Source organism: Castanea sativa, chromosome 10 (genome assembly GCF_040712315.1).
Source record: "Castanea sativa cultivar Marrone di Chiusa Pesio chromosome 10, ASM4071231v1".
Classification (NCBI taxonomy): Eukaryota; Viridiplantae; Streptophyta; class Magnoliopsida; order Fagales; family Fagaceae; genus Castanea; species Castanea sativa.
The window spans coordinates 11,565,543-11,709,721 of record NC_134022.1 but is presented as its reverse complement, the minus strand read 5'-3'; the positions used below and the strand labels follow the sequence as shown (position 1 = coordinate 11,709,721).

General features: G+C 33.8%; 9 protein-coding genes and 1 long non-coding RNA gene across 12 annotated transcripts; 5 read left to right on the top strand and 5 right to left on the bottom strand.

The window, feature by feature from the left end:
• The first annotated feature begins 5,215 nt into the window (after positions 1 to 5,215).
• LOC142614265 (uncharacterized) lies at positions 5,216 to 8,497 on the top strand. 2 transcript variants are annotated; one of them, XM_075786846.1, is made up of 4 exons: positions 5,216 to 5,515; positions 5,881 to 6,609; positions 6,694 to 6,819; positions 8,161 to 8,497. In XM_075786846.1, the coding sequence occupies exons 2-4, from the start codon at positions 5,909 to 5,911 to the stop codon at positions 8,321 to 8,323; spliced, it is 990 nt and encodes a 329-aa protein (XP_075642961.1). In that variant the 5' UTR covers positions 5,216 to 5,515; positions 5,881 to 5,908; the 3' UTR covers positions 8,324 to 8,497. The 2 variants fall into 2 exon arrangements, with proteins under 2 accessions (XP_075642961.1, XP_075642962.1); XM_075786847.1 differs by lacking the exon at positions 5,216 to 5,515 and adding an exon at positions 5,696 to 5,781.
• A 3,235-nt stretch (positions 8,498 to 11,732) lies between these two features.
• Positions 11,733 to 15,008, bottom strand: LOC142612033 (uncharacterized). Its single transcript, XM_075784164.1, has 6 exons — positions 14,706 to 15,008; positions 14,372 to 14,596; positions 13,569 to 13,661; positions 13,370 to 13,468; positions 12,699 to 13,115; positions 11,733 to 11,861 (listed from the first exon to the last, which is right to left on the bottom strand). The coding sequence occupies exons 1-6, from the start codon at positions 15,006 to 15,008 to the stop codon at positions 11,733 to 11,735; spliced, it is 1,266 nt and encodes a 421-aa protein (XP_075640279.1).
• A 2,324-nt stretch (positions 15,009 to 17,332) lies between these two features.
• On the bottom strand, positions 17,333 to 19,330 carry LOC142612032 (uncharacterized). Its single transcript, XM_075784163.1, has one exon. It carries the CDS (start codon positions 19,328 to 19,330, stop codon positions 17,333 to 17,335), a length of 1,998 nt encoding a protein of 665 aa, XP_075640278.1.
• A 1,769-nt stretch (positions 19,331 to 21,099) lies between these two features.
• LOC142611726 (uncharacterized) lies at positions 21,100 to 27,543 on the bottom strand. Its single transcript, XR_012840109.1, has 5 exons — positions 27,224 to 27,543; positions 27,070 to 27,129; positions 26,639 to 26,688; positions 26,350 to 26,542; positions 21,100 to 21,195 (listed from the first exon to the last, which is right to left on the bottom strand). It is a non-coding gene; the product is annotated as an uncharacterized LOC142611726 (long non-coding RNA).
• Positions 27,544 to 80,662: 53,119 nt separating this feature from the next.
• Positions 80,663 to 88,585, top strand: LOC142612869 (adenine phosphoribosyltransferase 3-like). Its single transcript, XM_075785044.1, has 6 exons — positions 80,663 to 81,009; positions 81,417 to 81,527; positions 85,112 to 85,204; positions 86,428 to 86,577; positions 87,330 to 87,388; positions 88,191 to 88,585. The coding sequence occupies exons 1-6, from the start codon at positions 80,928 to 80,930 to the stop codon at positions 88,242 to 88,244; spliced, it is 549 nt and encodes a 182-aa protein (XP_075641159.1). The 5' UTR covers positions 80,663 to 80,927; the 3' UTR covers positions 88,245 to 88,585.
• A 7,659-nt stretch (positions 88,586 to 96,244) lies between these two features.
• Positions 96,245 to 102,078, bottom strand: LOC142612031 (uncharacterized). The gene is made up of 6 exons (XM_075784161.1): positions 101,790 to 102,078; positions 101,183 to 101,321; positions 100,984 to 101,034; positions 100,333 to 100,876; positions 99,321 to 99,549; positions 96,245 to 97,005 (listed from the first exon to the last, which is right to left on the bottom strand). Exons 1-6 carry the CDS (start codon positions 102,076 to 102,078, stop codon positions 96,245 to 96,247), a joined length of 2,013 nt encoding a protein of 670 aa, XP_075640276.1.
• Positions 102,079 to 112,826: 10,748 nt separating this feature from the next.
• LOC142612787 (uncharacterized) lies at positions 112,827 to 113,879 on the bottom strand. Its single transcript, XM_075784942.1, has one exon. It carries the CDS (start codon positions 113,723 to 113,725, stop codon positions 112,871 to 112,873), a length of 855 nt encoding a protein of 284 aa, XP_075641057.1. The 5' UTR covers positions 113,726 to 113,879; the 3' UTR covers positions 112,827 to 112,870.
• A 12,732-nt stretch (positions 113,880 to 126,611) lies between these two features.
• LOC142611697 (putative lipid phosphate phosphatase beta) lies at positions 126,612 to 127,514 on the top strand. Its single transcript, XM_075783802.1, has one exon. The coding sequence runs from the start codon at positions 126,646 to 126,648 to the stop codon at positions 127,309 to 127,311; it is 666 nt and encodes a 221-aa protein (XP_075639917.1). The 5' UTR covers positions 126,612 to 126,645; the 3' UTR covers positions 127,312 to 127,514.
• A 2,445-nt stretch (positions 127,515 to 129,959) lies between these two features.
• On the top strand, positions 129,960 to 130,580 carry LOC142612030 (putative lipid phosphate phosphatase beta). The gene is given in 4 exon segments (XM_075784160.1): positions 129,960 to 130,186; positions 130,188 to 130,373; positions 130,422 to 130,465; positions 130,468 to 130,580. Coding segments are annotated over 4 exon segments (570 nt in total).
• A 2,849-nt stretch (positions 130,581 to 133,429) lies between these two features.
• LOC142614292 (putative lipid phosphate phosphatase beta) lies at positions 133,430 to 141,946 on the top strand. Of its 2 annotated transcripts, none has more exons than XM_075786880.1 (2): positions 133,430 to 134,390; positions 141,361 to 141,946. In XM_075786880.1, exon 1 carries the CDS (start codon positions 133,767 to 133,769, stop codon positions 134,370 to 134,372), a length of 606 nt encoding a protein of 201 aa, XP_075642995.1. In that variant the 5' UTR covers positions 133,430 to 133,766; the 3' UTR covers positions 134,373 to 134,390; positions 141,361 to 141,946. The 2 variants fall into 2 exon arrangements, with proteins under 2 accessions (XP_075642995.1, XP_075642996.1); XM_075786881.1 differs by lacking the exon at positions 141,361 to 141,946 and adding an exon at positions 135,905 to 135,923.
• The last annotated feature ends 2,233 nt before the right edge of the window (positions 141,947 to 144,179 follow it).

Sequence of the window (144,179 nt, the reverse complement as noted above, 5' to 3'; positions counted from 1 at the left end):
AGCCGGAGCTAACTTGGTCACACACTAGTCCCAGTTTCTGCCAACGAAGCCGACTTGGTCACATCAAACAAAAATTGCATTAGGCGCACATGCACACACACACACACACACACACACATATATATATATACTTTTTTATTAAAAAAAAAATCCTTAAGCCCACAAGAATAAAGGAAGAGAGCGGTTGATGGTTGTTATGTGTGAAAAAAATTAAATAAAATATAGAAAAATTGATATTTTAATAAAATATGGTGTAAGTAAATAATTTGATGTAGAATGTTTTGAGAGTATATATATAAAATAGAAAATGTAAGTTCTTACGTTAAAATAGACAAAAATATTTGCAAGAGTTGATGCGAATGTTCTAATTTTAATTGCCTAGTCCACTTTCCTCAGACTTCAATCACCATCCCACACTCAAGCTCAAAGAGAGCAAAGCTTCCAAACTCCAAATCAAAGAGACCCGACTTTGATCTACCAAGAACAGAGAAAAGGAAAATGGATGGCTATTGTTATTTAGCCGAGCCCATCCATGGATATGCTCTTGATCAAGGGTAAACTTTTTTCATTTCTTAAATGAGTCTAAATCTTCTGTCCCACTTTTCCTGCTCCACTCTATACTCCACCAATAAAAACTTGCCACGTGTTCACCTAATTAATTAAATACTACCATTATTGACTTATTAAGGCTACCGTTATTAATTAATAGTAGTATTTAATTAATTAGGTGAACACGTGGTAAGTTTTTATTGGTAAAGTATAGAGTGGAGTAGGAAAAGTGGGACAGAAGATTTGGACTCTTCTTAAATAAGCCATATTATCGTTTGATAAGAGATGTTAACCAAATTTTAAAGAGCCGTTTGGTTAGAGATTTTTAATGTTGTTATTTAAGTGTTGTGGAAATACATGTTTCAGTATTTAAACACTGAATATTGTTGTTCAAGTGTATGTACCAAACACTCCTTTAATTTATGATTTTGTATCTAGAAAAAAGTTAATGGATTTTAAATAAAATAATTTATAATAGAGATTTTTTTATTATAATTTAATAGTTGGGTGGGGGATTTAAACCCTATATGTTTTTATTATAAACCGTGGCGGAGCTAGAATTTGACTTGGAGGAAATTTATATACATTATGCATGTGCATTAAAACATATACACATATTACATATATGTGGGGTAGTTGTAAAGGATTTTCTTTTTTGCATAAATAAGTCATTTTCTGTTTTTTTTTTATAGTAAAAATTCCATTTATAAATGAAAATATTTTTAGTAATTAAGTATAAACACCAAATACAACTAACATAATTTTGTGTTTTAATAATTATCTCAAAATTTTGGTTTATTATACAAAATTTTATAAAGTAGAATAATTATTGCATAAAGAATTTTTTTTTTTTTTTTAGTAAGGATCCACATGGTGAAGTGGAGAATTGACACCAAGTCCCAGCCAAAGCTAGTTGGCTATTATATGCATGTCAGGCCTCTCAGCCAAAGCTACGTGGCAATTATTTGCTCTTTAAGACTTAAGAGCAGGGTGGTCGATACCGTACCGGTACCGGCCAGTGCACCGATACCGGTATACTTCTATTTTATACCTGAAAAAATACTGGTCGTATCGACAGCGTACAGGCCAATTTTGGGCAATACCGGCCAGTACAAAAAAAAAAAGCTTTTTTTTTTTTTTTTAGTTTTGTAATTTTTGAATTTTTATAAGAGCATAATGGTAACTTATTTACATTAACTTATTAGTATTATTTGTTTTCTTAATATGCAATGAACAACTAAGCTTTCTATTTTTTATATTGTGTTTTTTTTTTCCTTTTAATTGATACTAAAGTCTAAAACTATGAATAATTTGTTCTGAATTGAGATAATGTTTTATGATAAACTTTTATATTTACTATAATATAAATGAAATATTATATGCTTATAAACATGGTTCTAGAGATTTTGGTGTGTGTATATAATATATATATATATATATATATAAAATAGCGGTAAACACGAAACGGTACACCGCTATTGACCAGTATCCGAAATATATCGTACCGGTGGCCAAACCTGTACAGCTTCCAGTACAGTATTGACTTCCTTGCTTAAAAGATGCCCCCTTTTTTTACCAAAAAAAAAAGAAAGAGATGCAACTTTGAGATGGATATTGTCAAACCAAATACAAACCTTCTCCCTACTAAAATTTAAAAGCCACCCTACTATTTTTTTGGCGGGCCAAGGGGGCAGTTGGCCCCTCGACTCCTTGGCTCCACCCCTGATTAGAAACACTAAAAAGTGTCAATGGAGCTACTAGACTCTTAATAATACAAATTATTTCGTTAATATTTAAATATAAGATAATACTCACTTTAAGCCTCAAATCTTATTACACCAACTTCTCTTTTTTAGATTGAGCTTAATGCATTGTTGGAAGTCAAGACTGACGCTCAATAAACACTAAAAATGTTTTGTATCATTATTTTTTTAGTAAATCAATAAATATAATGGAGGAGTGAGGATTTGAATCATGAACGTTTTTATTGGAAACACCAAAAATTGTTAAATAAGCTATGAGGCTCTTGATTTAAGGATTCAGATCCTCTAGAGTTCCTAGGGTACTCTACTAAGTAGAGTTCATTAAATCCTAGCCACTCTTTAATGATTTAATGGTCTAGATTTTGCCATGTCAGCATTTCATTAACAATCATCTTAATTGTTTTGTTTACAACATTATTTTATTATTTCAAGAATATTATTAATGAAATGCTGACATGGCAAAATCTAAACCATTAAATCATTAAAGAGTGGTTAGGATTTAATGAACTCTACTGGTAGAGTACCCTAAGAACTCTAGAGGATCTGAATCCTTGATTTAAAGTTCTAAATTTGCAATTAACCATAAATTTCTTAAACATTAACATATTTATGAAAGCTCATAATTGATTCAGCTTATCTTTATTTATGATAGAATATGTTAATGTTAATTGATTTAATTTATGATAGAATATTATTGATTCAGCTTATCTTTATTTATATGAAACAACATAATTGTATGGGAATAGGCACTCAAGTGACAAAAATTGTCCACATCATTTTTTGGGGGTGAAACTAGTTATAGATATGAAAGTGGATCATATGACATTATGACTTATCAACAAACTTGACTTTAGGCCAAGAGTCTTACAACTCGACTTGTTACAGGCCGACTTGTTACAATCATAATAATTATTTTATTAGAATTGTTAGATTTGGATAAATATTAGTAGTTGTTATTTTAATATTGTTTCTCTATTTTGATGACTATCAAGTTGAGGATTAGTTAGGATAGGAATTATCTTCTTATCATTTGTTTTAAGCTTATCATCTCATCTCTTATTTTAGATAGGTTTTAGCAATAGCAGGGTCAGGAATTTTGAGTTGGGGCCCAAATTATTGTGTCAAGATAAACTCAAATCAAAATCATAATGTTACAATTGAAAGCTCATATGAGTTTTTTTTTTTTTTTTGCTTGATAAAATCTTGAGAGTGGAAAATTTCAACCAAATTGCATATATTATCAATGTTGAATGATTTAAATGCATTAATAGAATTTTAAATTGAGCTAAAAATTAAGGGTTCCACTGTTTATTCAAAAAACTTACTACTTAATTATTTCATTCTATTGCAATTGTATATCAACTCAACTCTAACTCTCTCTCTCTCTCTCTCTCTCTCTCTCTCTCTCTCTCTCTCTCTCTCTCTCTCTCTCTCTCTCTCTCTCTCTCTCTCTCTCTCTCTCATATGATTACTAGATTAGTTGATCAATGCTTTCTTTTTTGGGGAAGCCAACTCCTATGTTTTTCAAATAACCTTTATATATTTATAAAATATACCTATATTTAAAAATTAAAAATAAAATTTGGAGAGGCCAAGGCCCCCCAAGTATGCATGTGGCTCCACCACTGGGTTTTAGACCTTATAAAGCTTACGTCAAATAATAGCAATCTATCTATTGGATATTATAATAGCAATCTATCTAATATTAAGTATCCGTTTGGATCCGAATTATTGTGGCTGCGTTTTACTTATTTGCGTTTTCTCCTTTTTTTTTTTTTCGTTTCTGCTGCGGGAGACAAAACTCGCAGTACACGCACTGTTCACGTACTCTTTCAGCAATTTTTTTTTATTAAAATGAGTCCCGCAGTACTATTCACACATTTAAAAATTATTTTGCTACAGTTTTTGATTTTCAGTTTTCAGTAGTAAGTTCTATCCAAACGGATCCTAAGAAGAAAATTATTGGCAGTAACGCTATTTGGTAGATTTGGTTTTTCTTCGAACTAAAACCATTTTAATTGCTTTTACCAAGATAGCTACAGCCCTTCATCATAGATCCCCGTGGTAAAAACGGTACTAGTGGAGGTCGAGGTCGAAGTAGTCGTGGCATATTAGGTTGTAACACAATTGGTACTTTTCGGTGTTTCCTAGTGACTCTACGAAGTAGACAACATATCCAGCAAAGAAGTGCTTTGATTATTATATGATTTCTTCAGCATTATTATTACAAGATAATAAACAATGCAATAACGAGAGGAGTAGAGACAAAGCCACTAAAAGCCAACCTTTGGGAATAAGCATGCTTCTATCATGAATCCAAAAGGATAAATGCCAATGGTCGTAGGCCATGAGTGAGAGACACTGATTGCAATGTTGGTTGGTTGCCTGGTTTAGTGGATGTTAGATTCATGGGCAAGTGGAATGATGCTACATACAACTAAAATCCTTCACCCTAGGCCTATATCTTTGGATCTTTTTATGTCTTCTTCTGTACTTTACGTGCCCCCACAATCCACTTATACCATTACCAGATAAAAGTAAGGGGCTGAACTACTAGCCTCTCTCTCTAAATAGAATTACTTTTCCTTCATCTATATATTTATATTTATTACGTCACAAAGTCTCCTACGCCTGTTTGGGAACAACAAACTTTTTGTTAAAAATATATTAAATAAAGATAAAAATTATCTGAAATAGTACAATAAAATAATATCAAAAAGTGCAATAAGACTCATAAATAGTAACAAAAGTAAGCAAAATAATAAAATAAACTGACTTTAAACTCTAATTCCACGCAACCTACCTTTCTTCAAATTGGGGTATAAACTTCTTCTATATAGTACTTGGAAGCATCATACGTCTTACATATAATGTCAGAAACATCCTTGTGTTTTAAACAAAACTAGCATATTAATGGTGATTTGTTGGCCATTATCTTCCTGTGTAGATACGTATATAAAGTAATGAAAAAGAGTAGTGCAACATGCCAACATGGACATGCAAAGAATTTATGGTGGTGTTCTATCTTAATGGCAGTTTTCAGAATAACCACAACCACAGTGTGCCCTGAATAAACACTAAGGGTCACCAGGGTTAATTGTTTCTGATACATTTCATGTGATTTCTGGTTGTACGACAGCCATTTTTTGAAAAACTGAAGATGTGAAGAGCACAGAAAATTACAACCTCAGCATGCAATAACAGTAATCACCTTTGTTTCTATCATTTTCAACTCTCTCTCTGACACACACACACATTTTCCTTTTTACTTATTTAGGATTTTTCAGATGTATAATTTGTTAGTCATGTAACTTAAAGTTACCGTCAACTATATATCTGGCCAACAAGTTATATTTAATCAGTCGTGTATATCAAAAACTAATATAGAAGTCTTCATGAATTGGGTTTTGAATATTTTGTTCACTGCACCACGGGGAACATTATTTCTTTGACTCATTGGCGATCTCTGGTACATGATTCTAATAAATAATAATAATAAAAAGTTCAATATCTAGAAACCATAGCTCATCTGACCAAACTAATTATCTCTTTATTTCTGAATTATCAGAAGTTCAGCACATACTGCAGAATAAATCATGAAAGAAGCTTCAAGTGTGTGTGTTTCAATGACCCAAAGATGGAATTTCAAAGTTCATGAGGTTGCTCAGAATAGTTTCCGACATGCCCATCACCTTTTGAGATGTATTTCTGATCAAAATCACAAAAGAAGCTTTCAGGAAGTAAGCCTGATTGCTCAAGATGCAGAAAATGAGTTCAGAAAACTGCTCACACTCCTTAATGGATCAATGTCATCAGATTGTAGGAGGATCAAAAAGGGTCCCTTGCCAAATTCTCATGACATTAACCCGGCTGAACTGATGGACAGTCCAAATTCTTCGCCCCAAGATTTCACATGCAATTCAAATCAAACCTGCATAGTCAGAGAGTTATTTCCCCTTCAGAGCAATAAATCACCTACTGCTTTGATCCAGAGTGACAATTTCAGCTTATGTAGGCGTAAACAGAATCAGGAATTACAGCAATGTTACTCACAAACAAAGATTGTTGCTAATAAATCCATCACGGTGCAGAGCCAATTCTCAGAACATAGCACTTCTTTGATCAGTATGGATGGAAGCAGCATTGACAAACAGACAATTTGCTTCTCATCATCAGAAACTTTGGCTTCGCCAGATGAATATTCCATGTTATCTTACAAGAGGAATTGTGAGGTGAAAAGTGGAGACAGTACAACATGCGTAGTCTCAACAGGTGGATGTCATTGCTCCAAGCAAAGGTGAATCCTTGCCTGAATTCCATGTATATGAATTTCGACTGCATCTCATTTTTTTTTTCTTCTACATGTGATTTGTCTTGAAAGGAAACTGAGAATGAAGAGAGCAATTACAGTTCCAGCTTTAAGCAATAAACTAGCAGATATACCTCCTGATGACTACTCCTGGAGGAAGTATGGGCAGAAGCCCATAAAGGGATCTCCACATCCAAGGTATGTTCATGTTTCTTATTCCTTTCTCTCTTTGAATCAAATATTCTTCTCTGCTTGCAAATCATATTGGTCAGGAATGTATTGGTTGATACCTTCAACTTTGCAACACTAGGTTTAATATGTGAATATTAGCGTTCCATCTTATATATATCTTATAGATCAAATTATGTACTTTTAGCAGAGGTGAATTTTAGAACTACTAACGGATCTTGTGCCTAAATGTATCATACAATTAGACTGGAAAGATGGGAAAAGGCCAAAAATAAAAAATTATGATCATAAGTTAATTAAGAAATAATTTGGTTGTTATACGATTCCAAATTCTCTCTTCTTTTATCATCCCATAACAAAGTGAAGCCTGACTATATTTTTTATTTGTGTTCTATGGAGAAAATAATTGAATTCATTTTTATTTTTATTTTTTCTTAGTAGATCCTCTACTCTTTAACCAGACTGACTATTATAATCATCGCTCCATGTTTATAGTTGTGACATCACTCACCTGTTGTGATGATTGAGCTTATACCTATTGAATTTCAGTTTGGACCATGAAATTTTCCTCCCTGCTGGAACTTTCAAATCTAGGATAACTCCCGTGAAGTGTGTTCATTTTAACATAAATCAAGAGAAGAAGAATGCAAATTCTTCATCCAATTAAGTCTCATACTCAAAATCATTTTCTGATGTCACTGAAAACTTCAGCATTATTCAAATTCAAACTGAAATCCTTAGTGTTTGGGAAGATCAAACTAAAGATGCTTCAACTTCTTTATTGTGCAACCACTAGAGATGCAAAGATTTAGATGGTCTACACTAGAGCATCTGATCTGTGGCCCCATTGTTAAGCCAGAGTCAAGACAAAAGGGAAACGGCATCGTTTAGAGGAAGTCAAGGATGAAAACGGAGTCGTTTAATTTAGAGAGTGGAGTCTGTTGTGAGTGGGACACGTGGCTTAAGGCTATTGGTTGTAGTTGAAAGTTCGTTATCTTGTAACCGAATTCTGTTAAGAGTCAGGCAGGTTTTCCCGCGCTAGTGTGGGAGTGTTGCTTTGATTCATCTTGTAGTATAAATAGTGTATTGCTTTGCATTTTACAGTTAGATCATTTGTGAATAAGAAATTCAGTTTTTCCAGAAAGTTCTTCTTCTTCTTTCTCTGCAAAACCTCCATTGATGAATATTAAGAATAGTGGGTAATGATGGAGAATAGGTTTGCCATCATGTGTTGCATGATTGAAAACCAACTTTCTTTTTTGTACCCTTAATTCTAAGAGTTTTTAAAGTTACTCTACGCAATAATAACATATATAGCTGACTTGTGCTTGTCATGCTTTGTTTCCAAAGGAGCTATTACAAATGCAGCAGCGTAAAGAGCTGTCCTGCAAAAAAGCAAGTAGAACGATGTTTGGAGGATCCTACCATGTTGGTTGTGACATATGAAGGAGACCATAACCACCCGAAAATTGCATACCAAGCACCCAGCCTAATGACACAGGTCCAACACTAATTAAACTACTGAAAATTTCCATTCCAAAAAAAAAAAATTCCTGCTAGTGGATGGTCAATGATTTTTGCTTTTGTAAGTATATACCTCTTTATTCTATGTAGTAATTTTAATTTATTACTTGAGTAATTGTACATACTATCTTGTAAAAAATTCTAATGCATTTCTAATTTTCTAGTGTGCTATATTGATTTATTTTTGTTTCTGGATTTTAACTACCTCGTCTATAACTTGTTTCCATCATTTATGGAAAATCATATTCTTCTCTTTTTTCTCCCCGCAAATGATAGAATTTAAAATGGATCCTTTTTTGTATGTCGAATTTAATAAATAGAATTCTTCTTTTACATTGTAAGGTACAATATAAACTTACTTTATAGACACATAAAAGGCGACAAAATATTGTACACATTTATAAAAAAAAATGGTAAATATTATACGCTTATTTGTAAATGTGTACGGTATTTGTCTTTTTGTTTATCACTTACGAGTACTAAAGGTACAATGTAGTATCGCTCTGCACTCTGCAGATATGGACCAATTTTATTTAGCGCAAAAAGCCATTGGACCTGGTGTCGCCTCCCTTTGTTAAGCTAATGATAGCTCTTTGCCGTGGGCTTTTACCTGTTGAAGTTGTTTACCATGATCTTCTATTCACTATTTCTTTTCACAAAGCCCAAATTTAAAGGTACAAGTGCCAATTTCGGTTTGAATGAATTCAGCTTTCTCATAAAAAAAAAAAAAAAGGGGGGGGGGGGGGGGGGGGGGAGGATTTTCCAAACGAATGGACAAGCGTACTGAAAGACAGCCTAATAAAAGACAAAAAAAGCTACTAGTTCCCAATGACGAAGAGGACGATTGCCCAAACTAATGGATAAGCCTACTGACATAAAAACACAGTAGCAAGTCCCAAACACACTGGAGTGTTTATTGAGAGAAAAACCTGAAAACAAGGCAAACAATCCTTTGGGACCTATAGTACCAAGTGATCCACTAAACATGAATAGTTGCAGTACAAATAACTTATAATATCCTCCAAGCTAAATAATGATTATGTACTGGGGCTTTCTTGCTAGTGACTGGTTCCTTGAATCTTCTATACCCTAGGTTAAGGAAATGGTGGGAGTTGCGGGAGTAACGGCCAAAAAGAAACACTGTATAAGCACCCAACAACACCACACTAAGTTATGAGACAAATCCTTAAACATTTATAACAGCTAGTATCGGAGGAGCTTTGTTCGCACCACATCGGGTGTCCCTTCAAGCTAATGTCTTCATCTTTAACCGGTCCTCAAGAGCTCATTTGGACGAGCGAACCATAGAGATTCTTTGCATCATCACATACACACAACAAATCAATTTATTTGTATCATTGATCTTGTTCCAGCATTTGTTCACTAACTTTTCCTTTACTAATGAATTTTTGCAATTTAAAAGCTCTATTATTAGTAAACAAAAAAGAATCAAGGACAAATTAAATAGTAGTGCAGGACAAGCAACGGCCTTGCCCCAATAAAAGACCTAGATGATCCAAGTGGGATTCCGAGTTTACCCAAAAATAAGAACTGAATATAATTTTTAAGTGATTAAATGAATAACATGGCCGACCATTACCAACTGAGAAGAAGACAAATAGAGGTCTGCTAGCTCCACCTTATCATCTAGATTAATACATGATTCAATTAAACGGATACTATTGTATTATGAAATTAATGTACTAAGGCCTATAATAGCAAAAGCTCTTATTTATCTTTTTCAAGCAATAGGAAATTAAATCCCGGATTTGGCTAACATATTTAAATTAATTGATTGGAGACTGAAGCCTTCAATCTCTTTATTTATGTTAATTAATGAAGGTTCGGAGTGTTAAAAGCTTTTCCGGAAACCCAGAAAATCACTGAATCGATCATGTTTAAACTATGAACACGGTGCTTTCTAACATAAATTAAGGTTTACGTTTTGGTTGTGTTGCACACTTTTTCACCCCTTCGCATATATTCTGGGTTTTACATGCTTCTAATTCTAGGGAGAGAAAAAAAGGAGGGTGAGGGATTATTTCTTGAGGTGCAGTGGCGAAGCCACTTCAAGACAATGGGTGGACCCCAAATTTTTTATTTTTTTTTATTTTCTATTTTGTACTATAATATAATTATCTTTATGAGAAATGTAATCCTTAAAAAAAAAAAAAAAAAAAAAAAAACCCCACTTAGCCCCCTTAAAAAAAATTATAACTTAATGGTAAGTGTAAGCATATATATAGAATCATAGCTAATGCCCATTAAATTAGGTTATAATCCTCCCAAACTACATGCCAAGTTATAATACACACACATATAATATATTATTACAAATTTAGCATAAGTGTTTTTTTTCTAAATGTGTAAAATATAATAATCTCTCTCCAAAACTTGATTCCATTATAATTAATTATGCAATTTAGTTTTTCATTGAACCTTCATTTGTGTTCATTCATTTGTTTTGAACACGTGTCTTGGATTTATAATTGACTTAATCACAATCTTGGTCTATTACACTGTCAGCAAATCTTTAAAGAAACACTACAAAAAAACTGGCCTATTGCGGCGGGCAAAAACCGCCGCTATAGGTCCAAAAACCGCCGCTATAGGTCCATTTCACCTATTGCGGCGGGGGCTATTGCGGCGGTTGTACCCGCCAGGCTTGTCGCGACGCAATATGTCTATTGCGGCGGTACAAAAACCCGCCGCTATAGATACGCTTTTTAGCGGCGGTTTTAGTCTATTGCGGCGGGCATAAAACCGCCGCTATACAACGTTCAAAATCGTTTCAGACGACTTTTAGCGGCGGGTCATACCCGCCGCTATTGTGTTCACCTATAGCGGCGGTCAAAAAGCGCCGCTATAGGTCCACATTTTATTTATTAAATGTGGACCTATAGCGGCGCTTATAGCCCGCCGCTATAGGTTCAACCTATAGCGGTCAAAATGCGCCGCTATAGGTCCGCGTTTAATAGATTAAACGTGGACCTATAGTGGCGCTTTTTGACCGCCGCTATAGGTTATTTTTTTTTTTTTTCCAGTGGGCTTTGAAACTACTGTTTACATCAAATTTAAGGGACAACCTGTTTCAAAGAACCTGTTTTGCATCAAATATATTGTTCAAACCTGTTACAAAGAACCTATAGTAGTTTTAGCTCTACTAACACAATACCACAAATATAATTAATTAACAACATCACAAATGTCTCCAAACTAACGTAATATTTGCATAGAAATATACTCTCAAATACATAATATTGTCTATAACCACCATCATAAAATTAACAAAAAAAGATGTGGTCTTGCAAAGTTCCAAATTGTTCAAATTAAGCTAATACAATAATCAAAGTTCCAAAGTGTTTAAAAAATATCCAACACTTGCAAAAAATACTGCCTCATTCTTCCATAGTTCTTTGTTCACAAAAATGTCCTCGAACAGCAAGATAAAACTTATATGCTGCTTGGTTGATAGGATGCGGCCGACGATTTTGCGTACTTGGAGAATGTTCGGCCAAAGGAACATCCTACATACAAAGTATGGTTACTCAATTAGTATGTATAAATGGAATAGAATGATAAGAAAATATTATCTACGCAAAAAATGTCTATTACATTTCTCTCTTTTATGGAATAGAATTCAGCTATGGATACTCCTCCCCTGGACAAAATTTTGTAGCTCCTTTGACAAAATTTTGGTATCTATGTAACCTTGATAATAATGAATTCAGCTATGGATAGAATTTTCCAACTCACTTGGTGGCACTTAAAAAACTATTCACAAGTACTTTTAGTCACCTAATTTATTTAATAGTATTGTAAACATAGTTATTTGAAATATTTATTTAGTAATTTAATTTAGCACATTGATGACACACAGCCCTTAAATTTCCTACGTTAATACAGGAGTGTGACTTATACAAAGAACCAATGTTTCCTACGTTAATAAATTTCCAATTTCCTATCATCTTAACAATTTCAACTTTCCAACTATCTTCTCTTTCACAAGTTGGACAGCTTTGCTATGAGCTCCCTCAATATATTTGACGAAATGCCTAAACCAAAGTCTCTCTATTTGTTTGACAAAACCCTCACTTTTTTCTTGCCATTTATTTTTAAGATGTGATGTGATGATATTTTATTTAGTTAGTTTCAAACATAATCTGAACATTAATTTGATCGTACAATAATCTAAACCATGATTGTAGAAACACAACTATAAACTCAGCCTTATTCACTCAAGATATTTGTTTCAGGTGTGATGTTGTGTTAATCATGCATTGTTCAATTTTATTTATGAATAATGCTTAAGTCAACATATTGACATTGACTAATGCAACAAATTTAAGGACCGTGTCATATACCTGATTGCATTGAGGAGAAATTTGTTGAAACATGCGAGCCATTCTTTGCTCCATTCTTTGCTCCATTCTTTGCTCCACTCTTTGCTCCATTCTTTGCTCCATTTCTTCGAATTGACTAAGTTTTTGCTTCATTTCATCAAAACCCGCTAGTTTCTCCTCCATAGTAGCCAAGGAAGCCTTCAGTTGTGCAACTTCATTGTCCCTTGCTTGACTTGAGTGTATTTCAATGTCCGTGAGAACGCTCTTGCTACTCCGAGCACTTGGGCTTGGACCAAATCCCACCCCACGAACACGACCTTTACGCTCCTTACCCATCACTTTGGCAAAGACATCATCTGGTGACCATGCAATACTACCACTCGTGTCAGATGACTGCAATTGATTTGAAGATATCTCCAACAATTCCTTCATTTTGTCCTGATACGTGGGTTTGAACAAAACAAAAAAAAGTTAGAAATCATATTGTTAAAATGACCCCATCCTATATATATATATATATATATATATATATATATATATATAGGATGGGACATGGGATTAGTTCAAAAGTTACACAAGTGGTAGTATTGTTTCTATATACAATATTTTTTTTTGATAAGTGTTTCTATATACAATATTGTTTCTTGAATTCCTATTTCGTTACCCCCATCTACAAGGGAGAAATTACTTACCATTTTGGCTTTCACTACGGGGTTAAGGCCCATCTTTACGAGTATGTAGTACTTGATATAATACCGCACGCTGTCTACAGGTTGTCCATCCGTTTTTGCCTACATTATGAACAACATATTTATGTAATGATGATACAAAGTTCCACATAAACTTTAGGAGAAGTCCAAATCATTTAAAAACCGTTATAATACTTATTACCTTTTTTGCAGCATGCACAGCATAGCTACAAGAGCCAGCAGTATGTAACTCATCCTGTTTAGAGCGACGGTCCTTATTCTTCTCTGACAATATCTACATTCAACAAAATTACATGTTTTGAGAGGGATATCTTAGAATAAACTCAGCAAATTATAACCTCTATATATAGTATGGAAAGATGCATTTAAATTTGCACACAACACATGTCCTTTCCGTATAAATAATACACATATAGACACTAACCCTTTAATTTATGGAATTTTTTTAATAACTTCTTTTATAGATTCTTGTAAGCCTCCAATCCATGCTATTGAAGTCTCTTTCCTCCTTGTGCCTATAAAAACACCCCCTCATAACCACACTTCCATTGCACCAACATTAACACAAAGTACTTCACTCTCTCCCCAGCTAAGTTAGCCATTTTTTTTTCTCTAATGTCGAGGCTCATAGAACCACTATGTGGACCACTAAGCGTGGGGAGAGTAGTGGGAGAGGTGGTAGATATTTTCACTCCAAGTGTTAGACTGAATGTAGTTTACAACTCTAACAAGCAAGTTGCCAATGGCCACGAGTTCATGCCTTCTGTCATTATTTCTAAACCTCGCGTAGAGATTGGTGGGGATGACATGAGGACTGCTTATACACTAGTGAGTTTTTTTTCTTCTTGAAGATAAATATAACTTGGCCTTTGATCATGTTGTATTACAATATATTTTTCAGCTATTACGTATAACAAATGCTACAAATAATCATTCTCTTTTTAGTATGATCCATGATGAAAAAGAGAGATAAAACAAACATACCACTGCATCATCAGTATACCAATGATCGACAAGTATATCCCAATCTTGTGGTATGCATCCCTTGGGTGGGTTGTTCTTTACCCGTGTTTTGTTTCTTGAATGAGGTATATAATGTCGTTTCTTCATCCTAGACTTATGATCCCTCCAAGCCTTCCCAATTTTTTGCAAGGTAAATGCCTTCAAAGCCGCATATGCAATAGGATTAACAGGGACACTGTATTTACGCTACAATCAAATAGTTGAGTTATCAAATTACAAATGTGTTCATGCTAAATTAATTATATAAAACTTAGTACAAAATATCATAATTGCAAGTATTATAACGATTTAATACCTCTACAACACGCCAACACTCTTCTTTAAATTCTTCTGGCATGTTCTTCCAATTAAGATATCTAATCGGGCACATGTGTGGTTTCCGCGCAATTGTACCCAAGAAACCAGTGAAAGTCCTCGCCCCATCATCAACCGGCTGATGCAAACTATTTAGTGACAACTCAATTTCTTCGTCATCGTGAAGATCCCAAACATCCAAGTACTTGCTTGCCCCGCGAGTGACACGTACGTACCGGGTTGCACATCTAGTTTTGAAAGAGACAATATCAATCAATGTCAAACAACAAAGCATGAAAACCATCTAATAAGATGAGTCTAAATATGTCTTTAAACAAGTGGTTATTACTTTGCTTATGACCAATTAAAAACTTTGGTTCAATTAAAAAATTAAACCATGCAAGAGCCATAATGGTAAACTATTGAGTAAAAAGCTCATACCTTGTGTAGAAGCTTCGTGCGTTTCTTGGTCCCCCACTTCATCCACATCTTGTGAAGAAGCTCTTTCCAATGTTAAACTCTTAGAATGCGTGCGTAGATTTGTCTTTCGCCTTCCCATTTCAAGTGTCAAATTCTGAAATAAACAAGTATATAAACACAATGACAACTAATAGTACAAGTAAAACTTCCATAGAGCAAATCTATATAAAACTAGCATTTACAACACAAATACAATATTTTCAATGAGAACCCCAAATATCACTATTATTTCAGCAAAGATATAGTATAGTATACATGTTAGAAGACATTAATAGGCATTAAATTGACCATAATATCTTGAACCTTTCAAATTGCTAACACAAGACCACAAATTTCAGCTTCTAACAATCACATTAGAGAACATAGAAGGGAAACTAAAGCAAACAATTACACCATCAAAATATCCAAAATAAGATAAGGTTTCATAGACTCATACCCAATAGTATTAACTAGAGTCATCACCACTAGACTCATCATCACTAGACATATCATCATTGGACCCATCATCATTGGACTCATAAATATCATCACTAAGCTCTTCATCATCGATAAAGTCTTCTTCATGCAATTCGTCCTCACTAATCAACGGTGTATCATAAATGGTTCCTTCTTCATCAACTCGAGCCCAAGCATGGTTGTCATTTTCATCATCACATGCATCATCAGTAGCTACATTATAAGGGACATTCTCCATATATGTATCCACTTCTTCATCATCATCTATAGCTTTAATACCAACATCAAACACCTCCCTAGGTTTTGTTTGGACCACCACCATCCAGTCTTTATGTCTCACATCCTCCACGTAAAACACTTGCAAAGCTTGAGATGCTAATACATAAGGTTCGTCAATCAATCGATCGCCCTTGTGTATCAATCTTGAAAAATTGACAAGAGGAAAGCCAAAGTCATCTTTTTTACATCCTCTCCCACTAATAACGTCAGCCCATTGACATTTAAATAATACATATCGATACTTGTCAGAGTAGTTTAACTCAATAATATCAATTAGTACACCATAATAAGTAGCACCACCTTCTGTAACAACACAAACTCCACTATTTTGAGTTTTCCTAGTTGTCTCAAAATCTTTAGTGCGAAACTTCAAACCATTTATGACATAACGTTTGAACCGTTTTACTTCATTATCTGGATATCGAGCAAACCATCTAACTTTATCAGAGAGTTCCTTTCTCTTAGAGGCATCCATTGACATCACCTATTATTGAGGAAGACTTTTATTATAATAACAAAATTTAAAGTGTTACAACCAAAAATACAACAATATATATATATATATGCTTTACTTACATATTCCCTAAACCAAGGGCAGAATTCCTCTATGTGCTGCTTTTGAATAACATCATCAGTCACATGAAAAGGAAAACCGGCCTTGATCTCCGCTATGTGTACACTGTGTAGACAAACGTGTTAGTGTTAATCTAGAGTATTGATAGTAGAATGCCGTTAAAGATACGTAAGGACATTTCACTTACTCGCGAAATGGAGTGATTTCTTCACAATTGAATAGCACATAACGATGTGCTTGTATCCATGAATTTGAATCTAGTGTAATGCTCACCACTGCACCCGTGGATTCCTCAACATTCCTTACAGGCCGATTGAATGCAGTTTCAACAGATTTAAAATAGCGTGAGCAGAATGTTAAGCATTCCTCTGCTATATACCCTTCTGCAATGGAGCCTTCTGGATAAGTTTTATTATGCACATAAGACTTAAGTCTTGACAAGTACCTATTGGAAAATCCAAGATCAACAGCGGGAAATTGGTAAGTTAAACAAAACTAAATAGACGAAGTTTGGGGTTATGTGTTACCTCTCTATGGGATACATCCAACGGTAATGAACTGGGCCAGCAACTTTGGCTTCGCTTGCCAAATGCATGACTAGATGTACCATCACTGTAAAGAAAGAGGGAGGGAATATCCTTTCCAACTCACACAATGTCACTGCAATCCTCTTCTCAAGAGCCTCAAGTTCCTCCACATTTAGTACTTTAGAACATATCTCTCTAAAGAAACAAGATAAGTCAATTAAACTCTTACTCACTTCAGGGGGCAAAGATCCACGTATTGCTATTGGAAAAAGCTGCTGCATTAAGATGTGATTATCATGGCTCTTCATCCCACTAATCTTGCGTTCTTTCGCCTTTAACACAACGTGAGATGTTTGAAGAATATCCGTCTGGCACTCTCACATCTTTCAAAACTTGCAAAAAACCATCCTTTTCACTAGCATTCATATGGTAACAAGCATGTGGCATACGTGTCTGATCATTCCCAACATTTTCCAAGTGAAGTTCACTTCTTATACCCATATCCTTTAAGTCTTGGCATGCCTTCAAGTTATCCTTTGTCTTGCCATCCAAATTCAACAATGTGCCAATTATATTATCCATTACATTCTTTTCAATGTGCATCACGTCAAGATTGTGACGCAACATATGGTCCTCCCAATAAGGCAAGGTGAAAAATATACTTCTCTTCTTCAACACAGTTAAGGCATCCTCCCCTCTTTTTCTTTTATTGGTCAAATTAACTTTTTTCTTCCCAAACACATGTTTGGCTAAAGCATCCGTTTGTAACATGATTTCCTCTCCGAGTACTGTAATAGGAGCTGGTCTCATATCATTATGTCCATCAAATGATTTTTTTTGCTTACGAAACTTATGATCTCTATTCAAGAAACGCTTGTGTCTAATGTAACTAAATTTCCTTCCATATCTTAACCAACGAGACTGACTATCATAGTTACAAGAGGGACATGTAAGTCTCCCTTTGGTACTCCAACCCGAGATATCACCATATGCAGGAAAATCATTTATGGTCCACAATAATGCAGCATGCATTTGAAATGATTTTTTGGAAGACACATCAAACGTTTCTACTCCAACATCCCATAACTCCTTCAGTTCTTCTACTAGGGGTTGTAAGTACACATCTATATCGTTCCCGGGTGAGGTTGGACCGGGAATCAATAAGGATAGCATGAAATAACACCTTTTCATGCACATCCATGGAGGGAGATTGTATGGGATCAAAATGACAGGCCATGTACTATGAGTAGTACTCATATTTTCGTACGGATTGAATCCATCAGCTGCTAATCCAAGTCTTACATTACGAGGCTCGGATGAGAACTCTATGTACTTAGAGTCAAATGATTTCCAAGTTTCAGAATCAGCAGGATGCCTCATTAACCCGTCATTCACACGACCATTGGCATGCCACTTCATATGATTGGTCGTTTCAGAGACATAAATAGTCGCTTCAATCTTGGTTTTAAGGGGAACCATCGTAGGATCTTTGCAGCCTTTCTTTTTTCTTCTGTTGGAGGAAGCATTAGTATTTTGTTGACCTTTAGACACATTACTTTCCCATCTTGAAAGGTTACAGTTTGGACAAGCTTCAAGGTTCGCATTGTCCTTCCAATATAAAATACAATCTTTAGGACAAGCATGAATCTTCTCATAGCTCAAGCCCAGATCCTTAATAATCTTCTTAGCCTCATAACAATCTTTTGGCAACTTAGCATTTGAAGGAAGAAAATCAAGCAAAAATTGCAGCAACATGGTAAATGATTTGTTAGTCCAACCATTAAGACACTTCATGTGGTACAAATGCACAATGGCTGACAATTTGCTAAAATGCTTACAACCTTCATAACAAGGTTGATTAGCATCTTCAAGCAATTTCATAAACTGAAGTGCATCTTCATTAGGACCTTCTGCAGGACCTTCTGTGGGTTGGTGCACACTAGGGACTTCTTCCGTTGGCCCAGATGCCATATCTTGTATGGGGAACATGTCATGCAACATGTCACGAAGATCGGCATACTCTATCGGGTTTTCTTGGACATGACTACTAGGAGTTTCAGTAGAAGTCTTTGCAAACGATGATTCCCCATTAAAAATCCAAGGGTTATAACCCCTACAAATCCCATGTGACACTAAGTGAATGTGTACAACATCTATAGGCAACAAATCTGTATGCACGCATTTTTTACACGGACATGAAATCGTTCCATCCGGGTTTGCATGGTTAGATGCAAAATTCATAAATTGTTTGACTCCATATAAATATTCTCGCGACCTTCTATTGGTAAGTTTCATCCAACTCATATCCATTGCTATAATGTGGTTTACAAGAAATACCTATAATGTGATTTCATGAAAACACAAACCAAGAGTTAACACACATTCCATTTACACAATTTCACCTTAATTTAAGAAACAAATCATCTTTAATCATTCACTTTTACCTATGTTTCTAATCAAACAATGAATTTAAATGCATAGAGAAGTTATTAATACATTTGGTAACTATAACATCATTACTAGCAATATTCTTTAGGAATGGACATCTCTTTAAATATGCAATTCCATTTTAGCGTTCCACATGTGTGAAAAAGATAGAGAGAAGCATTCCTTAAAATGAATTAATCAAATAAGAACAACTTAACAACAATCATCCAATATTACACAAAACAATCAGCACTCCCAATATCAATTAAAACCACCTTATTACTCCATGCAAGCCACCTGCTTGCCCCAATTCAACAACCCACCACAAACAGAGAGAGAGACAGAGAGAGAGAGAGAGAGTACCTCAAGTCTTTCACCAACTTCACTTGCTTTGATCACACAAACTTATAGTGCCTCTTCTTTTTGTGTGGCTGATAGATCATAAAGTGAAATATTAAAACTTAAAAGTGAGACAAAAAGAAACTTTAATTCAACAAACAACAAATAGGGTAAACCAAGCTATCTAGTTTAACAAATTTGAAATTTTGCCATCTACGCTAAAAAAACTAGGCTTATGACAATAACAAAACTCCAACCTAGTAACTAAAACTATTTATTGTGATCTGTATAAACATCAGCTGCTTTTCAACTTCCCAAATTTAATTTATCCATCATATATTCTGAAGAACTACGTTAAGTTTAAATGTGACTCAAAACTACATTTGATATATGACATATGAAATAACTTGAACCAATATATTATATTACCAAAAGACTTCATCAAATGAAACTTTAATGTTTGGTCGATGGGAAAATTTTAACCTGAGGTTAGCGTTTGTAATAAGTTTGATTGTAAAGTGTCCTCAATGAGGCGTTTTAAGATTTGAGGATTTAGTATCATTTTAGCGAAGAGGACTTAAGCCTAGGTGTGATGATGCAATCGTAATTTGGACATAATTCGAAAGTGATGAAATTAATTATATCTAAATGTGTAACGAAAATAAAATAATACAATCGATAATAACATAGTAAATTGAAGCTATATTGAACCAATCAGAGTTTAGTTAAACAAAAAACTAAAGTATTAGAAGAAAACTGAAAGTACTGGAAATAAACTTGCATCGAGGCTTAATTTAAACTAGAAGACAGATTACAAGAGTAAACTAGCAGAGTTTGTGTGTGCGCGCGTGCCGTTCGGGGCCCTCTTTCGGTGTTTCTCAAGAAGAAGCACAATTTTAATCGGTAAGTGATAATCACCCACAAATTAATATTTGTGATTGGATGCCGATGCTATTCAAATAATAATTGTAAGTGAATCTCATATGAAAAGTCTTCTTTGGTTAATATCTTTAAATACTGAGAACGAACATTACCTTTAAAAAATGCAGAAAAGTATATTTCATTAAATCATCTCTTACTCTTTAACCTCCTATAGCATGGTACTCATATTGCCGGTATCAATTTTAGAATAAGAATAGAAAAGGGAAAAACAAAGCAAAGCAAAAGCAAAATTTTGCACTTTACATCATGTTTCGTATATTGGGAACAATCTATTATTTACCAATACGTAACTTGCCAAATATGTTTGACAAAACCTCTTCGCAGATATCTTCTCCACTTATCGCCCAAGGGCCAAAGCAAAGATCTCTCAAATCAATCGTCCAAAAGTCGAGAGGCAGTTCCTCCTCTATTGATGATTTCAGCCTTGAAAGAGCTTCCTTGGTTCGAACAAGCTGCTCGCATTGCCTCTGAAAAATTATGACAGGATCACATAAATGAATCAGAATTAATACCAAACCAATCACTACATTTGACATATGACATATGAAAAATTATGACAGGATCACATAAAAGTTATTTTTCAACAATCACTACATGAACTAAACTATATATCAGGAAATTAAGATAAGCTTGAAGGAAAAATTGTATGAAACAAAGCAAAAAATTGTATGAAACAAAGCAAAATTGTAGAAGTGGAGGCCCTCCCCCACTTCTACAATTTTGGCTGTGAGAAAATAAAAACCAAAGAAAAGAAAAAAATAGAAATATTCATGTTCAATAAGGAGTGAAAAGAAAATTGTTCTTGAGTCAAGCCTGTGTACTGGGGTAGCAATTTTCTTGATTTTTAATGAAAATGTTTATTTATAAAAAAAAAAAAAAGTGGATTATCTACTCCCATAGAAGCTAAACGGCTGGTAGTAAATGGGAACTCAATTCCTTTTAACCATGACTTTTGGCTTATTGTAATAACTGATTTTTTTTCTCTTTCTATGATTCAGAAGAATCCTTCTTGTCCTTTATTAGAATAAGCTCCACCCTTTTGGTTCTTTCTTTTATCTTTTTATTTTATTTTATTCTTATAATTTTGTTAAATAGATAGCTATAGTTTTTATTATTAGATACAATGTCCATTTTCTATAGATAAGACAAAGTAACATTTGATTTTTATTCTCACCTCCTTGCATATAACACACCTCATGCTCTTTTAATTTAGTTCCAATATAATTTTGAAAGGAGTTTGTGCCCTTAACATGCAAGGAATTGCAATGTCTTAGATCTTCACTGCTATGTCTTAGCGTGCTCAAATTTATTGATAGCTTTATGCATTATCTGACATATGAGGTTGCTATTTCCTATCCTCTAGCAAAATTCGATTTCCACTCTTTGTGAAGATATTTCCATATTGCTAAGGCTTTTTAATGAGACCCTTTGTCTCATAGAATGATTTATTTTCTACATATACTGTTGTTTATCAACAAAGCTCAAGTGCTACTCCAGTTTTCTTTTAAAAGAAAGTAGGGCAAAGATGTTGGGTGGAGAGATCTAATTGAAAAGTTGAGAACAATGAACAAGAAAAATGTGAGAAAGCTCCTAATCAACATGTTGAGCCCAAGAAAACTTGTGAAGATTCAACTCAGTGGGTTCTCTTTCTATGAGCTCTCTTTGGGGTTTAATCTCAGTAGCCAGTTTTTTCAAATGCAGTAATTGATGTGCCTACAGTATGCCACAGCAGCTCAATTTTTTATATTGTCTTCCATTGACATTCTTAAGCTAGATGAATCTTCTGTTGGTTTAATTGGGAACTCAAGAAGTCCATCAAGGGCACTTAATTAGCTCCAGAATTCTACAGTCCTAATTCCGTTCTATAAGTGACATACACCTCTCTCTCTCTCTCTCTCTCTATTTGTGTGTCTCTTTAGTCTTTCACACTTTTTGCATCAAATTCAAGAGATAATTCAATGCTAAGCTTTAGAGCTAGGAGGCAAGGTTGAGTAGAGTTGCAAAACAGAGCCATACATGATTCATCTTTGCACAGTGAGGTTGGAAAAGACAAGTAATTGAGTTTTCTCTGATGAACAATAATTGAATATGTTCATGTAAAATAAGATTGAAGGACAAAGATTTGTCTGAATTATATTTTCTGTGTATAGAACTTTTACGTTGATCTGAATATATAGATGTTACAATGAACCTAGACAAAAATTTTGACAGCCTAATCCCATAATTGCAGCTAGACAGAATAGTAACAGCTACCAAATCCATAATTATAGCTGATTGGAAAACCCTTAATTGAGCTGATTGGGAATCCCCTAATTGTCTCTAATACTCCCCCTCAAGGTGGAGCGTGTACATGAGTAACACCCAGCTTGCTGATAAGATGATGAAAAGAATCCTTACTCAAAGGTTTGGTAAAAATGTCAGCAATTTGGTCATGGGATCGAATATGATAAGGTTGAACCAATTTGGATTGGATTTTGTGTGTATAGAACTTTTACATTGGTCTGAATATATAGATGCTGTTACAATGAACCTAGACAAAAAATTAACAGTTGCCAAATCCCATAGTTACAACAATCCCCTTAATTAAGCTGATTGGGAATCCCTTAATTGTCTCTAATAGTTCAACACACCATATATGTCGGGTTTGTGATTTGAATATTGTTGTTCACTTGTTTGTATCTAGGATATGTGATTCCTTAAATATCCTTAACAAACATGAAAATCTTGTGAGTTTGTATAGATTTTTATTATTGTTGTGGTACTAGGTATTGTAGTCCCTAATAATGTTATGGGTATAAACCAATGGTTCTAATGAGTTTGCTTTTCAATGTTCCTATCTTCATTACATTAAGTAAAGGTTGGATTTCTGAAATTTATAATAGGTACTGAATTTCTAGTTTGGTATGAAAAAATAAATAAAATGTAAAAGATGGGATGTGCTCAATAGGAATTGGAAGCTCCAGTAAAATTGCAGTGGAGATGGTTTGGTGCTCAATTTGGAAAGCAAAGGTCCCTAATAAAGTTTAGATGTTTGCATGGAGAGCATGTCATAACATTCTACCTGCATGTGCCAATCTAGTAAACAGAAGGGTTCTAACGTAGCCATGATGTCCAAGCTGCAAATTAAATGAGGATGGAATGATGCATGAATTATGGAATTGTGAAGAGGCACAAAGAATTTGGTGCTGCAGAAAAGAGGTAATTAGAGCATGAATTCCTAGACTTTGTTAGAATATTTTGGCCTGTATTGGAGGAGGGCTGTGACAACACTGTGGAGCAATTCCTGATACTGTCCTGGATGATTTGGAAGGCAAGGAATAAGTGGGTCTTTGAGCAGTCTACAAAACTGCCAAGTGTCATAGCAGGTGAGGCTATAGAATTTTGGCATGAATTTCAAGCAATCTGCAACTCAGGAAGTGCTCGTGATATTGGCATATAGAGGGGAAGAGTTTTAGTGGGGGATTATATATAGCAAAAAATCAACTGACTACACCGTAGTTGTCGTTTCAAAAAATCAAAAAAAAAAAAAAAGTTGTCATGACTTGTATAATGCACCATATTATTTACATTTATATTATTTATTTTGTATTTATGTTTTTTTTTTTACTTTATTTATTTTGAATTTAGTTTTTTATTTATTTACTAAATTTAGGTTTAATCAGAAACTAGAACTCACATCCCAATTGATATCACAAATAATGCAGGTGCACTGTCTACTGTGAATGTGCATGTTTTCATATGGTAAAGATGTTTGCAGCATCCAAATAATTTAAACAGTTTCCAAATTTTCTTTTACAAAATCAAAAAAGAAACCAATAACATTTAAGATCAAATTTTATTTTTTTAATTTTAAAAATATAGATAGAAGAAACTTCAGCAGGAGAAGATCATTTGCATAACCAAGGATCTGATTTATTTAATTAGGTAGCCATTTGGTTAGCAATTTAAGATGATGCAGTCCAATTAAGTTTCAACATACAATAAATAATGCCCTACTAAGCTTTGCATGATTGGCATAGGACCCTCAATCTGGATGAGAGACTAGCACTATGAGATGTTGACTAATTATAACTGTAACAAGGAGGTACAGATTCCTATCCAGTTTAATTCAAACCAAAAAATACTCATCCATGTGGTGATGACTTTTAATTTATTAAACCATTCTCGAAAGAGACAAATAATTTTATTTATTCATACAAAAAGGTCAAATTAAATAAATGGTTTTAATAAAACTAATTCATAAGATATAAACATCAACCTCAGTGCTAAACTAGATAACTTTTAGTGACGGAAAGATCAAACATATAATTTGATGATATTACATGCATTGGTGGTTTTGAGATTTGGCATAAAATGGAGATTGTTTTGAATAAATTTTGTTTTTAAGAAGACAGAATGAAAAAAAGCAAAACCAAGTTGGATTGCAACAGATCTTGAAAATACAAATTCAGAACAAAGGAGCATAACTACTGTAAAACACACCACTTAGAGAACTCTATCATGTCAAAAACCAGTTAACAAACACCACATTGGAAAAAAATAAGTTTCTTGAGGCGAAAAGAACGAAAACTTTACCAACCCAGCCCAACCTGATCAATACAACTGTCAGATGATGGGTTTATAGTTTTAAAATTTTCAGGTGGTCAGGCTTGTGGGAGGAACTGATTAATATGTACTGCCTATTTTAATAGGTGGCTTCTTATAATTGGGTGTGTGGCTTTGTTATTTTACTTGTGGCAGCTTTCCCACCCTTTTTTCCTAATTTGCTCATATCTCTCTCTCTCTCTCCCTCATCACACATTTCTGAGCAATGAGGGAGAATCATATGGTTTTGGCGAGATAAATATAGGTGTGTTTGATTGGTTTCTGATCAACCCCCCCCCCTAACAAAACCTGGACCTCAAGCTCCTGCGATTAGAAATTTAGAACACTCCATATGGTATGTCCAAAACAAGCAGAAACTTAAGTATCTAACCAAAATATGATTATAAGTTGGCCATCTATTGCTGGCAATCCAAGACAAATCACCAATTTGGGCCGTTGTAATTTTTCGAAGTACCCACAGATAACATAACATCACAGAATTTTAGCCCGAAACATCATATTTAAGTTAAATTATAGATCCAAACGCTATGCCATTTAATACCCAAAAAATAACGATGCTCTTCACAGATTTCCCCAAAACCTAAAACAAATTACATATTTAACGGCCTAGCACATGCCAATACAACGACAAGACCTTAGCCCCAAAGATCTAGTATCCATTATGGATCCTCAACAGACTAATTGAGATTGACCTCATGAATTCTTCACTACCATTCTTTTATATATAACCCAAAATCACACTCTCTGTCAACCACATGCCAATACAACTAGTATTCAACAATAATTCTGCATCAAACTCAACCAAATTAACACAAAACAATTATAAAAACAAAACATAAACTTCAACACTAGCAATCATAACTGTATTCCCACAAACCCCATTTATAAATAGTGACAACAAACTACTACACCCACCAAATTTTTTTAACTTCAGCACTCAAATATAGTTGCATACAATAAAATAGTTCTAGGTAAGAAATTCTATAGTTGTATACAATAAAAAATGAGAGACTAACCAGAGGGTGAGGGGCATATTGGAAAGAATCAAGCAAAGCGTGGTGATAAGCTAAATGGCGCCATAACATGTGATACTCCCTAGCATCAGAAATCCCAGTTGAAGTATTCTTAACCAAAGCGTCCCAATCAATTTTCGAGTCCGCACAATGAGCCACTTCTTGAAGCAACGTTAGCACAGTCGTAGCGTTATACCTGAGACCAACCCAAACCCCAATAATAATTTAATATTAAAAAAAAAACCCAAGAGAGAAAATCTTGAAAACAATAACAAAAGAAAAAAGTTGAAACCTTTGAAGAAGATTGGAGATGTCATCTTGGGTTAACGAGGATGTCTTGATCTGATACAATAATAATCTTAAAATCAGTGGTCATCTTAGTTTAGATTAAAGGGGTTTCTACAATTTGTTGCTAAATTGATCCAGAAGCAAGCATTTCATAGCAAGACCCACCCATTATCGATCAAATTGAACACAGATCCATTAACATGTTGCTTATTAAAGGGCATACTCAACTCAAGCTAGTTTTAAAATAGCAGCGTTTGCTTGGACACAGACAATGTTATCTAATCCTAATGAAGGGAAAAAAAAATCCACTCCCATGTCCCAAACTGAGCTCAAAATCAACACCCAAACCCGAAAATGCCAAATGAAATAGTATCTAATCACAACAAACAGCAAAAATAAACAAAACCCAGATGAGAAAACAAGGAAATCTCATACCTGGCCACAGTAATTCCTTGAATTCACATCAGCTCCATTCTCAAGCAACAACACCACAATCTAAACACACCCAAAAGAACACAGATTAGGATAATGATAAAGAAAAACACGACAAGTGAGGTATATAAAAAAGAGGGGAAATAGAGAAAAGGACCTCGTTGTGGCCCTTAGCAGCAGCGAAATGAAGAGGGGATTTGGTGGTGGTTGTTTTGCGATTTGGGGATTTGGTGGCTAGGTTTTGTGATTTCGTCCTTGTTTTGTAGTGGTGGGTTGATTTTGGGTAGGGGTTTACGGTGGTGGAAGGTGGGTGGGTGATGGTAGCTGGTGGTGATTTTGGGTTTGCTGTGGGTTGGGTTGGCTAGTGGTGAGTATGGGTTTACAATGGTTTTTTTTGTTTGTGATTTGGTGTTTGGGGGTTGGGTGGTGGCGGCGGCGGCGGCGGCTGTGGCTGTGAGGAGTGGTAGAGATGAGATTGAAGAGATTTCTTCAGAGAGAGAGAGAGAGTGTGTGTGTGTGTGTGTGTGGGTGGGGAGACTAACGAAATGGAAAGGCGCTAAAAATGAAAAGGGAAAAAAATACCGAGGGAAAATTTAGGGCCAAGTGGGTTTCATTTAAGGCCTATTGCGGCGGGTCATTGGCCCGCCGCTATAGGTAAGATGAAGCCGCTACAAGTCTCCTATTGCGGCGGGTCATTGGCCCGCCGCTGTAGTACGCCGCAATATAGCAGAACTATTGCGGCGGGCCATTGGCCCGCCGCAATAGTTCTGCTATATTGCGGCGGGCCAAAAACCCGCCGCAATAGGCGACTTATAGCGGCGTTTTTTGTGCCCGCCGCAATAGGCCCGCCGCAATAGCCCAGTTTTCTTGTAGTGAAAGTGTTTCATATAAACTTACAAATCATTTAGCATATGAAATGTGAGTTAAGAAATACTCACATTTTTATAATATTTTTATACATATAACAAACTTCCAAAAAAAAAACAAAAAAATATAAATAAAATTCTACAAATTATTCTCTATATAAATGAGAGTGAGTAAAAAAAAAATTGTTAAGGGAGTAGTTTTGTGATTATTATTATTTTTAGATATAGACTAATTAGGTTCCATTTATAATGAAAACATATAAAAGTCAAAACTACACTATTGGTTCTTCAAGTTTGCCTAATGAGTATTCTCTTATCTCATCCTTCTTCTCCTATACGTGTGTGTGTGTGTTTTCTCAAATAAAAATTTAAAAAAAAAAAAAGTTTGCCTAATACTACATGGTTAATGGAGGAATGATGTGACAAATTTTGACTGACATGGCATCAAATTTAATATTAAAAAATTAAATCCCAAATCTGACTCTAAAAAAAAAAAACCATCAATCCATTAGAAGCCAACCCTTTTCAAACTAATCCATCAACAAAATATTCCAGATCAAATTCAAAATTGCTAACACTCCTTGCTTTGTTGAAATTCTCTTGTTTATATGGTGGACTGAAATTTTCAAATGTGGTTTTGTTAAAATTGCTAACCCTAATCATTGCTTTGTTTGAATTGGCTGAAATAATTTCCTAGTTGTGGATCGAATGGTTTGAATGGGGAACGAAAATGGTATCAAATGTAGAAGACCGATTCATGAATGCTTTAGGTCCAGGATAAACAAAATTTTAAAGTTGTGCATCATTCCCTTAATATCTTGAATAAAGAGTTGTCAATTGTTATACAAACTTGAATTTTCTATTGATGTGCCCAGTGCCTTTTTTATTTCCTTAAAATCTTAAATAATGAGTTACCAACGTCGTTTTGGCTTGATCTTGGTGGTGGCAAAGCAAGCCAAATGATACTAGTGGCCCTGAACAAAGCATATCTATGTTTTAGGTAGGCAAAGCAAATCTCATAATAGGGCTAGCCATTTTCAGTGAAGTCGATACCGTACCGGTACCAGCCGTATCGGCCAATATGTACCATACCGGTACGCATACTAGTATTGAAACGATAACGTTTCGTACCGGTTTAAATACCGGCTGTACCGGCCAATTCTAGGCAATACCGTTCGGTACCGGACGTACCGGCCAGTACAAAAAAAAAAAAAAACATATTTTTTTTTTAGTTTTGTAATTTTTAATGGTAACTTATTTACATTAACTTATTAGTATTATTTATTTTCTTAGTATGCAATGAACAATTAAGCTTTTTAAAACTATAAATAATTTGTTCCGAATTGAGGTAATGTTTTATGGTAAACTTTTATATTTATTATAATACACACACACATACATACATACATATGTGTGTGTGTGTGTGTATATATATGTATATATATTTATAAATATAAAAAGTAACAGTAAACCTGAAACGGTATACCAGTATTGACCGATACTGAAATATTTTTTCACTAGTCAAACCAGTATAGCCTCCGATACAAGATTGGCTCTCTTGGCATTTTTTAGTTTGATTTAGGAATACTCATTTGTTAATGGGTTAATACGAAATGGGTTGGATTTTTTCAATGAGTTAAATTTGGGTTTTAATTTTTTAATATTAAATTTAATGCCACATCATTCCTCCATTAATCGTGTAAGCGCTTAAACTAACTGTGATTAATAGATGAACCAATAGTGCTCATTTTAAAATTGATGGACCAATAGGGCTTATCAGGCAAACTTGAGGGATTAATAATGTAGCTTCACCCATATAAAACTACATATTTATAAGATTGAGGTTAACCTTAGCCATAGTAAGGTGTGAAGTTATTTTTTATTTTCATATGAGTCCATTAATTGCTAATATCACTTTATTGTCTATTATTGATAGCTTGTTAGTCATCTCAATAGTTGTGAAAAAGTTGTGCATGAATATTGGAAGGGTTGATTTTAGTTGCAAGGAAAGTAATGAGCTCATTGCAAGATTTTACAAGTTGCTATTTGATTACGCTTTCCAGGCATTGGATTCTTAATTTGTTCCGGATTCTCTGACTTAATGCTTAGATTGAATTAGCATTATATAAATCCTACACTGAATTACCATTACGGTTTCCATTATATGCCCAGACTCGTATTGAATGATGAGTCTAGATTGGTTCATGAATGGTTGATGAGTACTAGCAATAGAAAGTGTCATCTAAAGTTGGACACCATCATCATATGCTATTTCTTCTCAACCACTAGTGATGCCTTCTTAGGTGGTAGGACCAGTATACGATAGTCTATGGTCTTTTTTGTAACCAAGTAATGGAATGACATTTCGGGGCCACATCGATTGAACTCCATCAATTATGGTAGATGAAGAAAATCTTCAAGGTAGTAAAATGTCTTTGGAAAGCCATATTTAAGATCATGATTTATCTTTTGAAAGTACCTTTTTTTCTAAATGAATATTATCACAGAGACATCATTCACAAATGGGGCAGATCGAGAGGATGGTTAATTAGTCTAGGTTTAATTATAGCTATGCTAGAAAACAAGGTGAATAAGTGCAAGGCAAACAATATCTATAATATATTCTCAGTATATAACCCCAACTCTTTCCGAGAGACTTTTTTTTTTCCTTTCTCTTTTTACCTTGTACACACTCACACACACCCATACACGTGGATTTGTGTGCGTGTGCTTGCGCATGTACTATTTCATTATCACAAGGAGGTAAAAGCCATGCACGACCCGACGTGTTTGTCTCCTCATGTTGATATCATCAAACAATTTTGATAACCAAGAAAACTTTTTCCATCATTATTATTTGTTTCAAAGTAAAGTGCTATTGTTAATTTCTCCATTCTTGTAAAAAAAAAAATTCTTTACTCCATGAATCATGATGTGCTGCTTTATTGACGCATTATGACCACATATATATGCTACGAATTTTTGGTTAATTTATATGGTATGTCATATGTCACATCACATTTACATTCACCGGTGCACGTGATGCACAAGGCATGTTACATACTTTGTAGTAGATAGGTTTACAAGCTAGATAGCTTTGATATATACATGCCTGACATTTCATATGTACAACAATTCCGTAATTAAAATTCCGTAATTAAAATTCTTTTAATATATTATTGCTTTTGTTTAAGGCAAAGTACGTAAAACAATTGGATTGACATAAGAATTGTTTTAGGATGATGCAATAAATCCCTTGAAAGTCATTCAAAGGTCAGTTTCAGCTATGATTTTTTTAAATTTTCGAGAGAAAAATCCCAACCAGAGATTTATATATATATAGTAATGAAAAAGAAAAAAAAAAGAAAAAGAAAAGCATACCGTTTTATGAGACTCAATCTATTCTTACTCATAATCATATCTCAATGGACATGAAAAGAACACCTTTCGTGTATGATCTGCTGCGGAGTTCAATCTTCCATCATTTTAGTTGAAAACTTTAACTATAAAAACTGAATAGTATGTCTCCCAATTATTTTTGTCCAATAAAGAAAAGCACATCTCCACCCTAATTATTTCTATTTATAGGCCAATGACCTATTGCTCTCTCTCCATCATACTCATAGGAGAAATAATTTGAGATACATTTTCATATTGGGTTCACATAATTAAACCAAAGAAAGTTGAAGGGATTCAAAAGTATAAAATGAGAGTAGGGCATTCTTTATATTCTTACTTATAGTACATGCGAAGCTTCCTTTTTACATTTCAACTCTCTTTATTACCATTGACAATAGAACTTCTAAAGGTAAATGAAAATGAAAGTTGAAGCATATGTATTGCAGATTGCACCACTCTCTTCTAAATTGTTTCATTGCCTAATTGGATATTTTCGTTGTTGTATAGAGTACATATATATTCGCAATTCTCATATACAATGATATTATTTCAAATACATGCAAATCAATGAACTTGATGCAGATAGGGAAGGAAGAATATGTAAGAACGTTAATATTGTAGCACACATCATATGTGGCACGATGGGTCACTCTAATCAAGAAGATGCATGCCTTAATATTTAAACATTTTCACTAACAAAACTATTATGTACTTACATTAACAAAAAGAAACCCAAACCGAATTCTAGAGGAAGATGAGATGTTACGATCATTTCTAAGGAAAGCATTTTGGTTCGTGATTGCATACGAAGAATGACAACTTCTTCCATATTTGTGACAGCATAGCATATGTATGGTTTATTACTGCTGGTTTTTTTTTTTTTTTCTTTCAATCATCAGCCTCTCATTTGATTAGTGTGGCCGTGAGAATTTCCTTATTTGATTTTATTATTCTTCTCGGTTTATCATTCTATGTAGTTGTCACTCGATCACCCCATAGACAATACTGCTTTCTTAATTAGATTGTTCACTTCTATGCGTATACATTTGCAAGTGGCGACTTCTTATACTCTAGTGCACAACAAAAAATGCAAACACACGATAGTTCAGCTGCTATTAGAGTATCACAGCGTGATTTTAGGGGCGGTGAAAGACTGATAAGACAGATTGGTGAGCAATCAAGATAGTGTGAATAACAAAAGCGTGGGAAAAATAACATTCAGATAGATCCATTATCCTGTATGCTAGCTACTTTGTCCAAAATAAGTACGCTAGCATATATCGAATGAGATAGCGAATTAATCCCAATGTCTCTTTCCAAATAATTTAGAGGGTGAGTGAAAGAATGATAAGACTGATAAGCAAGGGATGAAAGGAAAAAATTATTATGGAAATAATTGTATTCATTATTAATCGTGAATACTTATTTATATATTAGTCCATTTGCTTTTTTTGTTAAAAATGCTACAGTCTTGTTTTCTCAATTTGTCCAATAAAAACAGAACAACTAGATGTGACAAGTATTATTTATTTCTAAAGGTAAAAATACTTGCATTGCATTTATGTGTGTACATGTGTGGTGCTTATAATTTTGCCAACAAGACAACACAACACAACAATTCTTAGAAGTTAAGACACAACATGCATCTTCATGATATGATAATTATTTAATTAATATTTATGTATATTTTCATTTGTTTGTATTCATGCATATTTTATGTTTATTTTAATATTTAAAAATAAATAGCAGTTGTTTAAATTTTTAAAAACATATCTAAAATCAAATGAACTAATTTTTTTTTCTTGACACACCAAGGATTTGGTAGAGTACATGCTTCTTGGTTGTGATAATATTATAAATCATTAAAAACACATATGCGTAAAATCAAAAGAATTTTTTCAAATAAAAAATTCATATTTTTTTCTCCAGACACACTTGGGATATGCATGCAAGAGTGTGTCCATGTCGGATGCGTGTTTGACACAAACATGCCAAGAATTTTGGTGCTTCTTGGATGCAACACAACGGAGGAAGAGATCAGACATGGATGTGCTAAGGATTTTAGAGTAACACATAATAGGCTTAAAGGCACAAAATGATCGTGATCTTTATTAGGAAAACAGAGAAAGAAGAATCTAGGATTGATGAATTTCTGTATATTACATTAAATGAAGAGGAATTACAGTGCTATGTGTATGTGTATGTGTATGTATATATATACACACACAAGGAAGGGAAATAGAGAAAACTAACTAACTACCAAAATTTCCCCCCAAGCCTAACTAACAGCACACACGTGCTATCCACATGCAAATTACTAAGGCTATACACAGTAATGCAAAACTATATGTCGTATAGGATAAAATAAAATAAACACACAAACACTGCTCATTGTCATTTAAGCAAAGTTATGAACTTTCTTCTTCCCTTGATCTTGTAGTTTGTCTTGAACCTTTCTATTCTTCTTTGTATTATCTTGACACCCCCCTCAAGTGGAACAGGGGCATGGATATTGACCATATTCAACTTGGACACAAGAAAAGCAAATTGATGAGCATTTAAAGCCTTTGTCAACAAATCTGCAATTTGAGAATTTGTCTTGACATGTAGCATTCTAATAAACCCTTCCAAAACCTTATCCCTCACTAGGTGGCAGTCTATCTCAATATGTTTTGTTCTTTCATGAAAAACTGGATTTTCATCAATATGAAGAGCTACCTGACTATCACAAAAAAGAAGAGTTGCTTGAGGATGCTTGACTTGAAGATCACTAAGTAAATACAAAAGCCAAATGACTTCACAAACAGCTACTGCCATGGCTCAATACTCTGATTCTGCTGAGGATCTTGAAACTATTTGCTGCTTTTTAGACTTCTAGGAGACTAGGGACTCACTAAGAAAGACACAAAACCCAGCCACAGACCTTCTGGTGTCAGGGCAAGAAGCCTAATATGCATCTGTAAAGGCCTTTAGGTGTAGGTCTGACTTTCTTGAAAAGAACAAACCCTGACCTAGTGTTGCCTTGAGGTATTGCAGTACTTTATTGGCTACATATAAATGTGGTTCTCTAGGATGTGCCATGAATTGACTCAAACGATTCACAGCAAAAGTGATATCAGGTCTAGTTATAGTTAAGTATAAAAGCCTTCCTATAGTTAAGAGCTAGATCTTGCAAAGCCTTACCTTCATATTTACTGAGCTTGACATTAGGATCCATTGGAACCTTAGTTGGTTTACACCCCATCATGCCAGTATCACTCAATAGATCTAGTATGTACTTCCTTTGACACAAGCTAATGCCATTTGTTGTTCTTGCCACTTTAAGACCCAAAAAGAACTTTAAGTCACCCAAGTCCTTCAATTTAAATTGTTGATGAAGCAAAAACTTTAACTCATCTACTGCCTGCTTATTGTTATCACTAGCAATTAAAATATCATCAATATACACTAAAAGAGCAATGAAGGTAGTAGAAGTCTTCTTAACAAACAGAGAGTAATCAGCCCTGGATTGAGTAAAGCCTAGCATGAGTAAGGCAGTGGAGAACTTAGCAAACCATTGCCTGCTTGCTTCTTTTAGACCATACAATGACTTAACAAGCTTATATACAAGCCCCTCCTTGCTGTGGAAGCCTGGTGGAAGATCCATATAAACCTCTTCCTTCAAATCACCATGAAGGAAGGCATTGTTGACATCAAGTTGACAAAGATGCCAGCCTTGCACAGCAGCCATTACAAGAAGACATTTGACAGAAACCAATTTGGCAACAGGGGAAAAGGTCTCTAAATAGTCAATGCCTTCCTTTTGAGTAAAGCCTTTAGCAACCAATTTGGCTTTATATCTTTCCACACTCCCATTAGATTTATATTTCACTTTATACACCTATTTACACCCAACAGGCTTCTTATGAGAAGGTAAAGGAGTGAGAACCCAAGTATGGTTAGCTTCAAGGGCAGAAGTCTCAGCAGCCATAGCATCTCTCCACTTGGGATCCTTAACTACCTAGTGATAGAACTTAGGCTCCTCAATAGATGAAATCATCTTATAGAAATGCAAGTGCCTAAATGATAACCTGTGAGATGACAAATAGGAAGACAAAGGGTGGACAATGCTGGAAGAGACCTGATTACACTTGTAATCAGCCAAATAAGCAGGTTTATTACTAACCCTAGTAGATTTCCTAAGTGAAACAGACTGAGTAGGAGGCAAGGAAGAGTCAGGTAAAACTGTAGGAGGTTCAAAAGATAAGGAAATAGACTAATCAGGCAACACAGCAGGTGGATCAACAAACGTGGAAAGGGATTGACCAGGCAAAACAGCAGGTTGAGCAACAGATAAGGAAGGGGACTGACCCGGCAACACAACAAGTTGAGCAACAGGTGGAGCAGCAATTTGAACATCAAGCAAGGGTATTGGTAAAGAACCAACTAAAATGGAAGAAGGACTAGATAAAGTCCTTATAGGTGTGCCTGCAGAAACAAACTCAATACTAGAGGAAACATCAGAAGTAGGATTACAAGAAGCAAGTAAAGGGATTGATAAAGGAGGAGAATTAGACAACAAAGATTTATAAGATGGAGAAAAAGGAAAGATTAATTCATAAAAAATAACATCTCTAGAAATAGAAATCTTCCTAGTATGCAGATTAAGGACTTTGTAACATTTCATATTGAAGGGGTAACGAAGGAAGACACTAGGCAATGCTCTAGAGTCAAATTTCAACCTATGAACAAAACGAGTAGATATAAAACATAAACAACCAAACACTCCAAGATGATCAAAAGAGGGTTGTTTATGAAAAAGGAGTTTAAAAGGAGACTTGTTATGTAACAAAGGGACAGGCAACCTATTAATGAGGTAGGTGGCAGTGAGGATGCAATCACCCCAATAAGCAGAAGGTTGGATTGGAGTTTAAGAGATCTAGTAACTTTCAAAAGATGTTGGTGCTTCCTTTCAACCACAGAATTTTGCTGTAGTGTATATGCACAACTCTTTTGATGCACAATACCATGAGTACTATAAAATCAATTAAGGAGAACTCAAGGGCATTGTCAGATCTGATGGCTTTAATACCAGTGTTAAATTGGGTGTAAACCATGGTATAAAATGAAGTTAAAAGGTGTTTAACATCTGATTTAGATTTCATGAGGTACACCCAAGTAGACCTGGTAGCATCATCAACAATTGTAAGGAAAAACTTAAAACCATCATGAGTGCAAATAGAATATGGACCCTAAACATCCACATGAATTAAGGAAAAAGGTTCATTACACATATTAAGGAAAAGGCAACCTTTTCTGCTTAGCTAAAGGGAAGATGGTACAAACATCAGTACATTGAGCAGAAAAAGAAGGCAATACATTTTGTAAAACTGACATTCTACTCAAAGATGGATGACCTAATCTAAAATTCTATAAGATTGACATGTCTTTATTAAAAACAAAAGAAGAACAAGCTGACTTGGGAAACTTGTGAATGGAAAGATGATCTGACAGAGAAGGTGTAGTCCTGGAAGTACTCTTTTGTAGCAGATACAAACCATTATGGACTTCACCCACTCCAATCGTCTTCCAACATGAAAGGTCCTGAATGAAACAATATTGAGATAAAAACACAAGACACAAATGCAATCTTTGAGGAAGTTGACTCACAGACAACAGATTGAATGAGAAAGAAGGAACACAAAGAACATGATCAAGAATAAGGGAATTGGAGAGTTTAACAATGCCAATGTGAGTGACATGTGCTAATTCACCATTAGGAAATTCCACAACACAATGAGAAACAGTGGTATAAGACTGAAAAAGAGAGATAGAACAAACTATTTGATCACTTGCATCTGTATTCATGACCCAAGTATCTACACCAAAGGCAATTTTGTTCACAAGTTTGGCAGAAAATATGGAGTGCTTGAGATTACTTGCTAAGGGTGTGGACTGAGAACATGAAGCTTGATTGAAAGAAACATTATTTGCCATGGCAACAGTGTTGGTCTGAGCTTCATTTCCTCCAATCATAGCAAGTAATTTTTGGCGTTGCTCCATTGTAAAAGGAAAGGTTTGTTGAGTGGTAACAGCTGAGTTTTGAACAACATCAAAAGATGAAACTTGATTAGCCCTTGGTTTGGTCTTATAGCCAGGAGGATGACCATGGAGTTTGTAGCACTTCTCCATGGTGTGACCACGCAAACCACAATGGCCGCAAGTGGGCTTCTCCTTGCCTTTCTTGAAGATCTTGGAATCAAGGTTCATGGCCTTTGTTGCAAGTGATGTGGACTCCACAAAAGGACCATTGTTACTGCCTTGCCCAACTGATCCTCGCTTCTCATCTTGAATCAGCAAGGAGAACACTTTCTCAACAGATGGAATAGGATCCATCAACAAATTTGTCCTTAGATGTGAGAGAAAGAATCAATGAGACCAATCAAAAATTGCATAATAGCTTCTTTGCGATGAATATTAGAGATCTTCTCATTCACATTACACACACACTTCTCACAAAAACAAGTAGGAAGTGGTTCATAATTCTGTAATTCATCTCACATAATTGAAAGATTGGTGAAATACTCAGTCACAGACAGCTCACCTTGAGAAAAACTTGCTAGATGCTGCAATTGATAAACCCTATGTCCATTACCCTGGGAAAACATGCTCTGAAGCTTATTCCAAACTTCCTTAGCAGTCTTACGATACACCATGCTTGTGGCAATCCTGGGAGAAACACAATTGATGATCCAAGAAACCACAATATCATTGCATTATGCCCAGCTTTGAACCAAGAGAGGAACTTTCTCCATGGCTAAAGTTAGAGAAGCTGGTCCATCATTCAACCAAAACTTATTCTTGATCCTAAGAGTTCTCTCCATAGATCATGCCCACGTAGGATAGTTCTCACCTCCAATCAATGGTTGTGAGGCTAATATCGCACCAGGACTTTCAGCATGATGAAGAAAGAAAGGATGTGATTCGTCAATGGTGATGCTTGTAGAAGCTTGACCAGAGGAAGCCATTGATAAAGCTTCAAGATTCTGAAGAAGAAAACCCTAACTTTTGGGAAAAAGAATTGGGAAATTTGTTTGAGAAACTTAAGTGGAAGCCAAAAATTGCTCTGATACCATATTAGGAAAACAGAGAAAGAAGAATCTGGGATTGATGAATTTTTGTATATTGCATTAATTGAAGAGGAATTACAGTGCTCTGTGTGTGTGTGTGTGTGTGTGTGTGTGTGTGTGTGTGTATACACAAGAGGAAGGCAAACAAAGGAAACTAACTAACTACCAGAATTTCCCTCCAAGCCTAACTAACAGCACACACGTGCTACCCACATGCTAATTACTAAGGCTATACACAGTAATGCAAAACTACATGTCGTATAGGATAAAATAAAACAAACACACAAACACTGCTCACTGTCGTTTAAGCAGAGTTATGAACTTTCTTCTTCCCTTGATCTTGTAGTTTGTCTTGAACCTTTCTATTCTTCTTTGTATTATCTTAACAATCTTTGAGGCAACGTTTGTCTCAACTCAATTGAGTTTGCTAATGGGTTGAAAGCTAATTGTCTCTAGGATATAACGAAGTAAAGATTCTACAACTATTAAACTTGGAGAACCTTGTGGATTTCTCTACATGGTGTGCAAATTTGTAAAAAATAAAAATAAATTGAATATGGATGTTTATATATAAATAATGCATATATATCTTTGAAAATACATCTTTGAAAGGTCATATATGAAGAGATATAGGGGAAATTGGATTTTTGCCCTTATTTGGCAAAAAATCTAGCAATGTGTCCCTGTTTTGAAACTATTTAGGTCCATGTCCCTGTTTTGAAACTCGATTTTCACAAAATTGAATTTCAATGTAAAACTCGATTTTTTAAAAATCAAGTTATGCCAAATCAAACTTTAAAAAAAAAATTGTGGAATGGAACGCAAGTTCCATAATTTTTTATTTATTTTTTTTAAGTTTGATTGCTTATAACTTTATTTTCTACAAATCGAGTTTTACATTAAAACTCGATTTTCTGCAAATCGAGTTTTACATTGAAACTCGATTTTGAGAAAATCGAGTTTCAAAATAGGGACACGGATCTAAATAGTTTCAAAACAAGAACATATTGCTAGATATTTTTAAAAATAAGGGCAAAAGCCCATTTTCTCCAAGAGATATAACCTCTAAAATGTTGTCGTGTCTTATAACCAATTCTAGTTGTATGTTAGAGAGTAGGGGTGTTCACGGTGCGGTTTTTGGTCATTTTTAACACCGCACTTTGCGGTGCAGTTTAACTAAAACCATAACTGTACCGCACCTTATTTTTGCGGTCACATGTGCGGTGCGGTGTGGTGCGGTGCGGTTTGGTTTAAAATTTAGCCAAAACCATAACCGCACCGTACCTCATTTTTGCAGTCACATACACGGTGCAGTAAATAAGATGCGGTTTGAATGATTTGAAGTTGATATATTTTTCGAATTTTGGGTTTTTTCTACCTAGCCAAAAACTAATTTTTCCCTTTGTTTTAGTCCAAGTTTTAAACTATTGAGCTAGTTTTTCTTTATTTTGAGCTGGCTTTCCTAATTAACACTTGCTATAATTATGAAACTTTTTTTTTTAACTAGGGTTATTAAACTATTAATAATATATTTACTATTAAAAATAATTAAAAATATTAATATATAGAGAGGGTGCGGTGCGGTTTGTGTGGTTTTCTTATTATAAAACCGCAAACCGCACTGCACCATGCGGTGTGGTGCGGTGCAGTGCAAAATTACTTACGGTGTGGTGCGGTTATGTCATTTTGTGGGCAGTTTTGGTGCAATTTTTGCGGTTTGTGCGGTTTATGCGGTTTGGTGAACACCTCTATTAGAGAGATAAAAAGTTCACTCTAGCTTTTTTGTAAATTTCTATAAATAATTGACTTTTTATTACGATTTTACTTGAGCGAAATATATCTAAGCAAACTTTTCATTAAACATTTTAAAATAAAATAGAAAGTTCACTCATTTATTGCTCACTCGTATAAACCATTTTGTTTGAAGGAGATTTTTACACCAGAGAAAATGGGCTTTTGCCCTTATTTTTTAAAATATCTAGCACAATGTCCCTGTTTTGAAACTATATAGCAATATATCCCTATTTAGATACTCAATTTTCTTAAAATTGAGTTTCAGTGTAGAACTCAAGTTCCATGAACTCGAGTTCCTTGAAAATTTTCAAGTGGAACTCAAGTTTCACAAAAAAAAAAAAAATTTAGTTTGATTTGGCTATAACTCGATTTTCTAAAAATCAAATTTTACATTGAAACTCGATTTTGAGAAAATCGAGTTTCAAAATAGGGACATATCCCTACATAATTTCAAAACAGAAACATTGTGTTAGATATTTTTAAAAATAAAGGCAAAAGCCCATTTTTTTTCTTCTTACAGCAAGTTATTCTAACTGTTTTTTCATCATTATTCTACTTTAAAATAAGATCTTCTCACTCCCCCTTTCCCTCCAAAAAAAAAATATATATCTTCTCACATGTTACTATATTTATTTATTAATCGATGGATTGGTTGGGATGGACCACACATTACATCTAACGTACGATTTTCGTCTAATGTTGAATTACCTGCCTAAAAATTAGGATATCAAGCGGATCTATTACAGTATCGTGATGATGACCTGATGGGAAGCACATGTTTCAACTTATCTGCTTGTACATTGTAGTAGCCCAATGGAACCAGAATTACTGCAGCAAACTGAATGAGATGTATGCATTTTCTGTTAAGATTGTCTAGGCAACTGCTAATTTGATTGGCACTCTCGCTGGGTCACCGAAAATAATGTGGGCAGTAGATAAAAAATTATGGGTTCAGAAACGTACAGACAGTTAATCACATTCTGCCGTATAGAGTAATTGTAATAAAATGCTTATTTTTTTTTTTTTTTGAGAAACAATAAAATGCATATTATTATTATATTTTGAAGCCACATTTGGCGTTATATAATACCTATCTTGTTGATACTGTTATAATTTGTAAGTTCAAAGATTATCCTTCTAATGGATATATTATCGTTTTAAAAAAAATCTAGTATGTTAAAAATAAATAAATAAATAGCTATAGGAAAATTGAAATAGGAGAAACCCATTATAGGTTTGTTGAGAACAAATCAAGTGCATATAATATCACCGTCCATTGTCCTTTGGACTAATAGGTTATTTCAGTACTTCCAACTTTTCATCTCACAATCCTCGAATAATTAAGCATACATAATTTGTTCCATGACAACAAGCATAACACACATGATTTGGGTTGTCTAATCAATTGAAGCAAGCATTATCATGACCTTTCAATTCAAACTTTAACCCCATTGCAAGAAAAATTTGACAATTATGATATAAGAAAGTTAAGCCTTTTACGTTTTATCGAACTTGATATCTTTTTCTTAACTTGTACCAATTCTATGGTCTCAATAACTAACCGGCTGCATCGCAAGCATAGACAGCTCATTATGCAATTGAGGGTCACTGAAGATAAAGAGGTTCATGAAAATTTCATCCAACCTTCTCCTTTCGATGGCAAAAAGGTTTCCAAATCCCACAAAAGAGTGTAGTTTGCATCTTGTATTCAAAGACACTAGTAAAAGTGCTTTAGGCATGAGTCAGATTAGGGTTGGTGTTAACCCTCCATTCGACCCACTACTTTCATGTTGGGAACTCTCCCACCTACCGATCATTGGATTGGACAAAACCATCCATATCCCACCTTTGGTTACATGTTTAGGCCTTAGGCAAGTCATTAGGTACAACAGATCACAAAAATACCAAAAATATAAAACACAAATTTACAACCACAAAATTCACAACTCAAACAACACCTATACCCATTAGATCCACAGTCTTTTATTTTGTCAATTGAAGTACCAAATTCATGAAGCATTTTCATTTTAAAGTCTTTATCTATCTCCATTATTCCTTTACTTTATTCTAAGCAATATGCAGGGCCAGCCCTAGGCCATGGCCTAACGCCCCTACCAGATAAGTATCCCCAAAAGTGAGTGGTACATTTTTTTACTTCACTTTTAAGAAAGTCCAAAAAATTGAGTTATATTAAAAATATTATTTGCACTAATCCAAATTATTGGTTTTTTAGAAAATCTAAATTTTTTTTTAATGAAACATCATTTAATGCATTGTCTTTTGGTTAAAAAAGTACAAATTTTCAAGAGTACATTCATTAATTTAAACTCTAATGAAAGAATGGTATTACCTTATGAAAAATGCTAACGGATGCTCTTAGATAATGGTTAATAATCCATTTAAAGAAAAAATTTATGGAAAAGGGAAAAAAATAAGTAATGCTTTGATAGCTAGCTTTTTCCATTTTCCACAAAAGTTGTGTCAAAATTTTCCTAAAATGAATTATTAATCATTTACTTTAAGGGCACCCGTTAGCATAACCCTTAACTTTTTAAAATAAAATAAAGGGTAAGATAGAAATTTTATTTATTGACTTTTTAAAGAAAAGTACATTTTGGGACATCCCAAATTAATGGAATAGAGGACAACAATTTGGGAAGGAGGGACTAGGGAGTACAATTTTATTACATAAAGCTTGCAAATTGTTATGTCATCAATTATAAGAAATAATTCAAATACCTAATTTTTAATCTTGTTAAATGTCACAAATCACATTTATTACCACATCAATTTGTAAATTTTTAGTAGTAAAAATTGTACTAATTTTAGTATATTTCCAAAAAAGAATAATTATGGATTAATAGAAATCTAACCAAATTATTAAGTAAAAGAAAATTGTTAAAACTATTACAAATTTTATTTTTAAAAAAACTTACAAACTGATGTGACAAGAATATAATTTTTGCCACCTAAACGATATAATAAATGAATAAATGAATGTTTGTGCATTCAACACTTAATAAGTCTTAAGAGACTATACATAAATTAATTTAACCTAAATACTTTATCCAAATTAATTGCCCCCATTGGAGAACATGTTAATATTGGCAAGTGTTTTCAATTATGAGGTAGTATTAATTAAGATGGATATGGGTGAGCTCCAGTGCATTGGAGCTCACATGATATGGAAACGTGACAAAAATACACATGCTCGTATCATATCATCTATCTCTGGACTTAACCCTCGTCCCATTAGAAAAGGTTTCTCTCCAAATTAATTTGGAAAAGAATCTTTTAAACTCTTTCTTTATCTTTTTATTGGATGTGAATTTTGAAAATATAACCATTGGATTGCATATTCTTATTATGCTAAAATGCAAAACTCACCCTCTAAGTTTCACCTTTTTTCATTTCAATCCTCTAAGTTTGCATTTTGTCACTTCAGTCCTCTAAGTTTCAATCCTCTTTAATTTAGTCTTCTATTAATATTCCATCCATGCCTACCATTAACTTGTCCAAAAACGATGTCGTTTTTCCTTTTATCTAATATTTAATTTATAAAAAAAAAAAAAAAAAACCCAGTCCATCCCCATCTAAAGAACACGAAATAGAAACTCCACTACCCACTCCTGCCTAACTACCTAACCCATCAATAATTGAGATCGAGAGGGAGAAAAAGAGATCGAGAGATCGAGAGGGACAGAAGGTATTCCAACGGCTCCGTTCTTGGTGTATTCGGCATCTCGGCTCAAGCCAATCCTCGGCGGCTCCACTCCAGATGTACTTGCCTCCGGCCAAAATACTTCCTCTCCCTCTCGGTCTCTCAATGGCGGCGCCTGTGTTCTCGGCCACTGGAGTCACGGACCATGAGGCTAGAGAACCTTGGGTGCTTGAGCATCACTGAATTGAGTACTTGGGTTTAGTATGGGTCTATGGGGTTCTTTAACCCAATTTCACAGTGGATTACTTGATTTATTTCAAGTCAGAGGAAGAGTCTTTTTGCTGGGGTTAGACGCGCGTCAATCTCTCACGATCTGCTAGTATTAGAGCCTTACTGGGTTCCTCTAATTTGCTTTCTTTTTTTTTAATTTTAAATTAACGTTTTTCTCTAAAATTAAGAGAAAAAAAAAAGTTAATGGCAAAAATTAACGGCATATTAACAAAGTACTTAATTGAAAAGGAATGAAACATAAAGGGCTGAAATGACAAAACTCAGACTTAAAAGATTGAAATGAAAAATTATGAAGCTTAAAAGGTGTGTTTTGTATTTTAGCCTTTTTATTATATCCTTCACGCTTGCAAAATTTCAAAAAAAAAAATCAATACATATATGATCAATTAAACGTTTAAATTTTAAGTTTTTATAATTTAAAATTAGGTACAAAAAATAAGTTTATTAATCAAATAATGAATATAATTTGATTTTAACAAAGTATCACCTTTGCCTATCTCTAAGGTGAGATTAAATTAGATACGTACTAGTCTCACGCTCGTACTTAGGGATGACAATTTTGCCCAACTCCGCTTGACCTGCTCCTACTCCCTTTGCCCCATGTGAGTTTGTCCTGCCCCACAAAGATGGTGGAGCGGGAATGGGGCAAGATTTTAGCCCCGTCCCGCAATGCATTGATAAGGGTTAAATTATAAATTTTTCATACCCTAAAACCCTATTATTTAAACAAACATATTATCAACTTATTTTATTCTAGCCAACAAGGCTTTGTGCCTCTTTTTTTACTCTAGTAAGGTTGAAAATAAGGTACCAATTTTAACATTTTCTTTTATCTTTATTATAAACAAATTCATATACTATTGAATCATTGATTTTTTATTATGAGATTTTTGTTTTTGTTGTGATATTATCTTGTTAAACTTTGCTAAAAAGTAGTTTGATTTGATGAGATAAATTTATTTGTAATTTCAAGTATATTTTTATTAACAGAATAGGTTTTATTAAAAATAATTATAATATTTATTGGTAAATTAACAAGAAATAAAGTTTTACGAGATGGACGCAGAACTCCGAAGGACAGGGATAGAATAAGAAAAATTTCTCCATTATACAAGATAAGGTGAAAATAAAATAAAACAAAATTTTGCGAGGCAGAAGTAAACACCATCCTTCAAACCCGCTACACCCCACCCCATTGCCGCACCCCCACGACAGCGAATTACCCAATGCTATAAACGTGGAGAGGGGGTATTGAAATTCCCAAAAAATACATAGCAAAAGTCGCATGTGGTGCTGCGCATGGGTTTCATTGATGGGAGCGTGGGAAGAAATGGATGGTAACAATGGGGACAACAAAATCTCTGGGTTATCTTCCCACAAGATATTTCCAAATTTATGTTGCAACCAAACAGAACCGAGTTCTGCTTCTTTTTTAGATTTAGGGTACCCCACCCCTACAGCACCCCCCACCTACTACTTTTACCACTACCCTAATACCACTGCTTTTATTACCACCTATCCCAAAAAGGGAAACAATTTTTACTTTGGGCAATGGGTTGCCTTATGCCCATTTTGCCCTTCGGAATCAATTCTATGACTAGATAGTCTGGATTTTTTCTCTTCTTGTCCTATGGAAAATGGGACAGTATCCTGTGAAGCGACAGTGTAGTGCCGTGGTAGTTTTTCGTTAATTATACCACACAATACATATAAGCTTTTGTTAACTAGTTTGCCTAAACCTTTTTACAGTTTATTCATTGTATATAATTAACTTATAGTGATTCTCAACAAAAAAAAAATTAAACTTACTGGATTCCCATTGGTTTCTTCATTTTTACATGCATTTTTCACTAGCTAAAGGCATTTTATTTACTTACATAACCACCTCTTAGAGCATTCACAGCTGGAAATTTCATCCTATCCTATTTTACCATCCTAAAAAATTACTTTATCAATTATACAATACCATTTTACAATACACCCAACATTCCAAAATTCTATTATTTTACCTTTTTATTAAAATAATATTTCTACACAATAAAATAATATATCTCATAATCACCATCATTTACATACAACACATTATTTATTCTCTCTCTTTTTCTTTCTGTTCAAGAACCACAACACCACCACCGCCTGCACTACACACACTTGAAACCACCACCACCGCCAGCAACCCATAATCTACCGTCAACACCAAAAAAAAAAAAAAAACACAGCAACCCACCGCCACCCAGCACCACCAAAACGACACAACCCACAACCACCGTGACCCACACCTCAACCACACCATGATCCACCGTGACCCACACAGACCCACCACCAAAAAAAAAAAAAAAAAAAAAAACAGACCCACAATGAGCAAATGCAGACCCATGACAAGCAAAACCCAAACTCATGGCGGCAAACCCACGGTGAGCAAATTCCAGATTTACGTCGGCAAACCACGTTGGAAACCCATGAACATGCCGTCCACTAGAAAACCCAAAACACGACCCGGATTGCAACCCACCAGAAAAAATGAACCAATCTCAGCCATACCCATCTCTTCTATAGGCATCGGTCACAACAGGGAAAAAAAAAAAAAAAAAAACCCGGAACTCCCAAACCCAGAACACAAAACATGAGAGAGGAGAAGGATGATGCCTGATGGTGTCTCTGATGTGGTTTTGTTTAGGTTTGATCATTGATGTGTGAATTTGGATTTGGGAAGAGGGTGGTGTTTGGGTCTAAAGAGAAGAGAGAGCAGATGAGAAAGAGAGAAGGAAAAGAGAGAAAAGAAAGAGAAATAAAGAGAGAGGATAGAGAAATTTTGGGTTAAAAAGGGGAGAGAGAGAGAATTAAAAAATTATTATTTTTTATACCATTCAGCTACAGTATCATCTCACAAATAAGATGGTACTGAAGCACTATGCGAAAAAAAAAAAATTTGGCCTTTGGCATTTGGACCCTTCCGTTGCTGGGCATATTGTGGGCCTGAATGCCAAATTTATCTTACATTTGGCATTTGAAAGGCCCACTATGGATGCTCTTACTATCCATCTTACATCTTATTTTCTATTCTCTAACAATTCTATTTAAATATTCATCCATTATTCATTACTTTCAACTCGAAAAGAGAAGCAGAGAACTGAAAGAGAATATGATTTTGTCAAATAAAATATCGGATGCATCACGTTACAATATTCTTTGTTTTTATATATTACTATAACAATACGCATTTTTTTGCTACAGTAATGATGAGTTGATGAAGTGTGTTTAAGGGTTTTGTTTGATATAGCCACATTTTGCATTATTAAATGGGAATGTTCTTATGTATAGCATGGTAAAGTTTTATTAAAGCACCTTACCTAGGATTTTTTGTATTATCTTTAGGTGCATTTATATTTTTTCTTAACTTATTGTTTAGGTTTAATTAATATATGAGTAATAATTAGGTGATTTTAAAGCACGATGACATGGTTTTTTTTCTTCTCATATTCATTGTGAATTCTACTTTGAATTTAGTTAATGAGATCTATCATAAATGTGAAATGAATGAGCACCACGTCACTGTGCTTCGAAAGCACAATAGCATGATATTCTTTATTCTCATATTCATTGTGAACCCTACTTTGAATATAGTGGGATTTATCAGAAATGTGAAAAGAAAGAATATCACATCATCATGCTTCGAAAACACTCAATAATTCTCCTTAATACACCAATAAAAATCAAATCACCCAAACTATTAGTAAAGGAGTAAGTTGAAGTTGCAAATAATTTTTTTATAAAAAAAAAAGTTGTTTTTATATATTTCTCAAAAAATCAATTAAAAATCCATAAATATTTAAAAAAAAACATACATCACCACAACAAATTTGTGCGACAAACCAATAAATTATAGAGAAAGGTATATTTCCTTTAGAAAATTTTACGCTACAGCTAATAATTAAATAGTTATTATTTTTTAATATCAGTAAGACCCTTTTATATTTTATATTTAATAAATAGAATATTATACATATATAAGGTCTTTGGAAAATATAAAATTGTTGTACATCTAAGGCGTGCGGATGATCAATTAACAAATGAGTATGGTTCCCATAAAAATAAAAAACTAAAAAATAAAATAAAAACAAATGAGTACGGTGACGGTCGAAAATTTGTCCTACGTATAACAACTTATTATTCCTAAAAAAATAGTGCATACTATATTATATATAATATAAGTACTTCCCCTTATTAATATATGCAGTGATGCAATACCCTGCCAATGGACTTCAAACAAATGGTACCTCAATTCTTATTTAAATAATATAAAAACAAATATGGTAATTCAATTTTTTTTAAATGAGTGGTAGGTAAGAGATGGATGGCTGAATAGGATATCAATTATCAAACTTCAAACCCAGCCTACCCCGTTAGGTATGGACATGAATGCGTGTATCGTATTAAGGATAAATTTTAAATACAATATATTTTGGATGTTGTTACTTAATTAAAAAATACACTTTTATCTTATGAGAAAAAAATTTACATGACAGAATTTTAAGAGAGGAACTTAAGAAACAATACCTAAGTGCTGTACCTAAGTTTTTCTCTTGTATTAATAACCATTTAAGCATAACTTCTGTAATGTCAGCTGTGTAATATTACTAATAATTATCAAAGACCTATTGGTAACAATTAGCGTTAGACTACAATTTGGCCTCTTTTAGGGTCTGTTTGGTTGGGAGGATGAAAAGTGAGAGAATAGAAAATAAAGGGAGGATGGAAAAGTGGGAGGATAGAAAAGTTTTTAATTTTCCTCAGTTGTGTTTGGTTGAGAGGGTGGAAAAGTAGAGGGATGGAAAACTTTTTGGTTTGGTTGAAAATAAGATTTGTATAAATTTACCATCATATTCCTCTTAAATAAAAGAGAAAGTAATACATTATACTTTTAAAAAAAAATTGTGTAAAGATGAAAGTGGACATTTCAAAAAAAATAGCATAAGAAATCATCCAAAAGTATTTTCTTAAAAAATAATAAAAATAAAAATTAAGAGAGAAAAAGAAAGAAAAGAAGAACCCACCACTTGACCAAAAAAAAAAAAACCAGAAAAGTGGGGGCAGTATTGTCAAAAAAAAATTCTCACTTTTAACTCCAATTTTCTCTCCAATTTGGAGAGATTGTATATTGAAGAAGGAGGAGAGAAAATTTGTGAGCCCCACCACTTTTCTCTCCCCCTCCCCTTCTCAACCAAACAATGAAAAATGTCATTTTCCACCCTATTTTCCTCTCTCTATTTTTCATCCTCCCTATTTTCACCTCAACCAAACACACCCTAAAGTCTTTATGCAAGCCAATCATGTGTTTCAAAAAGTAGTTACAAGTTACAATAACTGAAACGAACTGCAGTGAAGAAGTAGCAAGCAACAAAGTTTAATACTTACCGTATGCATGTAGCTACTATGATTGCAACGAAATATGTTTTTTTTTAATAAGATAGTTGGAAGAAAGAGAATTTATAATTAAGTAGAAGAAATTGTCATTTTAATTACAATAGCTCAAGGCTTGGTTTCATGTAATAACTATTTTGGTTTATAGACCTCTCACATAATAGTTATTAACATGTTTTAAGATCAAGTTATTAATTAGATCTTCTAAAAAAAAGTTGTTAATTAGATTAATTATGAATTATCTTTCATTAATGTAACAATCATCAATATCAAACATAATGGAATATTGTTAGGTTCTAAGACTTTAGGAACTAATGTAGTAGAACTTCAAATTGTATATGTTGATAAACCATGATCAAAACATTTAGTCTAGGTTTAGACTTGCTCAAAGTTTGGTTTAATATAAGTTTGGAATCAAGTAATTGCAGGAAATTAATATTCTATTTCTGCAAGGCTCGATGGATCGAAGAATAGACTCGATTGATCAAGAATCGTGGATCGGCAATTTTCTACAGAATTTCTAAACCAGCCCAAGCCCATATAATGTCTAGGGTTAAGTGTTTCACTCCAAATATGAAAGGAAAAACTCTAGCCACGTTTTTAGAGTATTTGTTGAATTGTGTGTTGAATCTTTTGTGAGATCTAAGAGGTATTTACCTTCATACACACATATAAAACTATCAAGATTTGCATCAAGAACTTGATGGTGAATTTAGTTGCTGCATAAAGAACTTTCAAGAAGATCCAAAACCTTTGAGAGGTGTCTTAGAGTCACAATTAGGAAAACTTGTGGTTGCTGCGGATCAAGGAAAGAAGTAGTCCGTGGACTCGGAGCTATCACGTGATGGTAGTAGTAAGTTTTTCACACAAGGTAGCAATAGGATGTTACTGGTTTAAGTCTTATTGTACGAATTTCAATTCTTTCATAGTGGATCTGTTTTTATCTTGAGGATAGTTAGGTTAAATCCTCCCCAGATTTTTTATCGGTTAGGTTTTCTTGGGTAATCAGATCTTTGTGTTCTTTATTTTCCGCTACTTTACTGTTTGTGTTTATTTGTGTTTAACCTAATCTTTGTATGGGTTCCTTTTTTTGGATAGTGCCCAGACCCAAGTAGAAACAAGAATCCTGAACCCTTTACTTGTTATTTGGTGGACTGGGCTTAGTTCGCCGTAGTTAAATTGGGCTGATTATGAACCAAGTTGTGCACAAGTCACATAAAGCTCCTCAAGGAAAAAATGCGATTCCTCCTAAGAAATAAAATATCATTATAAGTGTTTATTGTCATAAAATGACCCTTTGCTCTTACGAAATAAGTAAAATAATTATTCATAATATTCACAATTACAAAATGACCATTTCCTCCAGGTTTCTTTTCCTTCTTGGATGGGAGCCCCTCGGGATTTTAAAGATGAGATATTTTGACTCATCGTATCCCTAAGTTCCTCCAGGATCTCTTCTTGGACTATCATGTAAGACAGTGGTTTGGGATCCTTTTGTAAGTTACATTTAGGTTCCGCTTCATAAGGAATATTCTGTCTTCCCTCCAGGTTTTTTCTTCTTCTGGGATGGGAGCCTCCTGGGATCCTAGAAATGGATATTCTGACTCATTGGATCTCTAAGTTCCTTTAGAACCTCTTCCTGGGCTATCATGTAAGATGGTGGTCTGGGATCCTCTTGTATGCTACATTCATGTCTCACGTACCTTCATAAGCGATATTCTACCTTCCCTCTAAGTTTTTCTCCTTTTAGGATGGAAGCCCCTCGGGATCCTGAAGATGGGATATTCTTCAGCTGGAACTGACTCATCATAGAATATGTTTCCCACAAAGTTTACTTCGTGTTAGATGAAGGGACTAAGGATTGACAACAATCTTTATGGGCTTCCCATTCATCTCCTCTTTCATGTACCAGTGGTACGTTGAGAGGATCAGATGATTCTTGTGGAGCCATGGTCAGCCCTTAGAGCTAGTTGTAGGTGTCCTTCAGCGGACTCTATAGCTCCTCTAAATCTTTTTATTTCCATGGGTGACCCCAATTTTTGAGCTACAATAAATGATAGATGCACTATATAGTTGTTGAGCTTCCAATAATATTGATTTTTATATTGAATTGCAATATAGTGTTTCTATTAATTTTCTTCAAAATATATTCAAAGTCCACCGCACAATAAGCTTTAGCCCCCAAGACATGAGGCAGTTGTTGAATCATACTTGATCCACCTTCTCTTGATGCTATTGTGGAACTTCTATCCTCTATCCTAATGCCTCAATTTTTTTGAACCATTTTACTTTGTTGGATCCATGGAGGTACTTTGCCTTTGCTTGAACCAATGATCTGTTCCACTTTGCTGGAATCAAGGATCTCCTTTGGAAATAAGGACCTGCTCAGCTTTGCTGGAATTAGAGATCTCTTTAGCTTTGCTGGGATCCTGAATCCCCTAGGCTTTACTAGAATTAAGGATTTGCTCAGCTTTTCTGGGATCAAGGATCTCCTAGGCTTTGATTTCTCAAAGTCAATGATCTCCTAGACTTTGCTGGAATGAAGGATGTACTCTGCCTTGCTGGAATGAAGGATCCCTTTAGCTTTTCTGGGATCAAGGAACTCCTAGGCTTTACTATCCCGGAATCAAGGATCTCCTAGACTTTGTTGGAATGAAGGGTGTACTCAGTCTTGCTAGAATGAAGGATTTCCTCAGCTTTTCTAGAATCAAGGATCTCCTAAACTTTTCTGGGATCCAGGATCTTCTAGGCTTTGCTTTCCTAGAGTCAAGGATTTCCTGGGCTCTGCTAGGATCTTAGAACTACTCCATTTTGCTAAATCCATGGCCGAAGCCAAGAAACTAGTCCATTTTGCTAACCTGCACCATATGATGTAATTATCAAGTTGTTGCAAAATTCTTTAGCCTAGAACGTGAGGCAATTGCTTTGCTATGTAATTTACACTTCAAATAATTGTTAGTTTCTTAGGTTAAGATATACATTTTAATACATTTACATATATGTAAATGAATTTCATGAGAATGAGTCAGCCATGAGGATTCTGACCCCAATTCTCACAGACTTAGCGTTTTTGCACAAGACTTGTGGGATTTGGAACTCAAGTCCAAGTAGCTTTACTTGGGCATTGCCTTCCAAGATAGTTAGGTGAGGAGGGTGATATCTGATGTGTGCATGTTTTGGCATATGTTTCTTTGGAGGCTAAGTGATATTTTGAATGATCTTAAGGATATGGGACGAATTCCTCCACCCTAGCTCTCTTATTTTGTTCATTTTCTCTCCCCTCCCCCTTGTCGGGCTCTTAAAGCTCTAAGAATTATATTTTTGAACCTCTGAACTCTCCCCATTTTCCTCCCTCTAAATCCCCTCTTCTACTATGCCTTAGGGTGTGTTTGGTTGGGGTAAAAACAGGGAGGATGGAAAATAGGGAGAGAAAAATATGGTAGAAAATGACATTTTCCACTGTTTGGTTGAGAGGGAGAGGGGGAGAGAGAAGTGGTGAGGCCTACAAGTTTTCTCTCCTTCCCCTTCAAAATACAATCTCTCCAAATTTGAGAGAAAATTGGAGTGAAAAGTGAGAAATTTTTTTTGACAAAACTGCCCCCACTTTTTTGGTTCTTTTTTTTTTAATGTGGGAAAAATATTTTAACGTTTTTGGCTCTCTCTTTTCTTTTGACTTTTCCACTATAACGTTGGTTTTTTTTTCCTTTTGTTTTGTCAGGTGGGTTCTTCTTCTTTTCTTTCTTTTTTTCTCTTAATTTTTATTTTTATTAATTTTTTAAGAAAACACTTTTGAATGATTTCTTATACTATTTTTTGAAATGTCCACTTTTATCTATACAAAAGTTTTTTTTAAAGTATAATGTATTACTTTTTTTTTTTATTTAAGAGGGACATGATGGTAAATTTCTACAAACCTTATTTTCAACCAAACCAAAAAAAAATTCATCCCTCTACTTTTCCACCCTCTCAACCAAACACAACTGAGGAAAACTAAAAACTTTTCTATCCTCTCACTTTTCTATCCTCCCTCTATTTTCCATCCTCTCACTTTTTCATCCTCCCAACCAAACGGACCCTTAGTGTTCCTTTTATAGTGGACATGGTTTGGTACCTCAAGCGAGGACGTCCTTGGTCTGCTGGGTAAAACCATGTCCTCTAGAACCTGAAAAGTGCATTGGGCAAAGGTTTAGCTTAATTAGGTCATTATAACTTGAAATGGGCATTTGGGTTTAATTATAAATGAAATATTCCTTCTTGGAAGTCAAAGGAGTGGGTGGACTGCTTAATGCAATGGATGACATTTTTAGTTGAAAGTGACAATTGAGAGGAAATTGTGGGGAGGTGTCATGCACATAGGGGAACTGAATTTTCCATTGGTTCATGCATTCCAAGCAAATATATGAACTAAGGAAAGCCTTTGGGATCCTCCTTTCACCATATATCACTTCCTTACTGACCAAACCACTTCTCCCTTACTATCCACTCAAGATCTCATGGGCTTGGACCATGAGTTACAAAGATAATACCTGGTTTTGTTGGATTTTTAATTGTTTTTTTTTTTTTTCTAAAAATCTAAACATACACCTTGGTTTTCCCATATGTCAGCCACGGTCCTCTTTTCAAGGCTTCAAAAGGGCACATCAAGGTCCTAGGGCCTTGATTTTCTTCTTGTTGCATATCCTCTGGTTTGACCGAGATCCTTGCTGCATGTCCTCTGGCTTGACCAAGTCTAGGTCCTCTTCTCTTTTTTCTTTTTCTTTTTTATTATTATTTCTTTCTTTTTCCTTCTTTTTGGGACTTTAGGCCTTCATGGTCCTTCTTAACTTCATGAATTGAGCATTCTTTTGTTAAGGTCCATGGTCTTTTCTTACTATTCATGGAATGAGTTTTCTTGTGAAATTTTGGTCCTCAATAATCTTGAATAACAATCTTGTTAATCAACTTAGTATAATATTAGGTTAAACATATTCTGGTAAGGGGTCAAAACTTAACAAGTGGTATCATAGCAAGTTAGCTCTTGTGTTAGATCTCTTGATCTACGAGTTGATCTTTGACCCCTGTTGTTATGGAACACGATCACTCTCTTGTGATCCCTCCACACTTTGATGGAAATAACTATGCCTATTGGAAGGTTAGGATGAAAGCCTTCTTGAAATCTATAGATGAGAGAGTGTGGAACTCCGTTAAATACGAATAGGAGAAACCGGCTACTCTTGTTTGTGAGTGGTCAACTTCCCAAAAAGAAGCAGCTGCTTTTAATAGTAAAGCCATGAATGTTATCTTTAATGCTATTTCTATGGAGGAGTTTAAGAAAATCTCAAATGTTGAGGTTGCTCATACTGCTTGAAAAATTCTCCAAACTGTGCATGAAGGCACAAAGGCAGTTAAAATAAACAAGTTGCAACAGTTAACAAATAGGTTTAAGAGCATTAGGATGTTTGAGGATGAAAGTTTTGATGAATTCTATGCTAAACTGAATGAAATTTTTAATTCTGCATTTAATTTGGGTGAAATTTATGATCAACCTAAGATTGTAAGGACGATTCTTAGATCCTTAACTGGGGACTTTAGACCCAAAATAACTGCCAATACTAAAAGCAAGGATGTAGACTCCATCCCTGTTGATGAACTTGTAGGATCTCTTCAGTCCTATGAGTTAGGCCTACCCAAAACCAACAAATCCAAGTCAATAGCTTTTAAGTTAGTTGATGATGATGATAATGGATTTGATGATGAACTCTCTTCTACAGAGATTGCATACCTTGCCAAGAACTGAAGAAACTTTCTTAGGAATAACAATAGAAGGGCAAGAAATAGAAACAATGCTAAACCTAAGAACTCTAAGAAAACTGAACCAACTAAAACCAATAATTCTGAAAAATTAAAAGAAAAAGCTGGTCAATCTTTTGATAATTCTCTAGGTCAACAATGTTTTGGTTGTCAAAGGTATGGTCATGTGAAATCTGAATGTCTAACATTCTTGAGATCAAAGGGTAAAGTTATGGCTGTAACCCTTAGTGATGATGAAGTTTCTGATTACGAGTCTGGAAGTGATGAAGATGAAAACTTTTTTGCTTTCACAGCTACTGTTATAGTTAATGAAAGTGATTTGATTGAAGAGAACCCTTCTAATGGGGAACTCTCTGAGTGTGCTGACTTGCAAAAAGCTTATAACAAGCTATGCAAAGTTGCTGCAAAAGATGCAATGAGTGTGGATTTAGGGTTAAAGAAGATAGTCATTCTTGAACAAGAAAAGAAAAATTTGTTGCTGAATTTGCTTGATGCTAATGAACTAGTTAATAAGGTGAAGGCTGAAAATATTATGTTGCTTGATAAGATTAAGAACCTGGAACTAGAGTTGTTTGTTGCTAGAGAACAAACAAATAGGTCTGTTAGTTCTAAACTTGATCACATGTTGAGTATTCAGAAGTCTCCCTTAGAAAAATTAGGTTTAGGTTTTGTTGATAGCATCTCTGTGTTTGAAACTCATTCCACAAATTTTGTTCCTTCTTCCGAACCATCTAAGATAGAAGTTTTCAAACCAAAAGAAGAAGTTCCTGCTCCTAGGAAGATTAGGGTTAATCTTAAAGAGTCTAAACCTAAGAGTCCTAACTTCCCTAAGGACAAGAAGCGTGATAGACCTTTGTGGGTTTGTCATTTTTGTGGAAAAGCTTGGTATACTCGCCAAAACTGTTTCAACTTGCAAGCTGTTAAGCGAGCCAATAAGCAAAAATTACTTATGCCTCAAGCACAATATCCTATGGTACTTATTGGTGAATTGGTAAAGGCTTTAAACTTTTATACCAATGTTGGAGTTGCTCATCATTCTAATATGAACAATAACTCCAAAACCAAAGTTGCATCTAAGAGGTTATGGATGCAAAAGGCTTAATCTAATTGAGTATTTTTGACATGGTCTTGTGCTTCATCTCAAAATCTTTTGTGACCATTTTCTTGATTCTTGTTTTCTTTTGTTTCTAGGATTTGCATTGCAATACATTCATGCATTTCATATTAGGTTGTTTTTGTTTGTTTTTCATAAAAAAAAAATAAAAAAGAAAGAAGAATGTGGAAGGATGTGTTTTGTATTACATATCATGGATGTGTAGTTAAAGTTGGTCATATTATCTTTGCATAACATGCTTGTGTACCTTGGATGAGCTTATTTTGTTGCACTTTGCTATTTTGGTTATGTATGTAGTGCATGCTGTGTGTGAGTTGTTTATAGTATTAGATAACATGATTTTGATTTTGAAGTCACATGCTTTTGATTGTAAGGACTAAAAAATCCTAAGAGAAATGCATAAATAACAATCTCACAACTGTTTACTAGCCAATCATGAACACCTTAGTGCATATCATATGATTTTGTGCTCGAGAAAGTGTAGCACATGCACAGAAAGAAAATAAGGTGTTAAAAAAAATTTAAAAGAATAAAAAAAAATGCATGTATACAATAAGGCTAAATAAAAAAAATGCATAGTTGCAAGCTTGTTTTCTATGAGATGTGGGAGTTATATGATGTAACTCTTTAGATGATAGTCACTTTCAAATTTATGTAATGAATAATGTAGAAATTGTGATTTATTACTATCTACATATCACCTCACATGTATCTCATGCTGTTTCTAGTTGCACATACTTCACAAGTTATTCTTGACTAAACTTAGTACATGAAATTGTGTGTAAATTTGGTTTGATCATCCAAGATTATATATTCTATAATTTTGATGCAAAATATGTTCAAGGGTTGAAAATTTGGGGTAAAAAGGATTGAAAACCTTGTTTTGAAGTTCTGGGTTGAAAGCAAATGTTTTTTGAAAAACTTTTAAACTCATTCTCATGCATTCCATTCATGAAACTATTTGAGTTGAGGTGTTTCTGCATAAACTTTTGTTGTTTTTAAAAAAAATATTGTTTTCCAGAATTTCGATCGATTAAATGTGTTTTTCGACCAATCGAAAATCCTTTGATTTTTAAAGCTTGGCCTCAGGTTGGCTCAATTGATCCTTGATTGGTACTCAATCAATCGAATCTGTTTTCGATTGATCGAAACCATTTTTGGACTGATCGAAATTTTTAATGTTTTTAAAGGAAACATTTTGCTTGGTTCGATTGGTCCTCAACCGATTGAGTTTCGAAAAGAAAGAACAATAAAAGGGTTCTTAGCACGTGTTCTTCACTTTTTCAAAAAAAATTCTCTCATTTTCGTCCTTTTCTCTCTTGACCGATCCAATCCAAGTAGCTTTTTGTCGTTTTCCTCCTCAAATCTTCAAGGTTTTTGTCCTCAAGTGTAGGTAAGACCTAAATGCCATTCCTTTTTCAATTTATTTACATTTTTCATGCATTTTTCTTATGATTTTTGAACTAAAATCTTTGGGTTTTATTTTTTTGGTTGTTTTTTGTTCAAGTTTGATCAATGGGTTTTTGTTCTTATATGATATATACATGATTCTCATGCATTAATTTGATCAATTTTGTGATTTGAGAAGAATTGGAAATTCTAAGGCTTGAAATTTTACAAAATTGGGGTTTTTGTTCAATTAAGCATAAATTGATGAAATTGACTTGTGAAATTGATGGATTAAGTCATTATATGATGTTTTCTAACTAGTAAAATGGTTAATTAATCAATTTGATTTGGTTTTGAAAATTGGGTTTTTCAAAATTTGGGGTTTTTGGTTAAAACTCTTTTATTCAAGTCAATTGTGGGTAAATTTTGAAAAATTGAACAAGTTTTTGTGCATTAGATCATGCATCATATGTGCATTCATTACGTGCTTTTGTCATTTGTTGATACACATTGTGCTCTAACCCTTTCTAATGCAGTCTGCCCTTAGTTTTTTGTGTTTTCTTTTTGTTGTGTTCTCCTTCCTTTTCTTTGAGTCATGGTTAGGAAAACGAGAGCTAAGAAAAACATTGCCCCCTCCTCCACTTCTGATGCCAGAGGTGATTCTCCACTGGCTCCACCCTCGGATCAGTCTTAATTGCCCTTGGCAATATGTCACAAAAAGGGGGAGTACATAGATAGGGGGAGATGTGATATTTTTTATGAGAAGAGATATTTTTGATGTAAGGGCATATGATGTGATTGTATATGTTAGGGGGAGACATTGTTTTTTATGTTCTTGTTTCACAAACTATGATACATTGGTTATGATTGATTTATATTATGAGGTTATTCATGGTATATGTCTTTTATTTTATATTTTGTGAAAACAAGAAATTTATTTTTGATTTACTCGTATTTTTCACACATGCGTGTATGGTTTATTTAGTGTTTCAGAAACTTACAGGTTAATTCATTTGAAGCTGTTGTCTACTTTTGCCACTAATAGATAGTAGTTAGGTTGAATTGTAATTTGGGCAATAATGTATAATTGGGCTATTTCTACTTTGAGCATTTGATTCCGTGTAATTTGATTCCGTGTTAAGTTCTAAGACTTTAGGAACTAATGTATTAGAACTTCAAATTGTATATGTTGGTAAACAATTATCAAAACATTTAGTCTAGGTTTAAACTTGCTCAAAGTTTGGTTTAATGTAAGTTTGGAATCTAGTAATTGCAGGAAATTAATGTTCTATTTCTGTAAGGCTCGATCGATCGAGAATCATGGATTAGCAATTTTCTAGCAGAATTTCTAAACCAGTCCAAGCCCATATGACGTGTAGGATTAAGTATTTCACTCCAAGTATAAAAGGCAAAACGCTAGCCACATTTTTAGAGTCTTTGTTGAGTTGTGTGTTGAATCTTTTGTGAGATCTGAGAGGTGTTTACCTTCATACACACACATAGAACTATTACGATCAAGATTTGCATCAAGAACTTGATGGTGAATTCAGTTGCTGCACAAAGAACTTTCAAAAAGATCCAAAACCTTTGAAAGGTGTCTCAAAATCACAAGTAGGAGAACTTGTGGTTGCTGCAAATCAAGGAAAGAAGTGGTCCGTAGACTCGAAACTGGCACACGGTCATGGTAGTAAGTTTTTTGTACGAGGTAGAAATAGGATGTTAGTGGTCTAAGTCTTATTATACAAACTTCAATTCTTTCATAGTGGATCTGTTTTTATTTTGAGGATAGCTAGGTTAAATCATCTCCAGGTTTTTTACTCATCAAATCTTTGTGTTCTTTATTTTCCACTACTTTACTGTTTGTGTTTATTTGTGTTTAACCTAATTTTGAATTACAATCTTGTTAATCAACTTAGTATAATATTAGGTTAAACATATTCTAGAAAGGGATCTAAACTTAACAAGTATAAATTGTATACACAGATATAATGACATAAGGAAAATCAATGAAATAGAAACTTCAAAACAAATCCACTATCAAATAAAAGTACAAATTGAATAACTCTATTGTTCATAAACTTACTAAAGTTGCGAAACTCAGCTCCGAGATCTACAAACTTCTTTGATATGGAGATGTTCCAACATAAACCTCCTGTCCATGATTTCAAGATCCCACTTGAAAGTTTAGATCTAGTACTTGTGATGACTAGTTTGCAACAACTTTAACACCACCGATTCAGATTATGTGTAAAATGATCTCCAAAGAGGCTTTTGAAAGCAAGAGACATAAAACCTTCAGATCTACGTGAGAGCAGCTCCAAAAGTCTTTTGGATGTATATTAACATTTGTTTAAATACCTTTATCTTGTTAACGCGAAACCCTAATAAGTTAGCGAGCTGACAGGCTGAACAAAAGATTTTGTAATCCTAATGTCGAGATACAATTTGATTTATCGAAATCTTGACTTCTCAATTGGTCGAGCAACATAGTCTTGTACAATAACTTCCACTACCTAGGTAGCAAACTAAAGTAGTTCTTAACAATGCTAATACTTTCTAAAGGTACTAAAATAAGACACTTTTGTTCACATGTTTGCCAACCTAAAATCTCAAAACCCAATATGCTCATTATCATCGTCGTCGTCGTCATCATAATTTTCATCATTATTAATATTATTAACTTCTAATTACTTCTAACTATACAAATCTTTCATTCAAAAACCTCTTATTTAAAAATTTTAAATTAAAAAGAAAGGGAAAAAAAAAAAAAGAGGAAGGATCACTAGCTAGCTTTTAAAAGCATGGGATAAAGCCACACTAGGGCCATGGGGGCCTGGCCCTCCACCCGAGTTCCAAAAAAAAAAATGTAGATATATTTGGTCCTAATACGAATTGGTCGTGGCCGTAAATGGATGTTGGTGTATCATCGTGGAAAGAGTTACCCTGGTAATGCCGAGAATTTCATTTCAACTTCAGGCTGTTTCTCATCTGTTTTAGTGGATTGCAGATGTGCTCATTCAAAGGGCTCGTATGACCAGTGTGTTTGTGCATTTATTTGGACGACTTAATTAGTTATATTATTTCACACCTCGTCAAATATTATTACTATCCATATACAATAATTTCTTTTGAGTTCTCTCAAATACAAAGGCTACATATGCTTATATAATTAGGGTGAGTAACACTGTTACATACATATAGAAGGTTGGCAAACAAAAGCTGTTGGTTTGGAGTTGGGAGTTGGGAGTTGGGACTGGGGACAAGGGTAAACTAAAAAGTTAAAATAGTTCTACTACCAAACCATTCATCCACCTAATAAGGACACCAAATTATCAATTATGCCGTCACTGGAGACCAAAATAAAAGAACAAAATGAACAACATTGAGTGCACTCTTGGTGCCTACCATGCAGGGTCAACTTTAATTTGCGAAATGTGAGTCTTCATTTGGTGTTGAGGAATCCACTCTTTAGTCTGCTAAGAGAATTTTAGTTTGTATGTATCACCAAGAAAATTTTAATTCGTTTTATTGTAAAATGTAAAGGACTAATTGTTGTAAGCATGCATGAAACTAAAAACTTTACGAAAATCAACTACTTGGCGTCATCCACGACCCTTTTTATAATACTAAGATGTTGGTATAAAATAATACTAATGACTTTTCACTATTGTAAATTTTTTTTTTTTTTTTTTTTTTTTTTTTTTTTTTTTTGGAGAAGAACCGCTATTGTAACCTAAAACTGGAATTATAGCATTCAATTTATAAAATATGTCCTCTTTGTAACTTGCTACTACTTAAAATAAAAAGTAATAGGCATTTAAAAAATATATATATATATATATATATATTTAATAATTTGATATATAGTTACAACTTATAACAATAGAATATGAGAAATTTGAATTGTAGATATCTTTGTTGGAAACACATTGTATAGTGCTGATTGAGTTACAAGACTCATGGAAAAGTAATATGATTAAATCCACTATATATATGAGATTTATTATTGATTGAAATTTCCTCTCAAATTCGCAGAACCAATTAATCCATATAGCAAGAAGAATTTTATTTCACAACAATCTATCTTATTGTATGAGAAAGTTAACTATGATGTCCTAGATCTATTGGATATTAATTAAGTGTGTGTTTTGTAGGTGTGTGTTGAGTCCCACATTAGGCATATAATTAAAGGATTAATCAATGAGTTTCACTTTTCACTAAACCGATCCTTTTGGGGTATAAGTGTAAATGTAGCTTGTGTTTTCCTTGGTCCATTATGTACAAATGGTATTAGAGTCAACCCAATAACCTTGCGTGGATTTGGAGACACTACCCCACAAAGTGGGTTTTAATAAAGACGTCAGAGATTTAAGTGGGAAAGATTTTAATGTCCTAATTGATTACATAGATTGATTGAGTGTGTATTATGCAAGTGTGGGCTAAATTCCACATTGGGTATATAGTAAGTTAATATGGGTTTTATCAACAACTACAATGAACCTCACTTGTGAATACTAATCATTTTGGAGTACAAGTACAAATGTGGTTTAGGCCATCCTTAGATCAAAACATCAACTCTATTTAATGTCATAGTTGTATTTAAATTTTTTTTTAAATATAATATTTTCACACTCATAATTCAAAGTGATGTTTGGCCTTTACTTGCTTAAATGTGATATAAAAATGGCTTTAATCAAATATAAAAATAAGTGATATATATTTGGCCTTTACTTAAAACCACTGTTTTTTTATAACTTTTAAACAAATATACTATATATTCAAACGTACACTAAACGTGCTTTCGGTTATTTTTTTTATTTTAATAGCTTATTCAATTAAAAGTAAGGTTGAAAATGATTTTAAGTAAATAAATCAACTCATTTATTTAAGAGAAATAGTTCAGAACATTTTCACAACAAAATACTAAATGATAGATTGTTATTGATTATTATTGATAAGTAAAAAATTTCAATAATAAATTCAAATTAAAACTAATAACAAACTACAATTTAAAATTTGTTATAAAAGTGTTGTCAAAATATTATGCAGATTCCAGTTCTCCTTAAACCAATATTTTGTACCTAACGTTTAAACCAATAAACACTCAAAAACATATGAGTATACATAATTAGTAAAGTAAAACATAAGTTTGTAACTGTTGTTATGCCCGCTGCTCTGACATGATTGATAATTTACGTAAAATTGAAACAGAAAATGATGAAATGGACAAAGAAACAGGTGATTAGGCTATGGAACCCAACAGATAAACAACTTTCACGAGTGTCGAGGGTTAGAGAAGCGAGAAGATATGGAAGGTACAAAAGGTTGGAAGCAACAAATTAAGCAACACCATGCAACTGTACGAGAGGACCAGAATTGTGCCACGTTATACTAGGACACAGACAGACAGACATCATTCAGGTGGAACCACTTGTTTTGAACTGCACCTTCCATCCTTGTCCCCAGTCCAAGCCCACACACTTATGTCACCCTAACTTATAACTAAGTCCAGACCTCTCTCAACTATCGAACTCTCTTTCACTTATATATTCTCACTTCTCTTCTGATAATTGCGGCTCTCATTGGGTCACACCCACACTTACACACCCTTAAGAAAACATTACCCACATTTACAATATTTTTTCAAAGTGGTTGAGATTAAATGATAGACAACTTTTATATGAATCTATCATTATTTTTTAATCACTCATCATCGACCATTTGAGCAATTATTAAAAAAGAAAGTGGTTGAGAGTAAATGATAGACAACTTTTATATGAATTTATCATTATTTTTTAATCACTCCTCATCGACTATTTGAGCAATTATTAAAAAAATTGTGTTTGTTACATTATTATTAAGAAAAGCTAACAATTCACTTATAATCTTGTCAAACTTCACAACTCTTCTATAAAATATAAAATATGATACGTTATGATTCTATGTATAAATGATGTTACACTAATTACAAAATTTATAACTTCTATTATGTAAAAAAATAAATTTGTGAAGTGTTTTTGCCTTGCAACATTTTCGAAACTCAAATTACAAGCTCAAGTTGTTAATTTGTTTCTAGAGATAGTTTTTTGTATACATCTTTTCCCTTCTATTTCTAGTTTGGAGAATCAACTCATGTGGGTACTAGGTACCTAAAAACAAAAGAATAGATTGATGTGTCGCAAGCAATTTACCCTCTAATTAACGACCAAGCTTTGCTTGAGTTAGAGTAATTTTGGCTGAGTTTGGTCGACTTGCAGCTTTTGTTTATAGGGCTTATAGAATGAGCTAATCTATGGTATCTTCTATTAATGGAAATCAATGGGCATGATGGTAAAGTCAATTGATGAAAATAGAATGCATTGTGTTAGGGTTAAAATGTACTAGTGTTGGCAAACTTGTTTCCAAAACCTATCCAATTGTCAATTAGTTATAAGTTTTGAGTTTTTTGAAAAGTGTTTGAAGATCTATGTCAAAGACACAAGAAATTGTCAAGTATGTTACCTTGACTACCAAGACTGACTACAGCTCAATTGATCGAGCTTCATCAAAGCTCAACTTCATCCTCGACTCTAGTCAATCAATCGAGCTTTAATGAAGTGTTTGAGTTCCTTTCACATGATGAGCCCTTCTTAGATTAAAGGAGTCAAACCAACTTAGAAGATGAGGTTCCTTATATGTTAGAGAATAAGCCTGAAGATTCTCCAATGAAAAACCTATTCCTAATCTTCGTACTAGTCTTACCTCTCTTACTAGTCCTGAATCACCCCTTCAAGAAAATGTTGATGACCTTGAGACTCCACCTCTCTACGTTCCTCCTATGGCTAAAGAGCCCTCCTCTAAAGTCAAGTTGAATCTCCCAGCAGAGAATATGGTGGGTAGCATTAATAAGTTCACTTAAGGAGAAAGAGCATAAATCGAAATATTGATAACCATGTGACATTAATTCTCTTGATATTGGTCTCAAATTGAGCCCAATAAGGTGGAGGAAGCTCTTCAAGATGAATTTGAGTTAATGCAATGCATGAGGAGTTGCACCAATTTACAAGAAATGAAGATTGAGAAATGGTATTGAGGCCTAATAATTCCAACATTATAGGCAATAATGGATATCCAAGAATAAATCCAATGAAGATGGTGTGATAATTATAAACAAGGCCAAATTAGTTGCTTAGGAGTACACTCAAGCAGAAGGAGTAGGCTTTGACGAGACATTTTCCCTAGTAGCGAGATTGGAATTCATTATCAAAATATTATTGGCTATTGCATGTCACATGGGATCAAGTTTTATCAAATGGATGTGAAGAGTGCATTCTTGAATGAATTTTTATTAAGAACCTAGTGATTTCTAATGAGGATGGATAGGCATTGTAAGGGAATGTATGAGAATCAACCAATTCATTGCTTGATACATTTTCTCTCTCTTTTGCTTACTATTCTTCTATGGAGGGTGACTAGCTCAAATTTAGTCAATTCCTCTACAATTTCAATATATTTGCCAAAAATTCGTATTCATCCCCATTAGAAACCACTAGGTTACTAACAATTTTTTTTTATTTTAACAGAAGTGTTTGTAGAACAACCTAAAGGATTTGTTTACTCTTGTCACCCACACCATGTGTTTAGGTTGAAAAAAGCAGTGTATGGATTGAAGCAAGCCACTCAAGCTTGGCATGATAGGCTTACCAACTACTCCTTGATCATGGCTTTCAAAGAGGTCAACCTATTGAACATCTTTGGTCTTCCACTCTCTCCCATTGAACATCATCTTTGACAGATTGAGTATTACAAACACGAAACACCTGATCATCATACTTGCGTTGGATACTTCTTGTTTGAAATCAGGTTAATAACGGCAAATCTTCAAGAAGCCTTAGAGTGACTAAGAGATTGATTTTTCTGTCTATGGATCAACTTGCAACAATGAGTAACTTTAAAAGCACGAGGCAAGAGTCTACAGTGGCTAGCAAGAGTGAGGAGCTCGAGTACTTGGTCTGATAAGTGATAACACATACTGGAAGTCATGTGAGTATCATTTATACCACAACAACCTTCACAGTGAACTTGTTAAGTTGGGCATTGCCTCTTAACTGTTTTTACCTATTGGATTTTCACCCTTTGAACAAATCCTTGTCTCTTTGTATATGAGTTGTTTAGGTGATGTTTATTATGTGCTTGACTATCCATGATGCACTTTTATGTATGAAATTGAGAGGGTAACTACCTGAACTTAATAATCGAACAAATTATTAAAATTGTTAGTAAGCCGCATCAGGGATCTAAACATGTTTTATTTATGTATTTATACTAATTCCATGAACAATGCTTTGCATCAAATTGAAGGGTGACTAAATGGTTATGTTGATGCCAAAGCCAAACTTAGTGTATACATTACAAATAAAAACCACATCATTTCATAAAGACATGTAAAACTATAGAGTATGAATAGAACTTTTCCTGTTGAACAATAATAAGGACAGTTCTTTGATATCCAATAATGTCAACCACTTTAGCTGGCAAATTATTAGACATCTTGGCCAATTTGACAAAACACGGCGTATCAGCACAATCTCACAAAATCTAACCCCCCCTAAACATGGAAAAGATTTTGGTACGACAAAGAATAGGAACGCAGATAAGAACCATCATCACAAAATCTCAATAATGCAATTACATAATTCTCAGAGTGATTATTGCTTCATTGATAAACCCTCATTGCACGTAGCCTAGCAGAGCAGTGAAAAAGAATTTATCATAGGGTGTCTAGGTCCCTTTATCCACAAAATCTTTGTTTATAGCTAGATTCTTTGTTAGCTTTTTTTGACTTTTAAATGTCATACCGGTTTTCGAAAGATGGTCTTTTTACTTTTGCGTAGGTTAGAATACAAAAGGCCTGCTTAATCAGAAAAAGAGAATAAAGTTTACACCAAATTAATGTGTCATTATTTAATATGCACCACATAACGGTTCAGAATATCCCACAAGATTCGACTAATTATGGTACACATATCTAGATCTTTCTTACAAACCCCCAATAAAAGAGCTCTGAAAACTGTTGTAATTAAGAAATGATATGGGCACCCTTAAAGGCAGTAGAGTTTGTAGAGAAGAGTTAAAGGGCTTTTGGAAAGACCGATGAGCAAAGTTTGTTTGTTTAATGAGTCCTGTTCGTAGTCCTTATTAGAGTCCTAACCAAGCATGTTTCTTACTATTAAACTAGAGTGGTCCTAAGAAGATTTGCGTTTTGGCTCAATTGTCGGGATTCCAATTATAAATTTGATAATTGTATTGATTATTGAGGCTGGAGGAGTTTAATTTTACAGGCTTACAGTACATAAATTAATTATCATTTATAAGCATATAGGCCAACTTTCCTCGTGATCTTAGTGTCAGATGGACTGACCTTTTTATTATAGAAACCCAAAAAGTTAGATAAGAATTCACTCCATTTCAGAAAAAGAGTAGATATAAAGTAACCTGCATATATTTTAACTATTAACTATACAAACTTTGATAGTTAATAATTAATAGTTCATTCCATTACAAGAAAAGTAATTATAAACAATATGTGGCCTCTGAAGAACATTAGAGTACTTAAATGAATTGGAATCAAGCAAAGAAGATTCGCATGGTCCCTGTGTTCATTTATGATCTCAAATCAAGTGAAATATATACTTGACCTACCCAACTGGCATAGGTTGCGAGCCACAGAAGTTTCAGAATCGAAAAAAAAAAAATAACAACAACAACAAATAATGGGAGCAAGTGTGTATTCTTTTCTGAAGAAATGGTGCCCCGAATAATGAATAAGGGAGTGCCCCAAACCTGAGTCACTGTCTAGAATTTAAGGTATATATAAAGTTCCAAGATCTTTTGTAGATAATTTGCCATTAACCAGCTTTTAATGTAAGTTGTTAGAGTTTGGCAGGTGCTCTGTTGCTAATAATTTAATGCTGCATGTAAATGAGAAAGGGATATTTGGGTTAATGTGAAAGGGACGAGAGTTGCCCACAGAATATTACTATGCAGATTTGAAAGCAACCCCTGATACACATGGATAGAGATGGACAGATTGTCAGGGAGTTGTAGTTAGCAAAGCTTCAATTTTGGGTCTCAAAAAACCTCAACAATAGTTACAACTGCTTTTGATGCCAGCTTTGCTAGGGCATTGGGATATATCATGTATGTCATTTTCTGCTTAATGAACATTGTTTTTTGCCCATGTCTTTGTACAAAATTGGCAACCACAACTTTTTTATATTTTTCCATCTTATCATAAATTTCTTCTTCTTTTTTCCCCTAACAGATGAATTGTGAATTAAAAAAAACAATTGTACACTCAGAGCATTAGTCGCATTATACAAATGGCATTTTGAGAGCGTGTTTGACATTAACTTATAAGCTCAAGTTTTAGCTCCTTTTATTTTTTTTACCTTTTATGTATAGTTTTTTTTAAAATTTCATTACTTTTTCTCACTTTTTATTTTTTCAAGGTGCAAATATAATTTAACATATTTTCAACAAAAACTTTTCAACAAAAAGCTAAATAAGATGTACCCATACAGATACTTAGTATGCGTTTGGATTAGAATGAAAAATGAAAATTATTTCATTATTTAGCTTATTTTTTCTACTATTTATAAGTTTCATTGCACTTTTTAGCATTATTCATAGGTCTCATTATACTATTTCAACTAACTTTTACCTTTATCTACAATACTTTTAGCAATAATTTTTCAATTTCAGTAAAATAAGCGATATCCAAACACACCTTAGTGAAAATTTAGATAACTCAACTAAAAAATACATTCACACTTGCTCCAAAGTGTCAAATTTTCTTAACTCTACAGTAGCTCAGCAAACAACCCCCCCCCCCCCCCAATCTTTACTCCTTACTCCAACGACTCTCTCTCTCTCTCTCATGGTTATTCTCAGTTCAATCGAGGTCAGCGATGATGATGCAAATCTCTTTAATGCATGCTTGGAAGTGGCTTGCAAGGGTGGAAGGGTGAGGTCATTAGTGATGCAAGGATGATGATGCAAATCTCTCTAATGCATGCTTGGAAGTGGCTTGCAAGGATAGAAGGGTGAGGTCATTAGTGAAGGGAGGGGGGTAGAGTGGGTCCATGGCCCCAACTAGGTTTTAAAAACACCCTTTTACCTCCTTCCAATTTCTATGAAAAATAAAAAATATATACTAACTTTTACACATGGTCCCCTCCTGTGAAAATAGTCTAGCTTCACCACTAGGTGAGGTAAAGATTTAGTATTAGGTTTACACATGTGAGTAAAAGTTTCACTTAGAAAAAATGTAAAATAAAAAAATAAATTAATATGACATAACTAGTCATACACTCATAAGTTTAAACTTTTGAATTAAATAGTGCCCCTATATATTATATTAATATCCTTGGTGGAGTCCCCTAAGATATTATTTTCCAAACAAGTGGTAGTAGAGCTCATGATGGTTTGTGTGGCAAGATTATCAAGCTCCCTTTTGCAGATAGAGCAAGGATGACTGGAAGCCCACAAAGAGAATGAATTACATGTGAGAAGGAGTTACTGTGTACACGTGTGACTGGCATGCATGGAGAAAGGGTAAAGAATTTGAGGAATTGATATAATATAATTGGGTCCAAACTCATAGACTTAATCTTTTCGGTTAAGTGGTGTTCATTGTATTATATTAAGGTCTCATGTAGAGTCTCTCCAATGTATTATCTCCTACCATTGAAGAAATCAAATCGCTTGTGTGAGGACTCGAGATTAGCGATGGAGGTGCTGGAATTTGTAGGTGTGGAATTCAACCCAATTGGCGAAGCTGAGTGATGGTGTTTTCTTCGCCACCGATTTTGTGAGATTTTTTTTTTTGTTTTTTTGGTGAAGTTCTGAGAGACGAGATAAAAGAAAAGAATTGGATGAAGAATAAAACAATAATAATGATAGCCTTTAACTCGAATTGGACTAAAATTTTAAGGAGGTTATTGTACGTGAATGCTCCGAATGCATTTCATAGTCACCGGTGAAAAATTATAATTCTTAAAAAAACTATCCATTACCATTACCACAAATTTTACTTCAGGAGAAAAATTATAATTCTTAAGAGACCATATGTTCTGTTAATCCTGTTAGAAAATTTAAATATATGCCTTTTATTCGTTAGTTCATTAATTCTATCAGCAAATCCAGGAAAGGCCAACGTGAATCTTACATCTTAGACAAACAAGCAACACAATATCTTGGTGGATTGTGATGTGTGACACTCTGAAACATGACACCACAGATTTGTTTTTACTACTTATTACAGTTGTATTGCTTCATTTTCTTTGATTTCAATGTGATTGTGGTACAAGGTGGTTCCTATCTTTTATCTCAATAAAAAAAAAAACGGAGGAATGCCACTATCTTCCATATTGTCCAGCTTAAAAGAACCTGTAACATAGAGAACGATATGCAACGACCAAAAGCGAAAGCTTGTTTAATTCGTAGTTGCTTGCAGTTCATTGGATTTATTGTAGGCTCCAAAACCTTATGTTTTTTAGGTGAAAAACATATAGAACTATTATGTTTACAAAGCCTCGATTCACAACAAAATATATATATATATATAGACACACACAAAGCCTCCTTAATTTTCCTTTACTTTTTGATAGGTTAGAAAAAACAAGAGCTCCAAAAATGATTTGGAATGTATCGAATTGTTTAGAAAGGAAATAAAATAATGGCATTGCTCCTTAAAAATATTAGATTGGAGTTCTCGAAAGCCTTGACATTTCTTAATTCTTTCATAGTAAGAAATTAGGTTCAAATCTCTCTCTCGCCTTTGATGTAAAATAAATAAATAGAAGAAAAAAAAATACCTTTGATGTAAAACAAATAAATAGAAAAAAAAAATAGAAAGAGAGAATTGGAGTTGGATGTCGAAAATTCGTTTATCATATGGACTGAATTAGACTACCGAACCACCCAAGCTGTTGAGACTTAAGATATCAAACATATAATTAATAGCCATATATAACGAATCAAATGTTATATATGCTTGCTATGAATTTCAGAAGAAGTAATTTATTATTGGGCCGTTGGAATGTATCTTTTCTTTGCTGCCCCACCTTTTTGATAGAAAAACTCTTTAATTAATTGCTCTTTTTATTTGTGTGTTTGTGTGTGTCTAGTAGTCTTTGAAATTACTATATGAGTTTAGAGGCATAGCTGTGATGCTTATGTATGAAAACTTCAAGCAAATTTAATCTATAAATGGTTTACAACTATTGCATGGTACCTCTGTATTTCATTAAATTACCTTCAATAATGTTCTTACTACAATTTTATTTACTCTCTAATCTCTAGGTGGCACTGATATATAAATTTATGAGCTTATACATGATATGTTTTAGAAACTTGTAGATATGTGTCCTTGTGTTGAATTCTAATGGGTGGGGGTGGCATTGATTTGATAAGGAAAAATGCTAAATTATAACAAGTTGTAGAAGATGGAAAAAGCCACTTGGTTTTTGTCTCTCCGTGCATGCGTTTGTTTATTATTATTTTTAATTCAAAAGTTTTATAATGATTGTTCTTTATTATTAGATAAAGACGTTGAAAATTTTCTTATCCAAAATACTAGTTGAGATTGAAAGCTTGGAGCTAGGGGGAGAGCCCTATCCAAAATCCCCCTTTTAGTGTGTGTATATGTATATATATATAAACATTATGATATTTCTCTCATTGAAAAAATAGAAAGAAGAATTTATGTAATAATTTATATATAAAATGTAAAATAAAAAGTTTTGCCTTCCAAATATGTAAAAAGCTCAATTTTTTTTGTGTAATAATTTATTTGCACTAATACATCTAGCGTTCAAATTTACTATTCATTAACTGAACTATACATATAAACCACCCTCATCAAGAAAAAAAAAAATCAAATCACGCTAAATCAGAGATTGTTCAATCACGGATTTCTATATGGCTTTCAATCGGGTCTATGAAATTGATTATTGCATATAATAAGAAGAGTCTGTACTGCAATTGATTGTTACACTTCAAAAACGTTCTTGGCTTACTCGCCCTTTTAAGCAGAGTCTCTACTGGAATTCCAACTAGCTTGTCTACCCAAAAATTAAATAAAATTATTGCGTGTAAATGTAGTAGATTGTTTCTTAAAAAAAAAAAGATGTAGTAGATTTACACTTTGAAAAATGTTCTTGGCTTTACTAACCCTTTTAAGAAGAGTCTCTACTGGAACTCCAACTAGCTTGTCTACCCAAAATTAAATAAAAACAATTCAAGCCAACTCATTTCGATAAGCTCATTTTGTTTGAAACCCAATTTGTGTATCCACTTGTCTATCAATGTGAGGGGGTTGTTCAATTGAATGAGGCCTCTACACTCTTCTTAATCTAAAGATTAGAAACTAAAGTAAAAATATTTGTTTATTGGACACCTTTTGTCTTTTCAAATAATAGAGTTTGAGTTTCTCAACAAAAAAAAAAAAATAGAGTTTGAGATAAACCTGTTTTAACTTATTTTAAAAGTTCTTGTTTTTTGTTTTTGTTTTTTTTTTTTTTAAATTATAGGACTAGATAGACGGAAAAATTAGTTATATCATATGTTGTGGTACGGCCTACAGGTAACTCTAGCTTCATCACACGCGCAAAGTGCATGCAATGAGATTTTTTTTTTAGTGGTTCTATTGTGTAGAAAAAAACTGTGTTTTTTTTATTTTATATATATAATTTTTATTTTGAAAATTTAATTTATAAGTGGATAAAGTAATTTGAAAATTTAGAGAAAAGTAGTCATATTTTTTAGGCAATATTTTAGTGAGAGTTAGAGTTAAATTTTTACCTAATTGTCCTTTAGTTTTATCTCTACTTAAAAATAGGGGTATAAAAGCATTTTTGAACTAAAAAATGAGGAATCCAAATAGGAAAAGTCTTTTAAATAATAGTATAGATAACTAGCCTCATCGCACAAAGCGCATGTGAGAAGGCTTTTTTTTTTTTTTTGTGGTCCTATTTTGTATCCAAAAAAAATTGTGTTTTTATTTTATATATATAATTTTTATTTTAAGAATTTAATTTATAAGTAGATAAAGAAATTTGAAAATCTGCAGGAGAGTGGCCATATTTTTTTAGGCAATATTTTAGTAGAAATTGGAGCTATATTTTTACCTGATTGTCCTTTAGTTTTGTCTCTACTTAAACATAGGGATATATGAGCATTTTTGAACAAAAAAAATGAGGAATCCAAACAGAGAAAGCCCCTTAATAATAGTATAGATATATTATTATAATCTATACTATTATTTAAGGGGTTTTTCCTGTTTGAATTCCTCATTTTTTAGTTCAAAAATGCTTTTACACCCCTATGTTTAAGTAGAGACAAAACTAAAGGACAATCTGGTAAAAATGTAACTCTAACTCCCACTAAAACATTGCCTAAAAAATAGGACCACTCTTCTGTTAATTTTCAAATTACTTTATCTACTTATAAATTAGATTCTCAAAATAAAAATTATATATATATATAAAATAAAAATACAAAGTTTTTTTTTTTTGCTAAAGAAGAAAGCCTCATCGCACGCGTGAAACACATGTGATGAGGCTAGTAATAAATGATGGATGTGTCTTATGTACATACACAATATATATATATATATATATATATATATATATATATATATATATATATATATATATATATATTTGTAGCTTCGTATATATGTGAGTATATGAATTAATAACAATTAATTACATATGATTTATTGTGAAAATATTGTGGACGTAGCACCTCTCTTTAAAAATACATATGAATATTCTGTCAAAAAAATATATACACATGAATATATGTATATCTTTTTTGATATTATCAATATATTATATATATGTATTCAACGGTTAGATTTTCAAATTATATAATAATGTTTATTTTATTGGGTAAGGTTGTAGCCTTAGACTACAACCAATTTTGTAACTAAATTTTGTCTTTATAATTTTAATAGAGAGAAAGGAAGAGTAATTTTTTTGGCAAATTGACAATTTTTACATTCATAGGCTAAATAATTTAGTAAATAATATCTGACTGACACATAATTTGATATGTGTATTGAAAGCATAAAGAGTTTTGACCAAGATAGAGTGCAATTACAACTAATGGGAAGGTTTTATGGTTTGTTAAACAAGCTATTGAGTTGTTCAAACAACAATAAGGTAATAACTTAGCTTACAAAGGAAGTTAATTTCTAATAGGCTGGTTCAACGGCCACAAATAGCTCTTAAAAGCTCAAATAGGTTGAAACATAGAGGGAAAAAAAATGTTCAAAGTAAAACTTATCTAAACCCACATGCGCAAGGCAAGACGAGACAAGGTGTGTGTGTGATATAGATAACACTCACGTCTACACTGAGTGTCCATTTGAGAATTTTTTATTTAAATTTTTGTTAAAAATATACTTAAGTATACTTGTACTTTGAAAATTTGAATTTTTTTTAAAAAAGTTATACATAAAAATAAAATAAAATAAAAAATAACTAGCTTATAATCCTATCCCACACACTCCATATCTTAATATATCATAGGAAGTTCACAATGATTTATAAACACAAAAACATTCCAAATCAAAATGAGATTCACAATAAAAAGTCAAAAGTCTTTGGAATACACCCAGACTAACAATTAGGACTCTAGTGTTGGTTGGAGAATGAGTCTTATCAAAATAATATATATATATATATATATATATATATATATATATAGAGAGAGAGAGAGAGAGAGAGAGAGAGAGAGAGATTGTACTTATCAGCTGGAGCATTCACATTTGGAAATGCCAAAAAAAAAAAAAAAAGCATTTTACATCACCAAAGCTACTTTATGTATTGGAAAACCCATACATTTACATTGCACGATTATACCTTATGAGTTAGAGCATTTACATGGCAAGTACAATGTAAACATATATAGGTTCTTATCTATTTTGTCCTACATCCCATTAAAATAATGTTACTTTATGAGAGGGAGAAGAATAAAAAATAGAAAAGAATGACATGCAAAATTTGAACAGTGATGTACAACTGGATGTAGGTGTGTTTTTGGAGATTTTGTGCTATAGTATCGTCTAAAATGCATTTATATTCATTTTCTATAACCGGACGTAAATTCTCTTAGGTGGGGATTCTTTTAGGAAATTTGAGAGGGGACTATAAATATTATTAATAACTTATTTTAAAAAAATTTTGACAATATTTTTATGAAAATATATAAAACCGTAAAAAAAATTTAGTTACTATTTTTTTTTTTCATAAATTTTTTTAAAAAACTATATATCTAACTAACACTCTCAGAACATCCGTTGATTTTTTTCATAAATTTTTAGTGTTAATGGCTCTGCTACGTTAGAAACATTCGATAATCAGTCATTCGCAGTGAGCAACAGTGTAGGTCTGTAGCAACATTCACATGACTTTTCAATTTATTTTTTTGCTGAATGCCTTTTCAATTTATTGGAACAGCACTGTCAATACACCATATTTCGAAGCAAGATTAAGTCAATATTTGATGTCATAGACTATGTAATAGACCATCTTCTATTTCTATAATTAAGAATGTTGAAAAAGTATTTCCGTTCATCAAAAAAATTAAAAAATTAAAATTGTGAATGTTGGAAAAAAAGTTGCCAAATATTTTTATTAAAGAGATTGAGAAATTTTGAAAAATATTCATCAATCTTCTAGATAGATTCCATTATATGACTATAAGAGCATTCTCATTAAAGATTGCAAATAATTTAACATTTAACATCTCAAAATCCTACTTTATCAATTTTAATATACCACTTTACAATACAACCAACATCGAACATTCTATTTTTTTTACAACTTCATTTACATAATATTATTTTTATTTTACCACTGCGTCTCTCTTTTTCTCTTATGAAACCTACCAATTTCTTCTCCGTCCAAGCAACCCTAGTCACAGCCACACCCACGGCTAGCCACTGTCAGCCACCACTAACAGCCACAACAGCCACCACAAAACCCACCACCCACCCACCTTGATCTCAACCCCAACCAAAACCCACCACCACCCATACCTAACTTAACCCAACCAAACCCCTGACCCATCACCATCCACGGCCAAAAACCCATCACTAAAACCACACCCATGGCCAAACGCTACAGCCACAGCCATGGCGAGAATCAAATCTGAACCAAAACCAGAATAAAAACCCACCACCCATACCCAGATGGACCAAACACCCACCAAACATTACAGCCACAGCTCTGATCACAATAAGAACCACAAGACACTGGTCACAACAACCACAAGAAAACACACAACACGCCGATCTCCACACCGGTCTCCACACTGATCTCCTCCACGCCGATCTCACGCCATCACGCCGTTCTTCTCGCCACTAAGCCGATCTCAAATGTATGATCTCAACCACACCACCAAGTCGATCTCCATGCAAATCGATCCAACCCAACTCTGGTGGCAAGTTTTGAATGAGAAAGAGAGAGAGAGGGAGTGAGGACTACAGAGAGAACCAGAGTGTAGAGAGAGATATGGTAGACGGAGAGACAGAGAGCTGGAGAGAGAATAAATAAATTAATAAAATGTTATAACATCTTGCTACAGTGTGCTCTCAAAAATGAGAGTGCACTGTAGCAAGATGGCAAATCTTTTAGCATATGCAAGTTTTGATGGAGTGGTTTTTTTGGGTTTCAAATTCTAAAATTTAAGATTTAGCATTTTTGCATTCTTTGATGAGAATTCTCTAAGACTGTATATTCTATATCCTAGTCCATCCCACTATAAATCCGTGTGTATTACGAATAAATCTAGAAATTCCAATTCTTTTGAAGATGTGACTACATTTTCATTGGCATGGTCCATAAAGAAAAACGCGATTAAGTTATTGACTTTCCCTAACTAGCCCTTGTGCCCCAAACTTGTAATTTGGGCTGTGAGTTGTGTGACGTGTGACTTTGTGGAGTTAGCAATTTACCATTTGTGATGTGCCTTTGTATTAGAATCTCATCATCTTCCTCATTGTGTATGTTTGCTTCTAACAATGACAACAACAATAAAATCAAACAAAAAATAAATAAAACCTGAAAAATGGACACCTTCACAAATAAAAGCAAAGATTGTAGGCTATATGTGCGTTTGGCTCCAACTTAAAAAGCCAGCTTATTTTACTATTTAACTTATTTTTACTACTATCCATGGGTCTTACTGTACTATTTCAGCTAACTTTTACCTTTATCTATAGTACTTTCAACAAAAAGTTTTCAGTTTCAGCAAAATAAGCGAATCCCAAACAAACCCTATATGTAAGAGTTTTAATTCATTAATAATGTGGTGTAGAACCCCCCATATTTTACACCCTCCATTCCTAACTTGCCACATCAATATTTCACTCACATATTAACTAATAGGGAGTGCCCCACTCAATTAATCATCATCAATACTCATATCTTCTCTCTCTAGGTCCGACAAGTCACCATGGCAATCTTTTCAAGTTTGGCCAATCACCAATTTCCATCGCCCTCTCTAGTGGTGACTCTCTCTCTCTCTCTCTCTCTCTCTCTCTCTCTCTCTATATATATATATATATATATATATATGACTTTCCTATTTAATATTTCATATAAAAAAAAATCATAATAAATGTAAATTAATACTTATCATAATGATCAAATGAGTCGTATTAATGGATGTCCTTAGGACAATTGTTAATAAACAATTTAAAAAAAAAATTAGCATCACTTTCATAGGAAATATAAAGATCATAAAAAAATTTAATTTTTTTCTAATAAAATTTTCTAAAGATATTTCACAAACCAATGCCCATAGAACATCTATTAAATTTTCCCTTATCAAATTTTATGTTTTATATACAAAATGAAAGAGAGAGAAAATCGATAAAAATAATGTTTTATTAAAAATTTAGTGCATTGTTCGGATTACTAATTAGTCTATAATATACATACATACATACATAATATCAAAGTCGTTTAAATTTTGGTTGACTTCATAATGTGTTATCATCTAAGTTTTGAGGTCTCACAACTTTATATGTCATTCTTGTAGTATCAAATTTTAAATTATATGGCAATTAGGGTTTATCACTTGTTTCGCGACACTAACTGCTGTATGCAGTTTTGGTGTTGGCATATGAGTGTATTCTCTTATCTCATTCCTCTTCCCCTATATGTGTGTGTGTGTGTGTGTGTGTTTCTTAAATAAAAAAAGATACTCACTATTGTCGAGTCATCCCACATCGGTAAGGTGTGATATTGAGAAGGAGTTTATCACTTGCTCCGCGATACTAATCGCAGTATGCAGTTTTGGTTTTGGCGTGTGAGTGTATTCCCTTATCTTATCTCCCTCCTCATATATATATATATGTGTGTGTGTGTGTGTGTGTGTGTGTGTGTGTGTGTGTTTCTCAAATTAAAAAAAATTAAACTCCCCCTCAAACAAATTTTTTTAATTAAGTTTATATTTTATACTATATTTAAACCATGTTGTCATGTTTATTGTCCTTAAATGATATAGTAATAGACAGTTAATCATAATAAGTGCATATTAATAGCTATCATAATTATTTATAAATGCATATTAATAACTACCATAATTATTAATTTTTATTTAAGAAAAAAAAAATAAAAAATACGTTATATACTAATACCCTCAGAGCATCCATTAACTTTTCCCTTATCAAATTTCATATTTTATATACAAAATAAAAGAGAGAGAAAATCGATAAAATCATAGTTTATTAAAAATTTCAATGCATTACACGGGTTGCTAACTAGTCAATAATTAATACATACATACATACATACATACATACACACACACACACATATATATATATATATATATATAATCGAAGATGTTTAACTTTTGGTTGACTTCATAATATGTTATCACCTAAGTTTTGAGGTTTCACAACTTTACATGTCATTTTTTTAATATCAATTTTTGAATTGAGTTTAGATTTTATACCATATTGTTATGTTTATTGCTTTTAAATGATATAGTAATAGATATTTAATCATAATAAATGCATATTAATAACTACCATAATTTTTTATTTAAGAAAAAAGAAAAAAGAAAAAAAATATTTTATATGCTAATACCCACAGAGAATCCATTAACAAATTTCATATTTTATATACAAAATAAAAAAATTGATAAAATCATATTTTCTTTAAAAAAATTTAGTGCATTGCATGGGTTACCAAGCAATGTTACACCGCTCAATATTTTTTTAATTATATGAGAATTTCGATAAATCTATGGCTGGATTACATTATCTTTATATATTCTTTATGCTTACACAATTTGAAGATCACCAAAAATCAATAGTTATGTTATCAATCAATTGTTTGAATTCAAGTTTTTGTAATTTAAAATAATATATAAAAGACGAGTTTATGGATCGAATGGTAAATTATATTCGATTAGCGTGAAAATTGGTATGCATGTTAAGAACATATAAACATGTAATTCAACAGTTGAATTTTCAAAATATGAATTCAATAACAAATTATTAGGTGATGTAACATTACTTAGTTCTTAATTAGAGTTACACCAAGTGTAATTTGAGCCCAGTCCATGTATATATGTGTATATATATATATATATATATATATATATATATATATATATATATATATATATATATATATATATATATATAAATTGAAAACGTTTAACTTTTGGTTGAGTTTGTAATATGTTATCATTTAAGTTTTGAGTTTTCATAACTTTCCATACCATTCTTTTAATATCAATTTTTATATAAATTGAATTTACATTTTATACTATATTTAAACCATATTGACATGTTAATTGCCTTTAAAGGATATAATCTTTTTTATTTTTTGAGCGGAATGATATAATCATTTTAAATGCATATTAATAGTTATTATAATTATTAATAAATGTATATTAATAGCTACCATAATTATTAATTTTATACTCAAGGATCTCTCAAAAAAAATTATATTCAAGGAAAAAATGATAAATGAAAGAATATATATATAACACTGAAGGCATTTAACTTTTGATTGACATTATGATATTATTCTACATAAATTTTTGAAACCTCACAATTTCACATGTTATTTTAATATATATTTAAACTTTATTTTATATTTGAACATTATTAGAATCTTGAGACAATATATATTTTTCTATATATATAGTAAATAGTAGAATATATGATTCTATGAAGAAACACAATCATAAAAAATAGCTAATATTAAAATATATAGTTCCATATACAAATTGTATATACAATCATAATAAATGTTTATTAATAATTATCAAATTATATTTTAGACAAAAGTATCATATTATGTTAAAATTTTATCGCAAATTATTGACTAGTAATATACATAAAACATTTTTTAAAGGTAATATATATTGAAATGGTTTGAATTTCTCGTTAAATACAATCACAATAATTACCTAATAGTTATTATTATTATTATCAAATTTCATACTTAGGCATATATATATATATATATAAAAAGTAAAAGTTGAATTATAAGATTCTGTTTTCAAAAAATAATAATTACTTACTAATTAATAATAAAACTACGTAAAAAATATTACTTTAATTTTAAAAAAAATTGAAAAAACATTGGAGAAAAATATAAAGAGTGAGGAAGTGAGTTAAGAGTAATAGGGACCTCGTGATACCTCTTTTTGTATTTTATTAACTTTTACGATCCCTCTCTTTCTTGTATATCGAAAAGATTTTCTCTCTCTCACACATATATTCTTGTGCAGAGAGCCCCTCCCACCAAATCACTTTCTCCATCGTTATAAATACCTCTCTGTCTGTCTCTTTCGTTTATTACTTCGTCACTGCTGGAAGTGCTTTTTAGCTTCTCAGCTGTTTCGACTGTGAGGAAGACAAAGAAAGGAAACAGAAGAGAGAGAGACAGAGAGAGTTTTTTTTTTTAAGCGTTACTTGTGAGCTTTGTGTCTGTGACTTAGATACGATAATGTCGGCTTACAGAGACGAAGATCCTCGTATCCAAGGCATCAAAACTAAGATTCGGGTCGTCCCCAATTTTCCAAAACCAGGTTCGTTTTCTTTTCTCTGTTTTCTTGCTGAGAAAACGTGGGAAATGAAAGTATGTTGAAGATTTTTTTTTTTTCATATTTTACAACCCCACCAAACGAAAAAAAACTCAACTAAGCTACAGGTTGTATAACTTTTTGGCTTGATTGAAGTGGGTTTCCAGCTTTTTTTTTTTTTTTTATCTTTGAAGAACCAATGGCCCATGAGTCAGCAAGGTTCAAAGTTTTTTTTTTTTTTTTTCTTCTTTCTTTTTTGGTTTATCCCTTAAGTTTACATTTCTTTTAATTTCGTTTCTTTAACTCAAATTTGCTGGCTACCATATAAAGGGTTTGTTTGTATTCATGTTCTGCTTCTATTCTAGTTTTTGTTTTTGGTTTCACATTTGTTATTAAATTGGCCAAAATGGCAGGTATCATGTTCCAAGACATCACAACTCTATTACTGGATCCCAAAGCCTTCAAGGACACAATTGATTTGTTCGTTGAGAGATACAAAGGCAAAAACATTTCAGTTGTTGCAGGTAAACCAGTGAAAAATATAGTTTTTTTTTTCCTTTTGCTTTGGGGCTCTTAAAAGATTTATTAATTTTTGTGGGGTTAGGATTTTGATCAAAAGCTATTTTTTTGGGGGAGAACTTTTCTATAACTGTGATTGGCTTGAAGGTGGTGGGGTCCATGCTAATGAGAAAGTAGTTCTAGTGATGCAGAAAATGCTCTCTCTCTCTCTCTCTATGTTGCATAAGTTTCTGGTTGTCTTTTTGAATGCTTTTAGAGGACATTATGGAATGGAAGTGACTGTGGATTTTTGAGGGAGTCATTTTTTGTTTGACTATGAGCTTTGGTAGTGGGGTGTGCCATTGATTACTCCCCCTGAAGTTTTTTCTTTAGCGGCTCACATTTTCTCTCTCTCTCTCTCTGAGCATGTGCTCTGATCCAATTTGCATGGATGGTGGTTGATGATGGATGCCCACCTTGTTAAAATGTGGACCCGGCTGATGAGAGTTTCAATTGGGCTGGTCTTTTGGCTCCGTTCTAATGTGGATTTCACATTTCACTGTTAATTGACTTGGTTCTATTCAATGCCACATTTATTCTCTTTCTCCCTCTCTCTGTCAATCTTTATTATTATTATTTTTTTTGAATTTTTTTTTTAAAATATTTGAGTCATTGAGTGGCATTGTTGATTTCAGAGGATGAATTATTGAGTTTACTGCAATGGGTTTTGTTTTTATTTTTTTGGTAATATTATTATTATTATTATTTGTAATTTTCTTAGTTTTTTTGTTGTTGGTTTTTTTTTCTTCAGCTAGTAAATCGTTGATTGTTTGTCTATTTGTGACCCCTGTATGTTCTATAACCCTTTCTGTGATAATAACCGTGAGTTTACTGATATTCTGTGCTACACATTAGGAAAGTATTGACTATTGATGAAAGTTGAAAAGAATCTAATGGCAACATCTTTTTGAACTCCAGACACAACGTACTGTAATGCATTTATTCCTCACAGAGAATTCTTTACAATCTACTTTCACAGACTTGTGGGGAGTGGTAAAAAGTTATTCGATCTCAATATTTATAGGGCCTTGTTTTCTCAATTTATTATAACTCATTTATTATTTGTGATTTAAAAGTTGTTTGGTTCATATTTATTTCATGTGTTTTGTCCACATCTGTGGGCATTAGAATCTGTTTTCTAGTGTGCTTATGTGGACTTTTGCTGTCTTCTTTGTCCTGTATTTATGGGAACCTTTATGGAATCTTCTATTACAAAATTCAGTCTCACATGAATAAGATACAGTTTTTTCCTGTAAAAGATAAAAGATTATTACCTTCTTTTCCATTGTCATTGTAGTTGATAACTGATAGTATTTGTTTTGTGGATAGATTTTGATTGAATGATTATTATAAGACTTAGTTTGTTGAGTGCGTCACAACGGTATCTTGCACTCAGTTGTGATATAAGTCCAAGATCCTGTCCTTAGCTTGAAATCTTTACATTTGACATCATGTTGTGATCTTATGTGTAATCATTGCCGAGATGTGTGCCTGTTTCAATAACTTTTTCCAATGCAACTTTTGACATTTTAACACTGCTCACGAGTCTCTGTCAGTATCCTTTTTCAATTTCCTTAACTAGTGTTAAAGTCTTCTAAATTTTCAACAATTTTTTTGATAATTGTTATTTCCAAGCTGACTCTCCTGTGATTGGAGAGTATTGTTTCCTAGGTAGAGTAATTGTGGAAAAATCGTATCCTAGGAGGAATTTCACAAATTGAAAACAATGTCACTACTGCTTGTACTAGTAGTCTAGGGTTTAGTTGTTTATATATACTCATGTTATGATTTATTATAGCATAGGTTTTGTACTACACTCTTACATAATAAAGATGTAGCCTTTAAGGGTTTTCTCCATAGACGTAGGTTGATAAGGCTGAACCACGTAATTCTCCTGTTCTTGGTGCTCCTATTCTGTGCTTCCTCTTCCACATCCTCTTTAGCATATACAACATGGGACTTGTAACGGTTCAACTTCCATTAGAAAATACACATCGCGTCTACCATTAGAATTGAGTTTCTCATGGGACTTGTAATGGTTCAACTTCCATGACCTAGTCGACCGTGTGAGTTAATTACTGTTAGAGTTTGTATGTGAGCATATGCTACAAGTCGTTTATGTATATATTAGAGGTTAGACTCCAAGTATTTTTTCTGTATAGTTGAGTTAGAGTATGATGACAGCTATCAGTTAGACAATTTTGTTTTACTTTTCCCGTCTCTGCTCTTCATATATAAGAGGCAGAGCTTGATTATTGTACATAACACACTTACTCAATATACATACAGATATGATTTTCTCTCTTCCATTGAAGAATTGTCTTCACCATTGATGAGACTTCATGTGTGTGTATGGATTTCAACAATTACCATAACCTGTTGTCAACCTCATACAAGATTGTCAGTGGTGCACCATTAGTAATTGAAGGTTTTTGCTTGGGTTCAAGTGTTACACTATTCATTAAAATTTCTCCTACATAATTGATATTACAGGAGATTGTTTAGTTGACAGACAGTTGGACTGAAATTTTTTTAATAGGTCTTAGTTCATAAGATAATGTTAAATTCATTTCATGATTCTCATTCCTGTTTGATTGCAAGGAAAACATGTAAACCTTGATCATTATGTCAACAATCCAACCCTGTTGGAATCATCAGCACTTTTCAGGCGGGTGGTAGATTTTTGATTAATTATGCCTGAGGAGTTTTATTATGGTCAGCTGACGGAGCAGTCATGTAGGTTACACCCCATTTTAAGTTGGTTCGTGTCAAGTTATTTCTGTTTAACCTACACTGGAAGATTAATTTTAATGATCATATATGGTTGAGCTAAGTGTTTACATCTCAATATTTATTTGCTATTATTGTACCTAGCGTGGCATTGTACTTACTGAAACGTGTTTATGGATCTGTAAGGATGTGGGATTCAAGTCTTGGCCATAGCCATGTCTAGAACCAATTTTGAAAAAGGGTTCTTCTTAAGTTATTTCTTTTTAGCCTACTCTGGAAGATAATTTTTAATGATCATATATGGTTGAGAAAGTGTTACCATTCAGGGATGGTACTAATTTAATGGTAGATTACTTCTGATTTTGTAAATTAATGTTGTTTCAACATTTAATCTCATTGCTTTTCTTGGCAGGTTGGAAAGATATTTTTTTTTGGTATTATATATCCCTTAGTGCAGTACAAAAGCGTTGATTTGTTTGTTTTATATACATTATCTGGACTCACAATGTATGATTCATCTTTCTTTTGTTATCTCCAGTTTCTTAGTGCTGTGTAAAGCTTCCATTTTTATATTGTTATAGATAATGGATAAAGTGTTTTCTTTTGTTCAGTTTTCTGAAGTATTTCTTAATCACCAATTCATTTTTATGCATTTTTTCTAACATTAGTTACGAAGAGTGTTGATATTGCTGCTCTGTAAATTATTGTAACTATCTGATTTTATATTTAAAATTAAACTAGTCTGGACCAGCTTATCCCTAGAAACATGTTTTGAGATATGAGGGTGCCTTTTTTTTTTTTTGCCTTTTTCTTTGTGCAGGAATAGAAGCCAGGGGTTTTATATTTGGTCCTCCTATTGCTTTGGCCATAGGCGCAAAGTTTGTTCCCTTGAGAAAACCAAGGAAGCTGCCTGGTAATTTTCATCTTGCCATTGTAATTTCCTGCATCTCTTCTTTTGCGTGCATTAATTCTCCATTTTAATATTTCCCAAAAAGTCTCCTCATTTTTACATATGTTTGACACAATTATTCTCTTTTCATACATTCTTGGTTCTCAGTCTACTATTTTGATTCAATGCATGGCTCTTTTCTAGAAACGTTTATGATGTTGCTTTCTCATAATCTGCTTGTTTTTGTGATTCTTGAACCTGTGGTTTGGTCTTTTGTGATTTTGAAGCTTCCATAATATATTTCCCTGATTTTAGACAGTAAGTCTAAGAACACAATTTTTCACAACTGTTACTAGGCCTGTTGTGATTGGTGCATAATAAAAGTGGTATTAGTAATGGACTCATGTGAAAGTGATGTTGCTTCAATCACAACTTGACAGCTTAACAAGGTGTGAAAAAATTTGTGTTTTTAGCATTACTCAATTTCAAATTGTTGAGGGTCCAAACTTTCTGTAGATCTAGCATAGTATGCTGAAACTGCAGAGTGGAGTTTTCTATAAATTGTGACACATGAAATCTATGTGCTTACTGATTCCATAGCATCTTGTAATCAAGTGCAATCAACTTGTGAGGGAAGCTGTAATGTAATTTGCTCTGGGTTTTTTAAATTGCCATTTAAAAATATTTTGGGTTTCTCTAATTGCATATTCTCCTATTGATGATGACGAATAGTGCTGAAGATCTTGGACCCTGGTTGCTAGAGGGAAGACTTGACTGCATTGCTCATAGTTGCCTTGTTATGGAGCAATATTATTATCTTTGATATTTAATACTATTCTTTGTTCATTTGGTTGTTTTGTTGTCTAGTTCTTTTATGCACAATATAATTATTCCTGTTCCCATTGTCCAGTCCTGGTCCATCTACTATTGGTATCCCCCCCCCCCCCCCACCCCTTCTTTCTTTGGGGCCTGGCCATGATGGTATTTCTAGTGCTTCAATAATTTACAATTTCTGTTAGTATAGTTGTGTGTTCCTTGGATTAATCAGATGTTCTGCTGCTGCTCAGAATATTGGATGAATAATAATCTGACATAGCTCTTCCTAAACGTATTTAGGGCTTATCCAAGACTTGTCTTAAAATCTTTTCGGATTTTGAGTATCTAATATCACATTGAAGATGTTGTGGCTACTGCATAGATTCATATATTGTTAGTATCATTCTAATTTTGTCTTGCTATAATTGCAGGTGAAGTTATATCTGAAGAGTACATTTTAGAATACGGAAGAGATTGTCTTGAGATGCATGTTGGGGCAGTCGAACCTGGTGAACGTGCTTTGGTAGTTGATGATCTAATTGCCACAGGTGGCACACTCTGTGCGGCAATGAACTTACTAGGTGATTGCATTGTGAAATCTTAATACAGTTTGTTTTTTAGTAAAAATTTTGCGACAACCCCCCAGAATGACAATGTTAAGCTAGCATGACATACATTATACATTAAGTGTCCATTTGATTTGAGCTTATAAGCTCAAACCAACTTATATGTACAGCTTTTTAAAACCTAATTTTTTCAAAGTACAAGTATTCTTTAGCACACTCTCGGTAAAACGTTTGCAGAAAAAAGCTAGATTAGCTATTCCCAAACAGACATGAAGTGTTAATTCAGCCTCAAATTGGTTTAAGACATTGAGAACTTAATCAGAACAGAAAACTAGCAAGCACAGCCAATGGTCTTCTTGGACCAACTGGTACTTTTTAACCCTTCGAAATAAATGGAGGGTTAGTTAGGTTCAATAAGGGTTCTGAATTGTGTTCTTAAAAGAACAAAAGGAGAACTAGCAAAGCAGGCTTAGTCATGGGGCAACATTTAATCTAAATATGAAAAATCTTTGGTATAAATTGTTAATCCTGTTGTATTGATAGATTTTGATGTCTTCTAAACCATTACATTTTCAAAGTTACTAAGATTATAAGGTATGTGGTTGGCTTACTTTGTTTGGTTGAACTTAGTGCACTAATTATAGTCATGCTCAAAATCATATTAATTGCTTGATTTTGTCTTTTTATTTGATTTAATCATTGAGGCTATTCATGGCTCTGTGCATATTGCCTCAGTCAATTTTTGATGTAATTGTGTTGTTTCTCAGAACGTGTTGGGGCAGAAGTCGTTGAATGTGCCTGCCTCATTGAGTTACCAGAGTTACAGGTGTGCTTATTGTCTTGACTCTTTGTTCTATCAGTTATTAAATCGTAAAACAATTGGAGTATTTTCCAGTGTTACCAAGTGCTTCTATTACCTAGTTTCCTCTTAAAACATATGACTATATTATTTCTATGCACAAAGTTAACTTCTGATTGAAGTAAAATAGAGATGTCAAGAAATGCATTTTGGTGTTGGATTACACTAGTCAATCACACATTACTGGTCTGAAATAGTATTTGAGGAATGAAAAGCTGCACGAGCTAATTGGGGCAGAGAGTTATATAAGTTTCAAAACCTCATAATCTGGAAAAATGGGGCTCAGCTACTTTTAAGTGTTTGGTGTGGTGAATGCATGTAAGATTTGGATTTTTAGTTGATGCCTCCAAAGAGGAAACTAATTCTCTCAAGTGATTGAAAGAAAGATGAGTGAAAATTATTTGAATGTTATTGGTTCTGGTACATAGACCAAATAATACAATGCAAGCAACATTCCTGATTCTCTTGTTGATAATACCATTGATGTCTGAATGGTGGATTAGTGCAGCCACCATGATGTTTAAATATATCAAAATGATTCCTTGGCATCATTTACTTTAGAACAGATTTTTCATAGGGTAGTTTCTTATGCTTTATTTGAACTATATCCAAGGAAAAATGTAATTAAGCATAAATCTATAATCTTTCTGTAATTCTTGTATCTTTCCGTGGACTGTCATTTGTTTGTTTTGGGTCTCCATCAAACCAAAAAAATATCACTGATTTAACTATAAGCATGTCTGTAATATAAATTTTCTGTATGTTGCAGGGTCGTGGACGTTTAAACGGCAAGCCATTGTATGTACTTGTCGAGTACCAATAATTGTGGCAGATCTGCAGATGATACAATTGGCCTGCAATGGTTGAACCATGAAAGAATGTACAATAGAGGGATATTATTGGGTACTTCTCATATGGAGTCTGATTCTAAATCAACCCCCCCACCCCCGCCCCCCTTCCCTGTGTTTTTTTTTTTTCCCCGCTCAATTATCAATGAATTTTGATGAACCTTGGTTATTGCAACCCTTCACTTTACTTAGCAGCATAGAACATTTAATTATGGAAAAGGGCTTTATTTGAGAAATGCTTGTGATAGAGCACATTTTCCTTTTCATATTAAATGAATTTATATAACCCATCATGGGTTTCTTTTGGGTTGGGGCCGTTCTATAGCTGTCTTCCATATGATTGTAGTTTCACATTGTGACAATTTGACATATATCGCGAGCACAGTTTAAGCAATAGTCACCATTCTTTGATCAATCCAGTAGTTTCACATTTCTGTCAGGCAAGTTTGGTACTAAAGCATCCAGTAGTTTCACGTTGCAATTATTATAACTGCCTGATATCCTTTGCACTTATGACCTTTCCATTATTTTCATTCATGCAATTTAATTTGATTTATATGTTATTAGGGTTTCTTAGTAAGTGATCACCCTCTACTTAGAACTCAACCAACCCAAGCCTTTATGATGAATGAAAACCTTAGCTTTCCACTCAAAACTTGCTACTGAATCCTCAAATCACATTTTTCTAATAGTTTAAATTTTTAGGACAATCGGTAAATTATCATGGCATTAGAGTAAGAGATCTTAAATTTGATTATCGTTTTACTGTTATTTAAAATATTTAAAATTCTATGTGTTAGACCTTACTTATTAAGGGGAGGATTGAGATCTAGTTTTGATACCAATGGTTCAATTTAAAAGTTAAAAAGTTAATTTTTGATACCAATTATTAGATCAAGGAAGTTGAAAAAGTAAAGAAGTTGAGAGTTTAAAAAAAGTTTAAAATTTTGAAAAAATGAAAATGATGTGAGATATTGCATGGTGCAATTTGGGCCCTACACGTAAGGGGTATGTTAGAATTATAGGTAATGATCATGTTTTTTTTAGATAATCAGTAATTTATTAAAATTCTTGCGTTATGATGAATGAAAATTTAACCCTTAATAATTTACTACCTTAAAGGAGTCCCTTGTAGGTAATCAAACATTACCACGAAGTAGTGCTACGATAGTACTACTATCTTCAATTTTGGTGAAAGCCACTGAATCGGTTGCATTACAAACAATATAAAACATGTTACAGACCCACAAATGATAATAATAAAATATAAAAATAATAGAGTGAAAGATCAAAGATTTTATGCTAAAATACAAAACTCATTCTCTAAATTTTTTCAAAATTCATTTCATTTCTCTAACTTTACTTTCAGTTATTTCAATTCTTTAAGTTTTATATTTATTCAATTAAGACATTTTCGTCAATTTTTGTTCAAATTTTTTGAAAAAAAAAATCTAGAAAAATACTTTTCAATATTTAATTAACTATTTTTAATTAAAAAAATTAACCACAACATTTAACAAAAATTGATGAAAAAGTTTTAATTGAATATACTTCAAAATTATAAAACTAAATGGACGGAAACAAAATTAGAGACTTAAATTTTGGTGAATATAGAAGGTGTGTTTTATATTTTAGCAAAAGATTTAATATACCAAAACTTAGGGACCTGAAAACTTAGCAAGAAATCTTAGGACGTGTTTTGTAAGTGTATTTAAATAATAGTTTTTAGGTTTTCGAAAAATACGTGTGAGTGGTGAAAAAGCATGTGAAATTACGTGTTGTTTAAAAATTAAAAACATATGTTTAAACTCGCATACCAAACGAGACCTTAATGGCCTTAATCTATGGCTTCTTTTCCTCTTTAGGAACAGTCATGGTCGGCACCCTATTGTCCATGCATGCCACCCTTCATCTGATCACATTCTTTGGCTATCTAATCTCCCCTCTGTTCCTCTCAATGTGGTGCCACTGCCACTCATCATTAATATTTTTCTCCTGATCTTTGTTCCTGTCTCCACTTATCTATGGGACCTTGACCTCCTCAACCCAACCTCAATCTTCACCCCTTGAAAACATACGAGCTTGTTGCTGTTGGGTCTCCTTCGAGTCTATACGCATGTTGACAAAGGTGGATGATTTACAATGCTATAGCCAAAGAGCTCGTAGTGGCAAGCGGTGTTGGTGGTGGTGGTGAATGGTGAAAGAAAACAAGGTTCATCAATGGAAATGGAGGACTCACACACACGAGACCAGTAGAGATAAAAGTATTAAACTCTGTATTTGAGAAAGTACATATATCTTTACATGGAAATATCTGGAAGTTCATAAAGGAGGAAGAAGAACAGCGGAGAGGAAGAATTCTGGACTGCTTCGTGGTGTCAAAACGGTGTCGTAGCTTGTCGTCAAAACACTGTCGTTTGAGTCACAATTATAACGGCTACTTTACTGAACCAAACGACACCGTATAGAGACAGAATTAAATACAACTCTAAAAAACGGCATCGTTTGGCAGTTACTGTTAGCTTCGTCTCTTTCAAATGGGAAGCCATCAAAAGGGTACCTAACGAGGAGTCGAGTGAACCCTAAAGAGGTAAAATTTTTTTTGCTAGAATGGAGGCTTATAATAAACCTTGATGATGTTAGTTGTGGAGGAAATGGTGGTTTATGGACGCATCATAGCGATTGGACTTTAGGCATTGTCCAAATTGGAAGTGATGCGCATATTCATCCTTTGTTTTGGGTTTGCTGGAAGTAGAAGAAAAAGAACATTGACGGAAAAGTTAAGGCCCAACGCAACTACTGTGGAAGACTTATGGCTGGAGCAAATACATTAGGGACAACTCATTTAAAACATAGCAAAAAGTTGTCCAAGTGCTTCGAGGGAAGCAAATCCTCCGAGGGAAGCAATAGATATTAGGAAGCAAGTTCTTGTCAAACAACACAATATGGACGCATATTCATAGCGATTGGACTTTAGGCATTGTCCAAATTGGAAGTGATGCGCATATTCATCCTTTGTTTTGGGTTTGCTGGAAGTAGAAGAAAAAGAACATTGACGGAAAAGTTAAGGCCCAATGCAACTATTGTGGAAGACTTATGGCTGGAGCAAATACATTAGGGACAACTCATTTAAAACATACCAAAATTTGTCCAAGTGCTTCGAGGGAAGCAAATCCTCCGAGGGAAGCAATAGATGTTAGGAAGCAAGTTCTTGTCAAACAACACAATAGGACAAGAAGTAAAGGGATACAAAGCCCTAGTGTTTTTAATGAAGAGGATCAAAAGGCTTCAAGGAGGGACCTTGCTCGAATGGTCATTTTACATGAGTACCCTCTTGCAATTGTTGATCATATTGGGTTTCGGGATTTTGCTGATGGTCTTCGGCCAAATTTTAAGATAGCAAGAAGAAACACATTGAAGCGAGATATCAAAAAAAATTATAATGAAAAGAAGCAGACGACTATGGTATAAATTGACAAGAATGCAAGTTAAGTTGCAATGACAACGGACTGGTGGATTGCAAACAACAATAAGAGGTCATTCATGGTAATCATAACGCACTACATAAGTGACTCTTGGACTTTGGAAAGCCAAGTTATGAGATATTTTTTAAGTTTGTTGGCTATCTTCAATGGTAATCCAAGTAGTGGGCTTTTAAGTTTGAACCTAAATATTATACTATGTGTGATGGTCATTGGACCCCCACGCCCAACCTGCATAAATCTAAAGAAATTGATTTTAATTGGATTGGTACTTATCTTTGTAGTGATTTTAATAGTGGTGCTATCAAATTTTAGTTTGCAGCTTTCTGCATTCTTTAGTTAGCCATATTTATGTTTATTTTTTTTAGGTTTATTCGTATGCCATCTCCACATGATAAGTATTCTTTTTCTAAAATCCTTTTAGAGTGTCTTTTTGATTGGAACATTGATTTGAAGTTATCTGCCATAATTGTAGATAATGCTAGCAACAATGATGGCATGATGAAACTTATTTCGGATAAGCTTCAAGCTAGTTCACTTATTTTAGGTGGAAAATTGTTGCATGTGCGTTGTGTAGCACATATTTAGAAATTTGGTTGTTCAAGAGGGTTTGAATGTAATTGGTGATGGTATTGAGAAGGTTCGACGTAGTGTATATTTTTTGACACAATCGCCAAAAAGAACATAAATTTTTGAAAAAATATCTCACCAATCACATATTGCAAGTACTAAGGAACTGGTACTTAATTGTAGGACTCGTTAGAACTCTACATATTTGATGCTTTCAACTGCCTTGATTTATAAAGATTTTTCTCCTCGTTTATTGTGTTGTGAGCCTCAATATCAGTCTGCTCCAACTAATAGGGATTGGGAGGTAGCACAAATTGTTTGTGAGAAGTTGGGTTACTGTCATAAACTTACTGAGTTGCTTTCTGGTACTGCCTACCCTATGACTAATCATTATTTTCCTTCGGTCTTCCAGTTGAAGATAAAATTAAATCAGTGGCTTTCAAGTGAAGATGAGTTGGTTAAGAAAATGGCAGCAAAGATGTTAGCTAAGTTTGATAAATATTGGAGTGACGTTCATGACATCATGAGTTTGGCTATTGTTTTAGATCCAAGATATAAATTGATGTTATTGACATTTATTTTAATAAAATGCATGGTAGTAAGGCTAACAAAGAAATTGACAAGGTTAAGAACCTTCTTTTTGAGTTATTTGCGGAGTATGACATAGAAAACATTGATAGAGGAGTCATTTATTCTCAAGTCTCATATTCTACATCTATATCAAGTGCTGCACATGAACATGATGATACAATGAGGGACTATGATTTGTTTTTTAGTAATGCGACTACTAACATAGGCCAAAGGGGTAGGGATATAATATCGGAGTTTGAACTTTATACTAGTGAGAAAGTGGCACATAGAACTGAACAATTTGATGTTTTGGGTTGGTGGAAGCATAATGGTAGTAAGCATCCTACCTTGCAACGCATTGCAAAGGATATTTTGGCTATTCCTATGAAAACAGTTGTCTCAGAGTCGGCGTTTAGCACTAGCGGAAGATTGTTGAGTCCACACCGTAGCCGTCTTCATCATGATACCTTAGAAGCATTGATGCGTGGGCAAAATTGGTTAAGGAGCGAACTTAAAGGTGTACCAAAAGATGCTACCATTCAAAATGTTCTTGATGATTATGAAGAAAATGAAGTGAAGGAAAGTAATGCCATGGAGCTTTTAGACTAATGGACAGGTATTACTATCCTTGATTATCCTTGATTGTGTTAGTTTTGGGGAAAAAATGCTACCCAATGACATTAGATTTTTAATATTATTTATGTTTGTTTTGACAGGTCCTGCGCTGTTAGAGTTCATGATGATACAATATGGAGTTTAGATGACTTTTATTATTGATACATGGACCTTTATGTAAGGGATTTTGTGAAATTTATTTTAGCAGTTGGCATTTGCTTGACAAACAACTGAAGAGGCAAAGGAAAATATTGCTTAGTGACTTGATTGTGTAATTTCTGTTGCTGTTTGCTCAGAGGAAAAATGGAAAATATTGCTCACTTGGCATTTGTTTAGTTGTTTTTTGCATAATAGGTCCTTGTTCCCCTACATTTGTTTCAGGGTTGTACTGTTTCTTTATTTCAAGGTTGTCTAAAACAGGTCTTGTGAATAATGTGTTGCTTCTTTATTTTATTTTATTTTATATCTAATAAAATTTCTATCTCTATCTCAAAAAAAAAAAAAAGCAGATACAAACTAATCAATAATTTAAATTTTTTTTTTTTATTGATTAGTTTTTTCTTTTTTAAGATAAAGCTATTGGTTAGTTTTTAAGTTAAAATGTTTTGGATTAAAAAAATTATATGGGTTTCGAGTTTCGGGTAGGGTATGGATATTCATGGATAATAGATCCGGGTATGATTCGGGTATGGATACTAATGGGTATTGATATTCGGTTATCCATGGGCAAATATTTCGAGTAGGGTATGGGTATACCCGATCCATGCCCTACCCATGGCCATCCCTAGCTGGAAGTCTTTCTTGGTTTATTCATTTTTTATATCATGCTAGGTCGATGGTAGAATTAGTTTGCTATATGCCAATATATATGTTTCTTCGTTTGGATTATTTTGAGAAGAAGATTATTTGAGGAATAACAAAAAGATTTTCTTTTTCTCTAGTATTTGTAGATTTAAGGAACAACCCTTTTGAGGATATTAATAATGAAAATCTTTCCTATTATTTAAACAATAAAGAGGGAAAAAAATAGAGATATTGTTACAGAGTATAAGGCATTAGCTTTGATTTCTATCTTAAATGGAATTTCATTGCAAAAATTGATTATATCTCTTTATATATATACGCACACAAATACATATTTAATACTCATATTTACTTATCAGTTATCAATAATGAAATAATAAGAATAAAATCAAATTAAAATAGATTTAATTTTTTTTTAAAAGTAAATCTAAATTTGATTAGAATGGCCAATCAAAATTAGCTAAAATGGCCAAAATGGACCAAAATTCAGCATGAGTTGGAATGAGAGGGACTCTCATTAGATATTTTTCAGCTGTTCTAGCCAGTTTGGGATAGAATCCGTAAGTATACATGTACTCGTAAACCGAATGTTGTTAGAGGCATTTTTTTGGACAATGGACTAACAAGCCCAAATATCACAGTCAGCACAAAAAAGTCCACTTATAAAACTCAAGCACCCATGAAAATAAATATCAAAACCTGTTAGATTGGGCCCACCAAATTTATTTTCTAAAACCATTAATTATTGCAAATCTTGAGACTCAAATTCTTAACCCAAAGATTGGCCCATTACCCAGATGAATTAAGACTTGAAATTAACTTCAGAGAGGGCTCACAAATACTCAGACAAAATACCCATGGGCTACTTAATGTGGCTTACTCGAAAAGGAAAATTAAAGCATATGAATAAGCCATCTTGTCCCAGCCCATGAAGCCAACCTCAAAATCATTAGTATAGCCCATGTGTTTGAGTTGCACCAACACAAGAAGAGCAGAAAAAGAAACACACGAAGGCACAGTATCAAGGTCCACCTACGTGTGCAAGAAAGGCCCAAAAGCCATTTAATTGAATTAGCCGACAATGCCCCCATGGTTGTAGCAACATCATAATCAGATTCAAGAGTTCCCCACTATTTTTATGGACCAAGAAAGCTCACTAAAAGCAAAAGTAATGGGTAGATAGAGCAAAATGGGTCATTCCACATATATTCCAGTCCATTCAAAGTCTAACGAGTGAGCTTGAAACACTTTTCTTTTTTGGTAAAGAGGATAATGCATTAAACAACTAAAAAGCCTATAGACTAGAGGCAACAAACTGATCAAACAAGGTTCCAGCAGTATCGAAACTCAACAAAAAACAAACATCAGATGGGGGATTAAAAAATAGTAAAGTCCTGGTCCATGAGCACTCCCCTGCGAGCTAGTGCATCAGCGCACTTATTTGCCTCCTTGTAGCAATGTTGGATTCGCACCATAGGAATCTCCTTAAGCCCTTCTCTACAATCGGCAACCAACACATCAATGCCATATCTCCATATCTTTCTTCAAGAGATCAACTACCAACTTTGCATCAAGCTCAAACACAACCGTTGGGAGTTTAAGGGAAATACATAGTCGAATTCTGTCTCTTTAAGCCCATAACTCCGCTGCAACACTAGTGGCATAACCTATTGATCTCGCATAGCCTTTCACCCACTCTCCATCCTAATTACGAATCAAAACGCCCCTCCAGCCAGGCCAGGATTTCCCATGGACGAACCATCAAAATTCACCTTAACCCAATTAAGAGATGGAGGCAGCCACCTTACCTGGATCCTTGCTTTTGTCTACTTGTGCTTTTCGGTGATGCCCAAGTAAGCCATCTTAGCAGCTTTGGCTAGTGATTCGGCCTTTAAGTCTTTATGTATGGTTGCCTTTCCAAAGATAGTACTATTTCAGTGCAACCAAAGCACCCAGACAGCTATGGGAAACAAAATAGCCCAATCCAGATCAGCAACATCACATCGCTGCATTGACCTACAGTTTAGCCTCAACCAATCCAAAATTGGGTGCCATAAAACATAGAAGCAGAAACCGGGGGAGAGAAGGAGTTCTAGAAACTTTGTGCCTTCGGGGCAGATCGAGGATATATTCATACCTCTTTTAGCAAGGAGAGCATGCACATGAATGCTTTGATGACAACACTGCCAAAGGAAGCACTTAATTTTTGGAAGAACCCACTCTCCACTGAAAGGCTGAATCACTGGCTTGTTTTCCTTTGCATTAGCTATACGATATGCATCTTTAAGATGGAATTCTCCACTGAGAGAGGAACTCCAAGATAGTCTATCTTCTCTTAACTTGGAATAGGGAATCAGAGTGGCTTTTATTTCCATAAAAATCTCTTTAGGAAAGGAGAAGGAGATCCCCTCCCAATTCCAGCAGAGGAACCTAGAAATATCCCTCAATCTGACCTCTTCTTCTCTATTAAGCGGGCCAGAGATGCGGCTTCTGAGGGTGCCCTTATCCAGCCATTTGTCAAACCATAATGATAGGCCACTATCTTTCCCAGCAACCCGCTTAGCACCTTTACTAACAACGGCTTCACCTTTCTTAATGCCAGCCCAAGTGGATGAGCAGGAGGTGGTTTTGAGAAGGTTAATAGGTCTACTCCTTTGCCCTTGGTATTTGTGAGATAGCACACGAACCCATAATGCTGATTTTTCAGTTTTGAACCTTCAATTCAGCTTAGCCAACAAGGCTGCGTTTTTTTATTTGGCTGCTTGAATACCTAATCCGCCTGCCTTCTTGTCCTTCGTGATTTTTTTTCATCCAATAAGATGAATCTTTTTCTTCCTATCCGAAGAGCCCCACATAAAGTTCCTGTTCAATATGTCCACACCTTCAAGGATTTTAGAAGGGAGAACCACACATTGTGTAACGCCCCAAAATTCATAAATAATAAATGTCTATTCAATCTAAATAATTCATAAAAAATATTAAATAAATGTAACCAAAAACCTAAAATCTCATCACAATTGTTAGAGCTCTAATTCCACCAAAGATAGAAATCCTCAAAATAATTCTCTAGTACAATATTCAATACCATAAAAATAATAATGAAATCCTCAGTTTTACAATATAATTTGTAAGTGTTGTCTTTCAAGAATCTCCACTCCAATGATCCCTCTAATATATATGTAAAAGAGAATAAAAATGGGGGTGAGATAACTCAATAAGTGGAATTTACTAACATTGGGGTGTGGGAACAAACCTTTCAAATAAATAATTCTTACAACAAATTCATAAATATATATATATATATATCAATACCATCATATACACAATTTTCTAGGTTTTTCTCGTGGTCAACGTTTACGCCCCGTTGACAGGGTTGTGTTGTCCCCTTTTTGGGACTGGAGCCTCATTTTCATCCCCTTTCTTAAGGATGGCTCCTTTGGAACCTAAATGTGCACTCCCTTGCTAAGGAACTTCCTTTTTGGATCCTCAATAGTATGCTTTTTTGCTAAGGAGCTATCAAATGTGCACTGTTCCTTTTTCTAGGACCGTCCCTTGCTAAGGACTAATTGCAATATGATGGTCCCTTACTAAGGACTAAATACAATACTGAGCTTTTAATCACAACTTGCCATAGGTTTTCAAAACATATCCAATATGCTTACAAAAATAATCCATTAATAATTCTAAAATATATAAAGATATATTCACACATACAAGTTTAAATAAATTTAGGTTGTCCCACAAGTTTTTCATAAAACGAATAGTCAATGTGCACATCAAACATTTATAAAATATCAATTTATATATAGAATACCAACATATTTCTTTGATATAAAATAGTTTAATAATCAACACTGTTTTGGGAAAACCCCCAAAATTAGTAAACACCACTTATCTCTTAGTTGCAAAAATAAAGGAAATCAACCTCCCTTGAATCACAACAATTCAGTAGAATTAGAACCTAGCAACACCAAAAATAGGTTCATCAATACACAATTTCCCACTTAAAAATCTATTTTCACACTTAAATGGTTTTATCCTAAACAATATTGATATATCCAAAATTCTCCATTTATTCACCTAACTATCCAATTCATTTTTAGCTTTGATTAGATTTTTGGACTTAAAAGATATTGTTGCCTAATTAGATTTTTCCATTAACGTCATCATAAGTATTCATGAAACTTCAATAGGGCCGAACAATGAATATCTGACCAACCTGAATGTAACGGCCATATTATTTATTCATATCCATCACTCTGAGATTACATCTATCCAATCCAATATTGGAAGCCACGTATAGCCTTAATTTATCAATCTAGTTGCTTAGTATTCCCTCTTGATGCCGTTGGATATCTGTTCACTCTAATATTATATATATTCAACCTAACATTGGAAGCCACGTGATAGCTTCAATTTATCAATCTATTTGCTTAGTATGCTCTCTTGATGCCGCTAGACTAGGATTTAGACAATAACGAAAGTGTGATGCATGTTAGTTGACGGTAAACAAGTGAGACTATAAACAATTAAATATAAACCACAAAGCACCCTTGTTCTAATAGAATAATCCTAGCTTTAGAACCATAACAGTAGCCCCTGTTATTTTTTTCTATTAGGTACGCAATTAACAGATGTTTCCTATAAGCGTGGAAACAAATACTAGCCATTGAGTATTTCAACTTTCCTAAGTTTAGAGCAGAAGAGAGCCATACATGCAGTCTCACTCACAGCCATAGTGAAGCAAAGTGTTCAATAATGTGATGTGGCAGAAGCAAAAGGAAGCCTTATAAGTATATACACGTGTAGCTTAAGAGGTAAAAGGCTAGGGTTTTTAAAAACTTATCAAGACCCCTATATTTACTTATGCCACATCACTTGGGCTTCTTATTCCATAGTAATTATCAGATTTAGATATCTTAGGTCCAAACCAATTAAATCCATTTAATTGTGGGCCCTTTTTAATTTACGTATAAGAATTAAATTAGTAATAAAATCATGGGGTGTTACACATTACATCATATATGGGAATAGTGGATGTCACCGCTTGAGTCAATACAACTCTGCCCGCAAAGGATAATAAATTAGCCTTCCAGCCAGCCAGCTTGCTTTGAATACGATCAATAATAAACCCAAAATCTTGAGGAATTCCATTGTACTTGATGGGAAGATCCAAATACTTCCCAAGGAATGGAGTAGATTGGAAACCCAACACCTCACAAAGTCCTTCCCTCGTGTTCTGATCCACATTGGGAGAAAAATAAACCTGAGACTTCTCATCGCTAATTTTCTACCCTGATAATGCACAAAAGGAGTCAAGAACATCTCTTATTGCAATGCAATTTTTCCGGTCTGCCTTGGCAAAAAGCATAAGGTCGTCTGTAAAAAATAAAGTGCGAGAAGGAGGGTCCTCCCTAGGAAGACTTAACCAGATTCTAAAGCTTCTCATGACATTTATTTTCAATAAGTGTTCCCAAAACCTCCATGCAAAGAATAAAAAGGTACGGTGAAAGAGGGTCTCCCTGACGAATTCCTCGAGAGGGATTAAATGGCTCTAATGCACCCCCATTGAACAAAATAGCAATGGAGGATGAGGATATGCAGCTCATGATTAGAGATATCAATTTGGTGGGCACTCAAAAAAGCTTAAGTGTGTCTTTAATAAAACTTCATTCTAATCGGTCATACGCCTTCTCCAGGTCAAACTTAATTGCCATCACCCCCCCCCCCCTCCCTCTTCCTTTCTTTTTGGCCATAGAGTGAATAATTTCTTGAACAATAATTGCATTGTCTAGACCTTTCCTCCCTGGAACAAAGGCTGATTGATAGGGAGAAATAAGCTTAGACAGAAAAGGCCTAATGCAGCCAACAATAATCTTCATCATCAACTTATACACCGTGTTACACAAGTTGATTGGTTGGTAGTTGTTCAAGGTTTCTGGACTCTTGCACTTTGGTATAAGTTTAATGAGGGCCTTGCTTAGGTATTCCGGAATTTCCTAACAGGTTAGATAGATTTTACCTCCTTTTTCACAGACTCCCCATCAACCAACCAAAACCGTTGGAAAAACCCTGCGTGGAGACCATTTGGACCAGGTGCTTTTAATGGTTTCAGCCCCCATATACCAGCTGTGATCTCCTCATCAGTAACAACAATGTCAATAGAAGTTGCGTCTTCCTCATTTAAATAAGAGTGCCAGAATGGAGGATTCCATTCGACTAGTGAGGCCGAGCAAAGGTCTGAAGTAAATAGCTCCATAAATCCCTCCCTAATGAAGTCCACAATCTCTCTATCTCCATGCAACCAATTCCCTACACTATCCTTCATACATAAAATACGGTTTCTTCTTCTTCGAACCAACGCTAAAGTATGGTAAAAAGCAGTGTTACGATCACCCTCAACAAGCCAAAGGATTCTAGCCTTCATTGCCGAAAACTCCTCCTCTAACTTTGTCACTTCTGCATACTCTATCTGCAACTTCCTTTCTAAATCCACCAAGAAATCATTAGGCCAAATGGACAAGTTTTCTTGGATTCCTTTAAGCCTTGCTAAAATTCTCCTTTTCCTATGAAACAAGTTCCCAAATTTAGTCTTATTCCATGCATTGGCCTTTGCAGTAAAAGAGGATTGAGCTTACATCAGAGTAGGTTGGCTAGACCAGACATCTCTTACCACTCCCAGGAAGGAAGGGTGGGAGAGCCACATGGATTGAAACCTAAAAGGCTTCAGGAATTAGACAGTCCGATTATTATCCATACACAACTTGGTAGCGCAATGGTCCGATTTAGTCATTTCTAGATGGAAAATCCCTGCTTCAAAAACCCTATCTATTCTCTCTTGGATTAGCCGAGATAGCAACCTACAATTAGACCAGATGTATCTAGGCCCATAAAAGCCAATATCAATCATTTTGTAGTTATCCAGGCATTCTTGGAACCACAGAGCTCTACCTAAGTTAACTGGTCTCCCACCAAACTTATCATCCCCCATTAGAACTTCATTAAAATCTCCTACAATAACCCAAGGCATGGAGTGTAATTCAGCTACAAAATTGAGGTTTTCCCAAAGGAGGCATCGTTCCGCAAATCTGGGGCTGCCATAAATAGCTGATAAAAGCCAAAGAGGCTTGCTTAAAGAGGATACTGTTGCATGAATCTCTTGTTCAGTTGAAGATAGTTCAACCAACTTTACCTTACTAGAGTCCTAAAGTAACCACAGGCCACCCAAGAAGCCAATCGAGTTAGCAAAAATCGCCTCATCCATAAGGAGCCTATCAACAATCCTTCTAGCTCTATCACCACACACTTTGGTTTCCATGATGATCATGATAGCAGGGGAGTGAACACGAACCATATCTTTAATATTATTACAAAAATTTGGGCTTAGAGCACCCCGATAATTCCAGATCAACGTATTCATAATCAACACAAAAAAGGGAAATTAAAGAACAAGTTAATTGGAAGAATTGAGAAGCTCACCTCCCTGTTCACCTTGCATATTTGTCTCTGAATGAGACCTGCCTTCTGCCTGAAGACAATCCTCTTCTTCAAGCCCTGTTCGCTTTAACCGAAGTGAAGGGTCAATCCTCTTAAGCTCAAGCTTGGTTATTCTCTGGACCTTCTTCTTCATAGCTAAACCTGAGTGACATTCCTCTCGTGGTGAGTAGTTTGAAATTTCCTCCAATGGCTTCCTTTCAATTCCTTGGCAATGGACCACTTGACCCATTCCTTCGCCTCTTCCCATATCCAATGCCAGATCTAAGGCCATCTACGATCCTTCAAAACAGGTACCTTATCTTCGTTCTTCAGCATCGGCCAAGACCGGTTTCTTCATCGGCGCTGAGATTGCTTCCTCAGAACTCCCAACACAAAATCCCTTAAACTCCATTCCTATTTTGGACATGTCAGCTGGATTAGAACCAAATTTGAGCAGTGAGCTTGACCCAAATAGGTTCAAATTGACAACTCTCCACTCTGAGGATGCCTTTTGTCCAATTGCTTTTGGTCCATTAGCCTCTGCCTGGCTCTTTTTGTGTTGTTGTCCACGCTTGGGATTCTTCTCCTTCAAGAATTTAGGCTTGAAGGTGGACTTTTCACGGCTCAAGGATAAGTTAGTGTGATTTGCACGCAACTCTCTTTTGTCATGTCACTATGGTGTTGAATTTCCTTGCTTACTCCCAGATCTAGTTGCATAGTTTCTTTTGTTGGGCTCAAAAAGTTAGTGGGCTAGCTTGGCCTGGAAAAGGAATTGCCTAATTAGGTTAAGCTCTTCTCTTCTTTACTTAGATTTTTCCTAGGCTTCCTATTTTGTGTAACTAAGACCTAGGGCCCGAAATCATCGCTGTCAGGTAGCACGTGATCCTTCCCCACCCCGTGACTCCCTGCGACATCAGTTTCTCCCATCATCTTCTCTGCTTGCTCTAGCGGCTACATTCTATATGAGCATCCCTTAGTTTTGTGGCTGACACGTCCACATGAGAAACATAGCGCATTAATTCCTTCATACTACACAGGCTGTCAAAGACCACCTATCTTGATGAGTTTGATGATAGGTTTATCAAAGTTAACTTAGACACAAAGTCTCACAAAGTGTCCTCTCGCCTCCGTTGTGATTTAGGTGTCAAAACTAGTCCTATTGCTAGGCCGATATCCTTCAAAACTGATAGTTCGTAGTACTCGATGGGCAATCCCGACAACCTTATACACATTGCAACAGCCGAAAGCTTGGCGGTATCTGCCCTAAAGTTTGGTTTCCACATCTAATGGAAAGGTAATGGCCACCAACAAACCATGGACCACCTTTATGCACTCTTACTCGGTCCTCCGCAATGGAGAATCTAATAAGAAAGAACTCATTGCCGAGGTCTATGCACTCCATTCTGCCCACCGGTTTCCATAGGCTTACCAACCTTGAAATAAGGAAGTGGTAACCTACGGTTTTCACAAACTAACTATAAGTGCATTAGTCCAAGCAGCCCGTATCTTACCTTTCCTATCTCCGAGAGACGTACTGTTGCCTTGCCTGGAAGGTCTTCCTCCATTATATCGTTTGACATAGTTTCCATCTCCATAGTATTCTCAACTTCAAAAACTTTTTCAAAACCTCCTGTGCACTATCCTACGGGTTTATCTCTATATGATCTCCCTTCCTCTTCCGAGTTTGGCCTCTGGTTTTCGTGACCCAAGTTGTCTTGGTGACTCTCTTTTACCTTCTTAGTACTTCTTTGCAATACATCATCTTCTTCTCTGGACCTAACGCTCGCCTCACTCATCTTCGCTCACGAAGACACTATTGTTCACCTTAGACCTATGTTAATGCCATGTGATGCAAGTTAGAGAACTCACATAAAACAAAGTTATACATGGGCAAAACAAAGTTACACTAAACACCATATTTGCCCCCATAAAATTAGTATCAATCAAAACTAATGTAATACTGCCACAACTTTTAACTTCAACACATTCAAATGATGGTTTTCTTTTTAAAGGTTACTAGTCGCTAACACGTGCTATGCACAGGAACCTACATATTTGTGAGGTAAACTAAAATAATTTTATAAAATCTTAAATTGATTAAGAAATTATACCATTGCATGATTTGCTCTTGTATGACTTCTATTTATGTTCAATTTGATGAAGAAGTCATTACTTAAATGGGCAATGGCTTACAAAAAATTTGTCAGACTATTTCAAATACTGCAAAAAAATAACTCAAAAATTCAGATATTAAAACTTCTAAAAGACTTAAAAAATATTAAAGAATTAAATGATTCACTATTTAAAAATTATTGAAACAAAACAAAATATATACAACTAAACAATAGAGAAATATAAAAGAAAGATTGGTTACATTCAAAAAAATAATTTCAATTATTGCAAGCTTTTCTACCCTGTAAAAAACAGCTAAAAAGAGTTTGGTGATTTATGTATGAAAATTACTTTTTAAAGAAGTTGCAATAGAATTCTTCTATTATCCAAAGAAGTTGAACTTTATCAATAATTGATTATTTTTATATTTATCCAAATAAAGCCACGCTTAGGATAATCTTAATATAGGATTTATTCAAGTTTTTTTTTATAAACGTTTGAGTTTAAGTTAGACTTGTTAGAGAGATAGAGTTTTACTCTTTGTTAAGTTTGGACTAAACAAAATTAATTTTGTTTTAAAAAAATGATAATGATGAGTTTGAGTTTAAGTTGGACTTGTTAGAGATAAAATTTCACTCCTTGTTAAATTTGGAATAAACAAAAATAATTTTATTTTAAAAAAAATGGTGTATTTGAGTTTAAGTTGGACTTATTAGAGAGATATTGTTTCACTCTTTATTGAGTTTAGACCAAAAAAAATTATAATTTTATATAAATATTGTGCTGACGTGGAATATTATGGGAGTTTTAGAGGTTTCGATTATATATATATATATATATATATATATATATATGTATGTATGTATGTATATAGATTATGAATATAGAACATAATAGAATTTAAATTTCATTAATATATATATATATATATATATATATATATATAGATATTAAAATAGTGATGTGTAAAATTGTGAGGTCTTAAAAATTTATGTGGATATATTAATAGGTCAATTAAAAGTCAAACAATTTTGGTTTTATATATGAGAAACACAATGACCACAACAATTTCATAACAAATTCTAGATAATAAGCTATTATTATTTGTTACAGGTGGGTCAAAAAGTAATTTCATTAGTAGGTCTAGAAAAAAAAATTAATAATAACTTATCATATAGAGTTTATTGTAAAAATATTGTGTACATAACATTATTCTTTTTGTACGTTTATAAATAATATCAGACACAACACTCTTATTTGGGTGCCACCAATTGCCTTTGGTGCAAGTGAAATTACATTAGAGTTTGCAGTCTGTTATATTTATTGTAGCACGTTTAGTTTAATTTTATTGACCTAACAAGCAAGCACAGGGTCAAGAATCTAATTATAAGAGTTTTGCCTTCTAATATGATAGAACATAAGATTGTGACCATACACCATCTAAGCAGCCTTCCATTTTTCACCTATAGCAAGTAAAGACACAAATCCGATTGCGTAACTTGCGCTGTACTTTGCCAATTAATCGAAGTTTGAGTCCGGCAGTTGAGCGATGGGACCCTTTTACTAGTCTTAACCATCGCTGTTCTCTTAGTATTCAATTTATTCTGTTATGTTCTTTTGTTGCTTTTCAATAATAGAAAGAGAAAATACTAGAAAAAAACAATAAAAGAAAACCAGAAAAAATGAGAAAAAGAAACAAGCAAACAAAAGTTAACATGTAAAGTCTATGAATAAGAGTCGGAAGAGGAAGAAGAACAAATTGGGTACGGATTTTACTTTTCTTTGCCATTTTGTATACGAATCCTTTGGACTATCAATAGTTCCATTCTAAAAAAAATCGACAATATTTTATCGCAAGATGACATAAAATATATGAATAATGTGCAAAAGTTATGTTGTATTAGTCTTAACTTAAAAACTTAGCAAATTATGTTTTTTTTCTTAGTACCGCTCTTTAGTTATTATGTTATAAAACTAATTGGTAAAGTTTCTTATAATTGAATAAAATATTTGGATCGAAACTGTAAGAACACAAATTGATTCACAGCCCAAGATGTTAGGACTATGGCCCAATAAGTCTAAAACAATAAATTTGATAGAGATTGAGTTTGAGGTTGAACGTTAAACGGGTTAGAGAAAATACTAGAAAAAAACAGTAAAAGAAAACCAGAAAAATGAGAAAAAGAAACAAGCAAACAAAAGTTAATATATAAAGTCTATGAATAAGAGTCGGAAGAGGAAGAAGAACAAATTGGTACGGATTTTACTTTTCTTTGCCATTTTGTATACGAATCCTTTGGATTATCAATAGCTCCATTCTAAAAAAGAAAATCGACAATATTTTATCGCAAGATGACATAAAATATATGAATAATGTGTGAAAGTTATGTTGTTTAGTCTTAACTTAAAAACTTAGTAAAATATGCTTTTTTTCTTAATGCCGCTCTTTAATTATTATGTTATAAAACTAATTGGTAAAGTTTCTTATAATTGAATAAAATATTTGAATTGAAACTATAAGGACACAAATTGATCAACAGCTCAAGATGTTAGGACTATGGCCCAATAAGCCCAAAACAACAAATTTGATAGAAAATGGGTTTGAGGTTGAACGTTAAATGAGTTAGGTGTGAGTCACAGTGGATTAGCTTACTACATGAATGATTAAGTAAAGTGGATTGAAAAGAAAAATACTCCTTGGTCAAATTTGAGGATGATATGTTCTTGTATAAATATCTCTCAAACTTATATAAATATTCCATTTCTTGATTACAGAGTTTTTTTTTTTTTTTTTGTTTCCCTCTCTTTTTTCTAATCCCCCCTCTGTAATGGAATCCTTTCCATTTTATACTTCCTTCCCTTCTTGAAACTTAGCCTTCCACGTATAGATCAGATTGATAATCTCCTTGATACTTGTCCCATCAGTACCTTCCTGAAATCTTTGTAGGTAGCTATGAGGCTAGAAGTCACTATTCAGGTATCACTTCCATATTAATGTGACCAGTTGTTCAAGTGTAGAGCATTTTATGCGATGGTAGCAATTTTCTTCCTAAATATTTTTCAATTTTCTGTTGACTCACCTCTCTTTGAAGTTTATCCTCCTAAGCATAGTTGCCCACTGCCCAGTATTTGATGGGTGGTCGGACTTTAGATTTCCACTTTGTTTCCTGAGGAGGTTGTCTCCTTAGACAACCTCACCTGTTCATCGCGACCAACTCTCATCCTTGGCCCGATAACCTACTTGTCTTTACTGACACTTGTTTGTCCTCGAGCTCTTTGATGTTCTCAGGCGTGACTCACGGCCCAATACCCTTACTCGGTTCTTTTATCACCACATAAACTTTATAAAAAAAAAAAAATTAGTTATCATGTTATAAACTTATAATTACTAAGCAAATAAATTTTCAGGCACATGAGCTGGCAAGCCAACAACGTTAGAGTCTTTTGGGTAAATATTGGTAAAAATGAAGTTTTTTGGGGTTATAGTCACTGTTCGAAGTTATTTGGGAAAATGAGGAGAGAGAGTGAATTTCGGCAACAGTGTTGCCGAAATTCGAAGAAAAGTATGAGAGAGAAAATCCAAACTGAGGAGAGAGAAATTTTGAGAATTTCGGCAACAGTGTTGCCGAAATTCCTTCTGCCCAAACCCTGCCCACTTCACTGAGTGCCCATGCGCGTGAGTGCCAAAAGAAAAAAATAAAAAAGGTTTGTGGCAATCCCATTGCCGAAAATGGAGGGAAAAGAAAAAAAAAAAAAAAAATTACAGCAATGGGATTGCCGAAATAGGGGGGAAAGAAAAAGAAAAAAAAAAAAAAGTGGCCATGTAGTGCCGAAATAGGGAAAAAAAAAAAAAAAGGAAAATTGGCAATGGGTTGCCGAAATAGGGGAAAAAAAAAAGGTGGCCATGTAGTGTCACATTTTTTTTTCTTTCCCCCCATTTTGGCAATCCCATTGCCATAATTCTTTTTTTTTTTTTTTTTTCCCCACTATTTCGGCAATCCCATTGCCACATTTCCTTTTTTTCTTTTTTTTCTTTTTTCTTTCCCCCCTATTTCGGCAACCCCATCGCCAATTTTCCTTTTTTTCTTTTTTTCCTATTTCGGCACTACATGACCACCTTTTTTTTTTTTTTTTCCCCTATTTCGGCAACCCCATTGCCAATTTTTTTTTTTTTTTTTTTTTTTCCTTTTCCCCCTATTTCGGCAACCCCATTGCCAATTTTCCTTCTTTTTTTTTTACTACATGGCCACTTTTTTTTTCTTTTTCTTTTTCTTTCCCCCCTATTTCGGCAATCCCATTGCTGTAATTCTCTTTTTTTTTCTTTTTTTTTTTTTCTTTTCCCTCTATTTTCGGCAATGGGATTGCCACAAACCTTTTTTATTTTTTCATTTTGGCACTCACGCGCATGGGCACTCAGTGAAGCGGGCAGGGTTTGAGCAGAAGGAATTTCGGCAACACTGTTGCCGAAATTCTCAAAATTTCTCTCTCCTCAGTTTGGATTTTCTCTCTCATACTTTTCTTCGAATTTCGGCAACACTGTTGCCGAAATTCACTCTCTCTCCTCATTTTCCCAAATAACTTCGAACAGTGACTATAACCCCAAAAAACTTCCTTTTTACCAATATTTACCCAAAAGACTCAACAACGTTAGGCCCCTCAATTCATATAAACAAGATACAAAATTTTAAAATGTAATATTAAGAATGATATTTGACAACAAGGTTTATTTTCGGGATGCATAATTTTATTACAAAATTAATAAAATAAAAATAGCAGAGGAACAAGACAAACACATTAAACTAAGGAAAACAAGCTTTATGAGAGCCTGCACAGAAGGGTAGTGAGTTTCTCTTTTCAATGCCGGCAACACAACGTGGTGAGGGTAAGGCTGAGTTTGCTTTGCGTTGAATTTCTTTGAAATTCAAAAAAAGTTGTGTTGCCATCAAACCGAGAGACTGGCAGTGTATGACATGACTTGCGAACAACACGTAAACATCAGGTTTTTATTTTTTTGGTGGATTAGTGTTTAATATTTAATTTTTAAATAAGTGATTTGGATTCTATTTTTACTTAAATCAAAAATTAATTAGTATTTTGATTCAATGATAAAAAAATTGATCAACACAATTAATAAAGTATTGATCTAAATAATTATCTTTATCTTACATAAATTATAATTCTAAATATAATGAAGAAATTAAAAGAATTTTATTGGTTATGCTGATAAATTTTTCATTAAAACACTAAATCCCTAATCCTTTTACCCAAAAAAAAGAAGAAAAAAACTTTCTTTTCACATTAATTTTCTTATATTATCTATTAAACTAGTCAAAAAGGATTGTGTCATGCCAATCCGCTTAATAAATGAGCTGCATTGCATTGGAGTTGAAAAGTTTTAATATGATTATTAAATATATTAAATTAGGGTTAAATTATGCATTTAGATATCCAGGAGCGGAGCTAAAAATTTTTGTTTGAGGGGCGATTTATGTTACTAATTTATTAGTCTAAATGAACTTTCATATACATACACAAATACATGCATTTATACACATACATGGAAATTAGTATTTTTCATAATGAAATCCTTAAAATTAAATATTTCATAGAATTAAATTAGTCTTTCACCATCTTCCATAGTGAAATTCTTACAATTATCATTTTTAATATAAGTTACCAAATTGTTTACTATTATGAGTAAAAAACATTTCAATTGAATTAATGAAGTATTCAAACACATGAATGATCCAAAATTTTAAGAGATACAAGAACACATTTTACCATAAAAAATGATTTTGAGAAACAATACGTTCTCTATAACTACTAAACAAATTTAACAATTTTTTTAAGAACATTGTTGAACCAACTCAAATATTTGAGGAGGCCAAGTCCCATTTTTGGGGGCTAATTATTAAAATATTAAATATTTATATATAATAAAAAGAAATTTTCAAAAATTTTGGAGGTCCATGGTCCCCCACCCAACCATGTAGTTCTGCCCTGCTGAGATAATTACATCTCAATGTAACATGACTATGACTCAATAACACGAATTGTCACTCTAACATGTAGTTCTGCCCCTGTTGAGATACCTTTATCTCAATGTAACACGATTATGACTCAATAACACGAATTGTCACTGTTAGCTTAGACCATGCCCTATGATTTTTGAGACCTCCAAATGCGTGCATATCCATTTAAAAGAAGCCACCAAAGCTGCTGCATTAGATTTATAAATGGCCCTACTCGTAACACATTTCACTATTATACAGCTAGAGCTTCCATCATCACCATTGAGTCACTGATCTTGCTGACAAGTTCGTAGTACACAGGCCATGATACCACAGCCAAAACTTAAACCGCTACAGACAGATGTTCCTGTAAAGATTTCATTGCATTTTTTGTATTATATACTCTGTCACCATTTAATGCAGTAGTTTCTCCAGGTATTATATATTAGTTCCCAAATTAATATATAGTTCCAAAATATATTCCTATTTTTCCTTTTCCAAAATATATTAGATAACTAACTGCATTCAAATATTGCAGTCCTAACTTTAGAGCATTCTTATCAAGTATTCTAAAAAATTTAGTATTTACCATCTCAAAACTCAATTTTATAATATATAAGAGCACTTGCAGCAGCGGAGCTAAATAACTATATACCTATTTTAGCTCCACCAAAACACCAAAAAGAAGCATGCAGCAGTGGAGCTAAATCTATTTTTTTTTAACTCATTGCTACAGTGCACATCTATAGATAGATGTGCACTGTTCATGAGAGCTGAAAAAAATTAATTTTTTATTTTGCGTTCACATTACTTTTTTATTGTGATGTTTTTATTGTAGTGAGATGTATTATTTTATTGTGGTAGATATATTATTTTATTGTGATGTTTATATTATTTTATTGTGTTGAAAGCTAAAATAGATCCACTGCTGCAACATGTGTGTAGGTAAAATAGATAAAGTAACTTTTGGTAGAGCTAAATTGCTAAATTTTTAGCTCCACTGCTGTGGATGCTTTAACACCCCAATTTACAATACAACTTACATCAAAACTTCTATTTTTTTTACCATTTCATTTAAATATTGCTTCTTTATTATTTTTCAATAATTTTTTATTTTTTCTCTCTCCTTTGTCTCTCTCTTTCTCACAGCACCGCCGGCGCCACACTACCAACAGTCACCACAAAACCCACCACCCACAACCACCACAAAATCCAATAGCAACAGTCACAGCCACCTCCACCATAGCACTACCACCATCAACCTCCACTGTAGCAACCAAAATCCACCACAAAAAAAAAAACGGCCCAACCACTACCTTCCTCTTCCAAATCACAAATCAACCACCATCACATTCACAAAACCCAAATCGGCGAGAAGAAAGAAGACAATCACAAAACCCAGATCAGTGAGAAGAAAGAAGAAAGACAGAAAGGCAAACCCATCACGTCAGCGAGCAAAACACACACACACAAACCCACCACGGCAAACCTCCACCAAAGCAAACCCATCATGCTGATCCACTGCACCACGACCCACTATGACCCAAACCCACAACCTAGAGACCCACGCCAATCACAATCCAAAGTCACAAACCCACAACCCATAAACCCACGCCTACGCCGATCACAATCTGAAATCACAAACCCACAACCCAGAGACCCACGCCTACGCCGATCACAATCCGAAACCACAAACCTACAACCAAACCCATGTCGATCACAATTCGAAATCACAAATTTACAACCCACAAAATCAAATCACCTCGCCATCAAGCTCTACCTCCATATCGGCAGCAACACTTTGAAGGCGTTTGGGCTTTGATGTTCCTAACTGACGAACCGTGGAGGGGAGGAGCTCAAACCATGATCTTAAGAGAAACAGAGAAGCTACGGGAAAGAGAGAAGAGGAAAGTGAGAGAGAAGAGATAAGAGAGATGGGAAAAAAAAAAAAAATACATTGTGTGTTACTGTTGGAATAAAAAAATATTTTTTGGTTTAAGGTTTGTGCTACAATGAGGTTGTATTGATACAATTTCGATGAAGCAGTATCTCAAAATTTTTGAGATTTGAAATGTTTGATGGAGTTGATTTTTTGGTGTTTTGGGGTTAAATTTTAGCATTTATACCATTTGCCCACTTTGATAAGAATGCTCTTATTTGATATTTAATCTAAATTCACCTTCTTCTTCTTTATATTTTTCCCTGGATAAAATCCAGATTCACATTCACCTAACCCAGCGTGAGTAGGTGCCAGAGAATGTAAAACCATAACTCTACATTTGATAGTTTCAATTACTAATATCTAACAACATTACTTTGTACTCATCATATTTTTTTTAGTAAACCGTATAAATAATAAATTACCCAGCAGCGCAATGGCCATGAAACTAATAAAATAATGATAAACCAATAAAAAGAGCACATCCATTCTACTATCTTATTATTAACCTCAACATATTGATTAGTTGCTTCATTTATTGGGAAATCCTACCCCTCTCTTCAACATTTAGAGCTCCTCTTTCCTTTTTTTTTTTTTTGTTTTTTTTTTTGAGAAACCTTTTTCCTTTGTTTTGACTATTAATCACATAAATCAAATCCCTTAATTTCATGAAATCAAACATTAAATTAAGTAATTAGCATTTAACAGCCCATATTTAATAGCTCTAACAGCTATATTAGCTATAAGTGAGAAAAAAATTCAAAAAAAAAAGAAAAAAAGAACGGTAAAATGGTTAATTAGCATTTATCAACTCAATTTTCCATAATTACACAAAAGTATCAGCCAATCAAACAAAGAACAACAAAAAATTGTGTTGATAAATGCAAATAACCGAATAAAAAGAAGGTAAAAAGGGTCATCAAGTCATCAACCCTCACCCAAAAAAACAAAACTTAAAATAAAAATAAAAATAAAAAATAGAGAAAAAAAAATATGAAAGGATAATAATATTCCTAGTATTTTTACAGCTTATAGATGATAAGAAAGCAAGGCAACACCGCGCGAGAATCAAATACTAGTAGCTCCCCATTGTCCCCACCCACCGACTCGAATCCGACCCGACCATCCAACAACGAGTCGACCCGGAGTTGCTTTGAGACCCTACCCGCTATGACCCGGCAGACCAACATGGCCCTTCTGCCACGCCCACCTCCGGCACTCTCGTGGGCCACACCGCTCCCGGAAAACGTGCAAATAGCTGAGCCTTTGGCCCCTGGAAAAGCCCACGCGCCACCTCCACGCGCGTCGTACGTGCCGCTTCCCGACGTGGGCCCCATGCAATGAAACCTCATCACCTCGTTCCCATCCGCGACGCACCGCGCGTTCTCCTCCCACGTGGACCCATCAGTCGGACCACCCGACCCGGCACGACACTTGACCATCTCGCGATACTCTTCGAACCGGGTCACCGTTCTCGACCCGTTTTGGACCTTGAATATCATCTCGATCCGACCCGTGAAAGCTTTTGGACTCCAGCTCGTGTGGAAGATAATCTCCACCACATTGCGTGAAGGGTGACCCTCGGGTAGCTCTGACAGTGCAGGAAAGAACGGGTCAGGAGCACGAGTAGAGCTGTTTGTGGGGACTGAAACCGGTTCGGATTTGACGGGTCGTGGACATTTAGAACCTGGTTCTGGCTTGGGTGATGTGGACTTGGACTTCCTCGGCTTATGCTTAGTGGTGTCAACCACGTCCTTGATGCTCTGGGAGCTCTTTCTGCAACTCGTGCTGGGTAAGAGATTTTTCGGGTTCGGGTGATACACGTCCTCGAAAGCTTTCGATTTGCAGTGCAACGACTTGACCCACCCGCTCGCCATTCAAACCGGGTATGGATCCCGCAAAAGAGATTTTTCTCTCTCTGTTTTGTCTAAAAGAGACAGTTTTTGAGGTTGTTTTTGCTATGTGTTGATGATGTTTTCATGTTTATGTGTGTTGTTTTTGTTTGGTGTAAAAAACTGGGAAGAAAGGAATGAGGTGAGAAGGTATATGATATGTGCGCGATGATGATATTAAATGGTGGGTTTGACATGGTTAAGGTGAAATGACGAGATTACCCCTCTGAAGATTTTTGAATTACCCACGTGGATTCTCTGTCTCTTTCTTCAAGGGGAGCAATAATAGGAACAAAATTCATTTATTAGGAAAAACAAACAATTTTCATCAATATATGTTTTTGTGAGATAGAGAGGGCTGATGATGGAATTTATTGGCTTCTGATGCATGGGGCATTGCCTTATGGACATTTTATATGGGATGGTTCAGATCACAAGAATTGGTTAGGTTATCATCATTTTGATCCTCTGCTCTAATTTCTTTTTCATTATGGAATGGATTAGGTTTTCATTAGTTTAATTGATATACATATACCAAAAAAGAAAAGAAAAAGAGAAGAAGTTAATGTTGAACAAGGGAATTGCATTTGAATCTTGTTTACACAAAAATAAATAAATTGATATTTTAACTTAATGATAAAGATTAATTCTTATTCTTCTAAAAAAAGAGTAGTTATAATAGAATCTATTTAAGTTTCAAGTCCTATTTATCTATATAAATGAAAAAAAAATATGGTGGAATAGGAACTTAGTAGCTACTGGACCAAATTAAGAGTCCTAATTTTGCGGTTTTAAAACATTCATTTACCAGCAACAGCTGTTGCTCATTGTTATAGAAATGAGAATTCATTGTATCCAAAAAAAAAGAAAAAAAAAAAAAGAAAAAAGAATGAGAATTTACGGGGAACTTAGAGAGAGGAACCATTTATTATTTATAAAAAAAAAAAAAAAAAAGGAGAGAAGTGCCATTTATTAAACTGAAGTGTAATGCTGGCCACACATCCTAACAAGAAGTAGAAACAAAAATATTTGGTTGTGATATTGGCTTTTTACCTCTCTCTTTTTTCCACCCTGCATTTAGCTCTATCTAAGTTTTTATTTTTCTACTATATTGATCTTATAGGTAAGATTGACGAGATTCCCTTATATTATTTAGGACAACAAAATTCAACAATTAAATCAACTCACACTCAGCATCTAATATTTTTTAAACGAATTTAAGCGATATCAATTATAATAATAAAAAGGTAGTTTATTCTTTTCTCTTTTTTCCTTTTTCTTTTTTCTTTTTTCTTTTTTCTTTTAAGAAACAAGGTAATTCATTCAGTTTGGCATTTTCTTTAAAGGTTATTTACTTATGTATAGTTTTATAAAACTTTATTTTTTTAGACAACTATATTTTAACCAACTGCAACAAATACACAAATAAGATTTAATAACAAAATTAATTCCAAACCTACTATAAAATATAAACAATAACATAAAATGATAATCTAAAATGATATGTGAAGTAGATTCCAGTTAGCTCAACTGGTAAAATTTATGATGGTTAAATAAGAGATTTGAGGTTCAATCCCTACTTATACTAAAAACCGATTGGTGTCTTGGTCTGTTAATAAAGAGCTATCATCAGGAGTGGATGCCATCGGTTGAAATTTTCTATAAAAAAATGACATGTGAAGAAAGAAATATGTTTTTATACATTTTATTACCTCCATAAAAAATATTTTTCTATCAAATTTCTTTTTTTGCTCAAGTTTAACCATTTTAAAATTTGAATTATTTCTTAAGGTATCATAGATTGTTAGGAATTTAACTTAATTCATAGAACTTGTGAAAAATAAAAATATAGAAAAATGTTCAAAGAATAATAACTCGACACAAAGATTATGTGTTTTAGTAATATGCCTATATCGATAGAGTTGCAGAAATTTTTACTATGTCAAATAGAAAAATGAAGATGCGTCTATAATACAATGATACAACAACCCTAATTCTAAAGCAACAAATTTATACCCCAAATAACGGGTCGAATATGAGCCCAAAAAATATTATCAAAACACTTTGGCTTGGGTTGATAAGTTCAAGCATTCGCTCTATGGACTTATTCTCACAAAATCTTATTAAAATCATAATGTTACAAAGTCGGGTAGGATCACAAATTGGATCAAACACAAGCCATGCTCCACAATCCACATAGCCCAACACTTCTGTCTTTTAACAATTTTTCTTTACTGTATCTGTATTCTTTGTTAGTTTTGCTAGAAGATATATATATATCTAAAAATAAAAATTTTCATTATTTTTTTTTTCACAACTGCTCAAGTAACATTTTATAATTGAGACTAATTAAATTTGTGTTTCATAATCTTTTTTTCACCTGATTCAGCTTTCGCACAAACGCCAAAATAACCTGTACACTTTTATTGGAGCGAAAAATGGGAAAAGGAATAAAATTATATGAACTACTCTAAATATTAACTTGATTAGATATTCAGTTGGTAAAGTACCTAACTAACGTGGTGTAGTCATTTTCATCCCAAAAAAAAAAAAAAAAAACGTGTTGTAGTCATTTTCTAATAAAAAGTTTGCTCTGCCATCTAACCCTTGAACGGTTCATTACTTTGTTGCTTCTTGAAATCAAAGCAACATTAACTATTTTACTGTGTTGGTGAGTTTGAAGCTTTCAATGAAACAGGAAAACCGCTGAACTCTCATTTGTCTTTCACTCTTTTAATTCATATAATTCATCTATTAAAAGTTCCTCCTCATAAGAAAACATTATTAGCCATAGGGGTCTTCTAGGGAAGACATTATTTTATGCGAAATCCAGTTTTGCAAATTGTAATAATCCAACATCTTGGATAGTTTTGTCATTACAATATAACATTTTTTTAATTATATAAACTATTCTAAAATTCCAGAATCTAAAATAATAGTAGTAAGAGATAAAAGAAATCATGGGGTGGAATCTTTTTTAGGAGTTTGAACTGGAACGTATGGGAATAGAAGAATAGAAAGAATGGAGAAAGGAAACTGGCAGAGAATGCATCTAAAAAAGCACTGAAATTTAAACTAGTAAAACGACAGATTTTCTTCCACTTTCTCTTTTATTTTAGGAATATCTCTAACCCCATTATACCTACAAAGTAGCCATTTAGTATAAAGTTTAGTTTGGTGCTCATTGGGATAATGGCATTTAGTCACATTAGAAGGAGACAATTACATTGATATAATCAAAGCCTCTTAATAATTTTATTATAATTAATTATATATTATTGCATACCAAGCACCAAAGGGTCTAAGACTTGACCATTAGTGACTGATATGGACACCCCATTTTGGCAAAGTAGCAAAAATTTAAAATCAACAATGCATGTTCATTTAACTTTATTATATGATGATTATGAGATTTGAATCATTTTGATATGGTATTTAATTAAAAGAAGTGCATGTTTTAGGAGTCCACAAAGCAATGTATGGTGGGTGAGAGTGTGGGACTTGGGAGGTTGGGGCTGCGGGTGGAGTTTTGCCAGCCTTTGCTCTCACGCCTGTGGAATCTATTTCGTATTTTAGCCCCGGGAACTGCGTTGTATTGGCGTGCTTCAATTATAACTACCCATAATTTCCACCTTTTTTTTGGGGTCAAATTATACAAATTTTCGAGGTTAAGTTTGTTTAACGATGATTCTTATGCCTACATTATACAAGTTTTTTTTTATTTTTTATTCCACTCATATATCTAAAAACTGAAATTTGAAACCTTGTGTCTGCCAAGTTGACATTTATCTCTTTATTATGCTTTTATTTGATTTGATTTTTTTTTTATTCGTAAGATCATGTTAACGAGTGCCTTTAAGACAATAATTAACAATTCATTTTAGAAAAGTTTTAACATTACAGGTCCGTTTGTATTAGACGTTTGCGTTTGTCAATCTGCGTTTTTTTTTTTTTTTTTTTTTTTTAAAGCCCAGCGCCTGGTGCACTGTTCATTACTGAACAGTAATTAAAAAATATATTTTTTTATTGTTTTCAGTTTTTAGTAAAATAAGCGGTATCCAAACGCACACTATTTTTATAAGAAATAAAAAAAGTTGTCAAAATATTAGGGTCTGTTTGGTACGTGTGTTTAAATAACATTTTTCATTTTTTTAGAAATACGTGTGGGTGAAAAAGTGTATTAAAATACGTGTAATGTTGTTTAAAAACTGAAAGCATGTGTTTAAACACATGTACTAAACGGGCCCTAATTTTTTTTTTCATAAAAAATTTCTTTAAATGAATCGTTAATCATTGACTTAAGGGTATTCATTAGCATTTCTCTTATTGATATGCTTGTTTCATGTTTGATCATCAATGCAAACTATGAGTATTATATTATCATTATTTTTTATGGTACAAATTTGACAAAACTTTTAATTTCATTCATTGGGCTTACCTAGAAGACCAAATGGATGCAGTTTTTTTTTTAAAATTAATTAATTAATTTATTTATTGAGAATGAAATGGATGCAGTTTATAAGCTAAAAGAGCACTATTCATAATTAATATGATTATTAACTTATAAGAACAATCCTATCTTTTTGAGGTTTATAAGAGCATTCTTATGGGTGCCCTATTTTTTGTTCATCTATTTTGCATATATATAACATAATTGCTCTATCACCGTTGAGAAATTTGCATTTTGCTACAATAACATCTAAAAGTAAATATCTACTGTAGCATTATATATATATATATATATATATATATATATATATATATATATATATATATTAGACACTGATGATGCAAAATGCTTCGTTTTTATTTATTTATTTTAAAGATGCGAATGCTCTAACATCATGATAACCAATCAAGCCAGATGTAGTGGGATCCGAAAGGTTTTTAATTCAATTTCTTCAATGAACAAGCTTATTAGTAGTTTTTGTAAAAGAACCCTTGACGGTAGAGTTACCATCAATGGTCTTCACAAAAAATAAAAATAAAAATAAAAAAATAAAAAAAAAACTGTTTTTTATGTTATTTATATGGTCTTATCAAATCAATTAGCTACTTTAAGTGGGTTTATGTCTCTCAAAAAAAAAAAAAAGTGGATTTATAAACTTTTCTTGGTCAAAAGCCCTAGAACTTGAGGAGGTTGATGATATGTATGTTTTGACTAACACGGAGCCTTGAAGCCATAAATGCGTCGTCTTAACTCACCCAAAATTAAATGCACCTATTCCCAACTTTATTCAATAAATGCGATATTTCATTTTCTTTTTTGGTCGGAAATGCGCGATTTCTCATACATCTTGATCTGTAGCATCATAAACAACGACCATAAATGCGGCTTGTCAGTTTCCCATTGGAAGCCTCCTCGTCTAGCATTTTGCAAATTGTAAGATGTACATTCAACCCATCAATTCCATAAATCCACAACCACATAGTGATTTTTGGCCCATTGATGGGTTGGATTAAGTTCAATTGTAAATCTTCTTTGAAGCTTGTTTATGTCTGGTTTGAATTGAATTATTAATTTTTTTTTTTAAATTAAGTATTATTTATTTTTGAAAAATATATGTCTTTCAAACTTGTAACTTGTTAGTATTATTTATTTTTGAAATTTGAGACTTTGTTTAAATTTGCTAGCTTGATTTATTATAATATTATGAGATTTAATTTTGATAAAAATTGAATACTCAATAGTTTGTTCAATTGTACAAATTGTAATAATTTATCTAATTAATGGACTTAAATGATTGAATGAAAACATATTGCTAGGCGTGACAAAAATGATCTCAACCTTACAATTCAATTAAACTTGATCCAACCACAAGGGTTGAGTTAGTTTTAGAGCTATCATAGATCGAGTTGAGTTGAAAATTTCTCAAACTTAAAAATGTTGGATTGCGTTAAAAATATCTCAAAAAAGAAAGATAAAAGGGGAAAAAAAAGATGATTAAAATGATTTGACCTTTAACATCCTGGGTCCGTTTGAATAGAACTTATTTTGCTAAAACTGAAAACTGAAAACTAAAAACACTGTAGCAAAATAATTTTTAAATGTGTGAATAGTGCCGTGGGACCTATTTTCAATGAAAAAATTTGCTGAAAAGTAAAATTTGTGGGTTCGTGAACAGTGCATCCGTGCACTGTTCACGGTTGAATTGGTCAACAACTGCGGCTGAACCAAAAAAAAAAAAGAAAAAAAAGAGAGAGAAAACGCAAGAATGAAAACGTAAACGTGAAAATGTGGTATCCAAACGGGCAACCTATATCTACTGACAAAAAACTCCCCCAACTCCTACATCTTTAGTATTGGTCTCTTGATTTTATAAAAATAAACCATAACCCTAAAACTAAAGTAGTATTAAAAACCATTGTAATCTATGGTAACATACAAAATGATTAGGGTCACATATTGTAAGTGTTGGTAAATTTGAGTAAAAACACATATTGATGTATTTCAGTTGTCCAATTTTATAGTGTCTAAGATGAATTGAAGATCTATTTTGAAGACAAAAGTGAATAAGTTTGTTAGGAACTCATGGGAAGAACTCACCCTTAAAAACCGGCTTACAAGGAGAGGGTACTTAAGAGCTTATAACACATGATTAAGTTTATACTTAATTCATGTCACTAAGATCATAACAAGGTCAGTAATTAGCTCAAAAAAGAGGAAGATATGTTGCCTTGATTGCAGGCTCAAGTGCAACCCAATTGATGGAGAAGTTTAAATGAATCTCGACACTAGTATCAACACCACTAAATTGATGGAGACATAATTATTATTATTATTTTTTTGTTGCAACCTAAATTGACTTGTAAGCCTTAAAATTTGTACACTCTGATTATGGAGTGATAAAAAAATATTTTAGAGTCATCATTAAGAGTATAGTGACATAGAGACGGTAGGAGATCAAAATACTAAGTGGAGAAGTCGTTACAACATTTGTGCACCTTAGATTCTGTATTAAGCTAAAGCATATTGAGGATCAAAATTTCCTGTAAAGACACCTGCACCAAGACCAATTGCAATCAAAACTTGCTATGGTGAGTTAGGAATGGATTGCATATTTGTGCACTAAAGAGATTCATGAGGTAGAAGAGTCCAACTGGGTTGGAGCTACACTTAGATAGTGTTGATAGGTTCTAATGTAGGTCGCCATTTTGGGATCAAATATATTGCTTATTGTTGTAACTTCCATTATATATATATATATATATATTGAATTTTTCAAGTTGGTGATGACCTTCAAACCACCCATTGGGGGTTTTTTATGTCAAGGTTTTCTTCATCATGACTATATCGGCATGCTAAATTTATATATATATATATATATATATATATATATATATATATATATATATATATATATATATATTGAATTTTTCAAGTTGGTGATGACCTTCAAACCACCCATTGGGGGTTTTTTATGTCAAGGTTTTCTTCATCATGACTATATTGGCATGCTAAATTTATTTTCCGCTGCACTTAGAATTTGTGGTATGATTGTGCAAATTACACATTAAATTGGATCTTTACATAATTAAATAATTTAATCAACTTGGGTAATCGATTAGTTCAATTAGGGTTCACATTTTCTCCTAACAAATAGTATTAGAATAGGCACACTATCAGAAAGGCACTCTTGTTATTCCACTACCTTTTAATGGCACCAACTATGCTTATTGAAACGTGTTTATGAGAGCACTCTTAAAGTCTCTCAATGAAAAAATCTGGCTCTGTGGAATCTGGATTGGAAAAATTTTGAAGAAGCTCTATCTTTTATGGAATTTTAATCAACTTATAAGAATAGAGAGTTAAATGCGAAATTTAATGCAGTGTTAGAAGAAGTGTTTAGGAGAATTTATACTATTCTTGTGTCCAAAAGGAAGCTTGGATCATACGTGAGACAACCATGAGTGTGCCAAGGCTCTGCTAAACCCAATATAATTGCTAGTGCTTGTTTGAGCCAATTCCATACCTAATAATTGCTTATTATTTTGCAGTCTAATAAAAAGTTGTTGTATAATCAAAGACTGAACAAAAGCTCTCAACACACTTCAATCCCAAGGAAAGTGCTATTTACAATGCTGGTTATTTTGTTCCCCACTCATTTGCTTAAAATGAGTTTTATGATGTCATGCTTGATCAATGGACTCAAATGGCCATCCTGTAGCTAAAAAGCAAGGAAATTTCTTATTACTGTTAAAATTATTATTTTACTTTATTTTTTTGCCTCTTTGCAATAAGGTAAGGCCTTGAATTTTCCTTTACCTCTGTGAAATCACCTGCTGACAACATGTGATGCCCAAATTGTGTGGGTCTGCATGTTGTGAGAGGATAGTTTTATGGAACACTTTCATAAGATACCTCCTCCTCCTTTGGAATTTGGAATGTTTTACAGGGACCATTGTTGTATAATAGCTTGGCCCCATTATTTTTGTTTTGTTTTTGGGTCAGACCTTGGGTGTGGTTTATAAAATCGTATCCCAGAAACACACAACTTAAAGTGGGCTTCGGGCTACAGAGTAGTCTTGGCCTCAAAAGTTTGCTCTTTGCAGGCCTATTAGGCGATTTGAGATATCCTATACTAGCTTATGGGCCTCCTAGGGATGGGTTTGAATAGCAAACCTTCGGCTTGGGTTAGGTCAATGATTTAATAATTTGCATCTATTATAATTTAAAATTATTACATTTTTCAGTCACACAAAAATTTAGGGAGGTAATGAAATCAAGTACAAAATATTAATAGTTTTTATTTATTTTTGTTACGGTAAAAGGTTGACATTTTTTTTTTTTTTTTTTTCTGTTAGATTTTTTTGTCTTTTACTTTTGTTAAATGAAAAGTATCCAAGATTCATGTTTGTTTTTGTTTGGGTATTGTTTTTGGTATTTTTTTTAAATTTAATTTTATTTAAAATCTCCTTGCTGCTATTCTACTTCTTCTACTCACGGCCATACAAAAACTCTATGGGCTGTGAAGTCCACTCACTGGTGATAAATATGCAGCAGTGCAGAGGCACTCATCCATATTAGATGTGGATTATTTTATCTTTTCTTTTTAGTTGCTATTGTTTTGAATAAGGGGTTAACTTAAATTTTGGCCAAGCAAAGTTAAATTTTGATGGGGCGATGTTTGAGGAAATTAATGTTGCAGGGATTGGAGTTGTAGCTCGGAATGATAGGGGTGAGGTCCTAGTAGCGATGACAGAGAGAATTCCTATACCAGAATCTGTGGTGATCCTCGAGACTATGGCAGCTAGGCGTGCAGTTTAGTTTGCACTTGAAGTTGGCTTCCTCAACGCTGTTTTTGAAGGAGACTCAGAGACATTCATCAAAGCCATCCGAAACTAGACTTCCATGTACTCTTCTTTTGGTCATATTATTAGAGACATTTGGTCTGATGTTAGCTCTTTTAAGAGATTTTCTTTCTCTCATATTTGTAAGCAAGGTAACGCATTAGCGGATGCCTTTGGTAAGAGAGCTAGATTGTTTTCACCTTTTCTAGTCTGGATAGAATCTGCCCACCAAACCTTTACAATTATTATTTGGCTAACTTTCAAGCATTCCAATAAAAATGGCCTCGTGGCCGGTTTCTCAAAAAAAAAAAGGGGGTTAACTTATGATTATCCTTATTATTGGAAAGTCTTTTGAGTGTGTTAGTGTTGGAATTGGATCAAATAAACATAGTGCTTATCTATATCCATTTAATTATCCTTTGAGTTCTGTAATTCTCTTAAAGACTGCATCTATGTTTTTTTTCCTTTCAAGTGTTGTTATTTTTCTTTTTTACAAATTTTATGCATGACAGTTATTGATTTTTTTTTAATCTTAAAATGTAGTTTTTTAATCCTAAAATTTAGCCACTTATTACACATCCATAATAGAAGGCAAAAAAAAAATTTGCAACTAACTTTTTTTTTTTTTTTTGGTTAAAGGAAAGGCTCCAGGAACCTTTTTTTTTTTTGGTGCTGTTGTTCTTTTACTATAAAAGTTTTTGATAACAGTTGTCAATTTTTGTTTAATCCAAAATTTTAGTTTTTTAGTTCTAAAAGTTAGCCACTTACTACACATCCATAACAAAAGTTTAAAAGAGCTTAAATTTAAAATTTATCAACAATCTTTAAAACCAAGAAAAGGTACGTAACATTTCTAATGGAGTAGTAAATTAATAGAGTACTTATAAAAAAAAAATGTAAATTGAATTTTCACATAGAATTATACAAATGGTAAATATAGTTTTTGTTACAAAAGATTTTAAAAAAAAAAATAATTCTTGTAAAATCTTTTACCTGAACTTATCTAATATTCCATTCCAATGCCTCCTCAATGCAATCCAATAAACTTGTGTGTATGTCAACCTGAGAAAGATAAAAGAATTAGGGTTAAACCAAGTATTTAAAAAAAAAAAAACTTTAATCAACAAACCAAGTAGCTAGCATGCATGTTATCAATTAAAGAGTTTACTATAAATCCACCATCAATGATTCTGAGATACTTTATTAGAGTTTGTGTTTGATTGAGAAACCAAGTGGCAAGGTAATCCCCTTAAAAAAAGTAATATAAATTCCTATAAATAAATAAAAAAAACCTATTTGCGTAGAGTAATCCCCTCAGGAAAAAAAGAAAAAAAAGAAAAGTAGTGTATATTCCAAAAATATAAAACCCAAAAAAAGAGTTTGTGTTTAATTGCAAGCCAAAACAAAAAGAAAGAATCTTTACCAATATCCTTTCTGAAGTAGCCATATCAAGCACAAATCCTCCATTTTGATATTTCTAAGTCAGCCATGGGTAATAAGCAACCGTCAAACACCATTGAATTCCTAATCACATTCACCCAAAAGAAAGTACTCCTCAAACTATGAATACTTGGCAGCCATAGCAGGTAAGAACTCAAAGAAAGTCAATGATAAACAAAAGAAAAGAATCAAAGAAAGTCAATGATAAACAAAAGAAAAGAAAAGAGAGAGGAACTTACAAAAGATAGAACCTGAAAAGTCGTTGGAGCCTCTAATAAAGTCTGTTTAAATTGTTTAGAAACCAAATATGAAAGAAGAAGAAGAAGAAGAAGAGGGTGTAGAGCTAAATTGAATGTTTTCAATCTGAAGAAAAATTAGAGAAATTGGCAAAATGTATGTGACTTTGTGGGTCTTATAGTATAGGTGTTTTAATTTATATTTTTATCCCCGTTAGTTGAAAACTTGTAAGTAAGTATTGTTGGAGCAATTTTATATTAATTAATTAAAATGAATAAATATTACAACATAAATGTAAAGATGTGGGAGTGAATATGAAAAATGAGGAGTTAATGAAAATGTTTAATCCCACATTGAAAGGAGATAGACTATTTTATTCTTTTTAATTGTGGGAATTAATGTGCTAATATGAATTGGCTCAGATATTGAGCTAGATACATGTGCAAGGGGATGATGCCGCACCTCAGTTCAAATAGTGTTGTGTAATTTTTCTCTTTAAATTAATAATATTCCGAAATATTATTCAGTTTCTCTTTTTGTTATTTCTATTATTATTGTATTTGCACCAACAAGTATGATGAAGGTATTTTAGGTATCAAAATTGGAAAATTCAAGCAGAAAAAGCTCCCTTAAATAGTATAGACAATACGGGAGTAAGTATGATCAATAAAAAAGTTTTCTTATTACCTTTCCTTTCTTTCTTTTTCTTTTTTTTTTCCCCCCTGACAATGAAGTTTTTCTTATTGCCTCCACATGCCGGTTCGTTGAATTCATTAATCTTATACTCCTACCTAGAATTATAATAATCTATAACTTGTTTTAACTAGAATTAGCTAGGAAAATTTAACAAAATAGAGGGAATTACGTGATGTTGTACATAGGCCATAAAATTTGGGAGAATATTAAGTGCCACACTATAGATATTATAAATATTATTAATGGTAATATATATGATTGATAGATTTCAAAATTATAATAAATAAATACTAGGATTTTTTGAATGAGTAGTGATGCATTGGATTATAAAGATTATGTAGTAAAATTTATAAGATTTTTAAGATCACGCTAAAAAAAAAATGGTTCTAGGTGGTTTGTAATAAGTCAAATAAGCGAGTGGTAGACCACTAATTTTATAGGCAAAACTCTCTGACCTCAAATTTGAGGGAAAAATAAGATAAAACAAAATAGAAATATCTTCTTCCCAAAATTCCAATGTCAAAATCTTTTTTTATTTATTTTTTTATAGAGAGTTTCAACCTATGGCGTTCACTCCTAATGATAGCTCTTTATCATCAGACCAAGACACCAATTAGTTTTTTGTGTAGGCGGAGATTGAACCCCAAATCTTTTATATAACCATCAGAGACTTTACCAGTTGAGTTAACTGGAACCCACAATGTCAAAATCTTTTATAATACATCATACTCTAAATTGGCAAGATTAAGATTCTTTAGAGTTCTTTTAATCTTAATTATATTATGTCAATAATCTTCTAACAAAAACCTTAAAATAATGACACCACATCAACTAACAAATGAAAATAACTGGAAATGCTTATTTTGAGTTTTTCAATTTATTTTACCTTTAAAAAAATTAGAAAACCACACAATCCAAATTAATGCCATATAATATCATTCTTATTAACTTTTTTTTTAATGACATCATTCTTCAAAGTAATCCATGACATAATCAATCTTTTATTTGACTCTATTATACTACATATAGATCTATTCTACTATAGAATATGATAAGCATGCTCTTAACTTTAGAATGATGTAAATTTTAAATAACATTATTCCTTAATTTTATATAGGTCCACTTAGAAGTTGAGGCCTTTTTCAGAGTCTAGCTAAGTGCAAAACCTCAAGTCATCACAACACACCCCCCCCCCCCCCCCCCTGCGGCCAAAAAACCACCTGACCCCTCTCTCATTACATATGAATCATTCAACACCACCACCCCACAAAACCACCAAAACAACATCAACCACCACCGTGCCATCCTTCCTTAGCCAACTAATAGCCCTAGACACCACCCTCTCCTACCACCTCCACACCATTTCTCAACCCCTCCTTCCCCAATCCTTCTTCATCCTCCTTGAACTCTCAGCTGATTTCAGCTCCTTGTTCATCATCTCCCTCTCTCTCCTCCTCTTTCTCCGCCACCTTTTCTTCACACCTCTTCCACTAGGCCTCCTCCTCGACCTCGCTCTTGTTCGATTGATCAAGCCTCTTGTCCGCCGATCACGCCCTCACTACAACATAAACACCAACCCAGCTTTCTCCTACAGAAAACAGGACTCCTTCCCCAGTGGCCATGCCTCTAGGGTGTTCATTGTCGCTGCCCTTTTACACCTCTCTGCAGAAGCCATTATCGCAGCACTGGTGGAGCTGAGGTCTAATAATAATGGCTTTGTTGCTAAGATGATCAGCTGGGATGAGAGTAAGGCAGTGAATTTTATCGTTGGGGTTGCTTGGTTTTGGGCACTTGCCACTTCGGTCTCTAGGGTTGTGCTTGGGAGGCATTTTTTCTTCGATGTTTTTGCCGGGGCATGCTTTGGTGTTCTTGAAGCTCTGTTTGCGTTTCACTTTCTGTGGTTCTAAAATTATATTGAGGTATAGAAATGCTAGCAGTGTCGTCTGCAATGGTCATACATACGGTTGTGTTAGTGACCAATAAACGTGTGCTACTTTGCGTTAGAATCTGTGTGCTTGCATTCTTATTTTATTGCCTTCCAGTACTTAGTGAGGTTTTGGAATAATTGCAATATTTCCTTTTTTGATCTTTATATAATTTATGCAAATCATAACACTTTCTTAATTTGTTTTAGTTCAGAGACTTCAAATCGAGGACAGTGACAAGTTTATAGGTTACAAACTGTCTTCAACAAGTGAATAGATGTGAAATATATTACACGGTTCTAATTATAAATTTAATACTAGCACAAATTTGAAACCAATTAATTCACACATAATGATGGGGAATAATCGCCATTGACTCCTACTATAGAAAATGTAAAGATTCAAGTTTATCACCCACCTAAGAAAAAAATAAATAGAGTACTTACTACTAAGGTTTTATCACCTGTATGAATTTGTGCCAACATATTGCATATATATCTGTGCAATATCATGAAGAGTGGGAACTTCTTAGAGATAGCTTGTAGATTGTCTGCGTATTAGATAGGTGAGTCGGTAGGTAATATAAATAGATCTGAATGTCAAATTATTTATTTATTTTTAAGAAGAATCTGAACGTCAAAATTGATCTGCAATTAGCCCGATCGAAGACAAGCTAATGGAAATGGGGCACTTCCGCTTTTTAAGAATATTTTTATAATACCCACCGACAATATAGTTTAAGTACTAGACTTTTATTAATGAAAAACATTAAAAATGTCACTAAACTACAAAATTTGTGATTACAATTTAAATCTTTTTCCAATTAGCATGAGATTTAAGATTCTTTGCCAAATCGAATCCACACTTCCGCTTGGAAGCAAGTATCAAACTATCAATTTCATTTTTTTTTTTTTTTGAGAAGGATTTGGTAATTTCATTTGGTTCTAGTTAAAATGGTAAAAAATTATTCCATAATAATTGGTTAATTAACCGCTAAGCACCACCTTACTAAAACAGTATTTCTGAATTCCTGATTATTCAAATAATGATAAATTCATTTTAATACTTTTTTTATTTGAGGAAATTATAAATTTATAATGCAAGACTTTGAACCTCTAAAGTCTTGAAAAGAGAGTTTTGAAGACTTTGTTTAATTGTCCAGAGTTTTTAGATTTAGAGTAATCCATATGCTGTGCAGAATTTTTCAATTTAGAAAATTGTTTCTTTGGTACTTAACTTTCCACACTAACAATGAATACACTTAATAGTATTTTTGTTTTTCTATATTTTTCAAGAAAGTGTCTTTCAAGAAAATTAAAGCTTGATTGCGAGGCTTTAGAATTTTGACAACAAACAATAGGAGACATTGAAATTTAATACCGTGTAAACTGAGTTTTTTATATTTCCAACTCAATACTTTCTAGGAAATGTTCTTCATAAAGAATTGGACAAAGAGTTGAGCTTGATGGTTTAGGACTTGTATATATTTAAAATCATTTAAAATCCAAGCAATATGAAAGAGAGTCCTCTAACTTGCAAAATGTAATAGAGACAATTGGTCTTATGGTAATTACAAAATTATGACTATTTTTTATTTGCATAAGAAAAGATAAAATAGAGGTTAAACAAAGTATCCAAAACTTTGAGTCTCCGTTTGAAAACCCAAATTAGACTGGCTCCTAACCATGATGGGGCTGCTACACTGCCACCATTGTGACCAAGATCAAAATACAAAACGATAATTATGAATTCCTGATTATTCAAATAATGATAAATTCATTTTAATACTTTTTTTATTTGAGGAAATTATAAATTTATAGTTCAAGACTTTGAACCTCTAAAGTATTGAAAAGAGAGTTTTAGAGACTTTGTTTTTATTGTTCAAGGTCTTTGGGTTTAGAGTGATCCATACGTTGTGCAGAACTTTTCAATTTAAAAAATTGTTTTTTTGGTACTTAACTTTCCACACTAACAATGAATACACTTAATAACATTTTTGTTTGTCTAGATTTTTCAAGAAAGTGTCTTTCAAGAAAACTAAAGCTTGATTGCGAGACCTTAGAATTTTGACAACAAACAATAGGAGACATCGAAATTTAATACCGTGTAAACTGGGTTCTCTATATTTCCAACTCAATGCTTTCTAGGAAATGTTCTTCATAAAGAATTGGACAAAGAGTTGAGCTTGATGGTTTAACTTGTATATATTTAAAATCATTTAAAATCCAAGCAATATAAAAGAGAGTCCTCCAACTTGCAAAACGTAATAGAGATAATTGGTCTTATAGTAATTACAAAACTATGACTATTTTTTATTTGCATAAGAAAAGATAAAATAGAGGTTAAACAAAATATCCAAAACTTTGAGTCTCCGTTTGAAAAACCAAATTAGACTGGCTTCTAACCATGATGGGGCTACTACGCTGCCACCATTGTGACCAAGATTAAAATACAAAATGATAATTCTGAATTCCTGATTATTCAAATAATGATAAATTCATTTTAATACTTTTTTATTTGAGGAAATTATAAATTTATAATTCAAGACTTTGAACATCTAAAGTCTTGAAAAGAGAGTTTTGGAGACTTTGTTTTTATTGTCCAGAGTCTTTGGATTTAGAGTAATCCATATGTTGTGCAGAACTTTTCAATTTAGAAAATTGTTTCTTTGGTACTTAATTTTTAACACCGCAACAAACCCCCCCCCCCCCACCCCCCGCGGCCAAAAAACCTCCTTCCTCATCCTCCTTGAACTCTCAGCTGATTTCAGCTCCTTGTTCATCATCTCCCTCTCTATCCTCCTCTTTCTCCGCCACCTTTTCTTCACACCTCTTCCACTAGGCCTCCTCCTTGACCTCGCTCGTTCAATTGATCAAGCCTCTTGTCCGCCGATCACGCCCTCACTACAACATAAACACCAACCCAGCTTTCTCCTACAGAAAACAGGACTCCTTCCCCAGTGGCCATGCCTCTAGGGTGTTCATTGTCGCTGCCCTTTTACACCTCTCTGCAGAAGCCATTATCGCAGCACTGGTGGAGCTGAGGTCTAATAATAATGGCTTTGTTGCTAAGATGATCAGCTGGGATGAGAGTAAGGCAGTGAATTTTATCGTTGGGGTTGCTTGGTTTTGGGCACTTGCACTTCGGTCTCTAGGGTTGTGCTTGGGAGGCATTTTTTCTTCGATGTTTTTGCCGGGGCATGCTTTGGTGTTCTTGAAGCTCTGTTTGCGTTTCACTTTCTGTGGTTCTAAAATTATATTGAGGTATAGAAATGCTAGCAGTGTCGTCTGCAATGGTCATACATACGGTTGTGTTAGTGACCAATAAACGTGTACTATTTTGCGTTAGAATCTGTGTACTTGCATTCTTATTTTATTGCCTTCCAGTGCTTAGTGAGGTTTTGGAATAATTGTAATATTTCCTTTTTTGATCTTTATATAATTTATGCAAATCATAACACTTTCTTAATTTGTTTTAGTTCAGACTTCAAATCGAGGACAGTGACAAGTTTATAGGTTACAAACTATCTTCAACAAGTGAATAGATGTGAAATATATTACACGGTTCTAATTATAAATTTAATACTAGCACAAATTTGAAACCAATTAATTCACACATAATGATGGGGAATAATCGCCATTGACTCCTACTATAGAAAATGTAAAGATTCACGTTTATCACCCACCTAAGAAAAAAATAAATAGAGTACTTACTACTAAGGTTTTATCACCTGTATGAATTTGTGCCAACAAATTGCATATCTGTGCAATATCATGAAGAGTGGGAGCTTCTTAGAGATAGCTTGTAGATTGTCTGCGTATTAGATAGGTGAGTCGGTAGGTAATATAAATAGATCTGAATGTCAAATTATTTATTTATTTTTAAGAAGAATCTGAACGTCAAAATTGATCTGCAATAAGCCCGATGGAAGACAAGCTAATGGAAATGGGGCACTTCCGCTTTTTAAGAATATTTTTATAATACCCACCGACATTATAATTTAAGTACTAGACTTTTATTAATGAAAAACATTAAAAATGTCACTAAACTACAAAATTTGTGATTACAATTTAAATCTTTTTCCAATTAGCATGAGATTTAAGATTTTTTGCCAAATACCCACAGCATACTCTTGGTGTAATGGTCACTCTACAAATATAAGTGCTTGTGGGATGTGGAAGGTAAGGGCCGGAGTTCAAGTCTCCAGAAGAAAGCTTTACACATATATACACTTAGATTAGGCTAAAGTAGAATTTTATCTTGTATCAAAAAAAAAAAAAAAAGATTCTTTGCCAAATCGAATCCACACTTCCGCTTGGAAGCAAGTATCAAACTATCAATTTCATTTTTTTTTTTTTTTGAGAAGGATTTGGTAATTTCATTTGGTTCTAGTTAAAATGGTAAAAAATTATTCCATAATAGTTGGTTAATTAACCGCTAAGCACCACCTTACTCTACCTTGGTCTAAAATCTAAATATTAGTCTATTTTTGTCTATTTTGCTAAATTTTTGCGATATGGCAAGTTTGACTGGTACATGAACAAAATATTAATAAAAAAAAAAATCTCTTATTCTTTTTTTGTACCCAATCATAACTTTCATTCATTCAAAGGTAAAAAGTCACGATACAATGCTTCCAAAGCTGGAGGAGGAGACTCCTCCATCCATAGCATATTTTAAGCTATTAATTTCATCCCTTGCATATTTTTTCTTCTTAATTTGATATTTGAAATTTGGGATCTCTTTAAGCTAAGCAATTGATTCCTTCTAAATTAATGGGCTCCTTGTTATGTAATGGTAATTTTGTTTCATAGCTATGTAATGGTGATGTTAAGCATACACATTACTTGATTTTGAAATGACAATTTGATGATTCTAAAAAAAAAAAAAAAAAGCTGAAGAATAAGAAATGATAATTTGATATAATATAAAACTATGTGATGATTAAAATTTATATATGTGTGTGTATGTTAAAAATGGATATACAACCTAATGCAAAAACACAACTAATTTGTATTATGGGCTAATGATAATCCACAGTGGGAAATTTGAACAAGAACAAGCATCTATGTAAAAACCACATAAAAAGGTGATGTTATTCAAGTATATAAAAAATACTACAATTTCCCTCTCAAGAACAAGCTCTTGTAGGTGTTTTGAAACTGTTTTTCTCTCTATATAATCCTCACTCTAAGTCTCTCTATCATTTTTTCTAATTTTTTTTTTCTATATCGCTCTCCTTCTTTCTTTCTCTCTTCTTATATTTGCCCTACTTTCTTCTCAATGATGTGTTGTCCCTGTACAGCTAGAAGGCATCCCATCTAGCTCTTTCTTCTTTACTTTCATGATGAATGGAGATTTTAGGGGTTTCTTACACTTTTTAGGCCAATCATTCATTAATAAATGCAACAGCGCTAGGCAGTTGTGCCTCATTAATATGGAGGTGACTATTATTTTATCACGAAGCTTCAGTAGGCTTCCTCGGACAATTTTGCACATTCTAGAATTATTGCTCGACAGCTTAAAGAGTACACTGTCTTGGATTCTGATCTAGAGTACCTCTAACGAGGATAACATCCTGATTTGGTCTGTAATTTGAAATTTGACCCATTTGGTGAGGCATGTCTTCATAATAGGCTAGTTAGCACTGTGCCTATTTTCACCCATGACCCAATGTTACTTGGGCTTAAAAACCATTTCCCTACAAAAGTGAGGCCAATTAGCACTATGGTTCGAAATCTGATTCATTTTGGTGAGGCATGTCTTCATAGCGGGCCTATTATTACTGGACCTATTTTCACCCATGACCCAATGTTACTTGGGTTTAAATACCATTTCCCTTCAAGGGGCATATATGCCCAATGAGAATTTATCTCTAATATAATCTATTTAATGAGGATGAATATTCAAATATATTTTTAGTCACATAATTTATTTAACAAGTTACATTAATTTTTTTTGAATGATGAATTCTATTGAATCAAAGAAAGATTTCAGAGCCTAGACCATCTACTATCTCTGACTCCAAAATGTGGGCCAAAAGATTGGAGATGGGAAAGGCCCCAAAATCATTACAAAAAGGAGCCCATGCAGCAAGGCCATGAGTAGAGCAATTGGTTTGATTTACAATAGCAAAAAACAGTCCAAAAATGAAAGAGCGAGTCAATTGGTTTATATCAGCGATGATGCCAGTGAGGTGTAAGTGTGTAACTTGTATCCAGCTCAACTGCATCTGCATGGCACATCATGTTTCTAATACTCTTATAAGGCAAATCAACTGTTTTCGAGGAGCCCAACTTGAACTTTTAGTTCTCAGCTCTTAAACTCGAAGAAACACTTACTGGGCTGGGCTTGGCTCGATCTATCCATAGTAAACACTGCCAGTGCCAAGTGCCAAGTGCCAAGTGCCAAAGCCAAACCACCACTCACAAACTGCCATGGACCCACCACAACCACCCAAAGCCGCCGCCGCAACCACCGGTAGCACAACAGTCCTCAGCCACCTAATAAGCGTAGACACAACCCTCTCTGAATACCTCCACTCCAAACTCAAACCCTTCCTCCCTCACTTCCTCCTCCTCCTCCTCGAACTCTCCGCCGACTTCCGCCTCTTCTTCCCAATCTCCCTCTCCCTCCTCCTCGCCCCCAATTCTTCCACCTCCCTTTTCCTCCTCCGCCGCCCCTTCCTCTCCTCCCTCCTCCTCGGCCTCCTCCTCGACCTCCTTCTCATCGCCCTCATCAAGCTCCTCTTCCGCCGATCCCGTCCCGTCTACAACAAGAACATGGTCGCCGCCGTTTCCGTCGACCACTACTCCTTCCCTAGCGGCCACGCCTCTCGCGTCTTCTTCGTCGCCTCTATCGCTCACCTCTTCGCCAACCACGACGCTAACCTTCTCAATTTGGTGGTTTGGTTGTGGGCCCTGCTGACCTCGCTTTCTAGGGTTTTTCTCGGCCGCCATTTCGTTTTCGATGTCTTCGCCGGTGCGTCTTTGGGTGTTCTTGAAGCTCTCTTTGCTTTCCGCTTCCTCAGGTTTTACCTCTAGCATTTGCATTTCCTTCTGGTAAGAACAACAACAACAATTCTGTACTTTCTATACTACTAGTTCTCTCTTTTTTTCTTTTTCTTTTTTTAATTTTTATTCTTGTATTCTGAAAATTCTTCGAATTTATATATTTCCAAACAAACTGTATATTTCAAAACTTGCTTGCTGGAGTTGCATTTTAGTTTTACTAATGGTGACACTCGTTAGCAATTAGTTATATGAATATGTGATGTGCTTAGTGCTTATCAAACAATACCCACTACTATACATAGTTTACAGAGATACACATAATAGAAATTTACAATCTTTTTACTAGTTGCTGAGTAGCTGAGGTGTTTTATCACTAACACCATTTTCACTTTGACATGGGTAGGCCAAGTTGTGAAAATGTGGATTTGTGTTTTGACCTGTAAACTTGTTGTATATATCTTGCAATTTCATTATCACTTCACCTGTTCCTAACTTAGGGCTATCTTGATGCAATGCCCTATAGTAGAGAAGTGGATAGATGAGAAACTTGAACCTAATTGTATCAATGTGATTCTTTGAGGGAAGAGTATTCAGCCGGACCATGAGAAAGCTGTTTAGGGGTTGATTAGAAAACTCAACAGTTATTTTGAACATCATATAGTAATGTGTGGGCTTTCAGTTGACCTAGTTCCAGCTTTTAAGGAATTTGAATGTATCAAAAACTTGAGCAAGTGCTAAGCTACTATTAAGTTCAAGCCACCATCTATTCCAAAAAGAAAATCTTCTACATACCTTGTGCACACAAAACTTTATGTATTAATAAAATTTGTGATTTCTTATCATAAAAATCTATTAAAAAAAGTAATTGAATTTGCTTTAGATGAGAAGAATGCACTGTGCTCCTTATATTGTTTGACTTAAATCTTTCTTTGTTTGTTATGTGTTCTATGCTTTCGCTGGAAAATGTCATCATGAATGTGTGGTTTTCTCACCTACCTCAAGATTTGATGGTATTCCATCATCGTATGGGACAATGCACTGCAGTGATGCCAGACCTCTTTTCTTTGGTAGATTTGTCCATAAAAAGAGTATTAAGTGGTGTAGCCTTGTGGGATTTGCCTACTTGTCTTCTGAAGCGAATTCAACTTTCTTATAAGCTTCTTCATACTTTATTTTTTTTTTATTGTTTATTTTTATTTTTTTATACTTTTGCTGAGTTCTTTCCCCCAACATGTGATGCCATAGCTGCTAGAGGATCTGTGGTTTATGGGACGTAGTTTATCTGTTCTCTTAGTTCTTCTATACCTTCTATCTTGCACTTAAACTCATGCTTATGGATAGACATCAGTTCAATTTAGTATAAAGATAGGGATTGTTCTCTTAAGGAGGCATTTCCAAAATTTGACCGCATTAGTAGGGCAATGGAGTCTTCTGTTTTGGAGGTTATGCGTTTCTATGATTGGAGGCTACATTGGGATATCCAATTTAGTCATCTAGTGCATAATTGGGAATTAGAATATTTGGCCTTGTTTATGGACATGATTTATTCCACGGATGTGCAGGGTGTTGGTTCTGACAAAGTTTGTTGGAAGCCAGCCAAGAGTAGAGGCTTTGAGGTGTGAGGTTATTCTCATTCTTTATCCCCTACTACTATTGTATCATTTCCTTGGAAACTGGTGTGGCAATTGAATCGAAGGTTCCTCTTGGAGTAGCATTCTTTTCCTGGTCTGCCTCTTTAGGTAAGATCCTAACTACCGACAATCTTTAGAAGAGACATATTTTAGTACTTGATTGGTGCTATATGTGCAAAAGGTGTGGGGAATCGATGGATCATCTCCTCCTTCATTGCCCTATGGCACATGAGTTGTGGAATATGGTATTTTTCTTGTTTGGTATTCATGCTGCATAGGGTTATCGAGTTGTTAGATTCTTGGCCGGGCAAGTTCAGTCGACATCACAATATAGCTATCTGGAGGTTTGTGCCGCATTGTTTGATGTGGTGTATTTAGTGGGAAAGGAATGCTAGAAGCTTTGAGGGCTGTGAACTGTCCATTCTTGAGATTAAGTCTTCTTTCTTTTGTACTGTTCTTGAATGGAGTCTAGTTTTGCCAACTTATTCTTGTTTTTCCCTTCCTATTTTTAATTGATCATTGTAATTTGGGCTCTTGATTTTTTCCCCTGTAGTACATTTCCATGGTACTTAAGTTGGCTTTTTTATTAATAAATTTTTTTACGTTGCCTATCAAAAAAAAGAAGAAAAGATAGGGGTTATCATGATTTTAGCATTAGCAAAAGTAGAGGATTTAGGATTGGAGATTGACTAGGCTTTAAAAAGCATGAGGTTTAGGGGCAAACAGTGGTTGAACTCCAAGATTTCTGGGCAGCAACGAAAGTGAGATGTTTAAGTAAGGATTGAGGGGTTAATTGGTGGCCAAAGGTTATTAAATATATCTGGCTTTAATGTTTCTAAAGGTGTAAGGAAGAGGCGTATATTTTGGGGTTTATGGAAGTCTTGAAGAAACTGAAACTTGGATTTGTTTTGTGGTGGTCAAGTCCAGTAAGGAAACTGACTTTAGAGATGTTATGTGTGACTTACTATAGGGATGGATTTTGGTGTTAATTTGAGGATTAAAGGTAGAAATGAGTGGAGAATCTGGTTGTTTGTTACAATTGGTTGCTGAGGTTTATTATCTGGAAGTAGTATAAGAAGAAGCAGTGAAGAAAAATAAAGAGAAGCTAGGAAACAGGCAACCATGTCTAGAATTTTGCATCAGCTAAAACACTTAGAAAGTTCATTGATCAAACTCTAATAGTCTTTGAAGAGTGCATGCATTTTTACTGAAACGTTTTGTTGGGGATCTTAATGCAGAAATGTGTGAAGATAAATGGTCATACCCGGTACACAAAATTCTTACTTTTGAGAGGTTTGGGAGAGGTGAGTTGATAGGCAGCCTTTACCTCATTCTTTTTTTGGGGAAGCTGATTTCCAAACTCAAACTTGTGACCTTTCGCTTTTTGGTGGAAGACACTTGCGATCACACCAATGCCCGACCTCAAGCAATGTGTGAAGTTACTGGCCCAAAAAAACCTTGTGCCTTTTCTCAAGGCGAAAAGGAAAAAATCCTTCCATTTTGAGCCCACAGCTCATCATGGAGTACCTTCAAACTGATTTGGTGAGATTAGTGTTAAATCATCCTCCACAAGACTCTTGATCTTCTAATTTTTTTGGTACAAAGTTAATTGGATGAGATAAGGGTTAGAGTTTAAACCACTCACAGTTGTTTTCATGTGCCACTGCATATGGTTTTTACACATAAAACACCAATCCATAATAATTATCTTCCTTAAATTATCAGTGGTCAAAATCTTCCACAATGTAGTACACCCAGAGAAAAAAGCCACTCTAAAGACTGCCATATACTTCAGGAGCTAGATCATTTGCAAATAAACAAGTAGAAATTACCCAGAAATGGATGGAATTGGAACTAGAAAAGCTATTCAGTTTCATTATCAATTAGGTATGAGTGGGAACATAATGAAAAAAGACTTTAATATTCGATCCTTCCTTAGCATTCATTGATTGGTGGCATGGGAAAGATTACAAGCAAAGATGTGGATGCCACTCATTAAGTTATGGTTCAATTTAAACGGTTTGCCTAACTCACCAGTTTGTCCTCCAAACTCATCAGTTGTAGGGTTTAGTGTCCTAAAATTGTCCTAAAAAAGCTATTCAGTTTCATTATCAATTAGGTATGAGTAGGAACATAATGAAAAAAGACTTTAATATTCGATCCTTCCTTAGCATTCATTGATTGGTAGCATGGGAAAGATCACAAGCAAAGGTGTGGATGCCACTCATCAAGTTATGGTTCAATTTAAACGGTTTGCCTAATTCACCAATCTGTCCTCCAAACTCATCAGTTGTAGGGTTTGGTGTCCTAAAATTGATTTAGCTTCACCAAAAGGCCTCATCTTTAGAAGCCCAGCTCACAAGGCATCTCTCTTGTTCTACAGCTCTAAACCTCACCTTGCTCTTATGACCTAAGAAGCATGAACATGGACACAATATGACACGAGACATAACAATATGCCAATTCTTGGAAAATTAGGACACGAAATGATGGGTATACAACAATTAATATATATCTTTATGTATGTTTTATAACTTATCAACAACAATAAAATCTTTAGTTATGTTTTATTTATTTTGAAAAAAAGTGCAATCCCAATACACAGGATCTGTATTTAAAAAACACAAAAGTGTACAAGAGAAGAAACAAAAAAAGGGGAAATTTTTTTCCAAAAAGCAAAAGAGCTAGCTAATGTACAAAAAAATCCAAGAAATCTAGCAGCCCCTCATCTTTAAAGGATGCAAATGGAGGAGTCTGCTCAGAAAGAGCCTTCAAGACTAAATACTTCAGCTTTGCAATGCTAGTTTCTTGGTCATCAAAACAGCGAGCATTATGTTCTCACCAAATACCCCACATGAGATACAAAAGAATTGCTTTCCAAATTTTCCCCATACTTTTTTTTTTTGATAAGTAATAATTTTTATTGATATCAATTGTACCCATACTTCTTCCACCACTCCACCTCCTCCAACTCTCCAACAGTCCCAACACCGAAATTGGTATAACCCAAGGAACACCCATCAGGCTTAACATCAACATTCATAACTCCCTAGCTACAGCATAATGAAGAAACAGATGACTGGCATTCTTCCCTTTATATGTTTATTTTAGTTTTTAAATAGATAACGACTATCAAAATCTTATAAAACATATCTAAAACCAAAGGATTTTAATTTTTTCCTTCTCCCAACATACTATGGACACACTTGCAAAAGAGTTCTAGGCATGGCCGACATATAAACACTCTGGGATTTAAGAGTGTTTGTAGTAAGCTGGATGCCTTACATAAACCAATCATCATAAATCCCTAGGCCCCATTGTTGGAAAAGCCCGACTTCAAAACTACATGTGGAGCTTCCACTTCATATGGATCCTCTAGGGATTGAGGTAGGCCTAGCCCAAGCTGGGGCAATTAAGGTTGTTGTACACGAGAAAAGAATGAGGAAAGTGATGTTTCCAGCTTCACATCTTTGTTATTAAAAATAATAATAATAATAATGAAAGGGACATCTAAGAATTTAGAGGCCTTACAACACTTATTGTTTTTTGTTGCTGTTGAGATTAGTAATAAGTTACTCACCTGGTGGGTCTTGATTTATTGAACTCATGACATTACCCTCTATCTTGCACTTATTACAAGGGGAAGAGGTGTCATTTAAGCTATATCTAATTGACTTATAGGTCCTACACTTGAATCTGATTGGGTTATTTGTTTCAAACATAGATTCTTATTAGATTTTGTGGACTGATTATATTTTGTCTTTTGTCATAGGAATTCTTTTCTTGTGTTGTCATAATCAAGTTATATGGTGCTCCCTTCCCTTTTCTATAATGAGATACTTAATTAGACCCCAAGCTAAAGGCTATGCATTATTACAGTCAAACTAACCTACTACTAGACTATGACTCTTGCCAGGGCAAGGTTCAATTTAAAGTTAGGACCATGAACTTCGACTGTAGCCCATTTTAGCAGTCGATTTACCAAATTACTCTTTATTAAAAAAAAAAAAAAAAAAAAAGAAGAAGAAGAAGAAGCCAAACCTTATTGTTTGATGTGGTGTATTTGGAAGGAAATAAATAGTAGGTGTTTTGAAGACAAGGAGCATTCTATGCCTGATCTCAAGCTTCTATTTTTCAGAACCTTATTGGATTGGTTCTCAGTGTGGAGAAACCAACTTTTTTTTTTTTCAATTTTGGATTTACTTGATTTATGTGATTTTTGTATTTGATAGGGTACACCCCCTGTGTACTCCCCGTGTACTTGGGTGTCTCTCTTTTTTTAATATCAATAAATCTTTATTACTTATCAAAAAAAAAAAAAAAAGCCAAACCTTTGGATAATGCCCTTTATAATTTAACATGGAGACTTCCTCTTTGAACCAGAAGAAATTGGTGTGGGATCACTAGCTTTGGGGATTCCAGAGAGGGTAGTTCTCCATTAATTTCATTGATGTAGCATGAGATAAAATGAGAATTTGAAGATGTTAACCGCTTGATTTTTTACTAGTGGCACATTGTGTACTGATTATTTTCATTTTATTATTTTATTTTGTCAATGGGATGGAGGGTTAAGTCATGAGTCCAATCTTGCCAGGTGTTTGAGCAGTGTCTTTAGCTATCAAAAATAGAAATAAAAAAAAAAGGATGGAAAATGGTTTTATTTTTCAAAAGATATTGCTTAGATTGCAAAACAGGCGGGTGGAAATTAAAAAGCATAGTTTCTGTATGTAAATGCAGTAATTTTCTTAAGATCAACCAAGGTGAAAGCCATATGCTTTGGAGTGTGATGGTGAGGAAACCTTTTGTTAGGAACTTAGAGGTTTCTAATGGGGATGGGTATGAATTGTAGGGGAATTGATGGGAATTGTAAGGGAATTGTAGGAAAATTGACTTAATTTGAATTAGTCACCCTCTATAGAGAAAGAGAGAGATTAAGAGAGATAAAGATGCACTAATGCACTAAGAAATTGGTTTATTTTTCAATGTTAGAAATGTGATTACAAGTAGGTATTTATAAAACCATAAAACTATTCTATATAGGCCTACATGGCTTTATCTTAATGGTCCTATTATTCTCCATATGCATTAATAATTCTAACATGTGTTAAATGTGATTAACATGCTTGGAATTGTAACTAATCCATTAATTAAATGCATTCTACACCCAAATGTAGGTTCCTAACACTTTTAGATCATCTAGAAAGCTTACATATGTTGAAGATGTCAAAGTTTGGCAAACGTGATGCTTTAAAATTTGTTATTTCGAATTTTGGGTTCATTCAATTATCCCCAAATGAATACTGAACTTTACATCTAGCTATTTGCCATTTCTTCTGCCATGTTCCTAAGTCTAATGACCACACAATTCATACATAAATGGTTCCTAGGATATTTGCAAATGTGCCAGAAAAAAGCTGGATTTATCTGACAGGGGCAGCAAGGAATTCTTCTATACCACGTGAACATCTGCTGCTGTCAGTCTTCTTTCCTAGATCACATTGTTGAAAGGCTGAAAAGAATGCAGTACGGTGCTTTCAATTCCTAACAGTCCCTGATTAGATTGGAGTTGATTTAATGCTCCGTTATCTGTTATTAAATCTGCTCTGGCAGTCTAGGTTGATCATCCATCTCACTCAGCTTCCCATGCAGAAAATAATTGAAAGGAAAGGAATTACAGGGAGTATTAGGGGATTAAATCTTCTCCTTCTAAACCATAAGAAGTATACATGAACTCATTATAGTCCTGTTTTAAAGTTTGGTTAAAGAAAAACTGATTAGCAAAACTTACTTGAGTATAATCATGGTACTTTTCTATGTTCTGTTGACTTACTATTTATTTGCTTGTTTTGTTAATAAGGTTGGTTATCCCCAAGTTGATGTAATGAATTAAAGGAAAAACAAAAGTAGTAATCATGTTAAAACGTCTGTATTACTCAATGTGATATGCTTTATCCGATAAGGTTGTTGGCTGACTGATTGATTGATCCTGTGCCTTTCTTTTATTTTAGAAAAGATATCAGATTATATTAGACTGATGGTTCTCGTACAATTTGCTGGTTGAATCATGGCTGTTCTATAATAATGGTAATGTGAATCACGCCAAGGAGCTAATACCCTCTTTGAGTTTATTGAATTGACATGCACGTGGGCCGAACACTTTGTTAGTACTGAAAGTTTAAATCCCACCCCCATATATATCCCTTTAAAAAAGGGATTTCCCATTTAGACTATTGCAAACTTTTGATTATTGTTTTTTACATCATTTTCTTATTGATGTTACTAAGAAAGATACAAATGCAAGCTTAATCAAGAATAGGTGTACTGTCCTTTGAAATTGCATGTGCCAAAGGTCTTGGTTCTTGGTACTTGTTGATTGTAATAATAATTTAGGTTATAGTCTACAACCACTTACGCTGGGGTCCTACCATGAATACTGAAGGTTGAATCTGTGTTCTGTTCTGAAAAGACCATGAAGTAATTTTGTATGAACTATGGACTAATGGACCTGCAGTTGGAACATGTCAATTCTGTGGGACACATCACACTTGCATGCTTGCCTTTTGATTTTCTCATTTCATGATTGTTAATTGGATCCAGAAATGCCAGCTTTCTAGAAAAATTAGCACAAACCTTTATGGAATACAGAATTGCTTTAATAGTTCAACAGGAGTAACCAATCATTGAAGCCTCGTGAGGTTAAGCATGTGTAGAGGTAAGATTAGCTTTAAAATGGCTGACCAAACTTTTTTGGAATACAGAATAGATTTTCTCTAATTTAAACTCACTCCAGTACCAGTAGTCACGGGCTAGAGCCTGCCCCGTCATTCTCATTCTCTGATTAATTTCACATCGTAAATAAAGTGGCAATATGTTAAGTGTGAACCACCCATAACATAACTGGATTCTTTGAGTCTGTCCTTTGTCTATAATTATAGATGAGATAAGCAATAAGCATGCATGGTGTCATGTTTCCAATTTTTAAGGCTCTCTCCTCTCGTTTACGTAGGAAGAAATTCCTTGTTACTCCGTATTTAATTTCAGAGACAACGTTCTTGTCCTTAATGCAGAAGAACAGATCTTGGTGTATCGGTGATGGATCAAAGAAAATGCCATGTATAATACAGTTTGCTGTCATGACTTACTGAACAATGCTTAAATCAGAATGTATTCTTAGCCTACTTGTTTACACTTCTTTCCCATCATAATTTGGCCGAATTTTAATGATCCGCTATAACTTATTTTAAGATTCCTACCCTTTTCAATTCTTTAATTGAATTCATTTGCTTGCTTATAATTGAAACGAGTAATGCTAAGGGTACACCAATTTCTATACTCAAATTAACAACATGCTTACATGTCAACTTTTGATTGATTAGATTTTAGCTTGAGAGTACTAAATTGATCAAAAGTAAACACGCATGCAAGAGTGTCGATTTAGGTATGCTCTTATCATTACTCAAAAGTTTTAACTGTATGTTCACGTTCACTAAGTTAGACTAATGCGGTGAGTTGTAACGCACCAATCTGTGTAGCCAGGTTCGAGTGTGGACTGTGGACTGTGGACCAACCAAGCCTAGAACATGACCTGAGCGAGTATTAGACTAAGTTTAGTCTCATCGATTACGACCACCTAACAGTTTGGCTCTTTTCTGATTCTGAGGTGGGAAGCCTGGTTTGACTAGAAGCACCTATTACTATGAACTCGTTGTGATAGGCTGATAGCTACTTACTGGATTGAGGAGCGTGAGTACCTATTACAATTATTATTGATTGCATTGAGAAGTCGTGGGGGCACTGGCCAATGGCCGTGGTAAAATTAAAAGCTGATTTAAGACAGGTGCTCAACAGCTCAGAGTTTTGGTACCTTCTTAATACGAACACTGAGCCAAATTGGATTTTCGAACGTTGAGGAGTGGAATTGTTTGTTTTATATGCCTATCTATTTCACCAGTGTTTCCAGTGAATCACTGCCACGTACACAGTGACAGAATACCTGGGCAGAAGGATTAATTCAGAGAGGAGAAACACTGACACTGCATTGAAGATTTATAATAGAGATATGAAGACATACATTGCGCACGAATCATTTGAACCTCTGGCATCATCATATCTCCCATCAATTATTATGTTTTTCCTGAGCTGACTTGTCAAAAGGTTTTCCGAGAGAGAGATAGGGCTTAGTAAAGAGTCTAATGTCACAACAATA

Coding starts and splice junctions, on each gene's coding strand:
- LOC142614265 (XM_075786846.1), top strand. CDS start 5,909: ATGAAAGAAGCTTCAAGTGTGTGTGTTTCAATGACCCAAAGATGGAAT. Junction 6,610..6,693: donor TGTCATTGCTCCAAGCAAAG/GTGAATCCTTGC, acceptor TTGTCTTGAAAG/GAAACTGAGAATGAAGAGAG. Junction 6,820..8,160: donor AAGGGATCTCCACATCCAAG/GTATGTTCATGT, acceptor TTGTTTCCAAAG/GAGCTATTACAAATGCAGCA.
- LOC142612033 (XM_075784164.1), bottom strand. CDS start 15,008: ATGGTTTTCATGCTTTGTTGTTTGACATTGATTGATATTGTCTCTTTC. Junction 13,662..14,371: donor GGTATACTGATGATGCAGTG/GTATGTTTGTTT, acceptor TGTTGAATGTAG/ATATTGTCAGAGAAGAATAA. Junction 13,116..13,369: donor CCGTAGTGAAAGCCAAAATG/GTAAGTAATTTC, acceptor CCCACGTATCAG/GACAAAATGAAGGAATTGTT.
- LOC142612032 (XM_075784163.1), bottom strand. CDS start 19,330: ATGGATATGAGTTGGATGAAACTTACCAATAGAAGGTCGCGAGAATAT.
- LOC142612869 (XM_075785044.1), top strand. CDS start 80,928: ATGTCGGCTTACAGAGACGAAGATCCTCGTATCCAAGGCATCAAAACT. Junction 86,578..87,329: donor TGCGGCAATGAACTTACTAG/GTGATTGCATTG, acceptor GTTGTTTCTCAG/AACGTGTTGGGGCAGAAGTC. Junction 87,389..88,190: donor TTGAGTTACCAGAGTTACAG/GTGTGCTTATTG, acceptor TGTATGTTGCAG/GGTCGTGGACGTTTAAACGG.
- LOC142612031 (XM_075784161.1), bottom strand. CDS start 102,078: ATGGCCTTAGATCTGGCATTGGATATGGGAAGAGGCGAAGGAATGGGT. Junction 100,877..100,983: donor ACCCTTCCTTCCTGGGAGTG/GTAAGAGATGTC, acceptor CTTGTTTCATAG/GAAAAGGAGAATTTTAGCAA. Junction 97,006..99,320: donor TCCCATATATGATGTAATGT/GTAACACCCCAT, acceptor CTGAAAAATCAG/CATTATGGGTTCGTGTGCTA.
- LOC142612787 (XM_075784942.1), bottom strand. CDS start 113,725: ATGGCGAGCGGGTGGGTCAAGTCGTTGCACTGCAAATCGAAAGCTTTC.
- LOC142611697 (XM_075783802.1), top strand. CDS start 126,646: ATGAATCATTCAACACCACCACCCCACAAAACCACCAAAACAACATCA.
- LOC142614292 (XM_075786880.1), top strand. CDS start 133,767: ATGGACCCACCACAACCACCCAAAGCCGCCGCCGCAACCACCGGTAGC.